The sequence below is a fragment of the Hesperophylax consimilis genome, chromosome 25, assembly GCF_061612785.1.
Source record: "Hesperophylax consimilis isolate HC1 chromosome 25, BYU_Hcon_1.0, whole genome shotgun sequence".
Lineage (NCBI taxonomy): Eukaryota > Metazoa > Arthropoda > Insecta > Trichoptera > Limnephilidae > Hesperophylax > Hesperophylax consimilis.
In genome coordinates this window covers 6,503,433-6,647,611 of record NC_142860.1, presented here as the reverse complement: position 1 = coordinate 6,647,611, position 144,179 = coordinate 6,503,433, and the positions used below count along the sequence as shown (strand labels likewise).

The 144,179-nt window shown below is 32.8% G+C and overlaps 1 protein-coding gene across 1 annotated transcript; it reads left to right on the top strand.

Annotated features, from left to right (window-relative positions):
* The first annotated feature begins 59,835 nt into the window (after window positions 1-59,835).
* On the top strand, window positions 59,836-121,907 carry LOC149411476 (alpha-2 adrenergic receptor-like). The gene is made up of 2 exons (XM_089646664.1): window positions 59,836-60,992; window positions 121,695-121,907. The coding sequence occupies exons 1-2, from the start codon at window positions 60,378-60,380 to the stop codon at window positions 121,905-121,907; spliced, it is 828 nt and encodes a 275-aa protein (XP_089502790.1). The 5' UTR covers window positions 59,836-60,377.
* The last annotated feature ends 22,272 nt before the right edge of the window (window positions 121,908-144,179 follow it).

Genomic DNA, 144,179 nt, shown 5'->3' with positions numbered 1-144,179 from the left:
GTCAAGAGTCAGAATAATAGAAGAATATGTATGAGTGTGAATGAGGTAAGAAGTGTGTGCAAAGACCGAGTTGTTTGACGGTCCGTCCTCTCTGCCTACCCCTGCGGGGAAACGCATGATGGTTAGTTAGTTATTTAGTTAGTAAGTTAGTTACACTTAATTCCCTCAAAACATTACATATTATATTTGTAGCACTATCCAGAGCGGAAGATGTTCTAAGTATCTCTTCGTAAAACGGCCTTAGATTTGTTTGGTAATCAGATCTGACTAACCACGTGCTTACCTCACCTTCCTATTTTTGCATCAACTTCACAACATACCCCTTTTAGGCATGCCATAGTCTCACTGGCTTCAGACGGATGGAAGCAGTTGAATTTACATGAAAAAATCACCACTTTGATTTTGAATGATCTTCTTTTACCAGGGGGAGGCTGAGAGAATCCACCATCCTAGAACTTTTTTTATAAACTCTGTATATGTGTATATCTAGTTAAGGTAAATCTGCTTATTATCAGGACCCGAATGGTTCCGACGTTACCCGAAGGGTAGCCGATTTACAGGCCGGGAGCTCGCTATATTTCATTCGCTTCAGCAGAATAACTTATGGAGTCAGAACAGATCGGACGTGTGTCCAGTAAGACTTTATTGTAGTTATCTATGAATATAATCTTCTTATTATCTTCAACAAGCCAAGTAATTATTGAGGAATCTCGTACTCAATTAATTTAACTGAGAATATTTATACCAGAGATCCCAGACATTACACTATCTCATTGACCTTTCTTATGTAAAGTAGATATGATATGTTCGTGTTCCAAGTTTGTACAAACATTAGAAAATATCCCCCGCTTGAAGGAAAATCAATATTGGGTGGGGTTGCGTGGGATATTTGAGGAAGGTGGTTGTAACAAGTGATACTTTCATCCACGTCTTGATGAGACCCGCTCACAAATCTGTCACACGTGAAACATATGATTACCTACAACGCCTAAAACGATTTTTCCTTAGATTATCAGTTGGTTCATCTCGTGTTTGTCACTTCTTTTGTTGCCAAATGAAGTTTTATTTGACGGCCTCCGTGGCGGAGGGGTAAAACTCTAGACTAGCAATTCGATGGTCGCGGGTTCAAATCCCGGCGTAATTAAGTAAATTTTGTTTCATGAATTTGAATTATTTCACAATTTATATATTAAAAATAACATATAGTGTACCCCGATAGGGGATGCCATAATGTCACTGGCTGCAGATGGTTGGGAACAGTTGGGACTTTTGAGAGGTAATCACATAAAATAAATAAAAAAATAGTAGTTATCATTTTTTAATTTTTGTAAAGTAATTTTAAATACAAATTTGGGTTGTGGGTCGGTCTGTGATTGTAAATCAGGTTGAATGAACTTGGACTTAGTTGTTTGTTTAAAAAAAAAATGAAACCGCAAAAGTATATATTATAATAAATTGTGAGGCTGAAGGTAGTGGGAAGGGGAAAAAGATAGGAAAGAAGAAAGTGGGGAACGCCATTTCAAGTAACTATTCTGAATAGTGGTCTTACACCAGGGCGATACTGAGAGTATCTTCCGCTCTGCAACGTAAATATGTTTTTTTTTTAATTTTAAATGAGTAAATTGTGAAATAACACAAATTAACTAAACTACCGATAGTATTAAATCAATGACCGGTCAGTGGCTGAGTTGGCATCGCGTTTGGGTCCCACGCAGAAGTAGTGTGTTCAATTCATCGGCTAGCTAAGTCCTCCATCACAACACAAGCAACATTCTTCGCTTAATATGGTGGTAGTAGGAGGTTTTCAAATATTGTCAAGTTATTCGTAAGACGGGAATGTTTGTCTTTCTTTTTTAAATAAAATTTAAATAAATACTCTCGCAAGCCAGGATTTAAACCCGCTAGTCGAATGCTTTACCCCTGGACCACAAGACAGGTACAAATTTCATTATTAAAATCGGAACCGTTTTGCAAAAAAATCTGATAAGCGATAAAGGACTACCTACCTAGAATATAAATATTAAAAAAAATGTTATTTAAAAATTTGAACAAAATGCAAGTAGGTACCTAACTAAAATATGTATAGTATTTTTTTAACAAGAAAATTATTTAAGTTTTTCATTTGTAATGTGTATTTCTGTTATATACATTTTGGGGTTGATCTTGACGAGTAGAGTAATATTTAATGAATTTTCAAAGGATTGTGCTTTTCAGCCAACATGTAATTATCAGTCCTACAATTATTATAACTAACTAACAATCACGCCGTTTCTCCGCAGGGGTAGGCAGAGAGGACGGACCGCCAAACAAATCGGTCTTGATACTGCTAACATATGGATAAACCACCTGGAATCGAACCAGGTTAATAATTGGCTAGCTCAGTAAAATGGTAAGGCAGATGACTCGTGTACAATCAGGGGGAGCAGCTTCTTTAATCATCAGCTCGTCCATCGGTTAGGAGGTTGGAAAGGTTAACACACAATAATTACACATGAGTAGAAAGGCACAAGGTATATTAATCCTCTCGAGAAATACAGGGTTGACATAGATCTCCACTCTCTCTCTCTCTCAATTGGCGACCGGATGAAGCGTGGATTTTACATGAAGTTAGCTATTGAACACAAGAAAGGGTATGCCGAGAAAGCTTACGGTTTTCCAAGTTTTGATGATGATGTCGGCCAGACGTATCGAGCTGGTAATGGCCCGCGCCTCCACGGGCGGTGGTACTGTTGAGGTGAGGATGTGCACTCGGAATTTACCCGGAAACGAGACTCCATTGAGTTTAGTTCGAGCCGAGATAATAAACATGATTGGAAATTGGTGGCGAAATGCATCTAGTTAGGAAACTGGAACGAGATCGCGTCCGATATCGCGTAATTATGCAAGCCATGTCCGCGTGTAGTTTGCCTCCGCGAGCGACAATGCTGCTACGATCAAGGTCGGTTCTGGACTGCCCGGAGCGCGGTGGTAGCGAGCAGTGTTTAGCTGAAGACGCGACGTGTGGTCTATCACGTGCTTTGACCATCTGGTCGCGTGTGCCGAACACGCCGGCCAGCTGCGGGTAAGCTGGGGTAACCATTCTTTTAATTTAATAGGGAGACTGTATTACGTAACAATACACAATACTTGCCTCATTCATATTCATACATCGTGTCATACTAATGGCCCGACTCAAGTATCTGATTCACTTGATCATGCCATGTCTTCCACGGGCGTCCTCGACTTCTGCTACCATTCACATTTGCGTCGTATATTCTCCTTATACTCGTTTCTTTGTTCATTTGCTCTACATGCCCAAACCATCCAAGCATCCCTTTCTTAATCTTACCCATTACGCTTATTATTTGTAGATCTCCCCATTTCTCACACGATCATACATGGTTTTACCACACATACGCCTCAGGGATCTCATTTCTAAAGCATTCAGTCTTCTTTCATCCTTCTTCTGCCAGTTCCAAGCCTCACTGCCATACATATCAGGGTAGGTACCAGCACTCCATTGTAGACTGCTAGCTTCGTTTCTTTGGACAATTTAAATTTTTTCACGGGTCTGCACTATTTGAATGAATTCATTCAAAAACTTCATTGAAACAATTTAGTTGAAAATGCAATAATTTTTTATTTTATTTTATTTTCAATGTTCTGTTTTCGTATTTTCCAGAGTGAGAAAAAATCTTGAAATCATTATTTTATCTCGCCAAACAGTATTGAATTGTTTTTTTTCCCTTTCATAATCAACGCTTACATAACCAGAGAGCAAAGAATAAAAAGCGGGCCTCATAAAAATATCGAAAATTTTGGGTTTCTTCCCTACGTACATTAATCATTTCCTAAGCTCACTTCTGAAGGCAAAGCTTAAGAAATAGCGACTACCGTTTTTACCATTTTTAATATCCATCTCAATATTTTCCGTTTTAATTGGCTTATTTACTTAAAAGGGATACAGCCATGTTTATTAAATTTTGAACGTCAAAAAAAGGAAAAAAAAAGATAAATAAATCTCGAGAAGTTGCCAGTATCAACATTATTATGTACACCAATCGGAATAGCAACGTTTGGTTTGACATTTTTTTAACGATTTAAATAAATTATGTGAAACCAAACTGCCACTAACCGAATAGAGCAAGTAAGACTTTGTCATCCCCAATCAGGGTATGTTGTGAAGGTCACAGTCAAAACACGGCCATTTCAAGTATGGTTTTGGTGGTCTTACTCCAGGGTGATACTAAGAGTATCTTCCACTCTGGGAAGTTCCGAAAATTGACTATGTTTTATTTTATATGTGTTGGTCGTGAAATCACACAAAATTGGTCATATAAAATTTATTTGCGCACAACGACATTTGATCCTGTGACTTACGGCTTGCTAGTCGAGAGGTTTACTGCTCTGCAACAGAGTGAGCCAGAGAGAGGATTATTTTAGAGCTCACTATCGCGATGATGAAACTTTTAATTATTGATGGTCGAAATAATAACTCGTATTTTTATGGAAACACGACACAATTCGTATTTTTTAAACAATCTATTGTAAGAGATAATATAGTGGCCAGAAATAAGTTTTTTTTGACGCGTTTATTTGTCTGATTAATTTCTGACGTTACTTTTGTCGTTCTGCCATAAATGAAGCTTTCTGTCATTAATAAAGTAGGTTAAACACCGAAAAAACCTCGAGCAAATATTTTGAGAAGAAAATAAATTTGTATTACATTTTAATGACCAGACTATTTACTTAATTAAATATAAATGTATTTTATATTATATTTACATATTATATAAAGTGGTTTGAAAATAATGATTTTTTATCAATATTATAGTTATGTCTAACCGCATAGTGTAAAAAAATATTACGTATTATTATCTGCATATTTATTTAATTTTATATATATATATATATATATCGTGTAATGATGCTGGTAGAATATTAGATGCCCACGCTTCCTTTAATAGAAAAAAAATGTTACAATTTACAAGTATGTAAAAACCTGATCTCACATGAGAGACCTTCACTGCCAGACCTTCACTGTCAGACCTTCACTGCCAGACCTCAATGGACATTTAAAAGATTTCATGATAATTGTTGAATGTGCTTTAGTCGGGTCACATTATCAAATGTACTTTTGAAAGATAATTGTGTGTCAGATAGTGTGATTTGTTTCGTCCAAACTAGCGATCAATCGTTTATGAGCGAGCCGTACAGTTGAGCGAGCTCTTTTTTGATGAGCCGTATTCGTACGACTCCCGGTAAACCATACCACGGCACAATTGATCGGTTTGAATATAATAATAATATTATCATATTTAAAATATCTCGATATCAGGAGATATTTTATAAAAAAGTGCCATTAAACTGATCGTAGTATTATTTGTTATCACATACTAAGAGACATGAACGGTGTCTGACAGTCCGTCATTTACACCTACACTTACTAGTTAAAATAAGATGCTTGGTAGTTACCTAGAATATTACCTAGAAATTTTTCGTGGTACGAAGCGGCTTACCGGTACCAAAAACCGTACGATCATTCGTACGCTGAGAGTCGCAGCGGGGGAGGAGTACCGGTGATATAATACAATATTGGGCATTATAAAACGAATGAAATCATTTGTGACTGTGATAATAATTCGGACATTTCTATAAGTACTCAACTATTAATTGCATGATACTCGTCAACCCTTGTCCAGCTAATGTGTTGACGAAACAAAAACTGGACGTCGCTATTGAAACTAGAAGTATGTAGTATGACATGTGTAGAAAGAAAGTTGTTTGCTTTCCATTATCTATGACATTGCGTGATGGTTAATTAGTTTGTGTCTCTGTCTCCGCCCTGATCATGGGCTTTGTCAGTGGTCTGAAAAGTTGATTTAAGAAGAAAGGGAGCAACACAGTTTTCAACACAATAGCTAAAAGTGAGTCTTTTGGTCTGGAAAATCTTAAATCATACCCAGCTTTGAAGCCCTCTGCCTAAGATATTACGTATATTTCGTCAGCTTCGGCCCTGTACTTAGAGCGAGCTCGAGTAACTTTCGTTAAAATGTCAGCACCGCCCAGCAAGATGGAATAATAATTGTGGGAAATGTGTTGCTTTGGTTGCTAAGATAATTTATTAAGGAAATAAAAAAAAATAAAAAACGCATTAAATCAAAAGGAGAAGTTAACAATTACCTATTTTACGTACCGTTCGGTAGAAGGAGGATGTTTTTTTTTTAAATTTTAATACCGAATACGAGTCCTAACTGCTTTCAGCTGTTTAAAGTCACTGTGACTGGTCTTTTCAATTAGGGTGTGATGTAAGGCTAAACGGAGAGGGGAGGGGAAGGAAATGGACAAGAGCATGGTTGGAAAGTTTTCGGTTGCTCATATCTAGTCACTAAACATGGATATTTCAATTTCAAGCAACGTTACTACTCTGAATGGTGGTTTTTTCACGAAGTGTCTCCACTTTGAAGTTAAATAATCGGTCATGATTTTTCGAGTGGATCAAAGAATTAATGAAAAGGTCAATGGTACTCCAGCGATATTGATTGTATATAAAACTCTACAGCGTTCCTATATTGTGTGTTGTTACCGTGAGATTAAATGAAAACAAATGAATGTAAGGATGAGTTTATATCTTAAAATTAAAAATATATTTAGTAATACTAAAAAGTATTACAACAAAAAAAGACATAATAGAAAAATTAAATAGCATCCTAATATTAAATTGGTCTGGCAAAGAGCTTACATACGTAAAATGTGTGATACCAGTTCGTTCTTCTCTTCGATTCGTCCTTCGATTCTCCGTCTTTCAGGTTTGGCAACTCTCCAAGTCAAAAATCCAGGGCTGTTAATTTGACCAATAGCAAAATGACAATGTGTAGGTACTTAAAGGTCGCACACACTAAGACCACAGATGCGATGTAAGTAAAGTGATGCTTGCACCTTGTTCCAAATTCTATATGTAACAGTGTTTATAAGAAAATTATAAGACTTCATATCTCGTGTAAGTTGAAATTATACCAATGTTAAAAGGTTCGAGAGACATCTGCAATGTCCTACAATCTGTCAGTATATATTATAAGATGTATAACGAAACAAGATAAATTACTAGAAAGGATGCAGAAGGTCTGCATCCTTTCAGGCAGTAACATCCCAGCACGCTTGGTTAATTCATGAAGAGACCATAAATTATAGTGTTTATTTGCTTGAACGGTAATTCCTAGTAAGGCATTTGACTAATTGGGGTGTGGTATTGACAGTGGCAGCGTGGGGGTGGAGATGGGGGGCGTGAATTAATACCACAGACACAAATGTTCACCTACATCCAGCCAACAGTCAACCGAACGCACATTTGGGGTCGGGCAAAGCCACCACTCGTGTTGATTGTTACCCCGCCCTGCACATTGACATTGACACTGGAAAATAATATTACGTTTATTTACGAAATTAATAGTTAAAAAAATATTAGGTACGTTACACGTGCGGTTGCGCGTGTAAGCCCGTCCTAAAATTTTGTCTCATGCTTTATTCGATTTTGTAATGAAATTATGAACATATTATATTTTGTATAGTTGATAGAATTTTGTCATTGAAATAATAAGTTATCATTTACTTAAATAATTTAAAGTTGCGTGTGAACTCTTGGAAAATATATTTCTTTAATGCCCCATTATATTTATTAAAATAAAATAATAAATGGGACGAAAATACTTGGTTTTAAGTCACTTTATTTCAAAACATTTCAGTGTTATATTATAATATTAACAATTTGTCACATAAAATTGTAAAATGGGGCGTCTTAGAACGGATAATGTACCCAATGGGGCTCAAATTCCCAAATAGTACTAAATAAAACACTTGTAATGTATAAATAAATAAATTAATACAATAGTGGACAAATGTTTCGGTTTAATTTAATTCAATTCTTCTTCTAGCTAAGTTCGCCATCATTGCACAAACAACATTTTCGCTTATGATGATGGTAGTGGAGTAATTCCATTATTGCCAAGTTTTTTTAACCTGGGAATGTTTGTTCTTTTAAGAAGATACAGGTTTTCGTACCTCGTTCCAGAGTTGTAGATACTCGCCGCGGTCATAGAACACTAGTAATGGTTTAGTTTTTTCAGTTGATTAATAATGATTTATTTATTTGTACACGCCCAAAAAGGGCTTTTACATATGATACAATTAAAATGCATTTGATATAATCAGAGAGTAAAAGAGATATAACAATAAAATATGTACCAAATATAAAAATATTAACTTAAAGCAACAAACAGAGTAAACTATAGGATGCACATTCCTATAAATTTGGATGCATTGAAAATTTATAATCATTACAAAGCTATCAAGATAGACAAAAAAATTTAATAACAATGTTTTTATAGGCTGATAGACATTCAGTACCGTTGGTGTTCATGTGATATTTATTCCCTGCACCACGTTTTGTACCTCGTTCCAGAGTTGTAGATACTCGCTGCGAGTGTCGCTATGGTCATATAACACTGGTAATGGTGTAGCCTTTTTTGAATTTTTTTATTGAACATTATTTTGCCCATCTTCTCTCCATTCTCTAATCCTTCAACATCAGTTTATTCTTATTATGATAAGCAATAATTATTAACATGAAACACAACTATAAATTGAAAAAAATGTTGAGAAAAAAAAAATTCTTAAGTAAATTTTTTTCTCGAAAGATAAGAAAATAATTTATATTTGTGTTTCAAGCTAATAATTATTGCTTATAATAATTGTTTACTTGTTTTGTAAACATAAAAATAACCTTTAATCAAAAATAATCATAATATTATCTTTCTTTCGTTTGGCATAACTGGTTACTCCAGGGAAATATAACCTTTCTACATTGGCTCCTCTCGGGAGGGATTCTATGTGGAGGGTCTCTTCGAGGTTATTTATTTATTTATTCGAGACACAAACAGGATATTTATAAAAACATAAATTATGGATTGCAAAATAAAGAAAATACAATTATAAATATCCCTAGACTAATGTGTCTGCAGCAATCACATTTGCACATTCACATAAGCAAACATGTAAAACAATGACAGTATTTATATACAAAACTTAAAACTTAATTACAAAGATTGAAGCACATAATAAGGAGAAAAATTTAAAGAGTACATATTAAAAAAAATTCTAAACCACTAAACAATTTTTTTTATTTATTTATTTTTCTTTTTATTTTTATCTAAGTACAGAAATCGTGGAGATATTTCTTGAAACAAGTTATATTATTTGAAAAAATATCTACGATAGTGTGTGTTTTAGCTAGATCATTGTATGATCGAGACATTCTAGACATAGGATTAAAATATCCAGTGTTATTGGCAAAGATTTCGGTCCAAAATATGTTCATATTTCTGGTATATTTGGGCCTGGCGTAAAAATTGATTTGATTGACTAAGTTACTATTTACACGATTATTCACAATTTTGTAAAGCATTAAGAGGTCATTTATATTTCGTCTTTTAACTAAACTCTCTAGTTTGAAATATGTAAGTCTTTGTTCATTCCCATTTAGAAAATGGTAGACACCTGATCGATAGGATAAAATCCGTGTAAATTTTCTTTGGACAGATTCAAGTCTGGATACCTGTGTAATGTAATGTGGATTCCAGACTGTTGACCCGTACTCAAGAACACTACGGATTAACGAATTGAATAGAATTATTAGGCTATTAGAGTTCTTGAACAGCTTAGTTGATCTTACAATAAAACCTAGTACTTTATTTGATTTATTTACAATGTATTCTATGTGTTGGTTGAACTTTAGTTTGTTGTCGAATATAATTCCTAAATCTTTGATCGATTCAACTGTTTCCAGATTGTGACCATGAGTATAGAGTTTGTTTGTGTTCTTGGTGAAATTTATAACTTTACACTTAGCTATATTCAATTCCATTTCATTGTCAATACACCAGGCAGATAATGTGTTAAGGTCTTGTTGTGAGAGTTCACAATCTTCTATAGATATAATTGCTTTATATATCTTGAGGTCGTCAGCGTAAAGAGAAAAATTACAGTGGAGTTTACATGTAAGGTCGTTAATGAAGATTAAGAAAAGCAAGGGTCCAAGGTGTGATCCTTGTGGAACGCCCGACGTGACTAATATTGGGGAAGAGTTAAAACCGTTAACAGTAACATATGACTTCTATTTGATAAATATGATTCTAACCAACGAAGCAGATTTCCGTGTATGCCGATTTTATCCAGTTTATTCATTAAGATAGGGTGACTAACTTTGTCGAAAGCCTAAATCGATGTATACGGCATCTACTTGTGTTTTTTTATTCATTGATTTACACAGAAAGTCCATATACTCGATTAAATTAGTGTTTGTGGATTGTTTAGCTACAAAGCCACGTTGGAAAGGGCTAAGTATGTGTGTTACATGATTAAATATGTCTTTATATACAATGGACTCAAATATTTTGCCAAAACAAGATAAAAGGCTGATAGGACGATAGTTTTTTACATCGTTTTTACTGCCAGACTTATGGATCGGAATGACGTGGGCAACTTTCCACAGATCTGGAAATACCCCTTCGTTCAGACTTTTGACGAATAATTTGTGTAAAGGTGCTGCAAGTTGATCTGCACAATTTCGAATGAATAGTGGAGGAATACCATCTGGACCGGAACCCTTATTGATATCGAGAGTGTTCAACTTATGAAGGTTGGGCAGGAACCTGAGTAGTCAATGGGTCCAAAAGTGAAGGACGTATTAATGCATCCTTCCTATTGCAATGCACGGCTATAGAGAGTGCTGCAAGAGAGGCCAAATTGTCTCCCTAAACCAGTTCTTCCAGATCGAGTCCGTCACCCAGTAAATGAGCAAATGCATCAGCCGTCAAGTCCTAGAAAAGTCCTCACCCCATAAAACCGTTCATCCCCGCTAAGTCACCAAACGTCGCGGACCACTTGGAGTGATCTATTGAAGAAGTTTTGGTTATCCAATAAATGGATTCCAAATGGCGGTACCCACACCCTCCTCCCTAATTGTCAAACTCTTTTAAAATTTAGATGATTTTTATAGAGCTTTTTTGTGCAAAATCACTGATCCCGAAACTATAATAAATATTATGTTGGAATCTCATTCATTTCCACAAAGCCGGAAATGCATTAATAAACCATTTTCCAGGTTTTCAATTAAAATTTTGTGCGTATCAAATAATCCTGTGAAGCTGCCCTCTGTATTATTCCTGGAAGTGATTTCAGCTGAAAGCTGACTGAAAAGTTTCGATTGGAACATGTCGTTCAATTGTACACTTATCACTACATCCATAATTAAATAAAACTGAAACCTCATATCAGATTGCTTTTAATTTTTAATTTAATTACTAGCTGAAGTTCTCGGCGTTGCTCGTGCTTTACATAGATCTCTTGGAAATCAGGTGCTAGAACATCTGTTCTGCCTTGTGGTACGAGCCAAGCATTGTAAAAGGAATAGGACATCAATAGAACCATGCACTAGCCGTATTTAAATATTATATTATTATTTGCATAACGTCTGGTTTTTAGGCTAAATCGATTCGTCGTCTCAAGTAAAGTCACAGTGCATGAACTTATGATATACTTTTTAAGCCGCACAACAGTCCCAACTGCTCCCAACCGTCTGGAACCAGTGAGACTATGGCATACCCAATTGGAGGATGTTGTAAGGTTGAAAGTAGTGGGAAGAGGAAGAAGATGGGGCAGAGGAAGATGGGGTGAAGTACCTGGCTATTCAGATTTGGTCACCAAACACAGCCATTTTAAGCAACTTTTCAGTTCTGAAAAGTGGTCTTACACCAGGGCGATACTGAGAGTATCTTCTACTCAGCGTATCGCAAATATGTTAAATATTATTTGAATTGATTAATTTGTGAAATTACTGAAATTAATCAAATTAAATTTTCTAATAATAATAAATTTACGAAATAATATTGGGGAATTGACGATTGAGAAATCCCTGGCTATTCAGATCTGCTCACAAGGGCGACACTGAAAATATCTACAACCGTGAAACGTGCCTTAAAAAACACTTAATAAATCGTCAGTTATACATTATTTTTACTCGGGAGATATTTTCAATTTGTATTGATATTTCAGGCGATTAATTATTGCTTATAATCATCTGTTATCCTTTGTGCTATGCATAAAACTTTGTCTTATAAACATTAGTTTATCAAAATAATAATATTTGACAGATCAAAATATTTCACCAACAAATGTAGATATAATATGTCTCGACGCCATCTAGTGGAAAATTTAACACTAACAAAGCCTTTCCTACAAAAATAAAGTTGGTTGTTTACAGGTGAAAAAAAAATAATAAGCAGTAATTGTTGATTGAAGTAATAGTACATATTGAATTATTTGACGGGTAGGAAGTAAGCCGACGTGGCTCAGTGGTCCAGAGCATCTGACTGGATATCAGAAGGTACGGGTTCAAGTCCCTTCAGCGGCATTTTTTTTACATTGAATATATTACTAATTTGGAGATATTTTCAATTTGAATTGATATTTCAGGCGAATAATTATTGCTTATAATAATTTGTTATCCTTTGTGCTATGCATAAAACCTTTTTTTATAAACATTAGTTTATCATTAAAAAAATAAATTGAATAAATATTTTTTATTAGAAATTTTATTTTAATATGATACTAATTTTATTATTCCTACAAAAATCTTACTATTTATTTCACGAAATTAAAAGAAAAGTAATTTATTTCAATGCTAGATTAAAACTTAGTTTTCAATTTTAGCATCAATGAAAGATTGATTATTTTATCCCTTAATTTTCAACGGCTCAAAGTATTAAGTTTCCGATAATTTTTTTCTTTAATTAACGGAATACTGTTTTTAAAATCACTGAAATATTCAAGGCAAAATAATAAATGACGCTGCTGAAAAACTGAAGAAACTTTTGCCGGTGATAAACTTTGACATTCTTTTAAGTGCTTTTTATTCTTAAAGCACTTTATGGAATGGCGCCTCTTGATCGCTAGAGCTGATTACCTAACTGCAGAGGATGAAGTAAAGCATTGATGTAGTGAAACCTAATTATTGAATTAAAATAAAATATTTTTTTTTTGTTAAGTTTTTTTGTAAATGTATAACTATTAGTTAAATATTGTGAACGGAATTGATTTTTAAAAGAGTTGTTGCTGTAACATTGATAAATATTATTTTGGTTTTGGTTGTTACGATGGTGGAATATTAGTTCTGTGAACAATAGACTTTGCTTGGAAAAAACGTGCTTTTTATTAACCCTTTTTTAATAAATCAAGACCTAAATTTCCTCTGAAATCGTAAAATTTTTACACAGGTGCAATACCAACCCACTTAGTTGTAAACAGTGCATATATTTTATGTATGGTTTTAGCGCGCTTTAGGTGATTTTCTAAAAAAAACGGCGTTACACAAATAATCAAATCATCATTGTTATGTAACATTTAAAAAAAAAACTATACAATTTGTCCGATGAAACCTCAATATCTTAACGATAATTCTTTTTTCAACTTTTTTTCATACAGGTAGGTACCATAATGGAAGCAAAAGAGAACCGAAATCCAAATAAAAAGACGATTTAAATGCTTTGTCAATAAGAACATTTGTTATTACTCTTGAACGTGATAGAGCCAAGTGCTTCGACATTGAAAAATTATCTTTAAAATGTTAAGGGTAGGTTAGGTTAGCTAAGGTTAGATTATATGCCATAACGTAATTGTAACTATTATATAACGACTTTTCGAAAAGTTTTCCTATCGCTTTATAGCTCTGAAGTGCTTTTGTAGCTTTGGCAATAAAATCACTTGGTAAATTCTGGCCTCTTGCATTGTTTCGCACTTATCTCAAAATACAAAACAATATCAAAACACGAACGTATCTCAAATTTGTTAAAATAAATCTTCGAAAGAGCAAGAATCTTTGAAAAATACAAATTAGTCATTAATCATTTATAAAAAAATACAAATTAGTCATTAATCATTTATTAAAAAAATATAAATTATTCATTCATAATTTATAATAAAAATAAAAATTAGTCATTAGTCATTAATAAAAAAAATACAAATTAGTCATTAATCATTTATAAAAAAATATAAATTAGTCATTAATGCAAATTTGTAAAAAAATATTTCTCCACAATTCAATGAAACTTAACCTCTTTAGTTCTTGGACAATTGAAATTCTCGCAATTCAATCGGCAGGGATTATTGTAAAATGGAAAATAGGAACCGGCCATTCATTGAAAGTGATACCAAATGAATGTATTAATTCCACAAGTTCGATGAAAGAAATATCAGCAAAAAGCATTGGCCTTTTCGTTCCACTTAAACGCTTCGGAAATAAAAGGTTTTAGTATTATTGAAAACTGGTGATAATGCGTTTGGCTGAAATATTACTTTTGATGTTTTCAAAATATTTGTTTAAAGGTTTTGAAAGTTTAGTGAAGGGCTCTCTTTTTAAAGTTTTTTTATAGACTACACGACATTCGGAGAACACCAATTTTACTACATATTCACAAGCAAATTATGATGGCTGTAATATGCTTTCTTTTAGTAAAAAAAATATTTTATGAATAATAAGCTAATTTTTAATCAAAAAATATCATTTACCCATATGTAAGTATTATTATGTATAAGATACTGGATGTTTTAACTCGTATCTGCGCGGAGAAAAATGAGTATATCAAAATTATTAATAATCTCATAAATTTATTGGTACTCCGGTTAAAAATGAGATTGTAGGCCCTTAACGAATGAATTAAAAGGTTTCTTGTTAAACTTTAAGTAAAATGTGAATAAATTATCATGATGTCAGAACACGTGTTCATACGATCCTAATATATTCACATTTCGTCATTATATATTATTAAAACAAATGCAGATGCATGAACAAATTTACTTTAAGATTATCGGGAAACAGCCTACAATCCCGTTTTTAACCGGATTACTAAGTATTTGAAGATACTTAAGCATATTTTTAGTAAAAAGGGAATTTTTTCATCACAATTTGCTTTTGAGTACAATCCAATGCATCAAGTGATACGCCCTACATCTCGTTTCAAGAGCTCCGTATGAGACATAGTGCGTATTACGTTATCCGCTGCGGCGAGGTCTGTGACAGTGCGATAAACCATTCATATAACTAGTAGGTACCTATACCTATATAAAAATGTATTTATTTATTAAAAAATAAGCAAGAAATAAAATACCTACTAAGAAACTTTTCAAATAATTCCATTAGGTAACTATGCATTATCTATCATTAAATCTTTTTAACACTATATCGTACATATTTTTAACTATATAGATATAAATTCGGATAAGAAGTTAATGATTCAGTTTAAGGCGATGCACTACGTCGTGTAATATTTTAAATTGAGCCGCTATCAATAACAACCCTTACGTAGATGGCGATAAGGTTTAAATTCCCACTTAACACCATCCGCCTGTTTTGATTTATGCAAGAAAAAAACATGGCCGGAAAGTGTATTTTATTTTATTTTGTGGATTTTCAGGCGTAAATATTTTTTTTTTTGATCATTTTATACATAACTTAATTTGCCACATTATACAATAAAATCATAACCGAAAATGGGTTCGTAAGTAGGAGATTTTGAACTTTAAAGCAGTTTTCATAGGCCCTATACATTATTTTTTTCGGGCCTAGTGAAAATATTCGATTATTTCAAAGGCCAAGATGTATTCTACTCGCAGTATTTAATTAAAGCATCTGAAAAATTTCTAGGCGACCAAATTTTCAAACCAAAAACACATGATTTTGCATAACCACGTATGGCATCGCCTTAATTCATAATTTTTTAAAGATTTAATACAAAAACACGTAGTTTGTTAAACTTTAAAAAAAATACTTTACCAAATATAACTTTTTTCAATTTAAAACCTTTCTTATGTCCGTCTTGCCAAGTTGCTCGTTGTAGGGTGAAACCGGTGCGATCGAAAATATACAAGTGGAAAAAAAATATAAAGGTTAATTATATTAACTGATTGAATAATTTTACTGTATCATAAATACCTAGGTATTTATCACTATATAATTTTACTCTATCATAAATATCTAGGTACTTATCAATATATAATTTTAATGTATCATAAATAACTAGGAACTTATCATTAATTTTGGAAATCCAATAAATCTTTACGGAAAAAAGAGTTTGCTTGCATACATTTTTTGGAAATGGGTTTTAAAAAAACGCTCCTTATATAAATATTTATATATATATATATTAAATATCTAATTTTGTAACACGCGTCGTATAAAAAGATGAAGAAAAAATTACAACTTAGCAGCAGATCTCTAAAGAGGCGTAAGACGCAAATAAAAATATATATCTTGTTACAAATACAACTCAATAACGGTTCATTAAATTTGGTGCTCGAGACAGAACAGAATTACTCCTAAATGAAGTCCTCCACAGACCATTAAAACTAATATATAATATACATCCATCTTTCTCGGCATTACAATCTTGTTCGTCCATTTCCTTAGCTCGGTTGAACTTAACAAACAAAAAATACAAAGTAATACGGACGCTAAAAGCATTAGGTCGCTTAAAACTCCTTAAAACAAAATAAAAACCTATTTCTTGGATAGCGGAAAAAATTTGAACGCCATTTTTTACGCGTTCGGAATTTTTAAAATGACGCCATATATTTCGGAGAATTCCCGCCAAAATGGAGTACGGTTTGAAAAGGGTAACTAATTGTCGGGATTTTTTTTCGTCTGGTATTTGCTTGAACTGCTGACTCTTTTGGTTGGACTAATAAATAAATTAATAAATTCGTTCTAAGTACATAGAAAATATGTGTGACTACGGTGTGTGTGTTTGGTTTCACTTTTTGTTGGTGTTGTTGTCCGAATTGACACTTAGACCCTTGTGTGTGGTTGAATCAGATTATCAACTTAATTGTAAATAATATAAATATTTATGTGGAAAATTGTATTTTTAACCCCTCAAGCCTCGGAAGGACATTACTAGCCAGGCATATCATATTCCATTAGAGCAGCTGAAGGACAGATCTGACCGGCGCGTCCATATATTATATTCCATTAGAGTCACTGAAAGACAGATCTGACCAGCGCGTCCATATATTATATTCTATTAGAGTCAATGAAGGACAGATCTGACCGGGCGGGCATTTATTATATTCCATTAGAGCCGCTGAAGGACATAACTAGCCACGCACATCATATTCCATTAGAGCCGCTGTAGGTCAGATCTGACCAGGGCGTCCATATACTATAAAAGTATTTTTTTATCTTTTTCCTATAAAGTTGTAATTTGTTCGACGTTGAAAAGGGAAAAAATTATTCTTCTCAGTTTGTCTCAAACATTTATACTTAATATCATGCATAAAATCGGAAAATTTGTTAAAGGTCATAATTTCAAATTGCCGGGACAAAATTTATTTATATATTTTTATTGTATAAATGACATAAAAAGTGACAGTTTTTTTACTGATTCCTTATACAACAGTAGTGTGTTTTCCAAACATCGTTTTTTTTCAAATTGGTGTAAATATTTCGGCAATTTATTTTGTCAATATTTTCATGTTTGATATTAAAATATTATTATTTAGAATGATCATTTATATTTCTAACATAATCACGGAGAAGATAATTTTATCTTGTTTTTAAAATAGTATTATTTTTACAAATTCAAAAATTTGAAATATATATAGCACATTTGAAATATCTCGCAAGTTCCATGAAATTTCACCGTGTCGTTGGGACGGGTAGCTGAAAATGTTTGATGCCCGAAGGGTTAAAGCCTAGGCTTAATGAATAGATTAAGTCAGTGAACAAAATATAATCAATTCAAAAAGGTTTTTAATTTTTTTTTTAATATCACCATGGAAATTAACATTTTTACCCCACACGCAATTTGGGATAATTTTTTTTTATATGAACTCCGCACAAGAATAGTACCAATTGCCAAAATCCAGTGGGGCTATGTCAACCCAAATTGAAGTATGTTATAAGTCTGAAAGGAGTAGGAACTGAAATGATATGGCGGAGGGAAAGGTAGGTAGGTACTTCTGTATTCATATCTTGTCGCGAAACGCCAATGTGTCTATTCTGAATGAAAGATTTATTTTGACATATACCGAAATTGGACCAGTATATATTAAAAGTGAGCATGTTGCGTAGTATTTTTTTTCTTTATTCATATAAATGTTGTTATATAAAAGTTTTTGAATGTCCCGTTGGCGTCATGTATCTTTTATCAGGAGATTTTTCAATGTCGATGAGTGTTTCAGGCTAATAATTATTGCTTGTAAAATAATTATTATCTACTTACCTACCGAACACGGCACATGCCCGCAAGAGGCTAGTCGGAATTTGAATTGGAATATACAATAAATACACACATTTATAATTGTAGATAATATGGATATTCATGTGGAAAATTGAATTTTAACCCCTTAAGCCTTAGAAGGATATTACTAGCCAAGCACATCATATTCCATTAGAGTCGCTGAAGGACAGTTCTGACCGGGGTGTTGACGTTTTATAAAGGTTTTTTTTTCTATAATGCAGAGATTTGTGGTTTGTTGGTCGTTGGAAAAGGAAATCATTATTTTTCTCAGTTTGTCTCAAATATTTATACTTGATTCCATGGATAAAATCAAAAAAATTGTTAAAAGGCATAATTTCAAATTGCCGTGATAGAAATTATATTTTTTTATTGTATGAACGACATTAAAAGTGAGTAACAGTTTTTACTGATTCCTTAAGGCAATACCATACGTAGTAATGCAAAATCATCTGTTTTTGGTTTGAAAATTTGGTCGCCTAAAAATGTTTCAGATGCTTTAATTAAATACTGCGAGTAGAATATATCTTGGCCTTTGAAAAAATCGAGTATTTTTTAGATAAGTCTTTTTATAAGCCCAGAAAAAAATGATGTATAAGGCCTATGAAAACTGCTTTAAAATTCAAAATCTCCTACTTACAAACCCATTTTCGGTTATTATTTTATTGCATAATGTGGAAAATTAAGTTATTTATAAAATGATCGAAAAAAAAAAATTATGCCTGAACATCCACAAAATAAAATAAAAGGCACTTTTTGGACATGTTTTTTTTCTTGCATAAATCAAAACAGGCGGAAGGTGTTAAGCGGGAATTTAAACCTTATCACCATCTACGTAAGGATTGTTATTGATAGCGGCTCAATTTAAAATATTACACGACGTAGTGCATCGCCTTAAACAAAAGTTTTCTAAAAATATATATAACGCTAAAGTGTTGAAATATAGAAACATTAACTTTTAAGATTTTAATCCAGCAGTAATTGCAATCCCAGATGCCCATATAACATGATTTATATATATATAAATCATGTTATATGGGCATCTGGGATTGCAATTCAATAATTAAAGAAAAAGTAAGAATAATAAAAAAAACGTGCAGGCCAGTACCCCGTGTACCATTCAATCGCACGGCATTTGATTTTTCATATGCCAGTGGTATTCGGTGTAAAGTGTGGAGTGGTGAGAGATGCGCAGCTTACCTGAATGCGCTCTACCAGTAACTAGCAGAGTTAACACGTGCGTGTGTGTTTGGTTTCTTTTTTTCAAGTTGATATTTTTTGTGATCAAAATGAATCGGTGGGACGATGTAAAGAATGAAAGATGTTTACAGCGACCAGTGCTTGTGGATTAGAGGTTCGCTGATTTACAAAAATTAAATTGCAGTGCGTTTCTTATTTCTTCCGAGAAATCCATCGCAGCCAAGCTAAACGCACAAAGTCGAGACGTACTCACGTTAGCTACTCAGCTAGAAAGCCTAATGTTACCCGTGTAACCCGCTAAAACCTGTGCTTTTCACTGGCATGTGTATCCACGCCTTAAAAATTATCAATTTTCGATTTCCTGGTATCAAAAATCTGTATGTTAAAGATTTTTTAAGCAATATAAGATAATTGTGCGGACGACGAAGCCCCGGTGATGTCCGAACTAAACCATGATAATGACTGAAAACAGCACGACCGTCTCGATACAATGAGATCCCTCCCAGATTCCTAACCTCACCATACAAGATGCACCAGTAGCTCACCCTGTAGCTTTCAAACATTAATTTAACAATCAAACAATACAAGATCCAATGTGGTTCTTCCTGTATTTTCAACTATTACATAATATGAATAGCCGGGTGGTAAAACTACCGGACAAATAATTTTTCTTACATGTACAAAAACCTAGATTACACTACGTATATATGAAGAAGAGTGTTTTTGAGTTGGTTTTTTTTTGCATATGAATCCACAGTTTTATTTCGAAGTTGATAAAATTTTACATGTTTGTCCTTCAAAACAAGAGGAAGGTCAATACAAGTACAACTACTGTCTACATTTGTTTTTGAAAAACTCTGCTTAATACGCGGGCAACGCCCGGGACTTCGGCTGATGAAATATAAACTTCAATCGTATTTAAAAGGAATTCGATCGAAAATAAATACAAAGCAATCGTTCAATGAGGAAATCAGTTAATTAAAAAAAAATTACGTTTTGTCCACACACGGAAAGATTGTTTTTATCACCGAGGAGAATAATTGGTCAATGTCATATTTGGGACGCTGGATGGGTGGTTTTTATAAATAAATAAAGCAGAGTAAGTTGTGGGAAGAACAAAGGTATGAGGATCATGGTATCTATTTAGGGGTCGATTTTTTGACTATGTCGATAACTTGTAATCGCCAACGTACAAACAATAGTACAAGTTAAATAAATTAAGAACACTTAGTTGTTGCGAATCATTGTTTGATCGTTGGCGGTCTGCAGTCATGTTGAGGAACGATTACAAGTTACCGAAATTATCCATAAAACACTTGCTGAATATCCTTGAGAGGTGGGTACCCGTGACGGACGCGTTCATTCTTTCAATAGGATGAGAAAATCCTGCTAGAGACGTCAAAAGGTCTTCCTCAACCGGCCTCTCCCGGACCGACCCACCATGCAGAATATTGGCAGACGCATCCACCGCTAAGACCTGAAAACATCTCACCCGATTAACCCAGGCACCCCTGCTAAATCATAAAACGTAGAGAAACATTTGGGGTGACCTATGGGCAGAGTTGTTGTTTATTAAAAAAATCGTTCATAAGGCGGCGGTACCCAAAAAGACAGAAAAAGCCAGAATGAACCGAAAACCGTCGGGACTGTTCAACATGTGAAAAATAAACAAAAAATCCCAGAGATGAATCGTAATCAAAATTACAGTCATTCCAAATCGGACCGGCACACAACGGACCCGAATGAAAACTGTCTAAAAAGGAAGTAGAAAGTAGTTAATGAAAAATACCGAAATTGGAAGTTTAGATAAATGCCTGCGGCGCGCAGCTCGGCGAACTATATACACAAATGTCTTTCCCTCAAAAGGAGTTTCGCGTTTGGCGCGAATGAACTGTCAGATGGCATTATAATCGGCCGTAGGAATACTGAAATTTTGTGTGGATCTCACCGTTTTTCTTTTCAAATATTTTTGCAATCATTTTCTCATTTTTTATATAATCTTTTGAGATTGTCTGTGAGTCGTATTTGCTACGCGATTTGAAAGTATTAAGTGCATAACCAGACCTAACCAACATTATCTATTTTATGATCTGACATCACTTTACTTTATCAAATAAACCAATTTTTATGAAACCATTTGAGTTGTCTGTTTGTTGAAGCACTGTGCATTTGAAAGTATTATGTGCATTGGCGAAATAATATCTAACGTATACCAGAAAAAACCTTACGTAACTTTTACCTAACATCTAAACTAGGATCTGACTAAACTTTACCAAACCAATCTTTACCAATTATACCCATTATTGAGATGGTCCTCGCATTGTATACGTATGACGTTTTGTTTAGAATTTGAATAGTGACTATAAACTACACTGATTTGCTCTAGCAATTTCTGTATTGATTTATATTTATTACACTTCAAAAATTTTATCATTGCTCTATTCTAGATTTTTTTGAAAGTTTTATAAATAATACTAAAGTCTATTCATTGTGCAATAATTATAGTAATTATAATAATCTTTGAAAATTTGGATAAAAAATGTGTTTACTAATTTTAAAACTATATATCCAAATTTTGAAAGACGCCTTATTACCATAGAGCTACAATTCGAGATGTTAATATCTGGTCGAAACTCGTTCCACTATTAAGAACGCGATAAGCGGTGCGCTTGCACCGGATTCGGTAGTTTTAGTTAGAGCATTGGGAGAGTTGGAGGTCAGATGGAGGTAAAAAAGCAGAACCTAGTTTTTCGCTTCATGTCTAATCTAAATATAGTACATCAATGCTTATTAGCCATTTTTTGTAATAAAATCGTAATTTTTACCATTATCAACTAATCTTATTCGAATCGGGCATAGGTACATCTCTTCGATACGGCACCTCCAGGCGTCCATGTCTAGTACTACTTCAAATGGCCTATGTCCATAGCCTAATTTCTATCCTTTCCTAAGCAATTACTTTTCCCAAACTTCTTATAACAAAATTTGCAGACATATTTAACTATGAATCCTTTTATAAATCTTAAGGAGTCTGAAGACGATAATAATTATTAACATACGAATTACCATTTTGAAAATTTTTTTTTACTCCGTGCTTTGAAAGCATAATAAAATCCTTTCTAGTTCAGGGTAAAAAATACATAATTTTTATATTAAAAAAAATCGTCTGTGTGTGAGACTCTTTGTTGAATTTGATTATTTTTTTGATTGCCTGACGATTTTTAATTGGGAAATTTTCATTTAAATTCTAGTTTTAATCAGTTTTATACACGAATTGTGGAATTATATCACAATGATTCCGCAGCTAACTATTGTATTGGTTGAGTCAACTGGAATGGAAGTAACCTTCTTTGGAATCTTTGAAGATAATTTCTGCGAAAAATAATGTTATTGGTTTTTTTTTTGTCTGGAAATATTATCCCCACTGTGTAGAGGAGAGTAAATTCAAATACGCAATTTGACCGGAGGAAAAAGAGTGTACATGTTTTGAATTCATTGACGAATTTTTTTAAATATTTTTATTTATATTTTTTTACACAAACCCCACACCCTTAGGAGGCCCTGAGGAAAATAATTTCCCTCAGGGCCTATGTCATCTATTGGGATGCTGTATGGGGGGTCTTTTTTAAGAAGAAGAAAGAGAGGAAGTTCTGGAAAGGTAAAAGGTATAAGAGTCGAGTAGGATAAGTGTGTCGAGGAGTGATGAAAATATAAATAAATAAATAATTTCTTTATTGCAGGATGTGGGGAGCTTAGTGGGATCCCACACATCCCATAGAGAGTATAAGTACATATAATATTTACGTGTAGGAAAATAGATTAAAAATTAAAATTAAAATTAAAAATGAAATTAAAGCAGAGAAGCACGAGAATCCATCGGATCTAATATTGTGGGAGCAAGTATCTTTTTCCTATGGTCTTTAATGCTCGATCCTGAAGTCAGACGGGATTCTATGATAAGAATATTTCTGAAATGGTTTATCCTCAGTCCTGCAATCCTGGTTCTTAACAGAGCTGTAAATCCTGGAACTCGCCCTTCTGTAAACATTGAGGAGGCACTGCAGTGCCTGGGGAGTCCGAACATCAATCGATACGCGTTGTTGTATTGCACCCGAAGCCTTTCCATTGTTCCTTTTTTTAAATAAGCCGAGAGCTCACATATCAATCATGCAACGACCCCGGGCATTATCCCGGTATTAGCTCTCGCAGAGGTGTTGGTTTTTTACTATATATGATTGATATTATTTATTAATATTAATTTGACGGTCCCGCTGGGCAGTAAGATGATAGACAATCCACCGAAAAGGCTTTATTCCAAAGAATCTGCAATACAATAATGTTGAGACAAGCAGCAGCAGAATTCAGACACCATGCCCTTGAGGTCATATTTGAATAGGAAAATCTTATCAACGAGGAACGGAAGAGAGACAACTAGAAACCACATGAGAAAAAGTTCCGCAAAAGAGACAGCTAGAAAGGACTCTCGAGGGGTCAGGACTGCCCAATTGGAGCAGTCCACTCCTGACACAGACTTGGCCGAGGCGTTAAGGAGTCAAGAAGCAAAGGAGGTGATACTTGCCCTACAATGGTTTATATATTCAAACCATCTCATCTCTTCTTTCTTGATATTATTCAAAACACTTCCATCCTCCTTAGCTTAGCCTTAAACTTAACCAACAGACCACGTAAATCTACGTTGTAGGAACGTAAAATACGCTCGAATAGTTCACAAAAAAAATTATTAATACTAATGAAACTCTTGAGTTTGTCGAATCTCGCTAAATTTATTTTTAATTATACGGAAGGACTTCTCCTGTATACTGATTATTGTGTGACTTTATATATTCAATTGCTGGAAAGACGGGTCTAAATTAATCTCGCCCCAAATTCCTATCCTCTCACTAGAACACCAAAACAGCCTGAATTTCCCCCTCCCGCCAAGTGTCTACGGTAGGTTCTCAGTTTTTCAACCCCTGTTTGTGCCACAGTAATAACACTAGGGGTGTCATGTCTGTTTCGGGGTGTTAGACGAAGATTAATGAATGATTGTAAGAAGGCTGAGAAGAAACGAAAAACAAATATATTTAAAAATTGAAACAATATTTGTTAACAAATTACAGCACGAGCATAAAAAAGAACAAAGTTATTGCGATACACCTAAGATATTTCTTCGGGAATTGGCCAAAGCTAATTTTGCCAAAATAAGCAAATGTGTATTGTGAAGAATTAAAATAAATATTGTATTACGAGTTTTATTTGCATTTCAAAGATTTTTAAGTATCTTTTTTATTATATACAGGGTGTCTGGGAGTATATTCGAGTATAACATCGGGAGACGATTCTACATGATTGTAGAAATTATAAAGGTGAACAACTTTTTTCGAAATTACAATGTTTATTTTCCCATAAAAAAATATTTTTCCATAGTTTATTTATTATCCTACTAAAAAATCAGAACTAACTAACTGACCCTCACGTTGTTTCCGCGCAGGGGTAGGCAGAGAAGACGGACCGCCAAACAACTCGGTCATGGAACACACTCCTTGCCTCGTTCACATTCGTACATCGTGTCATACATAATCTTCTATTATTTTGACTCTTGACATGGCCCTACTCAAGTATCTGATTCACTTGGTCGTGCCATGTCTTCCTCGGGCGTCCTCGACTTCTGCTACTATTCACATTTGCATCATATATTCTCATTACACTCCTTTCTCCGTTCATTGGCTCTATAACTCAAACACGAGAAACGATTTTCTCTATTAAATTGGGTAATTACGTTAAAAAGAAAAAAATTATTGTAATTAGTTTTTAGAAAAATATATTTTTCGTCTGTAAATCTATCACATGTATGTAGTTAAAATATATTTTTTTAAATAATATGCCCAAACCATCTAAGCGTCCCTTTCAAAATCTTAATCATCACTCTTTCGTCAGCCTTGCACTCTCACATTACAAAATTGAATATATTTAAATAAAAAATAGATCATGTGATGTCTGTGCGAATGTTGATGAGTGCAAGCGAGATGAATTGCTGCAAGATCTTATAAAAGGCGATGCACGTTAGTTGTGTGCCTCTTTTGTTACAATCAGCTCCCCAATAAATATCAGTACAAGATCACGTATCATTATTGTGTACTACCTTCACTCGCTATAATGAAACTCAGCCTCTACACCTCATTGGCATACATCTACATTTGGCATACATTACATTTGGTGCAGTTCATTTAGTAAATTCCCAGAGCAGAATATATTGTCAGTATTACCCACATCAGAATTGGACGGTTGCTAGAAACGGGTTTAGACGTATTTAATAACCAGATCTTAACAAAATACTGTTATATGTTTTAATTTTTTATGTAGAATTTTCGATATCTCTTTTCTTAAAATCCATGTATAAGCCCAGCTGGGCGTAAAACCAAATAAAAATGAAATAAAACAAAAGTAAATACACACTAATTATAAAAGCTTGCAAGGACATGCAAATTAGCTGCCTATAAAGTTATTAGCCATTACTTCACTACTCAATGTTCAATGTTAAAAATCACTCTAGCACAAACTAACGCCAAAGCAAAACGTAACATTTAATCTCAAAGTGCTTGAGTTCTTACTCGAGAAGTAACCAAACATAAAATGGCGTCAAATCACCCCTTCCCTTGAAAAACCCACCCCCTTATGTCAGTTGCCACCCCCTCTCCCACAACGGTGACGTCAATTAGCAGTACGGTCCTTCCGACATTACGAGAAATATCGTATCCTGAAATATTTCTAGAAATTCCTGGTGCGGAACCGTCGATGTTGTACGTAAGTATAATTACATATCACCGGCGCGTCTAAAGACATCAGACCAATTCGACGGACGTCGTGTGACGTACGACACACGCCGGAGGGGGGCGCGTTGTTTATCGTATCTGTATCCACTGAAGAGATTAAACCGTGGCAGTATTCTGTGGGCGTGTTCGGGTGCAAAAAAAGAGAAAAAACTTTACTTTTTGTGTAAATGTTAAAGCATTTTCAAATAACGTATTCCTTAAGCTTATTTTATTTTATTCGCTTACAGCACAAAAGTCATAAATGCACACAGTCTATGGAATTTCCAATTGAGTAAGTAAAAGAAGTATGACATGGGTGAAGATTGATTTATTTTGTGGCGGGATTTAATCCCTCAATAGGAACCATGATGATGTAAATGAAGTAATAAAAAGAGATATGAATTACAACATTTTATTTATTTCTACAGCGTACAAAACCAGAGCATAACTAGAGATCTCTAAAATTTACATAATTCGAATTTAATCTCAGGGCGTGTGCGTCGGATCGAAGATCTTGCGCATCGGACTTTTTTTAAAAATAGGTAGCAATGATAAATGGTGTAACTTAAAAGTGATCAAGAATAAGTGACATTAAAAAACGTGTGTTTCAAAGTATTCTAACCTGATATAAAGAGAAGAGGGCGCCAAACATCACTTTACATGATGTTAAATTTAGTTGTGTCTAGCAACGACCAGCAAAACGATTATAACATGCTGCGTCATTCTTCACCAAAAAAACGATGTCACGAAATGTTCGTCCAATGTCGTTTGGAGCGTTCGCTCGAGTCTTCCTGAGTTGGTGTCTGTCCCCAGCGGTAGCCGTTTTGGTACTGCCGTAGACCGGACCCGGTCTATCTTCTTGCCGGAGTTCGGTGTTTACATATTGCAGAATGATCTTGAAATGTAGCGGGCAGTAAGGAACTGCTACAATTTTTATTTTTTTTTTAGTTTATTAGATAAAAAAACAGTTATATGTATTTTCATTTAAATAATTACAAATAACATCGTTGCATGAACCAGTCAAGATTCTGCATAAAATTCATAATTAATAATACAACAAAAAAAATAAAGATAAACATAAACATAAAGTGGAGTTGACAGAAAAAAAGGTTATAAGTATATAGATAGATAATGTAATAAAAATAATACATTATCTATCTAACACGATAGAATATTTTTTTAAGATTTTAAAGAAAAAAACAACATAATTTGTTTGTACAAAACAGTTTGGGTGCCGTTGCCACAGGAACCATTTATTGGATAACCCACACCTCTGTCATAGGTCATCCCAAGTGTTTCACTACGTTTGGTGATTAAGCAGGGGTGACCGGGTTCTTCGGGTGGTGAATATTCAAGATGCGCCTGCGCACCAGTTGCGTGGCGTGCCGGATCGTGAGCTGGTTTGGGAAAACCTTTTGACCTTTCCAACTGGTCTTTTTTGATCCATCGCCTTACTCCGCAACGGTATGACTGATTTCTAGATTGCTAACCACCCCTTATACCCCTTTCCTTCCAAGAACCCTTATTTTCCTTTAAAAGACCCCCACACAGAATCCCCAAAGATGACATAGCCCCGAGGAAAATTATTTTATGGGCCTCCTGTGTGGTGTAAATGTAAAAAAACAACTAAAATATCTTACATGCAACAGGGCTCCTACCCCGAAATTTGATATAAACAATTTATTTAATTCCAAAATATATATAGTGAATTTACCTGAAAACAAATGGAAAATATGAGCACTTAAGAAGATATTGTTGTATTTTGTGCACGTCTTTCTGAAAAACGAAAATAATATTTGCATGTCTCTTGAAACTTTAAAGGCATGTAATGAAGATTTTAAGAGACGTGTTGGTTAGCCGCACTATACTCCGTGTCATGCTGTGCTGGGCCAATAAGTCTGTTCTGCCGTGCGTCTATCAAATTTTTCATACGTTTACACGCTGATACTGCATGAGTCCCACTCTTATAGTGCGTCTCAGAGATAAAATTTTATAATCAACTTTAAAGGCCTAGGAATCGAAAAGTTTTATGTAAATTTCAGAAATCAGTTTTTTTTCAAATCGGTATAGATGTTAGTTCTGGAAGTTATCGGTCCAGTGGTCATATCGCACTTACGTTACGTCAAATGTATCTCATGTTCGTCTATCCTAGTTGACGTATAATTTGTGACGGGTGTTATTCGAATTATATTTAACGCGATATCTTTTTGTAAGTGCGCAATTCTCGTTTTTATGTGGCATTGAATAAGAGTTACAATTGTCTGGAGGTAGTGAAAATAATATCTGGGGAACTTTGGACTAGAATAAATGGAAGAACAAGGCTGAATAGCCAGGTACTTTCCTATTCCCCACCTTCTTCCTATCCTCACTAGCTTCACTCTTACACAGTTAAAACATATCTCATTTGAAGATTCCATATTCTCACGGTTGTGGGTAGTAAATTCTAGGCAAAACATAAGATTTGTTGGTATTTATGATCTCATTGAACCATAAATAAGAAATGTTTTTAAACAAATACAAATGTACCCTTATCTAAAACTGTGCTGAAATTTCTGCTATCTCTGATTTTTTTCTTTGATGTACTGTCCATCTACCTCTTTGATTGAAATCGGACGGGTCTCTGTCAATCGTTAGCTTGTCACTATGGCCCATCCCACAACCTTCCTACAAATTTCAACACAACCTCTTTAGATTGTTGTATCGTATCTATTGTCTAGCGGATGTATCCACCCAGTCAAAGGGAGGAAAGGTCTTTGAAGAAGAAGAAATTGGAGAAATGGACCGACATGAGCGGAATGGAATGCCAGGACAGTATATAATAAGAAGGGATGACGAGCACTAAGAATAAAAGTATTAAGGTTTTAAAAGCCTTGTGGTATATTGTAGTGATTGAAATCAAATGTTTTTAATAAAAAGTCGACTGTCAAAGTGAGTCCAGGTCCCATTTAAGACTCCGGTGGTCAAAACAAAACCAAAGCATCGGTGATGGACCCTGATTTTTGTATGTTTAACATGCAATTTTTATCCATATCCTTAATAAGTTTAAATGTGATATTTTCCAATTCTTCATATTATATCCCATAATAATTGTGTTTATATACGAGTAAATAGATCTTCATTCATGTTTTGGGTAGAAATTCATAAGTTAATAAAAATATATTTCGATTCTATTAGTGCAGGCAAAACATTGTTTAGATTTCTGTTAAAAAATCTTGAATCTTGGCCGATTATATTCCTTTTTATCCCAAATTGTGGGTAAATAATTAATATAAGATTAAACTGAAGAATCTTAATATAATAATATGCAGATTCAACAATCCATAAATTAAGAATAAAGTGGGACCCAAAACGGTACCTTGAGGCACGCCAAAAATATTATATTATATATAGATTGTATATTGAGCAATTGACAGTCGAAGTGCATTCATGAATTATGCATCTTAATTTATAAAAATTCGCACATACAAATACAACTTCATATATTATCATCTTAAGAATTTTATTTTATTTTTATTTTTGAGAAGGACAAATATTCCCGAGTTAACGAATAACTTGACAATATTTTGAAAATTTCTATTACTAATCTCCTATCAAGCGAAACATGTTGCTAAGGTCGTGGTGGAGGTTTAGCCAGCCCCGAAATTGAATTCACGTTGCCTGTGTAGGAACCCGACGCCATGCCAACATAGAGACTTATATTGAAAAATTAAGTTTTAATTTATTATTTTCCAAAAAAGTTACTTACAGTAGCGTTTACAGTTCCCGACTGTACCAAAGAATATATATTACAACAAATCAAAGCATTCAAAAATAAAACAAATAAATAGTTTTTTAATTTTTTGTGAATACCGCACAAGAATCTCAACTGCTCCCAACGGTCTGGAGCCAGTGAGACTATGGCATCTCTAATTTGGGTGTGTTGTGAGGCTGAAGGTGAAAGGGAGAGTAAGGAGAAAAAGAAAGGTTGGGAAGTACCTGGATATTCAGATCTGGTCACCAAATCCGCCAAAAGCATTTCATGCAATATTTAAATTTTAAATGGTGGTTTTACAGGAAGGCGATTTGAGAGTATGGAAGGTGATAAAATATACTGCATATTGTTTTAAATGAGTAAGTTGTGAAATAACACAAATTAATCACATAAAATTGACGTGTGCACGCCGAGATTTAAACCCGCGACCTCCGGCTTGCTAGTCGAGAGTCTTACTCCTCGACCACGGAGACCTTTTCATCAATCAATAGTCAATAGTAAATAATATTTGATTGGAATAATCGATTCTGGACTTACCTCACATTTCCACTTACACACAGCTACAAATATCATACGTTGGTTGGAATTTGTATAGCAGAAAAAAGTTTATCGGAAAGATCGCTAACATAAAATTGTCCCTTTACGTATTTTGGACCGCCTTTTTTTGCATCTATTAAAATTATAAACATATGTAAAAAATGCTACTGGCATCAATGGTATTAAAATCACACAGGGTAAATATAATTGGTCAGGCGGAAGATTTCTATGGAGTTGCATCTAAGTGACATGAACAATGAACATCGTTGTTTTTGAATTCTTCTAAAAATTATACTTTACAGATATGTGTTTATAGAACACGGTTTCTTTGATTTAATTACTATTTGTAGTTATTTTTTGTTTGTTTCTCTTTATCTCCTCTAAAAACATTAAACAGTAACATTTTAACGATTTTTTCTCTTACCTTTTAAATAAAACCTATTCTTGTATGTGGTTCTAGAGATTCTAGTATGAAAAAAACGTCAATTGGACTCCCGTAAGTTATAGATCTGTAATAAATCACGGGAGATTACAATTGTAGGGTTTGTGAAGCTGAAAGTATATAAAACAATATTTTCCTTGAGAAAAGAAGAAATTTACCTTGAAAATATTAGTAAATTTGAAAAATTCTACATGAATCACATAATAAACATAGAAGCAACGTTATATTCATATTAATTGATTATAAACTGTAACACCGCTTGTAAAAAAGATAGGTATTCAAGTAATTTGTGTGTACGAATGAAATATCTATATGAACGGCTCGCTAAAGAACGTCCAACTTAGTTCAGTGAAACCACGCGCGTGTTAATGCATCTTCACTATATTAATTCATCTAAGCATCCGTCAAACATTTAAGCAAAAGATATACACATTTAATTATTGTATAAAATAAACGCCTTGTATCAAATTTATAAAGAATATTTTTTTTATTTTTTTTTATTTTTTATTATTTAACATTATAAATGATAACAATATGCAGACTTATAAATAATTTGTTCATTATTATTCTATTTCTCCATAAGTTGAGCTCCAGGAGCTCGTATGGGAGGAGTCTTTACATTTAGTTCTAATGATTTTTTAAACAATAATCAAAAACTTTTGAAATAAATACAAACATAATATTAACATAGGTACACAAATTAGAAAATTGTTTTTTTAAAGATAATTAAAATAATTCATCTTTTTACAGATTAAGTAAGCGTGAGGAAATTAAGGGTACAATATATCAAGAAAAATTTAGAAAAGTAGTTTTTTTTAAAGACAATCAAATTAATATATATTTTTTACAGATTGAGTAAGTGTAAGAAAATTAGGGGTACAATATATCATTATCCAATTTTAGGGACTTAATTAACTTTTTGAATTGTTCATAATTCACAGTTTCGGTTACACTAATTTTATTTTTGGACAATAATATATTGTACCATCTCACACCTAAATACGAATAGTGGTGCTGAGCCGTGGTCGTTCTAAGCATAGGAATGGCTATTAAGCCATTTGTTTTGAATCTATTGCTTATGCTATCTGAGGGGTGAATTTTATAAATAAAATATTCTTTATAAATTTGATATAAGGCGATTCTCTTATACAATTCTGTTATAGATGGTACATTAAATTCCTGAAATATCTCTAAAGTAGGGGAGTCATATGGTTTTCTAAGGATGATTTTTATAATTATTCTTTGAATTGTAATTATGGGCTGTAAAGAAGCCTTAAAAGCCCCTCCCCACCCAATAATCCCGTACTGCAATAAGGACTGAATTAATGCATAATAGACAATTTTGATAGTTTTCTTATTTAAAATATTTCGTATATTATAGAAAATATAGATAAGTTTTCTTATTCTTTCAACAGTGAGATTAATATGGTCTTTCCATTTAACATTTTTATCTATTAAGATACCAAGATATTTTATATTGGATTTATGATTTAGTTTTGCGCAGTCCGTATTACATGTACCGTCATTTACACAGTTTTTAGAATGAATTGTTATGTTAATTAGGTTATTTGGCACATCTTCTTGTAGAGTGAAAGGAATACAATATGTTTTTTCTGTGTTAAGTGATAATAAATTGCCATCGAACCAATTTTTTATAACCTTCATATCCTGATTCGCTGCATTGGTAATTTCGTTCCATGTCTTTTTTTCGATAATTATTGCAGTGTCGTCAGCAAAGGATATAAGTTTACCATTAAGTGATAATTTAAACATATGGTTAACGTAAATTATAAATAAAATTGGTCCAATAACAGTCCCTTGGGGAATTCCAAATTCTAAAGTTTCATCTACGCTGTCTGTATATGTCATCAATACAATTCACCATTTAGATATCATAAGTAATAGATTCAAAACAAAGGGCCTAATAGCCACCCCAATGTTAAGAATGACCACGGCTCAGCAACAGTACTTGTATTTAGGTGTGATATGGTACAATATATTATTGTCCAAAAACAAAATAAAGTAACCTGAACTTTGAAATATGAAATTCAAAAAGCAAATTAACTCCCTGAAATTGGATACTGATATATTGTACCCATAATAAACGTTTACTTATTCTACACTATCTAGCATTAATTTTTTTTTAACTTTGTCTATTATTAAATATAATACTGATTCTCTAAAATTGTGCATATTGAAATATTTTTTTAGTTTATTTAAATATAGAATAATGTTAATCTGTTTATTGAATTTCGTTTGTAGTTATTTAATAAGACCTTGAATATTGTTTACACATCGCTTTTTAGGCATCATTTTCATTTTGAATATACTTACTCCTCACATAAATACAAGCTTTAGAAGATCAATTTATGGAGTAGTTTACAAATATTCAAACAAATAACTATTTATGAATAAAATAATTTTAGTACCTGCTTTATCGCTTGTACGGCAATATGATTTTTACGTATCTGTTCAAATTTGAAAATTGAAAGTTCATAGAACTTTCATAATTTAAAGCACTACGCAGGAATACAATTTGAAATAATGCAACGATGCGCAGAAGATTATGCAGACGTAGACTTATCCCATTTGCATGCAGTACATCTGATCCCGAAGATTTCTGGAGAGAGCGATCTTTCTCAATTAAGTGTGATGCAATTCTGAAAAACCTACATCGTATCCGGAAGCTGAAATTAATTAATCCTCATTAATTAGAATTCAATTCATAAAATAAAAAATTAGACTTATAAAATGGCCCATTTTAAACATGTTTCCTTTTCTATTCACTTGCTTTTTAACCCCTATTTCTTAGCTACCTCCCCCTCACCCCCCTCAGCCAAAGCTGATGTTCTCTCTTCCATAATGCCATTTTTCTTCTAAGTTACCTGTACACTGTAAAACCCCGATGAAAGTCCAGGTTGAACCGAAACCGGTTTTATACTAGACACAAATATAAAGATTCGAAACAAATTATTTTATTTAAATCAAAATTATGTACCTACACCCACAAAGTGTTGCTGTATGTGAAAAAATATATAATACATTACAGCAAATATTGAAAACGTAATGAAAAGACCTGGAAATCGATATCCGATAATTCTTAGAAGTACACGGCGGGCGTCTAAAGTACTGACGCTGAAAGTGGTTAAGTGAACCTACATGTGGAATTGCAACTACAATGTTATAATATATACAGTTATGATTCCCCTTTAATGGATTTAAAGAAACACTGGTAAGATGTAGTGCAACTGATGGCATTGCGTGAATTATTCAACATTTCAGTCTAGTATTTATTAATTTTATTTAAAGAAAGAGATTGGATAAGTACCTACAAAGATGTGGAACATGGACTTAACCCTTCAGGTCTCGGAAGGAGATTATTAGCCACAAAAATCAAATTCGATTATAGCCTCTGAAAGACAGACCTGACCGGGGCGTCAATACATTATAAAAATATTTTTATCTTTTTTTCTATAATGCGAAGATATTTATTTATTTATTTATTATTGATTAGAGTAAATTGACAGTTTATGTATGTAAGTGTGATATATTCGTCATTGGAAAGGCAAATAATTATTCTTTACAGATTGTGTCAAATATTTTAACACTATTACATGGATAAAATTTAAAAACATAGTTGAGCGGGAGCACACAGAGAGCGGTCAGAGTTCTGCGTTCTAGTGACCGTTGACCGCTCAAGAGTTCCAAAGCACACAAGCGGCGTTCAAATTCTCGCGTTCTAGTTTCGTTTGAGTCTTTGCATATGCAACATGTCACTAGAAAGTTCATCATCCGATGAAGAATTATTGCTCTTGTGGAGCTAAGCAGCTTCTAAAAAGAAGAGGAAGTATTGGGTGCACCCAATCAACACAACGCGAGAAGACAAGGCGAATTTACTAATATTTTTCAGAATTTACTTAAAGATGAACAACGATTCTATATTTTTTTTCGAATGTCGATTAATAGTTTTAATGAATTGTATAACATCATACAACCCGATATCAAAAAACAAAATACTAACTGTAGGAACTGTGTTTCATCAAAAAAAGGCTGGCTGTATTTTTAAGGTATGTATTTATTTATTAAGGATAAGAAAAGACATTAGAATATTTAGAAATAATAACAAAATATACGAATAAATAATTTACATCACTTAAATCGTATAATAAACTCCTTTCCCTAACTAATTCAATTAACTTTTCCGTGTTTGTAACCTCAGACATCGCGGCGTTCTGGCGTTCTCTGCCTCGGCGGGAAAAGAACTCTTAGAACACGACGTTCCGTTTTGACCGCCGCGGTCTGACTGCCCGCTGTGTGCGTTGTTGTTATAGTATCAGTACATTCTAATGAACGCCGAACGCGGAACTCGGAACTCCTGACCGCTCTATGTGTGCTCCCGCTCTTAAATTCATGATTACGAATTTAGGCATTTAGCAGGTAGGTATTTAAGTACTTACTAAAAAAAAGGAATTCATAGGACATTCAGGTTTATATTTGTTATTAGAGAAAATTAGAAACATTATTAATTTGGTTGCGAGGTCTATTGTTCACAGATCTACTAGTATTTGTAGTTATTCGATGGGTCAGATATAATCAGAGATGTGCTTTATTTCAAATAAATGCATTTCAAATGGAAATGCAAAATGCAAAATGGGTATTTTCCATTTTGCATTTTAAATGCTTTTCTAAAAACCATTTTGCATTTTGCATTTTAAATGCTTTTCTCAATGCATTTTCCATTTTAAATGCTTTTTTGCAACATTCTTCCTACTATCTCCACTCATCTTTTTTTCATAAGCCCCAAATATCAGTCAGTCCTCAACCTCGCTATGAGAGATAATTTACATTTGTCAAGTTGCTCCCTGGTAGGAGCCCTGACAATTGAGTGATACCATTACAAAAAATACTGATTCAAAAACTGAACATGGGGCCATGACGCTGTAATATTAACTGCTAAGTTTCTATGTTTTTACGTTGGCAACATTAGTCCCGCGCAAATTTTTTGTGGTTTCATAATCTGTAGTCGTGGTGTTTTTGGATTTACCATCATGTAATATGTTTGTTCTACATTGATATCGATTATTAAATGAGAAAAATGTTTAGAAATTCTATAATTATTTTATTGTTTGACCTGAGAAACCATTTTGCATTTTCAATACATTTTGAAAATAGGTATTTTGCATTTTGCATTTGAAATGCTTTTCTAAAAACCATTTTGCATTTTCCATTTTCAAATGGAAAAATTTTGACCCATTTCCATTTTGCATTTCAAATGGTTTTGGGTACCCATTTTGCACATCTCTGGATATAATATATCTCTAAAAAATAAGTATTTTTCAGTATAAGTAGGTTGCCGATAAACCCCTCCTTCAATCCTTATTTTCCTATCATTCGTCTTCATCCTTTTCCTTACTTATCCACTCCCCCAAAACTCCTCTGAGTTACGACATTCCACGGAGATATCCTTAATTTAATTTTCAAATTATAATTCATATTCATTTCCTCCATGGTCCGAGTTTAAATTTATTGCAGTTTTCCACCCGCTTTTTTTCCTATTTTCTCCGACCGAACGAAAAAACAAATATTCCGTTTCAAAAGAATCGTTTATCTGAACGGGAAAAAAATCTCAAGATTTTTGGCTCGGGTTTAATTTTATCGTTTTGTTCTTCTTACAAATGTTTTATTATTTTTAATTTATGTCGCGTACATTTTCTTCGTTTGGTGTTTCTCAAGTCAAAGGTTGGCGATTACATATATACAAAAATTTTACTAAATAACAAACTAAAACCTATGTACCAGGTTTTAATGTGTGCCTAAATTTTCTTTTGGTGTCTTCTCTTATCGGAGGTTGACCGTCATCAGTCCGATCTTCACCTTGCACACTGAAGCCAAGAACCGCACCGAGATTCTCTATAGATATGGAGGCGCTGGTGGGCGATAAGTTTGAAATTGCAACAAAACAGTCACGAATTATGCAAAAAAAAAACATTAATTAATTTTGTGAAGCTCATGCATGTTTTTCGAATGTTTTTAAAACTTTCATTTTGCCGCATTAAACATACTAATTTCGGTTGTGACGTTTCGATTGAATCAAGCGAATCAAATATTCGAGCCCGGTCATATATAGGGTCAGAAGAACATAATAGTAAATATGAATATTGATGAAACAAGAAGTGTTAAAGGCTTTACACACCTCCCTGCAATCGGTTGCAAAATCGGGACGGTGGTAGGGAGCACCGGTAGATCGCTTTGTTGATCACGGCGTGAGTAGAAAAATCGGTCCTAACTCTGAAACGGGACAGGCGACCCTAAAAAATCAGGTATAATATAATTTATCAGTATACGTTCTTCAGGTTTGCTGGTGCTAGTAGTGTCATTGCTTTCATTAGGTTAAAATTACAGCGATTCTATTTATTTATTTATTGGACAATTTGTATAGCGCCGCTTTTGTGAGATATCACCTCAGGGGCGCTTTACAGTTGATGCAGGTATTACAAAAAATAGAAATATTACAAAAATAAAGTGAAAATAAGTTAAATAAAATGATGTACAGGAACAGGTGACACGGAGATAGACGATGGAGACCCTGCAGCAAAATCCTAGGTGGTGAAGAAACGGGACCAGCTGCTGCAGCGAGAGAGTCCACCGCATCCACCAATACTACCGTCTGATGCTAAAAAAGCGCTGACATAATATCTTCACATAGATATCAAACCTTGACAGTACCGCTGTGACGTTCGGCAAGTCCATCATTCATCTCCAATGAAATCTTGTTGCTGGTGATTGTGTTAGTTCTGATTGTGAATACTAAATTATTCTAAGCTAAGCAAAACACTTGTTAGGGCCTTTAGAGTTTCCGAGAATTCCCTTGAAAACATCTGTTGAACCTACAGTTACCGATCCTCGTCCCAAGTTCAACTTCAGTGAATTTCGAATATTTTTTAGCATTCATTTATTTTTAACGCACTGCACTCTAATCACATTACTACAAAGTTCTGATAACTGGTTGTTAAGTTTATTTAAAATGTTGATTGACTGATTTAAAAAATAATTTAAACAAAAAATAAAATGCTAAAAAAAACACAAAGCGGTTGCAGGACGCGAGGACGCGTCCGGCTGCCACGAAGGTCGCTTCAATACTCTACAACAAGTTCTTCACCCAAATCTTCCTTTTCCTTTTTTTACATAGTCAATTGCACGCAAGAAAACGCTAGAGTCATTCCTATTTTCTGATGTATGGAAAGTGTTGGCGCCATCTTGATCGACAACCGCTTTACTATACGATCATTTAAACACTGCGGCAGCGGCGGACATGTACAGAAGACGCCAATTTTACCCCCACCAACATTCTCCCTAAATCGCCTCCGATTGCAGGGAGCTGTGTAAGGCCTTTAGTGATTTTCTCGTGAGTCTGTATAAAAAATACTTTTCTTTTAGATATTATTTAAATTACGAAAATGATATATTCTCTCTAGCTTGAAAATGCCAAACAATGATAATGAAGTACCCAATTAATAAAATTGGCGATAAAGTTGTGAGTTGGCGCAACATCTATCACTTTTACTGGCTCCAAAATATTAAGGCACATTCCTGAAATGCTTTCAAGAACAATTTCGAGAGAAATAATATCGTAGACCATTTTGTTTTTGTCGAATTTCTGACAATAATTGCGAGGAAGTGAGAATGTAAAGCGGAGTTACTTTAAAACATTAAATAATCATAGAAAACTGACTGTTTGGTGATTATTTACGTATGTAACAAAATATAATCAAAAAAATATTTCGATGAACACATCATAGAATCATCACAATATGAATGCAGTTTCGATTTTACAGTTTTTTGTGAAAATTTGTAGTGAATCAGTTACAAGTGTTTTAAGGAAGCTAAACTAGCAGTCCATGAAAGACTTTTGATACCAAGCCTGACATCATAATATAATTAGACAATTTTGCATAGAACTGGCAGAGGAATGATGAAGTGAATTGTATTCGTTAGAAATGACATCTTTGACGCTTAAACTTGGCAAAACCATTTGCGGCCGTATAACTTTTTATGAAATTCGCTTTAGTAGGCAGAGAGGTTTGAAATACTAATCTACCTTTATACAAATTATGTATTATTCACTTGCACACATCATCCTACATCAAATCTTCTGTTTTTCCAACTCTTGTAATGACCCAACTTGACATTTGTTTTGCGGTCTCTGCTATTCCACCATTCAATTACACGCCGTTTATTATCATGTAACTCTTGCCCTCGATCACCCTCTCTACTTTAATTACACATTTTTCCTGATGATAGATACTGTAACGCTGTAACTAATGTTGGCTAAAAAACGAGGTACCATGACAGGGTAACATACCTCAAAAATGAATCACGTTAACACTCTCTACATCTCTACATATCCAAATCAACTCATTAGGCTTACCTTCATATTTTTTAATCTTCTCGAACATACGTAGAATGGTCATAAATGGTTTAAATAAAACAATAACTTAGTAAACACCAGTTTTATCTTTTATAATAAATGCCGATAGGATTTCGCTACCGTCGTAGCTTCTTCAGGGCAATACAATACTCTATTAAAAGCTAAAATCTGCAAGTAACATGTGTTACTAGTACATTAAGCTTCCACATAGAGTTGCGAAAAATTGGAATTGCAGTGGAGGAGGTAGTACTAGTAGGCGGAGGATTGGTTAATAAGAAACAACCTAACTATCAAACTTATTTGAAAGTTGATTTTGTTATTAATGTCCTTGGTATTAATGTTTTTGATTTTCCAAATTTCTAATGAGATTAGAGTTAATGCTTCATAATAATAAACGAAATCATGCAAACACACGTAAGCTAAATGGAAGGAAAATGGATGTTAGTGTTAGACATTTTATCGCAGACGACCTGAAAGACACTGAGGATTTGGAGAGACAAAGAAGAGTGATACCTGTTATAGCACTTTTACAGTGCAAAGTGCTTTTACACTTTTACACTTGTTCAATTTTGCAGTGCAAACTTCAAAAGGATACTGTTCAACGCATTCTGCACTTCGCTGTTCACGTCAGAACCGTGGGTAGATTATACTGAATCCCAATGGCATAAGCTAAAAGTTGCCTACAATAATATTATAATATATATATAACATATAATATTCCACCTACCGAGATACTGCAGCGCTACGGAAGTGTTCCTGGGGGGACCAGTGCACTCTTTCAGAGCGCTTCTCCGCCACCACAATATGGAAAGCTTATGGCGCAGACTACGCCAATCAAATAACAAAATCAACACTGCCATGGTTGCCTGGATGGAGTCCCCCCTGATGGTGTTCAAATATCCTCCATAAACGGCTGCCTTCACACATTTTTCACTTATATCGCTCATTGTCTTTCTGTGTATTTTATATTTCCGACATTATGTCCGGGTTAAATCTTTTCCACATGAAAAACTAAACCCTTCCAAACACGTTTCCACAAACAATTCACACTATGCAAGTGCATTATATAAGCATAATAACTCCTAACTGAACCTATAAATCCTACTGATCTCTCAGTATAAATATTTTAAAAAAATCTTTCGTAATCCTACATGTATTTAAAATGACACATTTTGGCATTTTTATATATAATATTTTTGACAGATCTAATACGCTTAAATTTTAAATGAAAGAGCCAGGTATAATGCCAGTAGCCTAAATAATAAATGGTAATATTTTTATAGTCTGAAAATGCCAAATTCTTTTAATGTCATTTGCTAAACCGATTTTTGAATATTACAGGAATTTGGAATAGCGACATCAATGTTATAAGTTATTTTTTTAAATTTTGTTATATAAAACTATATCAGGTCTATTATGACTAATCGTTCAGTCTATTAGTATAGTTTTATAATTTATAGTATTTTATAAAATTAATTTTCTAAAAGAGAATTTTGTTTCGTATTCATAATAGGGTACTATATTACGGCAGTCAATCAAGTTATGTTTAATTACCAAACTTGATTATGCCTAAATGTATACTCGGACGGCGATAATATAGAACATCCCGATATAATATTATGTTCTATAGTTTCCAGAAAAGCCAAACATCTTCTACATAAACCATCAATTTGATTTGTCTCTTTGATTATATGCTTCCTATAATTTTTACTATCAATGACTCTATCCTGAATGGCAAGCACAAATCCATCTTTTTCTATTTCTTATTATTATTTTTTGTCTGTTATTTTAAAATATGGAATGTATTGGATTGCACTACCCCTGCATACATTCTGGAATGAACTTTTAACACACATTATCCTCACAGTATGTTTTCATCTGTTAATAGAAGTTTGTTTTAGACATAAAGAGTAGTCCAATCGAGCTCGTAAATCTGATAAAAAAGAATTCTTTCAAAATCTTCTACTGCAAAGTTATTGGCAGGCTTTATTTTCCCCTCTCTACATTTACCATCGGCGCGTTTGCGGGGCAAAAGATTTCTCTGAAATATGACGCTGCCTATACAAAATCTCGTATCTTACTTCTGTCTCTTTATTTATGGTTCCTGGAGCCTTGAACTCGCGGCAGGCAGTTTGAGTATTCAGTTTTTACAGAGTTTTACATACGGGGGTCTGATGTTATGGGAATGGTCGCATTAAGGAAATGATATGATATTTGGGAATTCCGAGAAATTTCTTTTCATTTTTAGAGTGAATTTTGCCAATTGATGTCCTGAATTGGGGATTTAGTGTATAATTTATATGGAACCAATATTCTTTAACATTAGTTATAATATGTTATAATTATTTAACAACATTTTTCAATATTTCATTTTGATGAAAACATTTATTGACGGCCTCCGTGGTCGAGTGATGAGACTCTCGACTAGCAATCCGAAGGTCGCGAGTTCAAATCTCGGCGTGGATGAGTAAATTTTATATGATGAATTTATGTTAATTCATAATTATTTCATTACAATAATGTATGGTATACTTGCGGCATGTTCCAGAGTAGAATATACTCTCAGTAGGGCCCTGGTGTAAGACCACTATTCAGAATTGAAACGTTACTTGAAATGGCTTTAGCCGTATTTGGTGACCAGATACTCCAGTAGAATAGCCAGTTACTCCCCCAACTTTCTCTTCCTCGTCTCCTTGCTCTCCCCACTAACTGCAGCCTCACAACTCACCCCATCTGGGGATGCCATAGTCTCACTGGCTCCTTGTATATACAATATTTTATGTATATAATATTTAAATAAATAAAATATTGACCGTCAAATTGAACAGTTGTATAGTCATCATTTTTTCAATTGGAAATAGAGTAACTGGGTAATACAATCTAAATTATTAAAGCAAATGAAAATTATGGAAATCTATTCTAGATTGCTTTTTTGTACCGGCCGAATATATAAACCAACAAAAAATTAACGACATCGAGTTAAATTACACAAACATTTTGAAATGCCAAAAATCTTTCTTTAAACAATGGAATTCCTAATCTTCGTATATATTAAATTTTAGTTTAGAGCTCAAAAAATACCTGTCGTTAATGAATGTTTTAAATATTCCAACTTTAGAAGACCAATCTTTTTATAAAAATAATAATAACAATAAAAAACCTTTATTGACAATATATGGTTATATATTTATTAATCTAATTTTTTATTACATTGATTCTATTGTCAAAAATGTATACGTTCCGGATTTCTCCTAACATAATCAAAACACAGGATGGAATCATTTAAATTGTATATTCTATCAATTATTATCAAAGATTTTCTTCTCCTGTTAGTTATTTTCTTTTTCATTGCTCATACTTAGCAGCAGTCACTTTATAAAACCTTTTTAAATAAATAATATTTTTTGGACATTTTATACTTTAAGTTATTTAAACATTTTATACTTGTTTCTTTATAATTTTCTCTGAGTTGTTGTACTATTACATTTTATACTTTTCTTTGAGTTATTGTACATTTACATTTTATACTTGTTACTTTATACTTTTCTTTAGTTGTTGTACTTTTACATTTTATACTTGTTACTTTATACTCTTCTTTGAGTTGTTGTACTCTTACCTTTTATACTTTTACTTTTATTTGAGTTGTTGTAATTTTCCATTTTATACTTGTTACTTTATACCTTTCTTTGAGTTGTTGAACTTTTACATTTAATGCTTGTTACTTGTTACTTTTGTTTGAGTTTTTGTACTTTCACTATTCTTACTTTTGCTGACGGCAACGTTATGCCATCAAATATAAGATCACCCCCTTAATTAGCATATTTAGTCGGTTATCATATCTGTTACCAAATAAAAATAAAAAGGTTTTATATTTTAACCACTTGTATTCACATTAAAAATATTTGATTAAAATCTGGGGAAACGCATATGAAACATATTATACATAAACTACAGGTAACACAAAACAAAGTAATCAAAAAGCTATTTCATTTAAAACATAGAAGATCTACAAAAATATATATAGAAACAAAACTGGTAACATTAAAAAAATTATATGAATATAATACACGTCACCTTATTTACAAAATACACGATAAACTTATACATACAAATACAGAACTCATTAAAAAGTCCCAAGTACACACACACCTTACACGATAAAATACATTTAAACATCATACATACTTACTATGGTAAGCAATTCATTCGTTGCGAGGGGGGGGGGAGGGGAACATATATAATTGCCTTCCAGAACACATTTAAAAAAAATCTTCATTTTCAAGTTCAATCAAAAAACACTGAAAGTGAATAATATTGTGATGTAATGTATTTTTGTGTAATGTTTTAGTTATTTCTAGTTAAATAAGTGAAAATATAATTTTTTTATCTAGAATAAAAACCATTCGCTGCAGACCATCTTAAAGCACTGACTGCAACAATTTCAATATTCGAAAGGACAGCGGTATATCATTCCAAGCTTTTAATGATGCGCAGCTGTAAATATACCCAAATACAGCAGTTTGATGTTTGAGAGAACGAGTAAATGGTCTCTTTGGTGTTTAATGTGTATATGAGAGTCACGGGACTACTGCAGTCTGTCAAAAAGAAAGACAGAAACCTTAGAATTCGTCAAACTGATGCATTAGACACATTTGATGTAAATTCCTTCTGTTCGGCATATTATAATATCCGATTAAGATTGTCAAACTCGGAATTGTTAAATTCTTTAAAACTCTAGATTTGATTGCCGTGAACTCCTGAATTTATGCAATCTAAATGTACCCAAATTAACGACTAGATATGTAATATTTAATTTGCATTCACAGTCTTAGTAACAAACTTATTTAAACGTTATAGATGTATTTGAAAAAAAAAATAATTAGTCAAATTAAAGCTATATTGGCGAATTAATTCAAGCTAGTTTGTGAATATTTGTTTTTTTATATTTAAAACAATTTTTTACATTTTTATTATGGTTAATTTGGAGGCTGTTAGCAGACCATATATTTTTTGATATATCTGCTTAAATTTCACTTAAGTTTTCGGTAATGAGTGAATGCAAATGTTGGAAGCGGAAATTAACCCACTTTCCACATTACAGTAGTTAATATAAGAAATAAATGTAATACCCGATCGTCATTTGTCGAGGATGGTAGAGTTATCGACTACAGTTCCTGTGCAGGAAGATTTAATCCTCAAAAAAAAAATATATTACAAAAGTTCTAAAATAGATTTTTATAGTACAAAAATTGTATTTTACCTGGTGATTTTTTCTCACTTGATCTTCAGTTATTCTCAGGTAGGTAGTATAGTTCACTTATCTTTCAACTACATTGTTGCTATACTAACTGCCGTCGTAGGTGCAATTTCTACCTTGAGACTCTCGACGATATTTTTACTTAAGACGGCAAAACAACATTTTATTTAAAACATGCGAAAACACAATATTACAATAAATTCTTCTAAGCGAACATCCCAGCGCAAATTCTCCTGGTAAGGTGTTCACGAAAAATTGCTACTTAACCATTACATACAGTTACTGATTGTTTTACACTGTTCTACCAAGTTTCACTTTATGAAAAGTTTTTAAACTATAAATCTCTGTAAACTATTTGTACGAGAATATAAATAAATAAAAAAATCAATAACTAAAAGTCACAAACACTCTGCGTTAAATTTCGATTATTATGTGCACCTACCTATTAAAAAAAATTAAATGAATCTCACATTTTCAACGTCAAGTCTTCTTTTCAACCAAGATTCATTGTGAAAAGGAGTTTTGTTGTCTTTTAAATGTGAAATTTCACAATTTCAAAGTGTCCGCCGGAAGATAAATGGTTTAAAGTGTGATATTGTTCTCTGCGCTAAAAACATGCGATAAGAAAATTTTCTCTTCCTCATTTAAGACGAAATGATTTACGAAACTGCCATTCAACTTGCAGGCAGTTGAGATAAATAAGTATTAGGGACAAAATGATATTAAGGTGACACAAATAACGAGGGTCCGCTCGAAGCTCACATTTTAATTAAATCCAACAAATTTTAAACTATAATTTTTTTTCAGAGCCATACCTAGGGATGTACGTTATTTATTTATTTATTAATTAACGCCATTTTTCTTGGCTTTTACATATGAATATTAAGAAATATACATTATATATTGTACTAAACTGAATTGCTTCACTAGCAACATTTTATATTTGTTTAAACATAAATTGAAGATATCCACCGACTTGGTATAATTGTTTTCGTCCATTAGTATTCTGGGCAAAGAGGAATAAATATGGTAGTAAGTCCCAGAATTTCTGCACTAAAATAAATCTTGACTCCTAGTAATACGTTGCGGAATCCAAAAGCTTATCAATTCTAGCAATACCGGACTATCAACTAAATCATTCAGAATTTTATATAGAAATACTAAGTCAGCGAAAATTCTTCTGTCTAAAAATTTGAGCATATTCATAAAATTTCACAGAGTGTTGTAGTTCAACCAAATTGCTGGAATACCCATTTAAAATATATAAAACGTAAGAATTTGTTTCGTATTCTTTCAACAGCTTGTACATGTATATTATAATGTGGGATCCAGTCAGGAGAATTGTACTCAAGTTGTCTTTTTACATAGGTAAAATAAAAAAAAATTAATACACTTCAAATTTCTGGTTAGCCTAGATATAAATCCCAAAATTTTTAAGCCCCGATTAGAGATTTCTGTTATATGGTTAAAAAATGAAAGATTTGATTGAAAAATCATGCCTAAGTCTTTGATTTGTGTTAATGTCTCAAGAGCATTGTTATTAATGTTTATAATTAAGATTAATAAAAACAGTACCCGACCATAACATTATTTTTTAACCGGTTTTATTTTAATTTTATAAAATTGGCGGTAAGCAGATTTTATTTTTCTAGACGATGACTTTGTAAAATCTTTAGAGATCCCTGTAAAAACGTCTGAAATGTTCATAATAAGTTTATCAGAAAAAAATGAAACAAACCCCATGAAGAGATCAATTTTACAAGCTTGCTAGAGTAAATTCGACCGTAGGTCTATAAATTATGCCAGGCCGCGCGCTGAACATTGTTTTTACACGACTTCATCGCTTAGGACTGGTTGATTCGGAGAATTTGAACAATTCATCATATTTCAACGTTCGTTTTCAAGTTCTGTGAAAGGTTTTTTCAATTTCTGTATGTATTTAAGTTTTTTCAAGTAACTAGCCTATAATGAGATAATAACAGAACTTAATAGGACTTTCACAGAACTCGAAAACGAACGTTGAAATTTGATGAATTGTTCGAATTTTCCGAAACAACTCGTCCTTAATTTCCAGTGGCAAATTAATAGATTTGTCTTTATTTTTTCCACTTTCTTAAAGCATTTTTTTAAACCTAAATTTGACAAAAAAATAAAAAAATTATTGGTAATCATGGTTAAAAACGGAATTGTAGGCCTTGCATTTGCCGTGATAATAAATTTACACGTGTTAAAACATTATAATAATTATATTCGTAATTTACTAATAGTTTAGCAGGAAACCATTAATTCATTCATAAGGCCTGCAATCCCGTTTTTTACCGGATTTACTCTGTTGGATGGAGTTTTTTAATATATCATTGAAGAAGAAGATAATACTAATAAATCTAAACGATACATGAAGCGATGCGGAAGAATTGAACCCAGGTTCCCAGGACAGCGTCTTAACCACTTGACCATTGGGATCTAGGCTTCACAACCTACCCTAATTGGGGATGTCACAGTCCCACTGGCTCCGTAGTAAGCGTTCAAAAAGAAGAAGAATGTCTATTGAAATGAAGATATATAAATACGGATGTTAAGGGGGGCGCGCTGATATTAATTATATATAATAAACCAGTTGAAGTATACCCGGCATTGTTGAGGGTTACCCCTGGGAAATTGACATACTCTATCGGACTTTTCTGTAGGCTATTTTTAAGATATACAATTCCGTAGTATATTATTTTGATGTATCTCATAAGGTTTAGCCAGGGTTAGCAATGAAAGCGCTCGTAAATATTTATTTTACCACTTGATTTTCTCTACTTTCTATAAATATAATGTGCATGCATATATATATGCATGCATATATATATGCATGCACATACATAAATATATACAATATATATACATATTATATATATATATATATATATATATATATATATATATATATATATATCTTCCGGAAGAAATTCTCTAAATCATATAGAAAACTTATGATTGTTTTAAGTGTTTATATGTATATATTGTAGTGATCTACCCTTTCATCAAACTTTTCCTTCTCTTCTTTATTACACACTCCTTCAAGTGTGTACATCCTAGTTTGTCTACGTGACGTACGACCTTGAACGTACTCATTTCACGTGACGGTTCAGTATAAAAAGGCTTCACCGAACGTTGTGTTGGTTTTTTGTTTCTCGGTTTAGAAACCTAGTTATCTATGTATGTGTGGTATCCCTTGGTTCTTTTGAGATAGAGTGAGTTGAATCCATTACCGCTGTGTTTTAAAACCATTTTATAAACCTTATCTTCTAAGTCGCCTGCTCCCCCCCCCCACTAGCTACTCGATTCTACCTATCGTAGGGTAATGTGAATATAATAAAGTGTTAGATTTTATATATGTGATATACATACGATAAATTTATGGTGTTAGTTGTCGGCGCCATCCATGTATATATTTTGGGAGGGGAAGGAGAGGAAAGGAAATGAATTTTTTTCAAACTAAGATTGACTCCTCCTCTTACCAAACAAAACTGATGGATGATAATTTGAGCAAGGCGATCGATATCTGCGTGTCTGGATATCACAACCGGCCGGGTCTCCCCTTGTTCCAAATCGGCAACCGTCACGCCAGAATAAAGAAAACCAGGTCTCATCACCAATTTCAGAATTGCCCCAATCTCATACACCTCTAGGATAACCTACTTTACTGAGTGTAGAAGGTGAAAGCCATGACATCCCTTGTCACGAATCTAGTCGCGAAAATGTGACACGCAAGGTCCTAAGTTACGTGCCACCTCTAGAAAACGTTGTAACTCCCACGCCGTCGGGGATTTACATCCCTTTCTAGGTCAATACATAGATAACACACGACGATCTTGTCGACATTTAGCCTGCTTTTTAACGATAGGTTGTGTGCCTACCCATTCAGCCAATTATCATGTGAGATATATGTAAGGTCTACTCGAAATGCCAAATTTAGGATGAGGACTGTCTGTATTTTAATATTTGGTTCTAGTAATTATTTTATGAGGTTACTAGCATCCTCGTGTATTAGGTATGGGTAACTTCTACTGAATACCTATCCTCTCAGGTAGGTATAAACGGATAATTGGTTTGATTTTTGCATTTAATTTAAAGAGGCTGCCTACCTCTCGAAAGGTACCTGTTGAGAAAAGTTGTTCGGTTGGTAGTTTTATTTCGGAGATTACCATCTCCCTCTTTTGCCTCTAGATATGTTTTTGTGCATCCCAATTCGTAACTTAGAAAGTCAAACAATAGATGAAAAGAATTAAATTAGAAAGTCAAATAACAGAAGAAAAGTTTTCATTTTGTTCCGTCTGGTTGCATCCGATCGCTTTCAATTCGGGACGGCATACGCTAGCAAAACTTCCCCCTTTGACTGACTGTACACCGCGCCTCTCGGCCTATATATGAAAAGGTCATTGGCCTGTCTCTCACTCACAGCTGATTGACAATCCGTCTAGGGTATTCCTTTTAATGATAACATTGTTTGGGCGGCAGGTGTCGTAAACTTAGTTGTATCCGTCTTTTAAAAGGGGTCCTCTGGAATTTAATAAATAATATAAAAAAACTCACCCAGTTAGTCACCTCTCATTCTCAGCGTGAAGCTTACCTGGTTACACTATATAGCTAAATCACTTTAATTTTCGACCTCCTCCCTACGCTTATAAAAGGGTAATTAAATATTCCTGTAAATAAAATTGTACCTCCCTAATCTGTCAGGATTCGAACCCACAGTTAATGATATATTTGTTTCTCTGGTTTTCGGTCTCCGTGGATAAATGCCATCTCGCCAAATCAATAACCTAGCCCGATTAAACACTTCCCGCCTTTAAGTACATTCACTCTGTTTTAAAAACGCAATCATTATTTTCATGTTTTTAAGACAAGCAATCTAGTTCGAACTGTATACGAAATCACGTTTAAATCAACACAACTTTATAACACAATCGCGATTGCACAACACCTGGCGCCCCTGAGGTGGGTTTTTACAAAACGGCGCTCTACAAATTATCCAATTATTATTATTGTCATTATTATTAATTGTTTTCCCACTGAGTCGAACCACTTTCACTTCACACAAACACCGGATCAATAATCTTTCACTTTAATTCAATATTCCGCAATATTCTCTAATACCATTTGAATTCAATAATTAACTGTAATTTCAAACAACACTTCTGATTTGTATCCATTTCTCGGGGCTGTCAATGCACCCAAGTTCAAGACTCGACTGTCCCTCCGGTCTCTCCTTTCCCGTGGGAATTTGTTTACTCCAGGCCTGTCTGTCAATAAATCTTCCGTCGTTGTCTAAACAAAAAATTTTTTTGAGCACGTTCGTTTATTATTTATCGTTTATTTTTGTGGATATTCAAAACATCACATGCTTAAAAACTTAACGTAACTTAAAAAGCCAGGTCCTCATTTTTAACCTAACCTCACCTAACGTCTAACACAACTGAGAAAATTGGTATCATATCGTCGAAACGAATTTACGAGGCACGGGAGAACATAAAACGTTATTGGCATACGAGAAGCTTCTAGGAATATGGTTAACGTTCCAGTTGTTGTCTTTGGTTTTATTTCCTAAGGTAGAGGAAGGGGCATAATAGCCCAGAAGAACAAATAGAATCTTGATTCTGAAGTTGCCAGGAAAGCATAAAGGGCTAATAATGGCTCTTTGAAGTAAGCGTATATCTACACACATTACTGTGTATTTTTTGTTAAAGTAAGAAAAATATTCTCGTGTTCTTTGAAAAATATTTTCCAATGTTGCAGTTGTCTTGAAGCTATTTAAGAAAATGTATTATTAGTTCTGCCAATTTTTATTAACAAAATCAACAATTTTAATATCGACTATTTATGGAAAGTTATATTTACTTATAAACATAAGAATATTGCTATAATAATAAATCAATATTTGGGATTCATTACTGTTTGTTAATAAAAATAACTGTCGTTTAATGATTTTAATTATATTATTTTAAAAAACTAATTTCAATTACAAAATTTTTATCATGAAAATTTTTAACATTGAAAAAGAATATCGAAAATGAAGATTTGTAAGAATATTCAAATAAGTATACACAAGTTAGTACTAACCTACCGAAGAAAATATTTCAATATATGGAGATTAATTAGTTTTTATTCTAAAGAACCACCTCTGGGCTGGAGCTCCTCAATATTTGATAAACCTACTTGATTCTGTGCAAAGGTGGGCGGTCCGTCTGATTGACAATCCGTTGTAAACAGACCGATTGCCATCCCAATGTGGGCAAGCTGAGTCTGTTCTACAGGTATTTAAATGAAAATGAAAATAATGAATAACTCTCTACCCGCCCCACAATGCTGCCCAACCAGGTTGCAACATAGTTCCTCTGCCTTTACACTCTCCAGAAATTAATGAAATTTTTATTAAATACTCATTATTTTTATATTTAAAAAAAATTATGAATTGAATAATATAATAATTTTAAATGATGGTGTGAACAAAGCTGGTTATTTTCATTTCATTTAAACTAACGCAACAAAATAAGTAACCAAATTTTAAGTTATTGAAAATATAGTATGGATGAAAGTTTTTAATATAATTCTCGTATTAAACACAGAGATGGAAAATGAAATGGTAAGAAAGTTACTTCCCATTCAGATCTGGTCACCAAACAACAATAACAACAACACTCTGTAATGTGGTGAAAAAAACAACATTAAAAAAAAAAATTTAGACCCCGTAGTGAGCGTTCAAATATGATTTGAAAGGGAGATATATAAATATGAATGTTAAAGGGAGCACGTTGATATTAAAAAAAGATAATAATAAAGCGAAAATAGTTTTTGAAATAAAGCAAAATCTATTGAAAAATGCTTTAGTTGCATTTAAAATTACACTGTGATTTTTTTCATACCTATAACATAATAAATAACAGAACAAAACGTGTTTTTAATAATAAATTTTCGGAGCTTACTTGCGATTTTTTTTATCGAGTGAATTTAATTAGCGTTTCGGCATACCAAATATATGGATATTTTCTTCAAAAATAACATATATTTTTTTTGGAACTTAACTTAAAGACTTAAAGAGAGACTTAAATACTATAAATCGGTAGAAATAGAGTATGCGGGGGCTTAAAACGTCATATAACACATAGTATTTATCTGGTTTCCTTGTATCTCGTAATGTGATTCAGTGTCTCGACAAAATTTGTTTGATATATTCTGCGAACCCCACGACGTCAAACAGTAATAACATGATAATTATATGTATAATGCTTGAAGAAAAAAATATGTCTCACATTATACAACTTGAGTTCTTGTAAATTTAAAATTACGTACCATTTCGCAGTATTTGAAATTGGTTCCCGGTATACTACCCTTACTCCATTATTAATATTTCTTTGTAAGACGAACTCTTTGAATTTTTTATGCATTTGTTACAATCAAAACGTTAGGAATGTTTGAAAAATAAGAAATTATTTCATTATATGCAGAAAATAATAGGAATGAAGCCTGTGACAGACCACGCTATAAGCGCTATATTTTCGTGGCTTGGCCTATTTTATATGCTGAACTAGACCAAGTCATTATGCGAATAGCGTAAAGTGTCGCCTACCTATGGCACTACTGTTCATTTCATGGAATATTACAGATAATATTGTTTTATAAAAATTGAACTTCTGTTTGCGAGTCGAAAATTGCATTTATTTAGATAAATATATAATTTTTAATGTGACACCTGACAAAAAACGCCACTGCTTGTACAGTTTAAAGGGCAAAGTTGAGAGGCGGGATAAGATAGGGGCCATGTTCATTCAATATATATATATATTAAAGGGGGCGTTGAGTATTGCAAAAGCCCCGAAAAAGGGCGTTAGTAAATAAATAAATAAATTATGAAAACCTATAAAATAACATAAATACGTTATATTTTGTATCTCAAAAATTTCGTACTTTAAAAATGAAAACCTTCAGAGTTTTTTGAAACAACCGGCCGAGAGTGATATAATCACAGAACTTGAATAAAACCTAAACAGAACTTGAAAATTTCGAAATTCAATGAATTATTTAAATTCACTGAATCAAACAAAGGGTGTCTGAATTTTGAGAAAATGTATCACACGAAAAGCCATTGGTTTCTTATGTTTATGGTAATTCCTTTTTCTACACAACGTAGAGAGACATATTAATGTATCTAAAGGTTCCATAACACAGTGTTTTTTTTCTCACAACAATCAAAATGAAATACAAGAAAAATTTACTAAACATGTAAAAGTTTACAGAAAGTACAAAGGGTATAGCTTATATGTACATCTTACAACTAACCCAATTCACAAGTAGGAGATTACATATTATAATATTAGTGTTTCAATATACTATATAACATATTAATTTAAGTATTTACTTTATAACACATTAATCTAAGGTGTACGTTTTTAGTTATGATTTTAATAAGACTATATGGTTTATTTGTTTAATGTTAAGTGAACGATTGATATGTACTTTAAAAAACGTGTAGTAAACTTTTAAACCTTATCGAAATATTGTTTTGCTTGTTTGTGGTTTAATAAAATTTCTCTATATCTTGTCGCGTGTTTATGTTGTAATATTTTTCAACCCACTTACTTCGAAAGTTTGCACAAAGCTCACAAAACTCAGTATGACCATAAAATATTTCTTTTAGGAATATATATTTATTTTACTATTTTATATTTCATAGAGCTTTACATTAGGTACATAAATAGATAACAATTTTTATTTATTTACTGTTAATGATAAACAATGGTTTCATAGAATAATGACTTACATCACAATAGCTTACAATTTAAAAATAAAAGAGAATTTAAAATTATCGAAATTATTAGAATCTAAAAATTATATTTTATTTTGTGCGTCTGTCTGAATCTGTTTACCTTAAATTATTTAATTATTTCGATTAATCATGACAAACATAGTGGGATTTCATGTTTTTTCAACTATCAGCGCTTTTCCATTTTCAAGAAAACATTATTAACAAACTAACAACATTTTATTCACTCTCTAAGACTCTTAGCAATAATAAGAATAAACTCGATCCAGTAATTTTGAGTCTATAGGGGACACACAAAAATGTTTATATATATTTATAGATATACGAGAATACTTTTTGTTATGTCGCTGTGTTGCTCGTTGCAACAGAAAAGTCATTTCTGTTCCTACTTCTAGTCTGATATTTGTGTTCAACGGTTTTCATGTTGGTTTTATTTTCACGAACATGCATTATTATCTTTTTTTATAAAAAACCTTCCTAAACCAATTTTATCCGCAAATGCGTTAGCAATAAGGAGGGGGCGTTTCTATTCATTCCGTAAGCCTGACACGACGTTCATTAGGGATCCAGTTTCCCCCACACGGATTTTCCCTTACTTAGGACGAGTACTCAAGCCTACAATAATGGCTCGTAGTTCTAAGAGTTAGGATGAATATTCCGCTAATGATTAAAATAATAATTGTAAGACACGATCATAATGCTTAAGCCCCTCTTGTAAGCAACTTAAAATTGGGCGTTCATTTTTTATTTCTTTCTTTGTTATTTGTGTAAAAACCTCACGACAGAAGTTTTTAAACGGGTAAATTTTATGCATTGAAATGAAAATAACTATCTTCAGTTGTATGTCCTGCATACATTGTTTCGATGTGTAAGTTCAATGAACTCTGGAACTCGGATTTGCTTTGGTTAAGTCGTTTTTTTATTTGTCATCATAGCACCCGTTAAACTGTCAAAGTAGTTTGTGAGAAGGTCAATTAACTTAATTATAACACTAGAGCACACGTATAAAGAGAAACAACAATACAGAAAATAGATACAAATTTTTTTTTTAAGTGCAATCAAGTTACAATATAAAGGCAAAAAATTCATAGACAAATAGATATAACTCAAGGCACACAACAAACATAAACACTATCATAGGCATAATTATTAAATTGCATTTATACAATCAATGGATACGAACGTAGGTATTAAGAAACAATATCATTATATAAAAATCTTGATCTACTTACCATATTTTCAGCATCTCATTAAATGCAGTAGGTACAAGATAAGTGAATGTTCGTCGTCTGTATTTATTAGTAATTTTTGGAATGGACGTAAACCAAAATTATGGACGTAGACCAAAATTGTGGTGATGATCTGGCTTGTAATCACACAGACCATCAGGGAATAATTAATTCCCTATGAAAAAATGGATTGATTATTAAATTCACTCTGCAGGAAAAATAACAACTTATAATCCAGCCACCAAATACATAAAAACAGAAGACTCACCAGAAATATCACTCGCATTGAGTTTAGATCCTTAATCTTCAAATTCGGCAGCGGACTGGTGATCAGCACAATAATATTTGCATTCGCACTATGAAATTATAATCTGTCACCGCCAGCTCTCAAAAGAGTAGAATTATCTATTAAATAATGTCGTTCGTGGACCAGCGGTTATGATCCTCGGCTACGGATCCAAGGTTCGCGGGCTCGAAACCCAGCAGGAGCAGACAAGTTAACATATTTATTCGTTTTAGTGCTCAAATAATTACTGTTAATTGTAGTTTTGTGTAGATTGTAAGCATCCTGCAGACTATGCAAGGACATTGGGGGTCTAGATTATGTTTATAATAAATATAAATTCGTTTAACCAAAAAAATAAAAATAGAGTCCTCGTAAGAGCCCTGAAGGAGTAACCATCTGTTACTTATACCGGGGCGGGTAAGCGGTGGATAACGTTCATTGCTCAAATAATTAATATAAAGTTATAAATGATTGATAAATAATATTCATAAAACCATTGCATAAACTTAATTTTACCATGTTTAGTGTCTAGATCGAAATAGCCAGGTAGATCCTTCACAACCTCCTTTTCCCACTTCAATAATCGCCTTTTTACTATTGTTACTATCATATGAGATTAGTGGACGCATTAAAACCTGCATAAATATCTCTCTGACAGTTAAACGCCAAGCGAAGGTTTTGCCTTGCAAATAGTGATTCGACTGTGAGTGTGACTGCTGTATGAACCAGAAATAGAAATTGTGATCGCTCTGTTTGATTGGTGAAAGCGTTCGCTATAAACTAAAATCTTTCCTTGTTATTTTTTTACTTTCGGGTAAAACTTTGGAAATTATATGTTAAACTACTATTATATAGTTGTTGATGTATTGTGTTTATTAAAATGAGTACAAGTTTATGTATAAGTCTTAACTAGCTAGGAGCTGCGATGTGAGATAGAGATCTATCTACTACATTCGTATTTATAACTATGTCATCTATAATCTATATGTCTCGTTCTGTACTGACAGAGTCAACCACACAACTAATTTATCCCACAATATGCAAATATTTACAAAATTTGTCTAACATAACACCATCGCCCTAAGTGATTGAAATTTTGTAGATTGCTCATTCCTATTAAACGTAGGTAAAGTGTTGTCGATAGGATCTCAAAAAAAATCTTATTACGAAAAGAACAAAAAGGAAACATCTTCATGAGCAATTTGTTTCAAAGCTTCGTGGAGATAAAAAGCTCTAAACCTATAGAACAACCTATATACCCTATCCAGTTGATGGATATTGTAAGATGTATTGACGTTTTAGGGGATTTCCTACAACAGAACGAGTGGGTAATGAATCCACGAAGAAAAACTAGTGAACTCAAAAAACAAAACTAATTTATTTTCTTTCTTTTTGTTTCAGATACCGCAAGTGGATGAGATACGGGAAATAACGATGGACCCCGAACAACGGCCAACATGTTCAGAAAACCAGACTTTTATTTCCAAGTAATTCGGGCAAGAATTTCGGGGAGGTAAAGAAAAACTACGCCGCGAACGTAATTTAAAAACTGGGTCCATTTAAAATTTAAAACCGCCGTTTTTACATTGTTCCATATTCCCGCCGTTTCACAAGATATAAAGCTTTCCGGCGCATTGTTACATTTCCACAAAAGGATTTTTCTAATGCACAAATGCAAAGCATTCTTGGTGTTACTACCATAGTGCTAACAGCGAAAGTGTTTCGTTCGATACCGCAATAATAATATGAAAACAAAAGTGTGTTAAGAACTCGGCAAAAAGATCGCAATTTACAGCTCAATTTTAAATTGATCAAAGTGTCGATTGTATTTCTATTGAAGTGTGTTTGATAATGTTTGATTAAGTGAGTCGCAATTGAAATACAATTGAGTGTGGGAGAGCAAATAAAAACAGGGGTACGCACTAATAAATATAGGAGTGAATCCACGTCTGTGAAACCAGGGGATAAGCGAAAGATATTAAACTTCTTGACAAGGGTTTAGGAAGCGAAGAGGCTAAATAAAGAAAACGCATCAGGGGAAAAGGAAGTAAGGGAGAAAATAAGGCTTCGCAGGTGGGAAGCATTGGAGCGGAGGAGCGGAGGCTGTAAAAGGACACATACTTGTTTATATGTCGGACGCCAAACTCGTTACTCTGCATCATGATTGATGGCTGTGTGGTCCACTCGGAAGAAGGAACCACGCGGAATTAGAAAGCAGGTGTTATGGGCCACACTTGTGGCTGGACGTCGCATATCTTTGGATTGCGATATGTAACGCTATTTCGGGAAGACTTCCAGAGGACTTGATTAAAACCACGAATAAGTGCGTGCTTATAAATATCAACGCAATTCCTACGCACAATTATAGTGATATTTCGGAATTGAAATTAAAACATTGATTAATAATCCAAAACAACTGAATACTCAATAGCAACGGAGAAATTTGTTTTATAAATAATTCAACTAAATATTTTTTACACTTTTTTCAAAAACAGGAATTGATTTTGATATACTTTCTTTTATGAAACTTTGATATTAATCTTTTCGAATGTAGGTTTTTTTCTACACTCAGTTTATTAGAATTGCTAGGAAATTGTTTTTAGAACACAGTTCTACATGTAAATAAATTGGTGTATTTATCGTTAGCGTATTTTTTGTACATACAAAAGAAAGCAAAGTTATGTAAGTGTATAAATCGCTGGTCATTCCAATTATCGAGCAATAATTTATATTTGTGTATGCTTAGATTAATTTCGTTAATTTGCAAGTGTTATTTCAACCCTCTTAAAGAAACCATTTCGAAAATCACATATTTTTTATACAAGCGAGAACCTTAAAAATATTCTTAATTTTTTTAGCGGATTTTTTAAATCTCAGTAATAGGATAGTGGTAAATAAAATATTTTTTGAATTATTGATTAGGTAGAGAGTTTTTAATTGTTGAGGGATTGTAGTTAATATAATTAATATTATCTCAAAATTTACTTTCAAATTTTCAATTAATCCGGTATTTAATTTCCTCCGCGTCTCGTCCAGATGCTCTAGCCTTGTAAATCCAAAAGCTCTACGACTTAATTAAAAGCGAAGCTTTCTCTTCTTCTCAAATTCATTATGGAAGACCCAACAGATTAGATTTCCCCATACAGCCCGAGATGGAGTCCTACACGTAGAAGCTCTCTTTTGCTCGTTCTTTGCGCTCCTTCATATAATACCACTTGATCCGCAAAATAAGGCGAGAATTCTACCAGATCGCAAAGTAGAAAATCTAAATTTATTTTTAAAAAGAGAAAAGCGTAGATTTTTGCGTTTTAAATACGCAGAAAATTTTCAAAACAAAAAAGTGTATTCCTAACATTTTAACTTCGTTATCCACTTCAACAGAGCTTTGACTGAAAGTTCTAGAAAACAGTGAGTATTTAGTACATTTGGTTAAGCAGAAATAATCGATTTGCAGTTTAAAGCATAACGCCATAAATTGTGTTTGTGCGTACAAGATCAAAATCTCGACTACACCTCGTAAAACACCAGCTTTTGGACGTCATAAACACCGAAGATTGAATCCCTATTGCTGTTTTTCGTAGAGAAAACGACGGTCGAGTGTTTGAGTCTGCCTATTGGCTTTTAGGGAAAACGATAAATCAAACATCAATCACTCTTGTTTGCGTCAAATAACTTTTTCGTTTCACTTTTCGCTGGTCTGAGAGCAAAACAGATACCCGAGGAGAGTGAATATTCATATTATTAAGACTTTTCTTGACGTATTGATGAATGGTTCATTCTTTATTCCAAACATAAATTAACTTATTTCTTCCACTTTGTTTAAAAAACATATATTGGCATTTTAAAACAAGATATTTTTTTGTATCGTGTCTTCTTTCGTTTTGGTTTGAGTGAGGATTATTTTGAAACATTAGTTTTTATTTTTTAGATTGCTTCTTATTATTATTGCTCTATTGATAGTAGGTGGTGAAGGAAAGCACACTTTTTGTATACAAATCGAAGGCTGCATAAATATATAAATTATTTAAGGATTTGAAGGAACCAAAAAATACGCTTACATTGTCAAGATATTCTCTATCGATTTGTAAATTAAAATTATTATCAATTGTATTGTAATTTACTTTATCGAGTATGTAAAGTAAATTAAAATCATTATCAATTGTATTGTAATTTACTTTATCGAGTACATAAAGTAAATTAAAATTATTATCAATTGTATTGTAATTTACTCTATCGAGTATATAAATTAAATTAAAATTATTATAAATTGTATTGTAATTTACTTTATCGAAAATATAATTTATCGCATTCTTATGCGTCAAAATAAATATATAATTGTTAATATCTGTATGTGGAGTTTGCTGCTATTTAATATATAAAAAACGTATAGCAATTTCAAAAATAACGAATTAGAGTTTAATTAAATATTCTTACTACTGCAATAAGTTTATAAAACTGTAAAAAATATTTAATAAATAGTTTTAACAATTAGTAATAAATAAGTTTTATTTATTATATTTAATTTTGAAAGTTTGTCGCATTCTGCAAAGAAGCGCAACGTTCGGAAAAACGGGTTAAACATAAGTAGAAAATAAATTAATGAATATATAATTATTGTACTTATTCGATTATTCTATTGTATTTGAATTTTTCTTGTAAAATTACAAAAAAAACATTTGCATTTGTAAACTAGCATTATTCAGTAGTTAGCCAAATTTCTTTTGTGCTGTCAAAACATTTGTGTGTTTTAGAAAGAGGGTTTATAAATCATATTAATTATTTCTCATATTAACATAATTCATAGAATATAGTTAATTAATTTGAAAGTAAGCAATTTAAGGGTAATAATCTGTCTCACAACATAGTTCTAAATTTGAAATATAAATAAATTGATAAAGGTGCATTGTTCATAGTTAACGTAAAAAAATATAAATCCTGAATTACCGTTGTCATTTAGAAATATACAGGCGATTGAAGTATAATTTAAAGTGATTTGGTAGTTTTTAACCTCCTTGAATGGGACCAAACTTCGTTTTGCCGAGTCATCTACCGAAGAATTAAACATTTCAACGCTTAAATAAACTTAATAATTAACTAAAACCTCACAAATAATAAATATTCTAATCGATTTCTTCCAATTTATCGTAAATAAAGAGCGCTTGAACATTTTTAAAATAAAATAAGAACCGATTGAAGTAATAACGTCTGTGCCTATACTCTTCGATTTAAATAATAATTTTGATATCATAATAAAATTAATTAATTAATGTGCAATTTGGATAAAAAATCGACTTCAATTTCGAATGATTTACCTGTACGACGCCAGGAATAAAACGAGAGAAAAGAAGGCACTGGCTGAAAGACTCCAAGTGTCAAAAATGCCTAACGGAAGTTACTCCATTTTGAATTACAATAATTACAACAGCTCATTTCCGCCTCCGTTCTTGACCCAAGACGAATACATGGCCTTACAAGGATCTGGGAATGGTTCGAACCTTGATTACAATCTCACCCTGTCAGGATCGTACAACGATAGCTATCCCCTTAATCACACGCTTCTGGTATTCAATACTTGGTATCCAAGTGGTTACTCCTTGCTCCACATCATCATAGCTTCATTCATCGTCACCATCCTGATGATCATGGTCGTGGTAGGCAATATGCTGGTCATCATTGCGATAGCCACGGAGAAGGCGTTGAAGAACATCCAGAACTGGTTTATCGCCTCGCTGGCTGTGTCGGACTTCTTCTTAGGCCTGGTGATAATGCCCTTCTCGCTGGCCAACGAGCTAATGGGGTACTGGATATTTGGGTACTGGTGGTGTGAGATCTACTCCGCTATGGACGTGCTCCTCTCCACGGCCAGCATCATGAATCTGTGCCTCATATCGCTGGACAGGTACTGGAGCATCACCCAGGTGAGAAAAGTCCTCATTCATTATTAAATTATCATTTTTTAGACATTGTCTACCGCGCCAACAAACTGCTTGGATTTGCTCTCCGCAATGCAAGATCATATATTAATGGAATCTATATGGAGAACATATGAAGTAATTGTTCGCAATAACCTGGAATAAATCTCCATTCTGTGTGCCCTTTCTGAATAAAACCAGGTCGTAGAAATATAAACAGTACAAAAGAGGTTTACGCTTTACCCAAACATGAAGGAATTTAAATACTATGCATTAACAAGAATGCTTGATTTCAACACCTTAGAGGCCCGTCAAAAAATTTTTTTAGTAAAACATTTTTTTAAAGTTAATGTTGGACACTATACAAAATCCACCTATTTTCAAAGAGGTTAGCTTAGATGTGCCTAACAACTATACTTGAAGGAGATCCATATGCGCCAAAAGCGAGGACAACCAACCGACAAGCGGATCAGCACAGCATCAACTGCGATGTACTAAGTCGTGTACTATTTTAAGCTAAGTCCTAAGGCTAAGTCCTCCATCACAACACAAGCAACATTTTCGGCTTTCTGTGGTGGTAGTAGGAGATTTTCAAACATTGTTGGGTTATCCGTGACCCGGGAATGTTTGTCTTTCATTTAAAAAAAAAAAAAAAAATTTAAATTGAGCCGCTATCAATAACAACCCTTACGTAGATGGCGATAAGGTTTAAATTCCCGCTTAACACCATCCGCGTGTTTTGATTTATGCAAGAAAAAAACATGGCCAAAAAGTGCCTTTTATTTTATTTTGTGGATGTTCAGGCATAAATATTTAATTTTTTTCGATCATTTTACAAATAACTTAATTTTCCACATTATACAATAAAATCATAACTGAAAATGGATTCGTAAGTAAGATATTGAACTTTAAAACAGTTATCATAGGCCTTTACACTATTTTTTTCTGGGCTTATAAAAAGACTTATCTAAAAAATACTCGATTATTTCAAAGGCAAAGATGTATTCTACTCGCAGTATTTATTTAAGGCATCTGAAACATTTCTAGGCGACCAAATTTTCAAACCAAAAACACATGATTTTGCATTACTACGTATGGCATCGCCTTAACGATTTAGCATTGACCGTTGACATTTTTAACGTCACTTATAAACAGTTCAGTAACTATATTTTGACGTACGTCGTAAAGGTGCTCCCCATTACCTTTTAATTATTACATGCAGCTAAAATTTGTAATATTTTCCGTAATATACAGGGTGTCCGGGGGTAAAGTGCACTAACTTCGTGACGTGATTCTACATGATGGTAGGAGTAAAAAATATACACATAAATATTTGATTCATTTCATCATGCTATGTCTTCCTCTGGCGTCTCCGATGTTTTCCACTATTCACTTAACGTAGTATCAAGAAATTCACATTATTTCTGTTAAAAACTACATTATGTCGACATTAATTCGACTGCGTATCACATTTCAGTTCAGAGATAATGATTTAAGTCATTCTCGAGCATCTCCGAAATCTACTATCATTCTCTCTAAACACTCCTGGCACTTTTTAGAAGTGAAATCTGATGTTTGGTGTTGGAACGTGTACGATACAAACAAATAAATACATATTTTATGTACATATTACATAGATAACTTTTAATGTTCCTACTTAAACCATTTGAATTCGATACCTATTTTTCCTAATGTATCTCATGAAATTTTAAATAAGTACTGACTTGTAGTAGAACTCCAGTTCTATGTAATCGTTTCTGGGAATAGGTTTCATGGAAAGGTTATTTTGGTTCACTGAATGACGGGTTGTTTTAGAGAATTTGAACAATTCTTCAAATTTCAATGCTCTTGAGACATTAACACAAATCAAAGACTTAGGCATCACTTTTCAATCAAATCGAAATACATAACAGAAATCTCTAATCAGGGCTTTAAATTTTGGGATTTAGAACTAGGCTAGCCAGAAATTTTAACAATATAAAGTGTATTAAATAAGCCTATGTAAAAGGTCAACATGAGTACAATTCACCTGCCTGGAACCCACATTATAATATACATGAACAAGTTGTTGAAAGAAAAAAAAACAAATTTTTACGTTTTATAAATTTTAAAATGTGTATTCCAGCAATTATGTAGAACTACAACACTCTGTTAAATTATATGAATATGCTCAAATTGTCAGACAGAAGAACTTTCACTGACTTGGTATTTCTATATAAAATTCTAAATGATTTAATTGATAGTCCGGTATTGCTAGAATTGATAAGCTTCCGGATTCCACAATGTAACACTAGAAGTCAGGATTTATTTCAGTGCAGAAATTCTGGGACCAACTACCATATGTATTCCTCTTTGCTCAGAATACAAATGGAGGGACACAATTAAAACAAATCAGTGGACATCTTCAATTAATCTTTAAACAAATATAAAATGTTTTTAATGTAAAAATTCAGTTATGTACAATAAATAATGTATATTTCTTAATATTTATATGTAAAAGCCCCGAAGATAGGCGTTAATTAATAAATAAATAAATAATTTTCAAGTTCTGTGAAAGTGCTTCTCAAGTTCTGTTGTTATTTCAGTTCTGTCAAATAACTGATCTATAATGATATAATGGCAGAACTTCAATAGGACATTCACAAAATTTGCAAATGAACGTTGTAAATTGATGAATCGTTAAAATTTTCCGAAACAACCCGTCCTAAGTATTTTAGTTGCCTTCCAGAATTGGTTCACTACGAACAAACATTTTGCTACGAGCAGTGCAGTATCTAACCACGGACGCAAATAGAAAAAACTCTCAATAGTAAAAAAAACATGGTTTTAACCATGGAAATGCACGGAGTTTATTTATTGTATACAACTATTTTATAATTCGGCGATTCGTTAAAACGTCTGTGGCTAAAGAATTTAATGTAGTAGGTTAAAATCTGTGGATTTAAAAAAAAATATTATCAAATTTTGTAGGTGCTGCGCACTCAGGAAGCTAGTAGATTTGTAGAGTTTCTACCACCTTGGCGCTACTAATACGTTTTGTATGAACGTAAGAATAATATGACAGAAAGTCATAGGTGCTGATGTTCATAACGCACCTATTGGATTTTAGATTTATTTCGTAGGCTTTTGGAGAGTACGTGGATGGGTTCTATTTTTAGCATTATATTTGAATAGCTCAATTTTTTGTAAAATTATATTACAAGTTTGTCTTCTTTCTTCATATTTTTATAAGAGTTCACTGCACTAACGCACTTTAGAGAAAACTACCTCAGAAAATACCACATCATTTCATGTTATCTAAAATAAATACCCAATTCTTTTCTGCACCGGGCGTAAAATTTTATTGGTTCGACCCTCTGATCTAGCTAAAAGATATATCTTTTTTTTAGTTTTAGTTTTTGGCAATTTACTTTACAGGCTTGTTATCTGAGCGTCTTTCTATTGAATGAAGTTAGCAATAAACTCAAACGGTGAGACGAACAATTTGGTGAAAGGTGTTTATTATTAAATGTACTCATTTTTCTGAAACAATGGATAAAGAATGGCGCGTGTTTAAAAATGATGCCAAAAGAAATTGGTGGTAAACAGACTGTTACAGGATACACTTGACAGTTTATATATGAAAAGATATCGTTGCCATTTTGGTCTTTGACTTAAGTGATATTTTTTTAGTTTTTTCAAATGTCATCACTGGCTAGAACATTACATAAGTGTATTAAACAAGTATCCCAAAACCATCCTTTACTATCCAATACTGCGGAAAAGGGACGGTGCCTAGTAGCACGTGGCACGAATGGGCAGGCTATTTTTAATCGACTTTTAGATTAATTCTCTTATATCAAGGTGATACTGAGTGTTTCTACCACTCTTGAAAAATTTGCAAGTATAGTATCTCTTTACTGTATTATTTTAATTGTATAAGACATGACACGTAAATAAATCATTTTATATTTACTCACGCCGGGTTTCGAACTGTGACTTCTGCGTTCAAACCCAAGGACTTTATCGCTCGACAAAGGATGTCGTCAATGATTCCTCCCTAGATTTTAAATTGTATTGTATTCTTCAATATTAACCAGATTCTAAACCTATACAAATCTCAAATATGCCCAATATTTGAATTTGGGAGCCACCTCTGGGCTGGAGACCTACAATGATCTATAACCTAACTTGCTTCTGTGCAACGGATGGCTGTTAATAATCCATTGTTAAATGACCGATTTCCATCTCTAATGAGTCTAGAGTCTGTTCTACAGGTATTTTAATGGATCCTGCTCTGAAGAGCTAACAGCATTGATACTCGATGTACACACTCGACAACAGTTGATGTTGGATTCATGAGGCCGGGCCGCTTCTTCGACTTGTCATTGTGTAAGACGGCTCGTATGTGGGACGAGCTACCGGCATATGTTTTAACTCCTTCGTACAATCCAGGCCTCTTCAGTACTGGCATTAATAGATACATTCCTACGGCCCCTACCATAACCCGCCTCACAACCTTGCTCAACCGGATAGCGACATAACTCATCTGCTTTACACTGTAAAAACAGGGGGGCTCTTGTGAAGTGTCACATAAACCAAAAAAAATGTATGCTTTCCAATGATACATACTAGACAGTCTGTTTCAGTTCTAAAATTTAGATTGTAGGATTTATTCCGAGCGGAACCAATACGATGATAATAATATTAATCGAAAGTTTTTATTAATATATTTATTCCTTTCTTAATTTCAAGATGGTATTTCGTAATTCAACACATATTAATTATTTTCTTTATTTTATTGAAGCTGTTTGCGCATCGTTTGGCAGTTTTCCAAGAATCTCTCGGTTAAAATTAACCGTTGAACTGACTACGTGTTTATTTTATAAATCATCTTTTGTAGCAATTAAATTTCATGAGATTAAACACTCTGAGTTAAAATAAAATAATAAATAACTCTCTTTGAGATTTTCATTGAATTAAAATTGCCAAACATCTTTGTATGGTAACTGTCATGGATGAGAAAAGTGTAAATAAAAAAAACAACATATTTAAAATGTAAATATACGAGACCATTTTTATGAATTCTATTTTTGTGAGATCTAAAGTCTAGGACACTTTATGAAGTTTTAAATTATTGATAATTAACTGCTAGTTATCTACAGTCATAGTAAAATATAAAACGAAGAAAATACAAAAAAATATAAGTTTATATAAGTAAACAAGACAAAGAATATACATAAGCACAAAGTTATTTAAACGAATAAGAAGAAACAAACACAAAACAAAAAATCCTTTATTTGGGGAACTCCAAATAAGACTTAAAATATGCACTGCTAAACGATTTTTCTGCTTTATTCTGCTTTGAGGCATGAAATGTTTCACGAAGTCACGAGTGATTAAAGGCATAAAAGTAAGAATTCTAGATATTAAATTCATAAGACTGAAGTAGGTGATATCAGTCATTAAAAAAAATTATACAAGATATTATTTTCGTTGACCTCAGTACTAATTAGTATTATTTATTAGTAATTATGTACCTACGCACGGTAATATCATGCAATTATTACTTAAATTGTATAGTGTACTTAAAAATAATTATTACTACGTTGATTACATAATCTTAACTACCTACAAGAAACATATATGAAAGGTACACGATCCATTGGATTGAGAAACAATTGAAAACGATGATAATTTATTGGTATTCAAAAATTTACCTAAATTAAATTCATATTTTAGTAAATATCTACCTACATAAAAAATAACTTGTTTATTTTTTTATTGTATTTAACTCATCAGGTTTCGGCCGAACTTGGAAAGAAGGTTGAAGTATTTCCGCTTATAATAAAATCCAAATAAATTAAATCGTGAACGTATCCGAAATATAAAAACTGTTTTTCAAAGGTGATAAAATAAGCTTTCAAATAAAAGTTAAAATATATTTTTATTTAAACATAAAAAAAATTACTGGCTTTAAAATAAATAAAAAAACACATGCATTTTATTAAAGACATGCTCATATATTACAAATGTTTCTGCCACTTAATTGTTTTATCGTTTCATATATAAAAAAAAATAATGAATTTTCATAATTTTTTTTCGAATTGCGTTTGGAATCTTCGGTTCCATAGAGGAGTACTTTTTTGATTCTTCTATGGTAACTTCTTGATTTGAATATATAGCGTGGTGTTTCTTCTTTCTAATAAATTTCTCACAAAGACGATATGAGAGATACAACGATTTCTGTGATACCATGTGAGTTGTTCCGAAAAGCAAAAGAAATTAACTTGAAGGATTAAACAGTGCAAAGTTATTTTTAAGATAAAATTATTATTATTAATTGATATGGCAGCATTCTGCTGATGCTCTCATATCTGATTTCACAATAAGTTTAAGTGTAACTGAGCCGTTGGTCGATTTTTCTTTTATATATTCTATCAATTTAAACAACATAAAAACAAAAGCATGACATATTTAATTACGATTTGATATAGGGCTCTTGCCAATGTAAAATGACTATTGAAACCTTCAGAGCCAAAGTTTTAAATGTCAATAGACCTAAAGATACCATTTAGCAGCACATGTGATACAGTGCTGAAACAGAACATCTTTTCTGCCATGGGGAATACATAGCAGATCGGAGTGTGGTAGTTGTTTGGTACAAACAATTTATAGCATTCCAACTGTAAATAAATTCGTTCATAAATTATTTTTAATGCTGTAACTGAAAAGGTTCCATTTCTCCTAGATTGGAGGCATTCGTAGAGCGTTTCAGAGAGCAAATCCATGTGATACATAAATCTCGGGAACCTACTCGGAGAAAAATGAGTATTGCTAATTTATTAAGTTATTCAATTTATTTATCTGTTCTTTTTTATAATCCTGTTGAAAACGGAATTACAGGCCTTTAAAGAATGAAAACCATAGACATATGAATATTAGTAGACCTGCCCTAAGTGATTAAAAGCGTATTATTCCCCACTCCCCATACCGGTTCCATTGGAGCCGGCTGGGCTCGCGTATGGCTTCCCGTAAATCGTGAGAATGTGACGTCATCATTCTTGTTCGAACTAGCGTCGAGCTATGGTCGAGGCATTTTACGAAATAACACGGCAAAATGGTAGCTTGTGCTATGAAAACTTGTAAAAATAGATCTTAAAAAGAGAATAAACCCAATTGTCGTATTACATTCCATATGTAAGCATAATTTAAAGCTTATTCACATCGTATAATATGGATCAGTTGTAGAAACATATACTATCACATCGAGATACATCTGGACGCAAAATACAGAGCCGTTTTCATAAGAATCAGGGATGTGCCTTCGCCTTTTTCACTTTAGGTACCACGTGTTAGGTACGCGCTTGTTTCGTATGTACGGTACTGCTGGAACGAGAAGGAGTGCATATCACGTAATGCGCTAGGTTATACCGAGTGGTGATGTGTGATAGAAAATCATGTTTTTTGTTTTTAATTGAAAAAGTGTCATCGGAAGGCAAAATGATGTCCAAATTTTTACTCTAAATAGGAATATTAGGAATCGCTGGTAAAAACTGTGTGTATATAATTTCATTTGTTTTACTTTTCTTTCTTAAAGATTTATATATTTTATTATTAATAGGAACATGGCGGTTGTGACAACCCTCCAACATTGGTCGAATGTAGCGATTCCCAAGTTTGCGCATCGTTGTTACTGGGAAGTAAATTATGAACACTTATAAAAGTGTCTTAACTAAATACGTAAACAAAATATTCGACTCTGAAAATAGAAGAATTTGGACTTCGCAAATTTGTTCATAACGTGGCGAGTAATTTGCGCTCCTATGTAAAAATGTCTATTCATTCAAAAGCAGATTTTACTTTTAAGAACTAACTGGTGATATTAAAATGCGAGATGCCGATATACTGTCAGATTGATTTATTGACGAATCACAGTCAGCTTTACCCCCTTCGTTCTTCAACAGTTGATTTTACCCCTCACCTTTAATTTATAGTCTATATATTCATATGTCTGTGATGAAAACAGATTCCTGAAAAACTTGTAGTTAATTTCCAATAATTTAATTTATTTTAAGAGATTCTAAATATATTAGAAAACTCCTTTTTTTCCGTATATCCACCATGCATTTTAATATAAAGATATCATAGAAACTTTCTAAAAAATTCTTCCAGTATTTCTATGTATTTTTTGCTGGTTTAGGCGTATAGATTTATAGTCTATCGTACAATGTAGTTGAATGTCGATGTCGTCGAAACGAAGTTGGAAAATTGTTGAATAAAATATAAAAACAGAAAAAAATAAAATTGAGTTTCTAGATCAAGGGACAGAATCAGCCAGTTTGGCTTTGAATGTTTTTAAGTTACAGTTTAAAATATCTACTTGTTTAAAATGTCTACGAATGTTTGAATAAAATGAGGCCACGAGGAAAATATTTTCCGTCAGGGCCATATTTTTGAATGCAATGTGGGGTGTCTTATTTAAGGAAACGAAGGAAGGAAGTTCTAAGAAGGTAAAAGGTTTGAGGGTAGGGTAGGAATCTAGTTATCAGTGTGTCAAATGATACGTCCAATCAATAAATTTTGCGCATAGGTGCTTTAAATGTGGTACACTGAATAAATCGATGTGGCGTTGGTTTATCATTTTTCCTGAGCGAGATCAATATGGTTTACACTAATTAACCAACTAACCACTAACCGTTTAATACAAACTCTTCTGTTATTCTGCCTCTTGACATGTATCTGATTCACTTGATCGTGCCATGTCTTCCTCCCGACCTCTTCTACCATTCACACGCCCATCATATATTCTCCTTATACTCATTTCTTTATTCATTCGGTCTACATGCCCAAAACCAACTAAGCGTCACCTTTTTAATCTTACTCATTACGCTTACATCAGCCTTGCCTTATTTGTGAATCTCCACATTTCTCACACGATCACACATGATTTTGCCACAGATACGCCTCAGGAATCTTATTTCTACAGCATTCATTTCAACAAAATTCATTATTAAAGCCAAAATTTATACAGCTATACAAACTACAATCGTAATAAGTATTCGTATTAACGTTTCTTATTTTTAATCAATTTGAATTAAGAATGTAATTTACACATTATAAACTTATAATCTTTTAAAAATGGCGGAAAAGAAATTTCCAAAACGGCCTACAATACTTTTATAAAGTCATCACTGAAATCATCCTAATTAAGATACGAGTCTCTTGTTTTCTTTTCATTTCTGGACCCGTTATTTGCTGGCCAGGAAGTTGTGAATAATAATTAAATTAGCGCCGAGCCTGTAATCTATAGTGCTTGCGCCCGCTGCGACGGGAGGCAGTCTTACCACCTCGACTAAATAACGTCATGTAAAGAAGCCTAACTAAAAGGAGCATATATGGACAAAGTAGCCCCTGTAGAAAATAAAATTTTAACAAAATGAATCTAAAAAGCACATTTAAACAAAATAGCATTTACATACCATGGACAAAATAGCCTTCGTACAGTTGAAAGTTTTGACAAACATCGAACAAAAGGGCGTGAGGCGGTGTTACCATCTCATTCAAACAACATCACATAAAATAGCCTTTTTTAAAAGAGCACATAATATGAATGAAGTATACAATATGACGTTACAATGCATCCAGCAAAGCATATTTGAACAAAATAGCATTTACATACAATGGACCAAAAGTTTTCGTATGGTTGAGAGTTTTGACAAAAAATCCTATGTAAAAAAGTAGCGAGGCGGTGTTACCACCGCAATGAAACTACACCACATAAAATAGCTTTATTTTTCAATATGAATAAAAGATACAAGATTTTAATGTTTTTACCAACAAAGCATATTTCAACAAAATAGCATTTACGTACCATGGACAAAAAGTAATAACATAATAAAGGTTTTCAAAAAAACTAGTCAATAACATGGATAAAAATAGCATTTACGAATGATATTCCTTGGACAAATCATTTTAAAGACAACATAAAAAAGCTGATACAACTATTATTTAGAGAACAACCTTGTCGTAAGCTCTGGGTGTATTTGAAATTATGAACATAAAGTAGAACAACTATGTTGAATTAACGCACTGGGAATAGAATCTGCCAATTCTCCAACTTCTAGTTGAATGTCCAAAACAATTCATCATGTCACAGACAATGTCGCCAGTTAACACAAGACTCCAATTTTATTAAATTTGATTAGTTTTATCCAAAGTAAGAATAAAATGGCTTTTCTTTTAGTTTATATCATTAGAGGCATCAGTGAGCATTTTACACTTTTTAAGAGGATTTTCTTCATAATATTTGATTTTATTTTGAGCTTTATTCCTCAATCTCTTTTGTCTCAGGCTGTTTTGCGAGCGTCCCGCCTGGCCCAGCTACTTGATGGGCATAATGGTAAAAAAAAAATTCAAAATAAACCTTTCGTTCATCAGTGGATAGACGAAACTTTTAATTATTTACCTCCTTACATGGGAAGGAAAGTTCACATTGTGAGAGGCAAGGGACAGAAGAGCGACAGAAATAACCAATTCTATGTTGGGGACGGGAGGCAGTTGAATGCTTTACAAACTAAGCCGAATTTTCAGTTCGTACTTTTTAAAAAAAAATTGTTTTGGAGCATCACAATTCACGAGTTCTTGTGGTTTTAAGTTTTGCTTAGTTCTTAATCTACAATGCTTTAGTGATGATTTTAGTAAACGGTAAATTTAAAATGAAAGATCTAGAGTTCGAAACACTATATGATTTTCGTTTTTTTTTTGTTTTTTTGCTCGATTTTCGCGCTTACTATATATTTACAGTTTACAGGTAAATAGATGTAAATTGCAAGTAATACAGACAATGTTCCAAATGTAAAACGTGGTAACAAAGTGTTTAACAATCAATAACTGTATGTAAATGGTTAAGTTATAACGATTTGTGAGGTGACCGGCTAACTTATCAAAATTACTCTTCAACACACCTTTAAAAGTGATAAAAAGTCATGAAAAGTGATGAAACAAAAACTGGGTTAAATAGATTGCTTTAGGTTGACAAGTGAGTTTAAATGACTTTATATCACATTTTAAAAGGTGTGTTAATATGTCATTGTGTTGAGTTATCATGGAACCATTTTGTGAACACCTCACTGGGAGAACCTGTTCTGAGGTATTCGCATGTCTTATATAGTGTTATTTTTTATTAGGTTAGAAGCAGTTATAGTCCATCATAATGGTACATTTAGACATAATAACAATGAATTGAAAAGTAAGGGCTGCTGTATGAAGTGAACTTAATGAATCATTAACAAAAGAAGAAAATAAACTTGATATACTTTATGATGTTAATTAATTAAGATTTATTTTTATTTTTCTAATGTTCTTGCCAAATGGAGGTTGGCGAATGTCTTCACCCGACAGACCGCTTCCAGGAATATTTCAGTAGAACTATTCTTGCTTCAGCGCCCTTGAGGTGATTTTTTACGAAAACGGCGCTATATAAATCAATCGAATATTATTTATTTTTAACTGCGCTCGTACTAGACGTATGGTCAGGTATTATTTCTTTAAATTTAAAAAAAAAACTGGCAAATCCAGAACGTTAAAAATACACGCGTATTCGAATGTAACGTTGTGTCAAAATTTCCAAGCAATCAGTTAAGATCTTTCAGAGATTTAAGGTTTTACGAACGAACACTCTCGATATATCGATAAAGATATATAATAGAGAAGATTATTATTAATATGATTACTGTAAAATAATTTTTCTACAGAAATTTATATTCATTGGTAATAGTTTTCGTAATATCTACAAGCATTTTTCATAATTATCCTGTTTGTGTCTCAATTCAATTCAATTTGTTTATTCCTTTAAAAACATTACAAAATTACATTTTATTTCGTTTTTAAGTACATTTGTAAAATGGTATTACATAATAAGTAAACGGTGTATAAATTATACCAGCATCAATAGAGCTTGCCTTTTAAAGGCAGCTTCACCGATGCTAAATATGTCGATATCCGAATTAATTCTGTTCAACAGCAAGACTGCTCTCCCCACCGGCATGACCATTGGCAAGTTAGTCCTGCAGGCCGGGAGATAAAACAGTCTATGCTGTCGGTGACGGAGATAACCATCAGGAACATAGAGACTAATACTCTCCATGATAGTCGGATTTTCAAACCATCCACGAATCAGTTTGAAGAAGTGTGATACAATATGCACATCTCTTCTGACCCGTAGATGGTTCATACCGAGCATGCCCAAGAGAAAGTCAGTAGGATAGAGCCACGGGTAGTAGCCATACTCCCTCAGGTAGAGGAATCTCAGAAATTTCTTCTGCACTCTCTCCAACATAAGGAAATACTTCACCTGATGTGGGCTCCAAACCACCGACCCACTCTCAAGCCTACTCCTAACCAACGCAATGTATAGCACTTGGAGAACCCGGGTGTCTCTAAAATTCATCGCAGTGCGTAGGACGAAGCCCAGCATTTTCAGTGAAGCACTACACGTCATTTCGATATGAGTATGAAATGTCAGCCTACTATCAAACATGATGCCAAGATCTTTCATAGTGGAGACACGTTTTAAACTTCGGGCATTCATGGTATACCGGTAAAACCAAGTATGACGTGCCCGTGTGAAAGAAAGAATGAAACATTTAGAAACATTGAATTCGATCCGATTCCGTTTACTCCAGTCAACAATTCTATTAATGTCCGATTGGAGTCGAATGCAGTCTTCTAAAGTTTTAATTTCCAAGAATAGTTTTAGGTCATCAGCAAAAAGAAGTGACCTAGAATGCAGAATATTTTCTGTAATATCGTTAATAAAAATCAGAAAGAGGATACAAATACATTATATATCAAGTTCTTTCCGACTTAAGTTTCTATCAACTCATTTATAAAAGGCGTAGAAAATGTCGTATAAGTCTTTTGTGTAAAAGTTATGAATAATTTACTGGCCCAAGTCTTGAATACAAATTTCGACCAGAATCCAATCTCCATCAAAATTTTCAAGTGGCAATTTCTTTGATTGGTGAAAGTAATATAAAATTAATCTTTTACGAATTCCATTAGTATGGTTCCAGTTTAAAGAACTTTTTAGAGGTCTTGTGTGTTCAATGCATAGTTTAGTGACGAGTACGACATATATTAGTAATGTGGTAAGATCTATGACTTTTACCAACTTATCTTGAAAACCGAGTGAATTAAATTAAATTAAAAATAACAAAAAATTAGATTTTATGCCTGCACTAAAATAATTTTTAAGAACTTACTTTCACTGTAGAAAAATGTGTCGGTATGGAGAATTTGACCACGCAGGCAAAAAATAGGCAGTTTTAGACTGAAACAGATTAAGCAGCAAAATTTGACATCAAAACATTTAGGATCTTTCTAATAAACGTGTCGTAAATTTTATGCAACTGGTAAGCGACCATTTACTCTAGATTAAATTTAAAACACATTTGTTAGTAAAGAGGTTACTAACTAAAACTGGAATATATAACAGACATTGACCTCTCATGTAAGATCTTTTTTTCTTTCTTCTTGAAATATTTTGTGCATGTAGTGATTACTTTATGTTGCTTCAATAAAAGGTGTAAATTGTTAACCTCGATACGAGCGATCAGTCCTAATGAGGTTGATACTTACGTAAGTTATTTTATTTATTGGACAATTTGTATAGTGTCGCTTTTGTGAGATATCACCTCAGGAGCGCTTTAGAGTTGATGCAGGTATTACAGAAAATATAAATATTAAAATAATAAAGTGAAGTTAAGTTAAGTAAAATGAAATACAGGAACAGGTCACGAATATAGAAGATGAAGACTCTGAAGCAAGAATCCTATGTGATGAAGAAACTGGACCAGCTGCTGAAGCGAGAGAGTCCACCGCGTCCACCAACAGTGCCAGCACGAGGTTCGTCACCCATCCAGGTATGTGTGTGCTGTTAATAAAGCGCTGACACCTCACATAGATAAGAGACCCTGGCAGCACTGCTGTGACTTTCGGCAAGTCAATAATTCATTTCCGTGTAATCCTGTTCCTGGTGATTGTTGAAGTGGTACATTCTGCCCGCAATAAAAAGCGACGCTCGGGATAATAAATTACCCTGGGCATAGCAAAACACTTGCTAGGGCCTTGAGGGTTTCCGAGAATTCCGTTGAAAACATCTGGGGTGCATTTACCGATCGACGTTCGTTTCGAACGTGGAATATTTTTGAGCAAAATTTCCAAATATTCACTTTAAACACCCTGCACTAAAATCGCATATTATAAATTTCTAATAAAAGGTTGTTACGTTTATTTTTATTTAAGTTAAAATGTTGGTTGAATGATTTTAACAATAATTTCAAAGGGAAGTTGCCTCATTTCCCTCGAAAATACGAAAAACGCGCTAAAAAGGGCGCTAAGTTATGCTTAATTTTCTGTGAAAAGCAATACATAAAGTGACATTGTTTGACAAATATATTCCAATGATTAATTACCAACTTAAAATTTATGATTGTGGCAGATAAATATTATTTTCCTATTTCTTTTCAAAATAAGACATATTTTCAATCACACAAATTTCTTTCGGAATTATAATATAAAGTTAGACGGCCTGGTACATAGATTAAGAGAGATTTCTTTCGGAATTATATTACATAGTTTTTTTTCTCTGCTGGAAATCTAATTTGTTTTTCTCGTCCCGTATCTGTGTATCTCTGATTTATAATTAATCTTTCTTTTGAGTTCATTAGACATCATTCCTAGGATCATATTTAAGGATACAAATATGTATACATCAAATAAATTATAGTGTGCTTCACCTTTATAAAATATAGTTCATTAAAAATGCCCCTTTATCGCGCTTGAATTATTATTCGCATTTATTTATATTGCAGTATTTTAATTTCTCTTCATTGCAGAATTATTCTTTCCTCTCTTTGAGAAGAATACTTGAACGTTTATTAAAAGTTAAAATAAAAGTATTTAAATATTGAAGACAATATTAGTGATTTTTAAACGAAAATCTGAAACAGAAAAATCAGAAAAGGAAACGGTCACATCTGGGACAAGAACCCAGGAAAAGTAAATTTAAAAATCACTAATATTGTCTTCAATATTTAAATATTACAATTTTGAGGTTTTACTCAATAAAAGTTATTCCGAAAAATAATAAAATAAAAGTATTGTGATATAATATTATATTATATTTTCTACATCTTGTACGTTCATTTCTTTCTGATTCTGCCAAGAGAGAGGTTTTTTTAAAATTCTGCTATCAGGATTTTGTGAGAGTTTCAGCATTGAGTTTATACTGACTACATTCTTATGATTTCTTCATTGATTCACATTATCTTTTAATCCTCGTGTGTTTTAATTATGGTCTATATTCATGTACTTATTTTAATTTATTTAATACATAGTAAACAAATCAATATTTATTTTGTTGATTACTTTCTCATAAATATTTATATTTAGTAATGTAAATCAGTGCATCGTCTGCAAATAGTTGTATTCTGCAATGTTTTAGTATTTTATATGACGTCATTTTTGTAGAGTACAATGCATAGTGGGTACCGTTACGTATTTTTGTTATTTTCCGGAGTGCTAAATACTCTCAGCTTAACCTTTGTAAAATACCGCAGTTCAGAATCAAATGTAATTTGAAATGGCTTTAGCCGTGTTTAGTGAAAAAAATTAAAAGTTAGGTGCTTAAAACCTTCCTTATTCCCATCGCTTTTACCGAATTTGAGGATGCTATATACCCACTGGCTCGAAGAAGTTGGAAATTGAATTCGTATAGTGCAGATATAATTTGAGATTTTCACGGCCAAAAGTATTAAAGTTATTTATTTTTAGGGTATTATGCCGTGTTGCGTTACCTCCTTCTTTAGCTAACGTTTCGAACAGAATTATATGCTGTGCGAAATTTAATGAGGTTAGGTAGCGCAACACGGCATAATACCCCAAAAATAAATCACTATAATCGTATAGTACATATTGTATAATTTTCTCCCTCCTTCCCCCCTCAATTCCATTATTCACAACCCATAGTTCGAAATGCTCGTGGCTATTGAAATTTTTATATTCTTATAATAAAAAAAATACTACAAAATGAATGATCCTAATACTTTGCTTTTCTTCCCTTCTTTCTTCTATGAAACGTCCCATCTTTTCTGCTTTATAATACCTAAATATATAAGTAACAGCAGAGTTCTTTGCAGATTACAGAGAAAGCGCATTTTTTACCCGACAAGAAGTCAAATAGCTTAATATCCAACAACAAACATCAGTGAACAAAAAAGAAAACGAAAGCCTTTTTAAGGCATTACACTTAAATATCTGAGCAAAGGATCTAGAAGCTGGCTGCTTCGCCTGCAGGCGTCCTTATATTCCCATAGAAATTGCTAACATCGGGGATTGAAGAAATGCTGGATGCAGTTTGACTTTTATACGAAAAGTAAAATTATACTTCGAAAGATTTATTACTGTCAATATTTTATAAACATATTTTTGAAATTTTATTTTTTTTACATAAAAAAATACAGGAAAAAATCCCTCAAGGTCCATGTCATCTTTGTTGATGCTGTGTGGATGATCTTTCTAGGGAAAGGAAGGAGAGGAAGTTCTGTTGCGGTATGAAATTCGGCTCTTCATAATTTTCGATTCACATAAAAAAAAAAAAAAATCTCATTTTACGACAATGATGCCCAATTTAGAATAAATAAAAGAAATAGTAAAAATAAGATTACAGTGAACAAAACATACAGACAAACCAATACATTCATGAAATAAAAATAAAGAAACAAAAAATCACAAACATACAGTGATCAGATAGGTTAACAAAGAGACAACCAAAAGTTCAAGAAATAGATTGGAATAGTTTTTATTTGATTCACAGAATTCACCAAGTCTATATTAAACATATCAATATCGGTTCCATGATAACTCAACACAGTGACAATTCAACACACTTAAAGTGATATAAAGTAATTAGAAACGATGAAAAGAATTTTTTTTTAACCTAACCTAACTTAACCTAACCTAACCTAACCTACATAACCCAGTTAATAAAGTTTTTGTTTCATCACTTTCCATGACTTTATATAACTTTTTAAAGATGTGATGAATTATCATTGTGATGATTTATCCGGTTTCCATCAATATCACCCATTTTAATATTTTCCATAATGTGACACCTCTGTATCGGAGAATAAGCAATGCAATGAATAGAGTATTGTGTCGTGTTGTTCTTGTGGGTATGGTACAGTTCGGAACAGTCTTATTTAGTGTTAGGTATTTTAAATTAGAAAGAAAGAATTTTTAAAAACCTATGAACTTTTAAAGTATTTAATAGGTAAGGATAATTTTTTTGCATGAACTCCATATAAAATATTTTTTTCTCAAGGCCTATTTCGTCTTTGGGGATGCTGTGTGGAAGGTTTTTTATGTGGTTTTACATACAAATAATAACAAATTGTTTTTTGTTTAGTTGGCGGTATGACAGATGGGATCATTTTAGATTGGATCAATTGATACTGATATGTCAAATATTGAATGAAATTATCGATCTGATTGAGTGTGTATAAGTAATACAGATATGGCAATGACCCAGACATTTAAGAACGAAGATAATACAATATATAATTATTTGACAGCGTATTATTATTACATACTTAAAATTCTGCATGGTTTGACAGATATGTGTTTGCACATCAAGTAGTGTAATAAGAAAAATGATTCTACTGAATGAGATAATATATAAAGATAATACAGTTATATTAACACAAATATATGTATGCGTTTTTTAAATAGGCTAGATTTTTTTTAAATTTAATTTCACCCATCATACTAGGGATGTCCCTGTGTTGTGTCAGGTGAAAAAAATATTTTAACTCGTTTTTCCTACTTAACCTTAGGCATTGTATTGATAATATCTGTTGAATTTAAATAAAATGTATTTTACTGTTTTTTTTTGTATATTTACTTATTTTATGTATACGCCCACATGTGTTTTTATAAATATGTGATATACAATATAATTGGAACAGTAATAATTTTTATTTATTTATTAATTAACGCCCTATTGGGTTTGTACAAAAAGAATATAGATAAAAAAAACAGTAACGTAAAAATAAAATGTAAATTTCTAATAAAATTTAGTCATTTTAAATACATTTAGGACAACGAAAGATTTTTTTAAATATTTATGTTGAGGGATCAGTAGAATTTATAGGCCCTGTTAGGAGTTCTACCGAGCCGAACCCTCTGATATGAAAATATCTGGAGTCGGTGAATTATTTTACCATTTGATCTCTGGTGAGTTGACGTGTTGTTCTTGTATTGTATTGTATTTATTTTGCTTATACAATGCATCTGCATAATTTTGATTGACTAGATGATCATTTGTGGAAAATGTGTGGAAGGTTATAGTTTTTCCTATGGGGAAGATTTAACCCGGATATAAAGTCGGAAATTACAAATTATGATAGAGATATTTTATTATAGCATTCTTTTAACTATATTCCATACAGTTGAACATATCTACTATTTCTGGGAAAGTATTGCAAACTGCATGCAATCTAGATACAAGAGAATATTTAAATGACTCAGTCCTGATGTTGTTATTGCAATTAAAATGAATTTTCGATCGAGTAGTTTTAGGTGAAGGCTGGGTAAATTTATAAATACACAGCATAACATTATCATTAAAAAAATATTACATTGAACCTGGTTCATCGTTTTGGCTAAACAAACAAAAGATCTGCATTAAAATGCTATGCCACTCTCTACTGGAATATGGTATAATAGGATGGGGCTCAGCATCATCAAACCATATTAAACAACTAAAGAAAACTCATAATTGGATCATAAAGACCATATTAAAGATCCCCGTAAGGACGCCAACTACTGATATTTTTAATCTGCTTGATGTTCCAAGTTTACAAAAAATCTATGCTAAAAATATTCTAGTTCATCACTTAAAAAATAAACCAGAGGCAAACCCCTCTCACGATCATAAAACCAGAGCCAAGCAAACAGACATGCTAAATATTCGTAAATGTAATTCTACCTTTGGACAAAAAAACTCTGAATTTTTAGCAATAAAATTATATAATAAACTCCCTCTCAACATCAAACAAAGGAAAACGAAAAATGACTACATTAAGGACATCAAATCTTGGCTTAAGGAAATATCGGTAGAAGAACTAGCTAATATATTAAAAACATCATCTTAGTCGCTGAAAACGTATACTAACATAATATATAGTCCCCCTCAGCAAAGGATCTCCTAGTGAGGAGGACTTCAATGATCTGTTTTAATTTTATGTATATATATATTTTTTCATGTGCCATACAAAAATGTACCTAATTATTTAAAATAGTAACTTAATAAAAAAAATTAAGATTTAAAATGTTCGACAATCATAACGATGTATGTATAAAGATGTATGTATTACGATGTATATATAAGGATAAATATGTAATGATATATGTATAACATGTGCTGCATTATAAAAGTTATTTGGAAACTTACAGGTTTTCCCACTTCTCCTTGTATTATACCCTTATTGTTTATTTTCACACATTGCTTTGTTGTAACGGTATTTATTATTATTTATTAACCTATGAAAATCAATGGAATTCTTCATTTGAAATTACACTGTCGGGTTAATTCTTTAAGGGGAAAGTTTATATTGTTTTTCTTTTACAGTTATCATTATATTGCAGGGCAATTAACTCCTACGAATAAAGTACCACCTGTCTTTTTATTGGGGTGTTTAAATTTATTTAATTAAATTTACCGAACATGGTAACATAACATTAAACAAACATTTTTTCTAATTTTAAAAGAGTCAATTCGTCGTGGAATGCCAGTGAAAATTGAACAAGTGGAAGAAGTGTTTTATTTATTTTTCAACCCCTCAGACTAATTTGTTTGCTTTTGAGAACAGCTCAGAAGAAATCATTGTGCCTCCCTTACTGTCTTGGTGAGGAAATTTATGATCTAAAACTGTGATCTTAACGGTGTTAGAAGGAGAAAACACCACACTTTATATTCAAATCTAGAACCACAGGAGAATTATAATGCATACCTCCATGAAACCAAAGATTTAAACCGCAATTTGAAAAAATATTAGGATTTTTTTTACTTTTATTAGTATTACATTTATCTAACAATGTTTGTGTTTAATTTTTTTTGGTTAACAGTAATTTTAGTCAAAAAAACGCAAGGTGAGCATTTTATATGTTTGATTAATAATTGGGTATTTATGTTAATACAATTTGAAAGTGCATTTCAAATAGAGTTTTAAGTTTTCGGATTCGTTCAGAAATATTCCATTTATATGGATTTCATTTCAAAGCAGAAATAATCTAACAAAAAATGTCAGAGGCCCGAAGGCTTAAATAAATTCCTTTATACTTCTTGTTTAATGTTTAATATGATTGAAGTCCTGTTAACCTCTTCATAAGCATTTGTTACGCCAATAATGGCTAATTGTTGATACATAGAGAATTGTATTACTGGCAATGAATTTTGTTCCCGAACCCCGTTTTCCTTTCCTTCATACCTCTTCTCTGTGTCCGGGATTCAGTATAAAACCAACAACCGCGACGCGAAGTGAACATTATTACCTATAACGCATCGTATAACAATAAAAATCATCACAAACGCATCGCAATAAATAAAGTTTAGCTGTAAAACTATAGGGAAATTAGCATCCCAACAAGTGAATGATCTTTCACCTCTGTAAGTACCTTCTACACCTATAAAACTCATTGCCAAAGTAATATACCAACAAAGAATAATTAATTAGTTTAATAAAAGATCCACAGCTTAAACATCAGTTAGTAAAAAGATTCAATAAAATATATTTATTTTCTTTCTATTTGTTCATTAAATAAATATCATAAGATAATCAATAAATACGGTGGAAGAACCCTTAACTTTATTGTACCCAGAATGTTTAATAAACTACCAATGACAATTAAAAATATAAACGTTTTTACAGCCAAAGTCAAATTTAATCTAAGGAAATGGCTATTAGATACTGAGGATTTATATTGATGCACTACTGAAGACCTTTTTTTCCTAATTGGAATTCACATTTTAGGGAAATGGAAAATCGTTATAAATTTGTATTACCTTATGTATATTAAAACCATAGAAGTACTTGTTGATTATATTCATTTGTTCATATTAAATTCATTTATGCTTGTGTTGTTATATGTGGCTTATACTGCTTCTTACATATTTATATTTATAAAATTCTGTAATTTAACCAACTTATTATTTATTGTCAATTTATCATCAACATTATACATACCTAGATACTGTTTACCATTGTACCATGTTATTGCAAAAATGTTGTCATTATGTACCTGCTGACAAACTACATAAGTAGTTTAGCAGGTTTAAATGTTAATAAATAAATAAAAAAATAAATAAGTACCGGTTTATAAAAGTTTTAAAGAGTTCCAGTAAAAAGTCATACTTCCAGAAAATTAAAAGTATCCAATACTTGGAATGCAAGGCTAATGATAGGAACGCTTAAATGTGTTGAGTGGATGAACAAGGAAAAGAGTGCAATGAGGATACATATATGACGAAAGTTGATGTAGAAAAAGTCGGGACACACGAGAAAGAGATGACATGAACAAGAGAATCAAATATTTATTCAATAGTTTAATAGCATCTGTGGTCGAGGAGTAAGGCTCTCGAATAGCGAGGTGGAGGTCGCGGGTGCGCAAGTAAATTTTATTTGATTAATTTGTTTTATTTCACAAATACATGGAAAAAGCTCTCACTACCACCCTGGTGTAAGACTACGTGGTGTAAGCTACTAAATGGCTTTTCCGTGTTTGGTGACCAAATCTGATTAGCTAAGTACTTCCCTACCATCCTGTTTCTCATCTCCTTCCCTTTCCCCCTACCTTCGGCCTCGTAACATACCCCCAATTAAAGATGCCATAGTCTCAATGGCTCTAGACGGTTGGGAGCAGTTGCGACTCTTTTGCGATTTCACATTATTAAAATATAACGTGGTCATGTCAAGACTCAGAATACCAGAAGAATATGTGTGAAACCATGTATGAATGTGAATGAAGAAAGAACTGGGTTCTAAAATTAGCGTTTCGCATTATGGTTGTTTCTAGAAGTTTATTCCATGGATCATTGTTAAGGCGAAGCTTAATGCTAAATCACTATTTTGATTAATCTTCATAACAAATTGGTGTTCATTATAAATACCAAAAAATATGTTTAGATAAATTGAAGGTTTTCCTATCGTTTAGCTTGAGTAGAATACAAATAAAAAAATCAATTACTCGATAAAAAATATAAATGTAAGCCACAAAAAATATATATTTTTTGTTGAAATGTATGAACGCGTAAAGGAAACTTAAAAAAAAATACAGTATTATAGCTTAAATTAACTGTGATAGTTTCGCTTGATTAACTTTTTTTCTTTCTTATAAAATTATTTACAAAATAAATAAAAAACAGTTTTGTGCTTGAAATCGAACGTTTCTAGACTCCGTTTGTCAAGCGATTTTATTGCCTATTACCTACAGTATAAGACTATAAGGCATACCAAGAATATACACATTTTTGGCATGTAGCTTCCTCTTAATGTGGTGTTTATTAGAAGTACTCCGAGAAAAGGTGTGTTAAAAGCTTTATGAGTATACTCAAACATTTTTGGTATATCACGGGAAGTTTATTTTAAGTACGCATATTCTTTATTAATATGAATGATATTAAATTAACAGTATTGTTAATATATGTGTTTATACATACCCATCGTTTGATGGATACGCCGCTTTAAAAAAAGTTATTAAATCAAACAACCATTCTTTCTTAAAAAATGCAGTATTTATAAGAATTACTCGATAATACGGTGTGTGCTTGTAAAAAGCTTTATAGGCAGCTTTTTAAAAAGAAAAAAGTTTATTAAAACATGCAAAAATATTCCTTTCGAAAAAAATATTATATCGGAATCGTATTTATGAATACACTCGCGTCCTGCGTTTGCTTTTTCCTTTCGAATGAAGCTATGGAATTCATAAATATTCTTCCCATTTATCCAAATCGTACAATCGCACAGCTCAACATGTTTGCGGAATGTTCCATTTTAATATGAGCGGAATGTTTGAATACATAAAGGACGCACACAACATTTGTACCGCGAATAATATATTTATCGTGGCGCCATTTTGCTTGAAAAAAGTCGCCATTTTGTATGAATAAGACGAGGGAAAGCAGCCCGACCGCGCGTTTGCGGTGTTAATTTATGGGAGTCCCAGTTTGCCTTGTGCTAACATGCTGACATCAATCGGCGAGCCGTGAAAGCTGTAGTAAGTGCATTCCACATTAAAAAAAATGCCTTACGGAGATAAAGGATTAACGCGTGGTGATATGGGATGTATTATGATGTATGTGTGGAGATATGGGATGTATTATAATGTACGCATGGAGATAAGGGATGTATTATAATGTACGCGTGGAGATATGGGATGTATTATGATGTACGCGTGGAGATATGGTATGTATTATGATGTATGCGTGGAGTTATGGGATGTATTATGATGTACATGTATAGTGTATTATACTGTTTTTAACATTTCCACACCTGAATCAAATTGTTTGACGTGTTTGAAACCTAGCTCTGATTTCTAGAATCGTGATCATTTTTAAATTTAAATATAGGTTCATACCGTTAACTTGTATAGATAGAACTTACATTAAAATTCTATCTCTTGTTCGGTTTCCGCTTTTTTTTAAACATCTATTTGAATTTCACTTTTGTTTTCGTGACAGATGCAAGTCTTGGAAGTGGAGATAAACCCACTTCAAAATATCAAATCGAGCTAAATCTCGGCGAATAGATTTGTTGTTGGTGATAATGTATACTATCAACATTTAATTTAAATTAAGCACACATACACGGAAATTTACACATTTCTCTAAAATTCGATGCCGTTATATCAGTAAATATAAGCCATAAATGTCAGTCATATCCAATCGGGATTTGGCTTGGTAAGTGGAGTTGTCGACTCCAGTTTCCGAGAAGGAAGGTACAATACTCAAACAAAACAATATTTTTTAAAGTCCAGATTTCTGTCATCTGAAGCAGTAAAAGTTCTCTAACGGTGAGCTTTGGCAAAACACAGCATTTTCTATCTGAAATTTCTAGATCAAATTAACTTTTTTCAGCTTGCAACATCGATTACATCATGAGCTTATATCATCATCGATTACATATGGAACCTGGAAATAGTAAAAATACGCAGTCAAATGTAATATCGTTATATTGCGGACGGGGAAACATACACACTTGATAGAGGACGACCTCCGTAGTCGAGGGGTGAAGCTTTTGACTAGCAAGCCAAAAGTAGATTATATTTAATTAGTATGTGTTATTTCACAATATATTTATTTAAAAATAATAAAAAGTATACTTGTGACACGTTCCAGAGTGGAAGATACTCTTGGTATTAACCTGGTGTAAGCCCACCATTCAGAATTGAAACGTTGCTTGAAATGTCTTTAGCCGTGTTTGGTGACCAGATCTGAATAGCAAGGTACTCTCCCACCATCCTCTTTCCGTATCCTTCCCCTCTCCACAACCTTCAGCCTCATAACATTCCCCAATCGGGGATGCTACATTATCACTGGATCTAGACGGCTGGGAGCAGTTGGGACTCTTGTGCGGTATTTATTAAAAAAATTCTAAAATACTCATCGACCGTAGCTTATTGTTTTTAACTGAAAATTGTTCATCCATCTCTGAGACGTCCCCTGCTAAGGAATAATATATTCGGAAAAATTAATTGATGGAGTATTTAAAATTATTTTCTTTTTTTGGTTTAATTAATGTATTTCTGTCAAATACACATTATCTGTGACGTTATTGTGTTTTTTTTTCATTCAAAATATTAATGTAAATATTTATGCTTATTAATAAGAGCAGAATTTCATTTAAATGTTTTGTACCGTGGTAAATAATGGAGTTTTCTTTGTCCAAAGTTAGAGCCAAGGGGTGGGGGTTATTAAGTACTTACTTAATAATATATATAACAGGGTGAATGGAATGAAAACTTTTGAATTATTGTTCTTTTGGTGCCATGTGTTGTGACTCTTGTTAAAAAATCCAAGCCTTTCCTGTTTTTTTATTAAATATATATTCATCATAGACTTATTAATTCAGATTTGATCGTTATTAATTGTTACGTAATTTAAAAATCCCTATCCGAATTATTCGTATCGTTGATTTGCATAATACCAATGGCATTACTAGTTATTTTGATTTTCGTGGTTTTAGTACTAAACTATAACGCGTCGAGTAAGGTAGTATACGACCTTACTATAACTACCTTATATTTTTATATCTTACGATCTTACCATACTATCTGGAAATTTATAATTGTAATCGCAAATCTCGTCTGCGAGTCAATTTTTGATTTTATCATGGACTGTAAATTATATTCTACACAACTATTGGGGTAGCCGTGGTTAACAGTTAGAATTGGAATGGGATTGTGATTTACCTTTAGTTTTTGGTATACGTCTAGATGCAAATCGATATGGTGGTCTTGAGGGGCACTGCGGTGATCACTAATATACTTGAATTAAACGCACCGAAGGAACACTTAACGTGTACACTGCAGAAGTTTTCTTGACATACTGAGCAAGTAAATTAATTTTTTACACTGTCACTAATGTAGGTACTTCACACTGTCAGATGGGGACAGGTAGTTAGGTGTAAAAATGCAGGAACCTGTGTTAAAGAGTGATGAATATAGTTTCGTCATCAATAGCTTTTACGCAATCTACCCCTTTTTTACACAATTTGAGAATTTAAGGAATGCATTAGAACCTGCGAACCTACCCATTCAAGTAGCCTTAAAAATGTTACACAAAAATTAAAAGCAAAATTCTTAATTTGTAATAAATTTAATAACTTTCGTTAGAGCCGTTGTACCCTTTGAAGGTTTCACCTAACTGTTAACTACGTTATTATTAAATTAATTAGAAAGTTAAATACACGAAGTTGCCAACCTTTAAAAGCCCTTTGGATTATATCAGCGGTCAAAGGCTCCCCTTGCAAAACATTAATACATTATTTGATGAACCCTTTATATGAAAATAAATTTGTTCTAAACCTTAAAACCATTGGCGTGCAGTCCGTACTAACGGGTTATTACATTATAATTATTGTTAAAACATAAATGTAATACATTATTTTCTTTAATAATAATGTTAGTTTAAAAGCTTGCACCATGTTGTGTGTGGCAACCCATTTGGGTTTCTTTTTTCTTTCTTTTTTCTTTATGCTCTGTACACTGCTGTCATCTTTCATGTAATACGTAGGTACATCGTCAATAAAACCAGTTATTAAAAGTGTTACATTTTAATTTAATAAACACAGAAGATTACAACAGTTATATAATCCTCTTATTGTCATACAAAAACATAAGTATATCTAAAACATCCTACTTTTGGTAAGAATTATTATTATTATTTTTTTTATTTGGTACAATATTTTTTTACATTTCAAAGTTTTCCAGTAATGTTGGCCTCACTGGGTGGCTTGCCCGTGCTGAGGCATTTATTTTATAATATGAAAATATAATCTAAATACAATCTACAATATAAGATAAAATAATACATTAAATATATAATCTTGTGTGTTTGTGAGTGATGTGTGTTTATTTTGGTTTTGTGTGTTACGTGTAGGTTTTATTTTTATTTTATGCTATGACATTTTGGTAATATTGTCTTTTTTGTTCTTTAATCCATTTTGTAATTTTGTTTGTGAATTTATTTTTATTTTCCTCAATTTTAATAATTTAATATTATTTTTAATATTTATTTTAATTATTATTTTATGTTTATCCTGAACCATTAATTTAAGCTGAGACGCGTGCTACTCTAAATAGTTTTAGATTTTTCGCATTCTTTACCATAAAAACATACTAAATTTCGATGAACCTCTTGCGTACTGCGATTTTCAATATTGGCGTTGCATATTAACCGTTTGATGAAGATCGCACATAACTAATTCTTTAGTTCAATATGCTTCTTTGTAGTTCCTGCCAAGTTGTTTCATAAAGACTCCGTTATTTCTGTGCTTCAAATGCAGGAATTCTTAGAACTAACCGAACTTCTCAAAGAAATCCGTAAATATATTAATATCGTTGAACAAATCGTCAAAGACACTATTAAGATATATACATTTTGAGAATACACGGAAAATTCTTACTGATATAAAATATTGCTAATTCATTAAAAATCTGGTTAAATTACTCTTATTCCTGTTAAGAACGGGACTGCAGGCCTTAAACGAACGATTTGACAGATTTACTAATAAGCTGTCGGTAAAACACTAACATGTTATTAGGATATTGGAATGCGTGTTCATAAAAATTGTAATATTGTAACATTTCATCATTATATTTATCAGAAAAAGGACTCTTGCACGAACACGTGTTCCCATATATAATTAATGGACTAATATTTTATTATTAAATGCAATGCAAACAATTTTCAACTTGATTTCAATAAATCAGCTATACTCATTATTCTGTGTAACGTAATAACTTTTAACAGTCAGTCATGATATCTGAATCTGGTTTTAGAGAAATTTATTGTAGAGACTGCGTGGATAATAAATAAGGTGGGAACCTCAAGTGGGACTCTTGTGCAGTATTCAAATTAAATTTTGGGAAGTACCTGACACTTCCCAACTTCTTCTGTCACATCTTCACTTACACTTCCATCAGTTTCAGAACATACGCCAATTGGGGATGCCATCGCTTACTAGCACCCAACAGTCGGGACTCTTGTTCTGTTTTCACATAAAAAAAAGTGTGCATTTACAACGTTCATGCGATTTGCAAAGAAATACTGTAAAACTTGCACCGTAAATCTACAACCTTATTTTGACAAAAAATCCCTTTGTCCGGTAATTTATTATGGAAAGCCATGTCAGGGGTGAGAAATTTTCACCCTCGTGCAAAATTGCAGTGTTTTCCTTTTGATATATGTTGGGTTTTTTCCCACCCGCCAGGGGTGTGAAACACCCTGTCGTGGTGGTGCTAAACCACCCACCCTTATTTATCAGCAGTAATGCACTGGACGGACCGATAACATGGAGATTTCTGGGGAACATATGTCAGAAGGGGTCGGAATGTTCAAAGATATTAAAATGTTTTTGTTCACAAAAGTTAAAATATCGGTATCTGATCGCAGGGGCTGTAATGTGCCTATTGGCAATAAAGCTCTAATAAGAGGCAACAAAACCATAAAGCTCTAATTTTATTCTACTGCATTCTAAACTTTTTCCACTATTACAACGAGATAAGTGGTGCGCGTAGACCGGACACAGTAATTTTGGTTGGAGATCAGTTGGAGGTAAAAAAACAGAACCTATTTTTCGCTTCAGGTCTCATATAAATACAACATCAATGCTATTGACAGGCTTTTTAAGAACGTTCTTAGATTAAGGACGGTTTTTTCGGAGAATTCGAATAATTCTTCGAATTTCAAAGTTAATTTTCAAGTTTTGTGAAAGATTAGCCTGTAATGATATAGTAACAGAACTTGAATAGGACTTTCACAGAACCCGAAAATGAACGCTGAAATTTTATGAATTGCTCAAATTATGCGAAACAACCCATCCTAAGTACATTTCATCAACACAAAATTATAAAAATCTACAATCTTACATACATTTTTGAATACAACACAATCTGTCCTGAGCCAGTGAGACTATAGCATCCCCAATAGCAATATTTTGTAAAGTGTAACTGGACAACCCAACACAGTGACATTTGAAAAGCAATATAAAAGTCCTGAAACAAAAAGTATTATAAATAGTTTTTTTTCATAGCTTTAAATAACTTTATATAACTTTTTAAATGTGTGTTAAATTGTCACTGCACTGAGTTTTTATGTGAACCTTGGTTTTCATCGCTTTTAATGACTTTAAATCAATTTAAACTGTGTTAAATTATCATTATATTGAGTTATCATGGAATCGTTGTTAAGCAATTAGATGGAGTACCTACCATTCTGAAACTCACCGCAAATACTAGTATATAGGCTAAAATAGTCGTCACCACTTGTTCAAGACACGATATTCTATCTCAGTACTACATGATTAGATGAATTTTGCCATCAAATGAAATTTCTAAAATGGTAGATATATTTATATAATCTTCAAGTAACCTTAAAAATTGTCCATCTATTTTCATAGAATTAGGAATGTTAAAATAAGAAATCTTGTTCTGTAAGCTGGATGTTTAATCTATCGTACAATCTGTCTATTTATATAAAGAAAAGTGTCTTTAGCGGACGGGTGGCGTGGATTTTATTTTTATACAAATCCACAGTTTTACTGAGAGTGATGATATTTTGCGCACCTTCACAATAAGAAGAAGATCACCGTCTACATAAAATTTCGAAAAATCACTTCTCTGCCCTTTTACCACCCGTTGAAGCAGAGAAATTTGGCACACTTGGCTTTCGAAATAACAGAAACTACAACTGATTTAGAAATTCCCCGTATACAGCCGGGCAACGCCGGGGACTTAAGCTAGTAATTTGAACAAATACACATATTTTCATTTAATGAGTTACCAATGTAAAATTAAACATAATTTTTAAAAATCGCATCTGCTCGACCACGGGAGTGGCACAAAATGAAACAAATAAGTAGTTATAATAAATATTTAATCATGACTTTTTATCAAATAATTACAATAAAGTTTGTAAGAACTATTCATAAATGTAGACACATTTATGAATTCACACTCTAGCTGTACCCCGTCACGCGCTGCTGTGGCTCCTATCAGAACTTTCCGTAACCTTCTAGACTCACCGATAAACTCCGCAACTCAGTTTGGAACCTTATAGAACCTTCTAGAACCTTCCATGAACTTTCTGAATCCTTCCAGACTTACCGTCAGAATTGGTGGGTGAAATAATTTGAAGCATACGCGGCCTTCCCATGACAAAGCACATTTTCATCACCCACTCGCACCCACACTCAACTACCCCCACTAAACTTTCTTACTTTCGATGTGACACCAAGGGCTGTCCACCACAATAACCACCACTGGTTTATTGTAAAGAAAATTAGGCGGGTAGGGAAACACGTGTTTCTTTTTATAATATATAAACATGTTAGATTAGCTGACGTTAACCCGACTTTGCTCGGCGTCATGAATAGTTTGGAGTAATATTTGAAGTAATGAAGTTTGAGTTTTAAGGTGGAAATAATATTATTGTAAATAATTTATTGAAAGATTCATTTTTGCAAGTATTTGTTTCATATGATCACGCCGTGTTTTCCGCGGGTGTCCACGACTTCTTCTGCCATTAACTTCCACGCAGTACATTCTCCTTACATCCCTTTCTTTATTTATCACATACGAACCATTTTACAACTATATGATTATAACTTTTCAAGTATATGATCCATTGGGCGTCTCGGACTTAAAGCATTAACAACTATATAGTATTATTGTTGTTGTTAAAAAACTACATTATATCAAGTTTTAATTCGGCTGCGTACCTTATTCCAGTGCAGAGAAAATGCATTAAGTGTTCCTCGGGCATCCTGACTATTCCATTCAACTATTAACTGTTGTATACCACATTGTTACTTTAAATAACTACATTTATCGACTTTAATTCGATTCATCTCATCTTAAAACAATACGTAGATAAAGCGTTAAGTCTTCCCCAACTTAATACTATACCGTTCAAAACACCCTCTAAACAAAAACAAACTTGGAAATTTTTTGCAAAATTGTCCACTAGTTTTGAGTTTACAGAGTAAACACTTATAAAAACACTTATAAACACAAAGTAAACACTAATAGACAAAGCCTTTTATTTATGTGGATAATTTCAAAACATAATTGTGTGGATTAAACCAAATTGTGTTCAAAATTGTAACACAATTTTGTCTAATGTCTGCTCCGACTCTGAGTAATAACGTAGCAGATTTTCTTTCAATTGTTCATATTCCCTCAATTTTTCAATTGTGTTGCTTTCGTCGATAGCAAAATAAGTAAAATAAACGACGGGTTCGACCACCAGTACTCTTTTGTCATAGACTTGTCGTAGGTGTCGAGTTATAATAACGTTGTCATATATGGATACACGTACACAGTTATGAGTTGTATTATATACTTGTGGTATTTTTGTGAGAGAGGTTGATGGTCGGACCATTGTGGGATAAAACTCTATGATGTTCAATATTTTGATATCGTTGAAATTTGATATTGATAACATGCTATTTAGAATTTCAAGTACCTAGGATCACTGAATGGAAAATTTCAAGTAGGATGTTTATACTGATTTCAAATATTTCCTAGCTCCAAACAGACCAATGAAATTAGTAATCTGCTAGAAGACAAGTGAAGTAATTTCAATATTTAACATGTTTTAACTATATCATAGAAGTAAGGGAAAATTATCCTTAATTCGGGCACATTGTTACGCTCTCAATACATTTCTATTAGTTTTCACTTCAGTGATTACGATGGTATATGACTAACGTCGGTGTAGACGAAAAATTCATTGAAAATAATAAAAAAACAGACTCAAAAACTTTTTTTTTTAGCATAAATAGATATATTTACATAGTTTTTTGACTGACTGAGGATTGAACCTACGTCGCCAAAGACTGGACTTAATTATTTACTTATCCGTCCATGCTTGTCTATTTTTAAATTCGTTGGTTTTCATAATCCTGAAAAAGAAGCCATTGTCTTTGAAACATGTAGATTATAATGAGTTAAAATAAGTGTTTACAAAGTGTTGCGTTTTTTCTGCGATGATTTCGTAACTTTTAAATGGCTTTCGATGCAAGTATCTTTACTTCCACTTTGGGTTCTGGAATGCGAATGTCACTTAACTACGGTAGAAAAAATGGTTAAAGAACAAATGAAAAGAAGAGACAAGTAGATATGTGCGTATATTTACAGTTAACGTAAATAATTTTGTTGTAAAATAAGACAATCTAACTCAGCTAATAAGACTGCTAACTAATTATACAAACCCTCTGGAAAATAAAAACTTCTTTACCAAAGTAAATACTATAAAACACATTATAAGAAAACTATTTACACAATTCTCAGCTTTCAGAATAAACACGTTTTTTAATTTTCATCAATTTTAAAAACTTTCTGTTTGTTTACATTCCATTCGGCGCTAAAACGAGAGCAGTGATTAATTACTTGCCAGAATGACGCAAGACTGTGACAATAAACACTGTTGGTGATTAACTAGTTTAAACGCACGTATACTTGTAGCTTGTAGAGATCAACTGACAAGATGACAGTATCGCAAAAACAAAAATTACAAAAACGTCAATTCCATGTGGCCACGAAGTTCAAGAAATAGATTTAAAGTTAAATAGACTAGACAAGAATAACCTAGGAATTAATTTTAAATCTCTACCATGAATAACCATGTCCTGCTTGAAATTTTACTAGCAAACTTGTCAGTTTTCATTTTCACGCGGTCTTGAAATATATTTGCATACTTACTTACCTTTCTAGTGAAAATGCTGGCAGCGGTGTAAATGTTCGTCGTTAAATAATTATTGCTAGTATTCTGATGGCCAGATGTCACGGTTACTGATAGAGAAATGCACAGATACTGCATTTTTCGAGTTTTCACTAAATTGGTAACTTTTTCTATTTTATTTCTAGGTGTTAAAAGACGTACCTGATATATAACTTACTCGGAAAATCTTCTCTTTCATCAAAAACACAAAAAAAAATTCAGTTAATGCACAGTTAGAGTCGAAATTGAGTGTTGGGTATGAAAGATTTTTTTGTTTGTTTGTTTTTGAATAAAAACTATAACAAACAAATAACATTAAAACTTACTAAAATCCAAAATTTTAAATACCACCTCCATTTTTAATACAAATAATATTACTGGTTAAAGTAAGTCAAGTACGTCTCTTAACCAGTTAACTATAATGACGTCCGTGACCTTGAGAAAAAATAACACGTCGAAAAATCGTAGATATTTAAATTAAAAAAAAGTATTTTCAAATCAATATTTAGCTCAAGCGATTCTGCCCTTATTATTTTTACAGTTTCTTTGTAGATAATGGAAAATCGGTTAGGAAAATTTCATCGATTTTTGTATGGAGGACACCGATGTCCCATCTACAGCTGATGGGTTAATACCAATCTTTATATGTGGATATTTTTTTCTTGTGCAATGAAAGGAAATTTTTGCTAGCACAAGATTGAACCCTTCCGAGTTGAAACTCAAAGCTTCGGACTACTTTACAACTGCTGTTATCTTGGGTAAATCATTTGATATCTATCATTTAATATTTAGACCGGTCGGTGGCCGAGTTGACATCGCGCTTGGGTCCCACCCAGGCATAGTGTGTTCAATTCCTCGACTGGCTCCGTCGAAAGTCGAAAGTCCTCCATCACAACACAGGCAACATTTTCCGCTTACTGTGGTGGTAGTAGGAGATTTTCAAATATTGTCAGCTTACTCGTAACTCGGGAATGTTTGTCTTTATTTTATTGAATATTAAAAATATTAAAATATTAAAAATCATATCTGTGTCTGTGTAGGTAATATCAATCCTAAGATGTGGTTTTCTTTATTTGTTTCGATGTATTGAATTGACTGCGTATCACTTGGGATTCAAACCCTAAGGTTTTTTACACCATTTATTGTTATGAATATATTCTTCCACGGAGGCAATATGAGAATAGATACAGCTTTTTATGCCAAAAATGAGTTCATCCTTTAACCTCAATATTACATACCCAAATCACCCACATACAATACATTATGTCTAGACCCATTCATGCAAAGTGACAAGACCAAAAATCCGACAACATAAAAAAACCTTATGAAAAACTATTTAAAAATGAACATGGTACGTGTCAATCTGCTTCAATTGGGTTATGGAAAAAGTGTTGTATGAAAGCTTTTAATATTTAACTTGTTTTCGGTGTAAGTTTTTTTGTGGCCCACTGTGAGAGGGTGTTTCAACGTATTTTTAACGAGGTTTTCATTACCCTTTGCGAGTTACGCCAAAATTCTACAATCTAATCATCCATTATAATTATTTATTTAAAAAAAATAGTAAAATTATTTCAGTACATAAAACAGGAATGATGCCGAAATTAGCCAAAATTAAAAAGGAATTACAATTAAGAAAGGGTAAAAGGTAGAATACAAACATGTACACAAACAATTTATTATTGTCTCCTGTACTGACGAGACACTGATTTGGTAAGTACCATATCACCTGTCATTTAATAAAGGGCTTCTTGACAATAACAAGTAGATATAATTGTATTTGTTATTATTTCTTAATGTTTGCGGTACAGGGGAGAAATATCCTGTATTTTGATCTTTGGCTTTAATTTAAATTTTTTTAAAATTTTTTTTTTTTTAATTTTATTTTATATTATAGAAACAAACAGTACATGATTTACAGAGATGAAACAATATACAGGAATAAGATACTTCATGTTGTGTACCTATGACATGTTTCCTTGTAATGTCTGCTAAGTGGTATGTTTATTTCTTAATTACCAGGTGACTTGTGTAAATTATATGTGTGTGTGTGTGTGACGTGTGTAATGTATGTGTGAGTGTTTGTGTGTGTGTGTGTGTGTGTCTGTATATATGCGCATTGAAGATGTCTTTCATCCTCCTTGTTGATTTTTTTGATGATGTTAAGATGTTAATTTGGGATAAAATGTTTGGTGTATCAACTGATGCAGGTATAATTTTATGCAAAAGCAATAAATCAGAAAGTTTACTTCTGGCTGTCATACGTTCCAAATTGATAAAATAAACCTTTACGACAAGCCATTCCACGGATTAATTTTCTTTGTTTAGATTCGATCATATAATTATGAATCTCATAATTGGGAGACCAAATAGGGGATACGTATTCGAGATAATTTATGCAATGTTAAAGTTAATTCTGCACTTTTGAAATCGTTTGTGATTCTTAGAGTTAACCCTTATATAAATTTATGATGCATTTTTTGAAATTGAATCTACATAATATATACTCACTGAAGCTAAGTGACGAGCTTGTGTATTTTTGAAGTCAAAATTTTGACGGTGGTACCAAAAAAAATTCATTTAACCATCAGAATTAGATATTTTTATTTCATTTCATATTGTTGATTAAAATAAATTGAAATATATGCGTTTTCTTACTTAAATCTTCTGTGGTAGTTTTAACTTACATCAGTTTTGTTATTCATTGTATAAATAGCACAATATGTTTATATATCTATCTTTATAAATAAAAAAGTCAATGTTCTATTATTCAAAATCTTAAATATCCAAAAGATTGACAAACCGAAAGATAAACAAAATTGAGAAAGAGACAGTAACCAAAATAGATAAAAATGTAATTGTTTGTTAATTCGAAATCTTAAATCTCCAAAAGATTGACAAACCGAAAGATAAAAAAGATTGAGAAAGAGACATTAAACAAAATAGATAAAAATGTAATTGTTTGTTTGTTCGAAATGTTCGAAAAGTTCTTCATCGATTGCTTTGTAATTTTGAGACCACTTTGCATTCGAATACGCATGTGTTTTTATTTGCATTTATTTTATAAATGTCACCTGTAACAGGTAAAAACATGTTATTATTATATAAACAGAGCCATCTGATGGACGTACAAGCAACACGCGCTATTTTTTCTCTATCTGCACAGAAAGACTGAGATACAGCAACGCGTAGCGTGGTACAGCTAGTAATTTTATAAGAAAATCTTCCATTTATATAAACATTTGCAATTAATGTTATTTTTGGTTTTCATTCATTTTACAACTTAGATTTAGATAATTTATCTTCAAAGTAAATTAAAACAGCTTAATTTTTTGTTTTATTCTTACCAAGGTGAAAAAAAAATTACTATAATACCCGCGCACATGCTTTCTTTTTGTTTTTGTTTGCCATATACTAACACTGTTATTTTATTTATATAACTGTTCATTGTGTACTGTATCAAAATTAGAATAAAAAAAATGTAAAAAATTTTCGACTTGAAAATAAAATCAATTCATAAAAAAAATATTTAATTTTTGAGGAAAATTATAAACTTTAGGCCTCTTGCCAATGTTTTTTCCATTGTGCCATTTTTCTGGTATAAAGAGGATCCATAATGACACATTTTTCTATAACATTATTAACTTGAATGATAATCAATTTTAATTTTCAAAGAAAAGTTTTATCAGTTCGTTGCAAACATCTCGCTATCTCCAATAACATGTTATGGAATATAGCGCCGTTTTATCAAAACCATGTCCTGTTATTAAAGGTTTCAAATTCTTTCAGTTGCGATTAGAAACATTGTCGTAACATTAGTACACTGCACCGGTCAGAATTTACGATTACAAGTTGACAGCGCAAACTCAACAAATAACAAATCAGTTTTTCATGAATTCACAATGAAAATATCCACATAATTTAAATTTGCTATGAAAAAGCCGTCGAATAATTTTGATCAGTTTAGAATATATATATTTTTTGAATCTTTGCTACACAATATCTATCAATTGCAGTCATGGAGGATGTCAATTGCGTGACAAATGATGCGGGCATTGTTTGCGTTTCCGGTTGAAAGTCGAATCATTCATTTTATTCAATTATAGTCATTAGTATCACGGACAAGAGTTGAACACATTTTCAATTTAATATCTTACATGGTTTTGAAATATACATTTAACTGTCATCGTTCAATTTATGTATAACACACATTTGAACCATGTAAAGGTGAATAAATATTTTTACCTTAAATAGAGCTACCAATGGACTTATATCAATTTAAGGTAATTGGTTTTGGGTAAGTAACCATTAATTAGTTGATGGAGACCTTTTGACCTCTCCAGCAGGATTTTCTCGGACCGCAGTGAGAGGGATGGATTTATACGTCCGTTACTTCTGGACACTTTGATCCCCGGATTCCTACCAACACCTCATACCCTTTTCCTTCCCAAAATTTCCTCTACTTCCTTTCCCTAAAAATCCCATTTACACAGCATCCCCAAATATATCATGGGCATGTGGGGAGCTAATATAAAATAAACCATCAGAATAATCTTCACCCCGCAGACTATGTCTTAGAGCTGCACTGGATCCCACCCAGGCGTAGTATGTTCAATTCTTCGGCTGGCTAAGTTCTCCATCACAACATAAACAACATTTTCTGCTTACTGTGGTAGTAGTAGAAGATTTTCAAATATTGTCAGGTTGTTCGTAACCCGGGAATGCTTTTCTTTCTTTAAAAAAAAATAAAAACTGCTTACATTACATTAAGGCAATCGTCTAAAGTCATTTCTTTCGAACTACGATTAGTTCGACCAAAGATATTAAAAGAATTAATATCTTTGGTCGAACCACTCGTTGTTCGAGTGGAATGACTTCGTCGAGAATCGAGGCCTTGGTCTCATTCACAGTACCTACTTAGTTTTATTTACTATAAACATAATGGAAGGTTGTATACTTTTTACGCCTTACATGTACTATTTCAAGAAAAATGGGTCGGGTCCAAGAATAGTTAAACAGTTTTGGTAAGGATTCAAAGCGCATAATAATTTATAGCATATGAACAATACTTTTTCCAGTTTTTCTTATCCAAAAAGACAACGCGAAATTTTTACTGTATTTTTGGCAGCCTAAAAATATTCAATCCGCGTCATGAGTTAATTTATTTGGCTTGTGATGTGGAAAAAATATTTATTTTCGTAGAATGTTTTAGTTAAAACGTTTTTTAAGAAATGTTTTACCTTTCAAGCCTTGGAAGGCTATTTCTAGCTACAAACATCATATTTAATTAAAGGCTCTGAAGGACAGATTTGACAAAGGCGTAAGGGCGCATACATTTTAAGTATTTTTTTATCTCTCTTTCTATAATCGTTGGAAAGATAGATAAATTTTTTTTTTATTAGTCTCAAATATTTAAACATGGATAAAATCCCAAAAATGTACAAAGTGTTACAAATAAGCGGGATTTTTTCATTGAAAGTTGTAAGTTAAAATTTTATTGTATACACGGTATAAAAATTGAAGTAATAGTTGTCTTACTAATTTTTTACACAAAGGATTGTGTTTTATTAGTAATGAATTCTTTCAAAATTATGAAAGCTTCATGTTTGATATAAATGTTTTATTTTTTAGAAATAATAATGTTTTTTTCAAACACCAACACACCTCACTACCACCTAGCTACCTCAGAGTTCAAAGTCACATTGTTAAGACCGGTTCACCTCTATTGATAAACTCATTAAAATACCTCTCTGATATATCAAATATCCCGCCTTAGAAATGTCAATCCCTGGATGAAGAGTTAATTGCTAAATAGGTATTCATTCATTAGGCATTCACCACGGGACTGTGTGGTCAGAGGGTCATACATATCTCGGATGTATAGACCAGAGGAGTGTCTACTTTACTATCGATTGGGCACAATATGCAAAAGATATGTATATATATTCTTTTTTTTTAACAGTGTTTTCGTCTTACAAAAAATCTTACAATATTTAAAAATAAAACTGCTTCTTCAATAATTATAAATGGAACAGTTTCTTGTGTAATATGCGATGAAGATAATACAGGTGACCTGGAATATACTCCAATTATAAGGTCCCCTTCTGAACAAAACCATATTCCAGAAATAGAAAAAGTCCCAAAGTGTTTATACGTTACCTTATACATGGGAGAATATCCATCCTTGTTCTTAAAATGAATGTTCAATTTCAACGACTATTTTTAGTCAACATTTGTTTAAATTCATCTCTGGAACTACACTTATTAATTTGAATGTGCCAAACATAAATGTATTGCCTTCATCAATGTATCAATACATAAAACGGCATTATACACCGAATAAAATAAAATAAACACAATTTCTGTATTTTCAAAACTGCACTGTCTGTTTTGCCGCATTCTGTATATGCCTTAAGAACTATATTTACTCATTCCAAAAAGACTTTTTTCGTTTTATTCAAAGATATTAGAAGAACGAGATGTGCTATGAGCAGTTCATACTGTGTGGAATTGTTTTGCCCAGTGTCGCCGGTTTTATTCAACAATACTACTGTACACCTTCGCTTACGCTAAGGTATCCGCACTAATACATAGAACAGATTTCTGTGTGTACACGTCCCGATAGTATTCAAAGTACCCTAATTAGGTAGTACTCCGCCTACGGTCCGGCGGCCAACATAGCATATCTCGTTCTTCTAATATCTTTGGTTATATTTATAAATATCTAAAATACATTTACACATGTTTAGTAATGTTTATGTGGATACAAGCACCATGACTCTAGACCTGATAATAAACATTGTATATCTATTTCCACGATTATAAAAATGCTAGCCATGATGTTTATTTTTACTGTGATTTTAGCAGCATATTTTGGCATAATATTTCAATAACGTTTTAAATGAAATTTATTTTTGAAAATACAAACATTCTTTATGTTGTTGGAATCAAGCTATTAAATATCAACTAAAGTACCTATTTACTGTTTTTTTTTAAGTACCTATTTACTTTTTTTTTTTGGTCGTTTGCGTATGGCGTTGTTTTCGGTGTGACAGCTATTTCGGAGATAATTATTATTTGTTGTAAAAAGCAATCAATCAATCAAACAACATGCATCATGTGTCTGTTGAGTGTACTGGTTGAATGAACTCGGAAATGCTTTGAATTTTAACATAATTTTCAAAATTGGAACTGATTGTTTGAAAAGTTCAGACAAAAAAAGTTCCTAACTGTAATATTATGTTATTAAAAGTAAAAAAAGTTTTATCATAATTTTTAAAAATGAAATTAATTCGAAAAAAATTCAGATTGTCAGAATTCAATAAAGCTCTGGAAATAATCATCACTTTCAACCTTTCAATAAAACGTGTTTTTTTCGTAATGATTCCGTTTCTTATTAATGATTATTGAATTGATATACCTTATATATAACATATATATGTATGTTCAGTATCATCAGGCCTATGAAAATTGCTTGATATTTCAAAATTATTTATACAATGAACGTAAAATATTGAAATTTTTGTGCATGATCTTTGCAAAACAAAATAAAAAACTCTTTTTGGCGATGATTTTTACTAGTAGGCGACTTGTGTTAAGCGGGATTTTAATCATTATCGGCATATACACAAGTAGTGTTATCCTTAGAGGCCCGATTCTAAATGTTACATGACGTAGTGCATCGCCTTAAAGCTAATCTACGGATTATTTTCCAAAAGTTGCAAGCGCATATTTTTGGCCTCAATACTAAAGATGCTGTGTTCATCTTACGTCAAGAGATATTGCATCAAAAGTGTTGCGCAAGGGACAGTTCTTTTTCTAGCTACGCCTGTGCATGGTCATTAGTTTCTTTAGACATTTATAAATATGCACATAACTAATGAGTTGCCTACATTTCATTGCTTAATTTATTTATTATTTCAATAAAGCTCTGGGAATAATTATCCCTTTCAAGGTTTCCACAAAACAAGTTTCTTTCGTAATTATTAAGTTTGTTATTGATGATTGTTGAATTTGTTTATTATTTTGTCTGAATTTTTTTTTTAAAAAAGAAAGACAAACATACCCGGGTTACAAATAACCTGACAATATTTGAAAATCTTCAATACCACCGCAGTAAGCTGAAAATGTTGCTTATGTTGTGATGGAGGAGGAGGAGTCAGCCGAGGAATTAAATACGTTACGCCTGGGTGGGACTCAAACGCGATGTCAACTCGGCCACCGACCGGTCAATTCGCAAAATTGGACAAGGTAACTTTTTGAATGAAACCTCAAATTGTAACATTTAATTATTGAATACAATATTAATCACTCTCAAAACGACAAATGTGAAACGAAAATAGAGGCGGGTTATTTGGGAGGCGGGTTTGAGTACCGCCGCCCCGGAAACCATGTAAATAAATAAATAAGTCTTGGATTACCAACACCTCTGCCATATGTCACCCCAAGTGGTTCACTACGTTTGGTGATTTAGCAGGGGTGCCCGGGTTCATCGAGTGAGGTGTGTTCAGAATGCACCTGCCCACTAGGTGCGTGGCGTGAAAAATCGGGAGAGGCTGGTTTTGTTGAGACCCTTTGACCTCTTCAACTGGTCTCTCTGGACCCATTGCCTTGCGTTGCAACGGAAGGGATAGATAATTTTGTCACTCCTGAAAACACTGATTCCTAGATTCCTTCCCACCCCTTATACCGTTTTCCTTCCAAGAATTTCCTCTCCTTTTCAATACTCCAGGGGTTCAATTTCAAGATGCAACTGTATAATTTTCTGTTTGAAATTTTTCGTAGGGGAATGGATAAAATCGTCTTCAATGATTAGAAATTAAATCTACATAGATATTAATCTTGTATGTATTAAATTTTAGATTGAAAAAATTGCACCAGTTGAAATTGATATCGGCGAAATACTAAGGACAATAATAGCACTCGAATGGAACTGTCACAGAACTTAAAAGATAACTTTGAAATTTGATGAATTCTTCAAATTCTGTGAAACAACTCGTCCTGTTAGTAAAATTTTCAGAAAACCTACATTTTAGGAATGGCAGGTTCCTTAGCGTGGGCTTTAAATATTTTGTTGAAAATATATTGTATAATGGGATGGAATCATTGGGTGGGGAGGTGCATATGAAAAAAATTTAAGCTCTGTAAAAGTGGTACAAAAACTAATTATTAAAGTAATTTTGAAAAAACAACCAACATTCTCTTCAGCATCATTGTTCAAAATTTTCGAAGTACCAAAAATTGAAGACCTCTATAAAAAAGATGCGATATTACAAATATATAAAGAAACTGTAATAAAAAAAACTTAAATTTAACTCATCCTTGAGGCATAATTTTAACATCCAAATTCCTCTATTTTCAACTCAACAAATGCACAATAATAACATTTACAAAGGCATAAGATATTTTAATAGTCTCCCCGAAGAAGTGAAAAAAAATACCAGATTTTATTTTATTCAAAAAAAGGTCAAATTTATATTTAAAAAAAATTAATATCACCTTTCAAATGTTATATATATTTTTTTTTTTTTATAGTCGGAGGCGGTTTGCTTACGTTCCCCGCGAGCACTTAGTCCATAGGCCCATTGTACTATCTCCCATTTTACCTCATTCCCTTGCCAGTAACCCGGTCCCTTTTATGAAGTTCACCAGGGCTGTCATTGGATATGTGGCGATGTCTTCTGGTTCCACACTGTGTCTTCCCAGGTATCTGAGCCTTATTCCCAGCAGAGCGGGACATTGGCACCATAGGTGAATTGGAGTCTCTTCCTCCTCTTCACATTTCCTACAGATGTTGGTGTTTTCCACTCCCAACAGTTGCATGTGTCTCCTGAGATGGCAGTGTCCCGTTAATAGTCCTACCAGTTCCCTCAGTGAGTTTCTGTCCATATCGAGTAGTTGCCTGGTTCGGTTAGGGTCCGGTCCGTTTATGACTACTTTAGATTGCCTCATTCCGGGTGCCTTCTTCCATTCCTTCCAGTGTTGGGATTTGACCCACCTCTTGATATGTAGTTTGGTGTGGCAAGCTGCTACTCCTACAGCCGGCTCAGATCCCACAAGTGGTGCTTTCGCCCCTTTCCTTGCTAGTTCGTCAGCCCGCTCGTTGCCCTCAATACCTTTATGTCCTGGTACCCAGAGCAGGGTTACTTTATTGATGGTCGCCAGTTCTATTAGGATAGTCCTGCATTCCATCACCAGTCTGGAGTCGCATCGGTTACTTTCCAGTGCCATTAAGGCCGCCTGGCTATCCGAACATATGTTTATGTTCTTATTTCTGTACCCGATACTCATATTCTCCTGTGCGCAGGCTAAGATGGCTTTCATCTCAGCTTGAAACACAGTGCAGTGCATTCCTAGAGGTATACTGAGTTCCCTCTTAGATCCCTGTAGACAGACCCCGGCCCCTGTTCCTTCCTCCATCTTGGACCCGTCTGTGAACCAGATTAGTTCCTGTTTGGAGTTTGGACCTGGGACCGTGTCCCATTCCTCCTTTGTGGGGTACGTCACTTTAAACAGCTGTCCGAAGAAGTATTCGGCTTGTTTGCCGTCCTGCTTTATCCCAGCCGTCGGACTAATTGCCCTCAGTCTTATTCCTATCTCCGTGTGACTGTTTCTGGGCAACTCTCCTCTCCATTGGCCATTGCAATGTAACCTGTAGGCTGCCGCCATCGCCGCCCCCTCTATTTCTATGTTTAGTGGGGGTAGGTTCAGCAGCACTCCCATGGCTAGTATTGGAGTGGTTCTCATGGCTCCTGTGATGCTTCTGCATGCAAGTCCCTGTATGTGATTGAGTGTGACCATCACTGTTTTCAGTGTTGTTCTCCTCCACCAGACCAGGGCTGCGTGCATGATCCTTGGTTTTACAACGGCTGTGTAAAGCCATTGCATCATTTTAGGTTTGAGACCCCACGTTCTGCCGCAGATTCGCCTAGTTGCCCACATCAGAGCACAGGCCTTTCTGCCTACAGTTTCCACCTGGTTTTTCCAGCTCAGTTTGGCATCTATGATGACTCCGAGGTACTTAACCGTGTCAGAGGGTTCTAATTCCTTCAAATGTTATAACTTCAATTCATGTTACAACCAAAATTAACGTCACAATCCTCTTTTAAGTTTATATTTATTGTACTGTATTTATGTTAATTACCGATATAAACATGAAATAATTGTAAAATAACTCCTACGCCAAGCTCAAGAGCTAGCACTCTTCATTGGAGTAGAAATTCAAAAAAATATGTTCTCACTATTACCTATTATTACCTAATTTTATGTAAAATGTTATAAGTTAAACAGTAAAAAAAAAAAAAAAATTTTACCACGTTCTAGAATGTCGCCTTGCATGGAATCATTGCTTGAAATGGCTTTAGCCGTGTTTGGTGACAAGATCTGAATAGGCAAGTACTTTCAAACCTTCCTTTGCCCAATTTCAGACCTTTCCTCATCCATTTAGCATCATAACATACCCCAGTCGAGAAGGTCATACTGCCCACGCGGAGAAAACTTACATATTAAATACAGTAATTTTTTTTTAAACTTTGGTCAAATTTTTCATTTTCCTGTTAAAAATAGGACTGCAGACCTATAACCAACTAATTGAAAGAGTTCCTAACAAAGTATCAGTCTAAAATGAATGTTTTATGAGGACGGCGGAACACGTCTTCATACAAATACTGACTTCGATATTGCCACACTGATATTTGAAGAAAATAACACGTGTTCTCGATATATTCTGAATGACTTATATTTTATCAGGAAGTTTGCATGCTGTCATTTTTTTAATAGGATTATTTTTTATGTTGCCCTGGCTCCTCACAGATGCAACTCTAGTGGTTTCTTAATAAAAACAAAAAAGACTTGTGAATCTGTTACTATTAAAACAAAAAATCAACATACAAAGTCTTCTTCTGTTCTTATCGATATCAAATACCGTAATGTTCCTTCTTCAGCGTCAAAGCATAAAATGCCAGCTTAATAAAACTAGAATTGTTTATTGGTGTTATTTGGAGATTTGAGGCCCTCGGTCTAAAGAGACGGAGGTCTAATACCCCATATAAACGCAAACAGGGACTGTAAATCTTATAAAAAACGTTGATTGTAGAAAATACGAACAGAACTATATAAGATAAATTTAGAATTTATTATTATTATTTTTTATTTATTTAAAAAAAAAAACAGAAAATTTCCAATAAACTACTTTTCAGTAGTTTGCCGATGGCAACTCTTCACATAAAAAAATATTAAAAAAAGATAAAAACTTATTTTACTTAATGACAACAGTGATAACAATAAAAAAATAACAATTTGTTTTAAAAATATAAAAACATATACACAACGATATCTAATGTTTAAGAGACAAGTTTTTTATGCGTGGCACAAGGAATAACATTATTTTTAAGCAATAATATATATTGAAAAAATCTTTCGAAAAAAAAAATATCATTTTCATTTTGAGGATGGCAGGAAAAATATTTTGTTTAAATTACATGGCATAAATAAATGGTCATCACATTCTAGAATGATACCCTTGCTGGAAGACCACAATTTGCAGTCAAAACATTGCTTGAAATGGCTTTGGCCGTGTTTGGTGACAAGATCTGAATAGATAACTGTAACATGTAAATGTAATCCTGATCACGGGAGATCCCAGTATCGTTATCATTTTATCTATTTGTTACAAAAAAGAAGATAGTAAAACACTTACTATTAGTTTTTTGCGGGTTTTGAATACAAAAAGGACATTCACAGATACAATATAAGGACTTGCAATGATATCAAGCTTCCTAAAAGGGATGAAATATTAATGCGCTGTCGGGAATTTTAAAGTTTGCACCGATTGATACATTTAAGATGTTTCGTGGGAGTCAAAAGCAAATTAAATATACTATATAAATACTAATTTTGCACACTTTGATGTACAAATTACTAAACGTAAATTAAATTTACCACACAACCAGATTTCAGTCACACGTTATTTGAGAGAGTCAACAAAATAATTACTGCTGAAATAAGATATTTACACTAATTAACTAACTAACCATCACGCTGTTTCTCCGCAGGGTAAGGCAGAGAGGACGGACTGCCAAACAACTCGGTCTTGGCACACACACCTTGCCTCATTCACATTCATACATCGTCTCATACATACCCTTCTATTATTCTGACTCTTGACATACCGTTCACATTTGTATCATATATTCTCCGTACACTCCTTTCTTTTTTCATTCGCTTTACATGTCTAAATCATCTAAGCGTCCCTTTTTTAATTTTATTCACTACGATTACATCAATCTTGCATTCTTGATCAATTGATAATTTGTTTTTATTATTTGCGCATATTTTTGGAAATGTACACTACTAAATTCTTACTTGAATCGTATTTTAAAAATTAACGATTAAACCACTGACGATAGAATTTAAAGTCTTGTAAAAAAGAGGAAACAAAGAACGATATTTTATCCAGAATTGTTTTATACCCACTATTTCTACCCCAGCAGCATAGAATACCAATCTACAAGTTTGCGAAACGTTAACATACCAGGGCAGTAACACAAATGCACTACCCTACATAATGTGTGTCCAGCTTTATTTGTCCTCAGAGATGCAATTAAGTGGTGTACTTTGCCATTAACTGGATGCAGTAAACACTTCCGCTATGTTAGCTCTGCTTTTTCACAGTTCTCAGCTGTAACTAGAGAATACAATATATATATATATATACAATTTGTAGTGATGCTATTACTTTGTCAAACACAGTTCGCACTCAATCGTCTGCTGGAATTTCCGTAAATGAAGGGCTTTTGCTGCCCTCTTAAAGCGTTCTTTTATGTTTTCTGTTTTTATTTTTCACATTAACTTCACAAAGAAAGCAGAGAGGAAAATGATTTCCAATCTTTGGAAATAATGTGTGGATGGTTTTTTTGGTGAAAGTAAGGAGTGAACGTACGAGGGAGGAAACATAGGGACACTGAATGACGAGTCGTAGAAACCATCCGTTCTCATGTGACAAAAATGTCAAATTTATACAAATATTGAACATGGATATAAGACTAGCTTAAAACTAACACAGCGAAATACAACTTTTCAAAGATATTCTAAAAAAATTCAGCTAAATTAGTAATTTATGATTTGTAAAGGAGAAAGTTCGTAATAAAACACCAAATGCTGTAGGTAACGTATATTTTTCAAATCAATGGACTGAGCGCTAGTGATGCAAAGTCATATTTTGCATTTAATCTGTCAGTTAATTTGTTTCTACTTTCCATTTCCGTTTCTAAATAGTTGTGTTTAAATTTGTTCACTTAAGTTTATTCTTTCAAATGTAAAATCTTCGTGTTTTTTAGGACTTCATCGTTCACTCTTTGCAATGTGATGCTACCTAACTCCCTAAAAAAAATAAAAAAAAGAATTATCATTGATAAAGAGACATTTATTTATACAAATTATATTCTCAAGTGAAAAAAATTGGATAAAATATAAGATTTATCGTTGAGAAGGAAGGTATTTAATTATCTATTTACAAATCTTTCAGATTTCAGCGAATGTTTTGGTTTTGATTTATTAAATAGGAGAAAATCATTTGCATACTTTTTTGAAGGTGAGGTCTACTAACTGTTCACAGAACTACTATTGAAATAATGTGCTATACGATTATACATGTAAATTGAATCAAACTCTATCAAATGAAAGCTTTGAAAAAAAATCTAGGTTAATAATATTCAATTTTCTGGAAAATCTCTAACGTTTGTAACAAGTCGCGTCGCGCCCTTGAAAGGCAGTCTAGAACCTTGGAAAGTTTCTTAAATACTGAGTATGAGTGATTTTGTTTACCGAGTAATCACGGTACATCTGTAGGAGTGCTGATAATTTTTATAAACGCCCTGTAATCATGAAACACCAGTTTTTCATTTAATGCTTGGAGAAAAAATCACGAAGGATCCCTGATTTATTATTTTGTAGGGTGAGAAAAAAATCCGAGTAAATTGTTTGCAATCCGCAGATTGAAGAACTGTAGAGGCTTCAAAAAAGAAAGAGGATTTGTTGATATTGTGAATACCGCACAAAATACTCAACTGCCCGAAGACAGAACGATTATGAATCTCCATTTGAAGTATGTTGTTAGGCTTATAAGACTAAAGATGGGAAGAAGTGAGCACGAGGAAGGTTAGAAAGTATCTACCTGGCAATGGAAGAAAAGAGACTTATTTGTTCAATTAATAAGTCAAACAATATTATATAATAGCGCAGATTCATGAATAATCACGCTAAAATTTGAGAAATAAATAAACGAATTTTAAAAAATGCAAATAGATTCCTCCGATTTTATCGTGATTTAACAACTACTAACATTGGACGATGAATTTTAATAATAGAAATATCTAAACATATGTGCTCATGGTGTATTGTTCTTGTCGCCATGTCTACATTCTGATATATATTATTATTGCGTATATTATGTTCAATTAAAATGTTTTCAGCAATCTATTTCGGGAATAGCAATTTTTAATATTTTTAATTATAAGCTGAAAATTACTATGAAATTTTTGAGAATAAAGTAATATACGCTTTACCTCAAACTAATTTGGTTGTGTGGTATAATATTTTATTCATTTGAAAAAAATACATGTATTCATGCGCATTTTATTTTAATTTAAATTTTCTGTAAATTTATTTTCTATAATTGTTTTATTTATTTTTGATTTTGCTATAATTAGCGTAATTATCTGTTATTCTGTACACTTAAATTCATAATTTGGATGTATAAAACCCAAGATGACGCTCCCTCCCTAAACACGAGTTATTCTCAATTAGGGAGGTATTCATTAAAAGCATGAAACATATGTTATATATTTACCCTTGTGCAGATCGTTTGAAATAACATACTGTTGTACACCGTTATTGGACTGTTGGTATAATACTTACTTTAATAATGTTTTATTTGTTTTCACTCTGTTAACAAATAATAAAAACAAATTAGAAATAAATTATTTTTTATTTCCAAAGTTTAAAATTGTTAGACTAAATATAAAATGAGAGTAAGAACCCACATATAGACAATAAAAATTCTAAAACAACATATTGACATATTACAATTTTTTATTATCATCACGTTCTATGAAAGAGACTATGAAACGTTTAAAAAAAGAACCTAGATATATTGACGATAAAGTTTTTTCTTATACCTATCAATTCATTCGTTTATGGCCTAAAATCCAATTTTTAACAGGAATACGAATATTTTGATATCATTTTTAATAAATTATAAATATATATATATATATATATATATATATATATATATAGTTTCCTCCTTGTAGCATAGATTTAAACCATGTTTCCATCTATGTTCTGGACCATTTTTCTAACAAAATAATTAAACATCTACAAGGCATTACTGATGATGAAATAGGCAATTTAAAATAAAAATTATATTTTTCATAAATCGAGACGTATTCCTTATGATTATTATTTCATTTTTTTCGTTTAAAATCATAAGGCTCTGTTTCTCGGGTGATATAACTCCAAGTGTTTGCCAAGGGTGGCCCCTCACCGATGGTTCGTTAAGGCTATTGACATTTATTAAGGGTGCTCCCGCCCCTTTGTTTTTGATTAACTTCAGGAGGCTTCTCGGGAAATTCAACCCCTAAATATCTCTCTCTTTTTACCCTTTTCTTACAAGTGTTGTGTACGCATACGGTATGAAATATTAGCACTCACGTATTCGACGGTCTAATAGAAGAACTTATTTCATTATTCAAGCGTTGTTTGCTCTTGCTTTGGGATTCCAGGTCGCGTAATTGGATTACAACTGAATTTTTCTTAGTGTGGTTAAAATTCTTCTATCTCTTTGTAGATTTTTTTTTCAAATAATTCCAGAAGATTCTCAGCATCTTGAAGCCAGTGAGATTTTGGCAATACCACTATAAGCCATGTTGTGAGATAGTAAAAGAGAAAATTTGGATATCTTTTACTATTTTGCTATGGTTATTAAAAAATATAACGAAAAAGGCATTTAAAATATTTCATCAACTTGACTTTTGAAAATAAATTGTGTATGGGTACAAGTTTTAAGTAAGCAATGATTTATTTTTGTTAATTTTTTTTTATTCTTTTATGTATATTAGAATATCAATTTCCTTGTAGTATCGAAACTTACATATCTTACCTGTGCAGGCCCAAGTATGGGACAAAATGTTGAATTAGCATATATACGACTGTGAATATAAGAGGAAAGTGGAATATAAACACAACACAAAGTTCACAAAGAATCAAGGCATGCTTGTTTCAAAATACAACACTAAATACAGACAGCGAACCCTAGAGTATAACGTGCTCAAATTGTTCAACATGTTACCAAGAAATATGAAAAATTGCTAATTCCGATATAGATAAATGCTGAAATCTTGGTTCTTTAGTAGAAATACTTTATAGTATTCATCACTATAAATCAATAGCTGTTATTCATTAGGATGTGCTGTGCATTTCAATGATATAATCTGTGTATTTATAATTAGTAATATATTTAAACAGTAATTGAAAACGTACGTACATCATGTTGACAAACTGATTAGTTGTAGTTCAATGGGATAATACAGGGTTTTCCAATAAGAGGTGTTATTTTGAATAGCCCGCTATTTTGGTAGGTGTTACTTTTAAAGCTGTTATTTTTTAACATTTGACAAGTAAAAACTACGCCATTAATAAAAATGGAACGATACACGCTTCAACAATGCATTGAAATTATTAAAATTCACTTGAGTGAATCAAATGCATATCATCTTGAGTGATGGGGCCCATTTCCACCTCGGTGGCTTCGTCAACAAGCAAAATTGTCGCATCTGGGGCTCGAAAAACCCAAGAGTTATTGTTGAAAAGCCTCTTTATCCTCAACGTGTGACTGTTTGGTGCGGTTTATGGTCCGGCGGAGTCATTGGATGTTACTTTTTCAAAAATGAGGTTGGAGCAACAATTAAGGTGAATGGATTGAGCTATCGAGAGATGATTAATGATTTTTTATTGCCGGAATTAGATGGTATTGATCTGGACAACGTTTACTTTCAACGAGACGGCGCTACGTGCCACACAAGCAACAAAACCATTGATCTTTTACGATTGAATATCAAAATAACACCTCTTATTGGAAAACCCTGTACTTAAGCAATATCTATGATTTTCACATGTAATTTCTCGAACTTTGGGTTTCATTTTCCGATAAAAATAATTTTTCGTTTATTAACATTAATTAAATGTGTATTTTAACGATCTAACCAAATGTTAACATATTTTATCTTTGTCCGTAAATATAAAATTTTACCTACTTATAAATAATAAAGACTAAAAACATAACTTATTCGGTAGAAAAGTGAATTTTCATTATCGCTGGTAGTTAGCAAGGGATTGAATTAAAAACTGACAGCGGGACCAAACATAGAAGCTGGACCTGATATAAACCTTATGGCTTACACTTAAATAGAAAAAAGTTTAAAATTCAAGTATATTGCATCATTAATATTTTTTTTTTGATAGGAACCGCTCACATCCAAATGACTTAAAAATAAATAAAATGAAGATCACAAAGCCCATTAATCTCCTGGCAATGTCATCTATCTTAATTCACTCCAATTAGTTCCGTCAACTCGGGCCTTACTTTTTCTTCTTTGTACATGCTATTTAAATATTTTATTTACGGCAGAGAACTTTATGAAGAATATTCCTGGTTTCACATAGTTAATTTCAACAATTAATTTCACTTTCCTGTTACCCCTTTGAGGCCTCTTCGTATTTGTTTCTGCCTAGTTACAAAATATTATAACTATGCGAGGTGTCGTTAATCTGTCTTTGACATAATTGTGCTGCTTTATTTGAGCATACTTCATTAAAATACCGCTCAAACATCCTTATACGGCTAAACACCCATATCATTATAACTTTATAAAAAATAAAAATATATTTTTTTATTTTTAATGGTGTGTATAACAGACTACTACCATTTCCTATACAAATCAACAATAGACCGGAGTTTTTTAATTTCAAAATACCTCTCAGTTTAATGAATGACCTTAAACCATAGGTTCTCAACCTTATTTTGCCTACCGCCCACTTAAGAACATTTTTTTTTTTGAGCCCCCCAATTTTTTTTACTTTCCATCTGTCGCAAATCTGACACAGCTATTGCCAAGATTATATTTAAACGTGTAATTTGACATAAATAACATCCAATTTAATGAAGATCTGAATGTAATGGAATCTTTCAGTTCAATTTTCACCCACACACGTCGTCAAAATGATTGCAATAAATACAATAATTAATAATTATTTAAAAATTAACCAATATTAAAGTATATTTCGCTTTATTAATACGTGATTAGCTTGTTTCATCTCAAGGCCCCTTATTTTCACTGGATATTTTACTGCTCCTGAAAGTCTCAAACGCCCACAAGGGGGCGCTATCGCCCACGTTGAGAATCTATGCCTTAACTTAAACTATATGAGAACAATCACAACATTCAACGGTCATCTTAGTTTCCGAAACTAATGTTAATTTTAACACAAGAATACATCTTTAGATTTAACATTAAATTTTTCAGTACCTAGGTCAATAAAAAATAATTTAAGAGACAATCATTTACTGGCATGGACAGATTACATAAAAAAAAGTTTCAAAGCAACGTATTATCAGATAGTTTCCGTAGTGAAGATTTTTGGTCAAATTTTTAGAAAAGTAGAGTAATTAGAGAAAATATATTTTTTCTTTCGTGTGGTAACTTTGTTATTCTTACAAATCTACAATTTTTGCACACATGACCTTCAAAATAAGAGAACGGTGACTGTTTATATCGAAAAACCACCGCCATCTCCAATTTTCATCCCTGATTTTTATTGCTTCATGGTAAAAATTACAATCTTAATTTTTATTTTTTTGGTAAACTTATGTTTGAAAACAAGATTTTTTTATGCAAAGCACAAAGTGTAACAACCTACTTGTTACCCTTTGTGCTATGCATAAAAAATCTTGTCGTAAATAATAATTAATATTTGACAAGTTCTAGTATTTTCACCAAAAAATGTAGACAATTTGTCTCGACGTCATTTAGTGAGAGAGTTAGCACTTACAATGCCTTTCTTATGTAAAATAAAGTTGGTTGTTTTCAGGTGAAAAAAATGTAACAAGCAGTAATTATTGAATGAAACACTAGTATATATTGAATTATTTCGCGGATAAGAGATAAGCCGCCATAGCTCAGTGATCAGAGCTGTCGACCGGAAATCGAAAGGACACGGGTTCAAGTCCCGTTGGCGTCATGTATCTTTTATAGGGAGATTTTTCAATGTGGATGAGTGTTTCAGGCTAATAATTATTGCATAAAATAATTACAATCTTAATGTATACATTAATCTGATTTTTAAAAACTCTGCATAAAGCCCGGCCAACTCCGGGGACTTAAGTATACTTAAAAAATTACCACATTTTTTATAATTCTAAGAAACTCTTGAGTTTACTTATTTATTGAATTAAGAAATAATGAAAACTGTTCAATGTAATAACGCTCTCAGGCCGAATGGTGGATGGTGGATGGTGAACACTTCCATCTGACAAGGCAATAAAGTGGTTTTCCCGCTCTGTTTTCGCGCGCAATCATCTGTCAAACGGAACGCGCGCCATTTGTCATTCAAACGTAGACTGGCATCAAGATGTGAAACTAAATTTCTTTACTTTTTATTGTTGAAAAAAATGTAAATGGCAATAATTTATAATAGTCATAACTGTCTGAAACGAGTGTCATTAAGTCATCCTTATTTGGGTACTGTTTTGAGGCTATAAGACATAGGAAAAGAAAAATGGTAGAAAATGAACAGTGTTCATTATTTTCAAAAAGATAATCGATAATGATACACAATATCGAATATTCATTTTTTTTAAACGAGTTTAATCTCAAATTGTAATATTTAATTATTGAAGACAGTATTATATTCTCATTTTCCATTATTTTTTTATTGAATACAGTAATAAGTCAAATAATATAACGGTGAATAAAGACCGGTGTAGATGCATTTCGGCCCAGTCAAATATAATTTCCAACCATGCAGTGCCATCTTTACGAAACTGATGTATTTGCAATAGGGTTTTTTTTTCAGTTTTTTCACACTTAAACAAAACTACCAGACTGAAGGAATATTTTTAAGGATTTAAAATGTTCCATTTTCGATTTGCTGCCAAAATGATATGTTCATTTTTATTCGTAAATTCGGCGGCGTTGACATCACGCCGGACGACATTGATGACAGCCGTCTTACCAGGCAGTGGCGGTTTCTATTTCATAATGATGTTGTAGCCAATTGGAACCATATTGGATAATGCTGTTTTTTTTTAAATATATAATCATTTTTAACGGTATTCATAGTTTTTCAAAATACCCATCGTTATAACTTTTGATAATACCTATATCCAGTACGTAATATCAAATAATATTTTTCAATATATTAATTTAATGGTACCTACAGGTAACGCTAACGTAGAATAGAAACAAAACTACTAAAGTACGTTTAATAAATTTTTAGATGATGTTTTTCAGACCATTTTCTGAATCTGTCCTGCCTAAATTATTATCCATTTAGCTATTTTGATCGAAGTATGACGATTCATAAAGAATTTCAGATATAAAAGGATTGTTTTAAGATACCTTATTGTTTTTTTTTTAAATTTTATTTCATAGCCCGTCAAAAATCAAAAAGAATTATTACTATAATTTAAAAAAAAAAAAAGTGGGTGTGTCAAGCCTACGCAAGACAGAAGTGAAACTTCTAGTTTCAGCTGATGCTTGGCGTGGCGCAGTTCGCTGGTGTCTGAGAGAGAGGAAAGAAGAGAAGAGAGAGAACGTTCGTGAGCGGCTCCCCCACCTCAACAAGGTTTCACTTCAAAAATGCCACAGCCGAGAATCGAACCTCGCTTAACTGATTGAAAGCCAACCACGCTGAGCACCAACTGTAAGCAAAGCCGCATAAATTGATTATATTATGTAGGTTCTGAAAATATGAGAGCTTGTTATGTTTTATAATGTTACCTACATCACACCCAAAATATAATATATTTTTAAAAATAATGTACAATGTACAGAAATAGAATCCCACACAAGATCGCGTAGTGCGCTCTAGCGAACGGATATTTTATCAGAGGGAGATAGTTTTAATTTTTTTTTCTGTAAATTATTACATATTATCAAAATAAATAAATTAATTAAATAAATGTAATACAATTATCATAATATACGGATTAGATAATAATTTTAATCCAACACAATAACGCAAAGCGCGCTCTAGCGGAGTAATGTTTTATCACAGTGAGATAAGTGTTTTTATTATTTTGCAATATTATTTTCTTTTAAAAAATGTTCTGACCTACTAAAAAATAAGATATTGAATGAAAAAGGCGTTAAAAACAAAAAAAATAATGTGCGATGGCCGAGAATCGAACTCGGATCAACTGCTTGGAAGGCAACTATGCTGACCATTACACCACCAACGCCAGTTGTCGGGATGAGCTAAGAAGCATTTATATGTTACTTCAAAACTTTGACTAGATCAAATGAACTTTAATCGGTGGTGGGGGTACCCGCATTTTCGTTTCGGTCATGAGTCGGTTTTACTCCGGTCCTCGAAATTGCATGACGCGCGTAAAGAAGTTTCACTTCAAAAAAGACGAATAAAAAAAATCTGTTAAAATATTAAAAATATATGGAGGTACCTACTTTTTTGCTTGTCTGAACTTTTCTTAACACGAGAAGTTCCAATTTTGAAATTTCAGTTCACGGAATAGGAATAATTTCACGCAGAAATATATCACAATTCACGCACATACAACTCAAAATTAGAACTTTTGATTATCTATGTCTTATATAATATATTTAGAAACGAGTTTTAAATACATGATATTTTAATTAATACATAGCTGACGTGTTCCCGGCGTTGCACGGGGTTAGGAACGTTTTGGAGTAAATTTTGGGTGTTGTGAATTCTAGTGTACCTGAAAACTGGGTGCATTTTTAAAGTATTATTCCACTTCTGCATTTAGCGTCCTCGACTTCTTCTAGTTTTCACTTTCACGTCATTCATTCTCCTTACTATTAAATATTGATTAATTTGATCGTGCCATGTCTTCCTCGGGTAACCCCGACTTTATATACCGTTCTCTAATGTGGACCACATTGTCACTTTTAAAAACTACATCATATCGAATTTTATTCGACTCCGTATCTCATTCTAGTGCAAAGATAATGCAATAAGTCTTCCTCGGGCGTCCCCGACTTCTTTCACCATTGAAAACGCTCTTTAAACACCCCTTACACTAATAAAAACAAATTTTGAAGTTTTCAGTCAATTCGGTCCAGTAGTTTTTGAGTAAATAGTGGACAAACAAAGAAACATTCATTTTTACATATATATAAAATAATTTTTATTGGTTGTGGAAACAAAATCTCTGGTCTGCGAGCCAAAGAGCTAACCGCTATGCCACGGAGGTCGTCTTAATGGAAGAAATTTATTTTTGACGAACTAATAAAGCGGCTTCATTTTTTTACCCGATATTCCTTTATTAGTAGCTGTGTTAACTAAACGGAATATAGTTACAAGAAAGCTATAAAAACATGCTCCAATAGTTATTATAATAAATGTTAGCTTATTTCTATTTATCAGCATTGGTTCTATGATAACTCATCACAGTGACAATTCAACACACTTTTAAAAAGTGATATAAAGTAATTAGAAACGATGAAAATTTTTTTTTTTAACCTAACCTAACCTAACCTAACCTAACCTAACCTAACCTAACCTAACCTAACCTAACCTACATAACCCAGTTAATAAAGTTTTTGTTTCATCACTTTCCATGACTTTATATAACTTTTTAAAGATGTGATAAATTATCATTGTGATGATTGATCCGGTCACCAATTTAAATAGCAAAATTTTACTTCATGATTACTGTTACACTAAATTATTATCACACGTTTGTGAAAGCCATAATGGGCGTGTAATATAAATAAATAAATGTAATTATACTTATTTTTAGTGTATATTATGTAGATATTTATTGAATAAATATAATATTATTTAATAAAACATCGACAGGTGCGGCAAAACAGTGCAAAAACAGGCCGTTCAGTTTTAAAGGGATATAAAAAAACGGCGTAACTTACAGAAATGTGGTTTATTCTGTTGTATTTGGTACATCATGTTGTTTTATGCATCAATTTCTTAAGATGACATCAGAAAGATGATGCCCCCAGCATCGATGAAGGCGATTTCTTTAGTTTTCGGCCCCATTTTGCCACATCTCGAGTTTAGCGGCGTGTTCTTACCGAATTGGTTTATTGATTTTTTCAGATGTTTGAGGCCGATTATTAAAAAGATTTTCACAGGAAGAAGTCACAAATTACAGCTGGATGGCCCGCTGAGTGGCGGCAAAAGAACGGCCTCGCTGTTGTCCGGGCAAAAACAAACAGTAACGACTGAAAAGGGCACGACCCTCCCGACTCAATGAGATCCCTCTTAGATTTCTATCCCACAACATGGGAAGTACCGACCCTTCAACTTATTTGGCTGCACCCTGTACACACCTCTCACATTTCTGTAACTTACTTCTAAAAGGTCCAGAGTTATTTTTTCCACACATATTTTTTTGCGATTTTGTCTCAAAATTAGATGTTTCATTGACCAACTTTCATAATACATTATTGAATTCCATAGGTGAACATAAAATAAAAATAATAAAAGATGGATACTAAAATACAGAAGTTATTTATTGACTCCTTTGGACCGTATGTATCTATATTTTAAACTACGTAAAATTTCATCAATATTTACTTCAAAATTCTATAATAAAACGTTATTCCATGATAAAACATTCATGTCGGTTAAAATTACCACATAAATGTAACTATGTACATTTAAACTTTATTTTAATACATAACATACACCACTGAACTAATAATGCCAAGAAGTGTGACGCAAACCGATTTGAAGGAAAACTGTGGTCGCAAGTTTAAATAAGACTTTCCGTCTCCAAAGCCCCGGCTGTCCATTGAAGTTTATGACCGTTATCTGAAAATTTAATAAAAAAAAATTGAGCTTATTTTAGGTACACGAAAACGCCCACAACATACTTCTATCGCATTATCTATTCAGTGATACGCGTATCAGAAAAACCCAGCCGCTTCGGATAATAAATAAATGAAATAAAATTTACGATGAAATTAACAAGATAAATAGCTTGGCCCCGATCCAGAAATTGGAAACTACCGACTTGTTTTATAGTGGACTATACATACTATACAATGTTAAACTAAATAATAATTTGATTGTGATGTTGTAATACTATTGTTAATAAAACTTTAGGACGTAGAATAGATGAATCAATCAGCCGTTATCAAGTTCATTTTACTTCGTCGTAAATCAGAAGGGGTTAAGGTGACTGTGGATTAAGTATTAGGCAACACCTTCTTACAATAATACCAAGAGAGTGACAGCTCAGATGGCTGTTGACTTGTTTAATGATAATTTCAACTAGACTCAAAGGTTTTAAACAAGATTGAGAAAGAGATAATTGTTTTTAAATACAGCTATTCGAATTTATGTTGTCGGTTATAAATTAATGCAAATTTGAAAGCGGAAATTAATCTACTCCCCGATATCTGATCGAGTTGAAATTCGGCAAATAAACTTTTTGTGGATGACAATGAATTCTATCAAATTTTGATGGCAATCACATACACACACGTGGACATATACGCATTTCTCACGCAGTTAAAACACGAAATAAATGTCGGTCCCAATCGGCATTTTATCATGTAGAGTTGTCGTTCTCTAGTTTCTTGGTAGCAAGGTTCAATCTTCAGTCAAACTATATACATAAATTGAATTTCACTTTTGTTTTCGCAATTAACCCACTTCCAACATCCGATTGAGCTGATACTCGGCAGATAGATTCTTTTTGGGTGATAATACATTGTATCAAATTTTGGTGGTATTCACATACGCGTACACAAACGCATTTTTCTATATTGGATGAAATAATAATAATAATAAAAGTGTTTATTCCGGTATGTGGGGAGCTTAGTGCAGTCCCACACATTCCATATAGAGATACAAAAAAATATACATATGATCAAAAACAAAAAAAAAGAACAAAAAAAAAAGCATAATAAATTGAAAATAAAATGATAAAATTAATAGAATAATAGAAAGTTGAAGCCTTTATGGAGCCGTGACTATATTAGCGCTAATATTTTTCTCCAGTGTGCGTCAATGCTGGAGGATGAAGTGAGACGGGCTTCCATAGTGATGATATTTCCAGAGCTTCTTATCCTTTCCCTCATTCCTGCCACCCTGGATCTAATAAGGGCTGCATATCCGGGAACTCGCCTCTCCGTGAACATACGGGAAGCGCTGCAGTATCGGGGGAGGCAAAAAATTGTGCGGAAGGCGTTGTTGTACTGGACCCGTAGTCTTTCTATACTACTCTTTTTGTAGTTTTCCCATAGTTCGCACGTGTACAACGTTGCGCAGAAGGAAAGGAAATGATGTCATAAGTGGTTCGATAAGTTAGGTTACTTAGCAGTAGTGCCAGGTTTATCGGATGGGGTGGGTTTAGGTCTTGGCGGCGGATGCGCTGAATCGAGAGAGGCCGGATGAGGGAGACCTTTGACTTCTCCAGCTGATCTTTTTCGATCCATCGCCTAGCACCGCAGCGCGAGGGATGGATTCAAATGTCCGTTTCTCCTGGATAACCCCTAGATTCCTACCCGCATGCCCTTTTCCTTCTCACAATTTTCTCTCCTTCCTTTCATTAAAAAGACCCTCCACACAAAATCCTCAAAAATAAAACAGGCCTCGAGGGAAATTATTTTTATCAGGGTGTCCTGAGCAGGGAAGGAGTTGTGAGAGGGAGGAAACATAGTGGCAGAGCTGTTGAAAGCAATGAGTATAAGTAACGAGTCGTTATCATGTGACAAATGTCAATCGTTTACAAATGTTAAGCGTGCGTTTTTGCGTGTATCCCGACTATGTACCGATTCGGAAGAGATAAATGATTCTAGTAGTAGCAGCAGTTCTATCTGAGCACCTTCCACTAAAATACGGGTAGAATAAGAACAGAATTGCTGCCTGAAGCCTCTAAAGATTGCAATCCGTTTTTAAGATAGGGGAATCTATGCTCGTTTCTGGACAAACTCATAGGTTTTTGTCAAGTGTATTAAGTGTTTTGGGGATCCAGACCAGATTTGGCGGCCGAATTCAATAGTGAGGCGCACTTTCGATTTGTTCAAGATCAGCAGTTATGTACTATCAAAGTATCTGCAGTACGCTTTTTTTTATTTTCTATATTTTTATTTGCCATGAAATGGTGAATCATTTTAATTAAGTGAATTTAAATTTACCGTTCTTCATACAAATAGAATGGCGTAATTGCGCCTCACAATTTTTACCTCACAGTATTTAAAATTTTACCTGGCTATTATAGAGTTGTATTTCCTCGGTAGCGAAAATAATTATTACTTATTAGTAGAGACACCTATTCACATCATTAACGATATTTTCGCGAATTAAAGCGAGAAATGGTGTTTTTAGTGATAGTAAAAAAGTTTTTTAGTCGCTTTAATCTTGTATTGACAGATTGTAGAACGAACATGACACACTCTACTGTAGAAACATGTGCCATGTTGAGTTTCAATCAATAATACAATAAACACGTTTCAAGAGACTTTGCTAATTTAATTGTTTTTTACCCTCTTGCTGACTCCCATTCCTTGACGTTATCCTATTTAGCTATAAACGCTATGAAAACGGAAAATTAAAGCTATAAAAGCTATTTTTTTAATAATTAATGCTACATTTCTTAAAAGTTAAAGCTATGAATGGGTGTCTCTACTTATTACTATCTTGACTCTGGCTTAGCTGGAGCTTGTACCTGAGCTGGTCACTTAGAGTTACATGAAACATATCAATGGAAAGGAAGATTGTTTCCTTTGAAATAGTTCATCATTCTTTCGCCATCTCATTTATATGCTTCATACGTCTTAAAGATTTGGCACCAGTCGCAAAAAGAAGTCTGAGGGTTTGTGATTTTACAACGACTTGAAAAATTTGGATTTGCGTAGCACTAATCCTTTTTCCTTTATTTCTAGGCGGTGGAGTACCTAAAGAAGAGAACGCCTGCAAGAGCTGTGGTCATGATCACTGCTGTGTGGCTCATGTCCGCGCTCATCTGCATCCCGCCGCTGCTGGGCTGGCGGGCCAAGCGCATTGTCGAAGAGTTCCCAAAATGCAAGGTAAGAAATTGCATATATTATATATTAAACTGGCACACACCGATCTTTCGGAAACACCCGAAGACTTGAGGGAAGAAGAGATTCTTTAGGTTTCAGTTTACTCCAACTTCAGAAGGCAGGTGGAAAATTGAGCACAGTCAGTGCTCATCTCGTGCTTGGCATTACTGATAGACAGTCCGAGTTCTTTAACAGTCTTCTACAAGTCTGGTCCTGCATCATTGAGTTAAGATGCTCCCACTGCCGTTGTACTCACATAGAAGGAGACCACTGAAAAAGTATTCAATTATTGCCCACTTTATTCGTTCCCAACGTCAATTGATAAACAGGGCGACATCTTGGAGTAAAGTAGAGTTAAATCGATATTTTTACAATATCGAATCGACAGGCGCAACTTCTGATGATTTTGTATCAATTTTCCGAGCATAGTCACGCTGTTGATATACCGATATTGTTGATAATGCAAAAAAAAATTGGAAAAATGGTCAAGTATTGTTTATGAATTGACATTCCGAAACGTCAAACGTCACAAATCTTCGTAAAATATTAACAATTTGACAATTTTGAATTAAAACACCAAAGTTAATATGCATTGGCAGTCCGCATTTACTTTTTTGACACCAAAAGTGAAAAATATTATTTAATAAGGTCTTTATTGACAACTTTTCACTTGAAAAAATTTCGTTTATCAAAGCCCGAACCCATGTAACGTCTTTGGCTCGAATAGATTCAACTCGCCACGCATACGATTTCTTTCAATCTAAGAGCTTTGTTAGTTAAAAAACAGTAATTTTGCATAACGAATGACACTGTTAAAAAAAAGTGTTTATTGACATTTAACCTTAGGGAGTAAGGTAGCTTATCTGACAGAGAACGCGCTAATTTTTTTCTATGGGCCGTCGTGAACATTTTTGTCGTTAACAATATACGAGTAATTTAGTGAAAATCGTATTGACAAAGGGCTTTAGCAATTATCCGTGATAGTCCTCTTAGGACCTCCTGGCTCAGAGACCTGTTGATCTGTTAACATATATTTTCCTCTGGCCTCCATTATATGAAAGAAGACTGTCTAGCGAGATTTCAGAAAAGGAAGTCTGTTATTATATTTAAGATAAATGCATGCAAGTATGCTTAGATTATTAATCATTTGTCTACATTATTTTTCGTGTTAAGATACGAGGAATGTCCGGATATGGCGTTTTTGGCATTGCTGTATAATTATGGCAATACAACATATTATGGGACTGTAAATTGTATACCTTTATTGTGTAATGTTCGATCGTTCAGTTTTCTGCAGTCTGCACTCGATGTTGATGCAAAAAACGTGCGTACAGCGACCTATAAACTTGAGAATGTTTTTTTAGTCTTTCGCGCATTGCACATTAGGTTGCAAATATCGGTACATGGCTTATCTTGAAAAAGGATCAATATTGACGAAAATAATATATTTTAAACGTGGAATTACTTCAGCATAGATCACAACATAAAAAGACAGATGAGTTGGGAAACAAAATTCCAAATAAACTTTTGTACATGGTATTTATTTCTTCACAAGTTTATTTCATTAAGAAATGGATATACCCTCCGTAAACTTGATACAAAACAAAACTTAAGCAAAAGCACAAGGAAAACTTCTGCTTAAGTGAAAAACCAATAAAAAAGATATCGAAAGAATGTATTTAATTTTCATTTGCTTTTAAATTTATTTTCTTTCCAAAAAAGAAATAGGTTTGAATGACAAAAATTTTCATCGTTAATTTGAGTTTAATAAGGGAGTATTTTCAGGCGGAATTCGTTTGGAAATTTTCTTTTGTAGTCTTCAACTTTCAAACCTTTTTCTATGGAAAAAGTTCGTTCGGAGTTCCTCGTCCGATATGCAAATTTTTATCCGCGTGGATTTCGATCATACGGTGATTAAAAACGTTTTGAACTTTAACAAAGGTTTTTTCAAAGCATTTTCTATCCTACGTTTTTGAAGATTTTTCGAAAAGTGATACATTTGTTCTGATATTAAAGTATAAACAGCGTTTGGAATAAATTTATAAAAGAATGGATTTTTTCTAAATACAGTCAGCTGGCTCACACAACAATATCTAGTCATTATTTGGTCTTTATCTCCATGATTATAATTTACACTATTTTTTTATGTATAATCTTTTAATAAATAGTTTACGAAAAATGTAAAATAAAGCATCTGAAAAGCAGCTCTGATTTAAGCAAATGTCGCTATTAGTTAAATTATATGAAAAATGTAAAAATACTTCCCAAAAATAGTTCAAAAGATTTGAACGTCGAGATTACCGAAGAAAACAAAAAAAAAATCGTTAGCTTCCATGTTTTTCAAACCTTATTTACTCTCCAATAAATAAATTTAAAACTTAATAAATTATGTCTTTTGAACAGAGAAATGTTAAATTTTTTGCTTCAAAAAAAAATAATGCTCTACCTAATCAAAAAAAAATAACGGAAATGAATATATTTAAAACAAAAGTAAAAAATGGCTGAGAGACAAAGTCATAATCAATGTGCGATGACGCTGTAATTGCGTCATCGTGATTCGGGGAAGAGAAGGCGTTACATCCTTTCTCTGTTCCAGGAGACTCACCCAATCAACATAAAAATAATCACCAGATTTCTGTACTTACCAGGTTTGGTGATTCTTTGGTTCGATGTCCAGCGGGGCCCGCATTTGGGAAGAACGTTCGAGTCACCCCTTTTCACATGAACTAATGCAAACTATCGTCGAGCATATGCTACGAATAATAATATTTTACGGCGGTTTTCTCTATGGTCTTTAGTCGATGACGATTGAATTGATACTTGCCGCACTTTATCCTAAGCAGGGTACTCACCAAGAGTATAGCATGTAACGTATCTGATACTGTACCAATCTGCAAGTGGGTACGGCTCGTCCACGGTAACCGCGTATCCAGCTACGACCTCCCGGATCCGCCTTTAGTGCTCGCTATGGTGCTCGCAGTGAAACAGGGTCACTGCGAGCACACTGCGCTCCACCCGGGAGCGGCTCGCAGTAAGCTCGTGCCTACGTACTCACTTGATACAGTATCAGATACGTTACATGTTACACGGTTAGGTGAGTACCCTGCTCTAGGTGCGTGCCGTTTCATGTACAAAAGCAAGCGTGGAGTTTGAAACTGCTCCATGGTTGGTGGGAGCAGAACAAAGCTGATAATGCCAGAAAAATGACAAACTTCATAACGAAACAATCAACTAACCAAAATTATGAAGACAATGTAAAGACAACTTCAAAATGGATACAATTTTTTAAAAACTAAAGGCCGCCTCAGAACATCCTATTGAGGGGAGATATTATAATTTATACCTACATCGCGTACAAAATTTTCCATTTAAACTGTTTAAAAAAAATAACTAATAAAGTTAGCTTTCTTTCCGACCGCCCAGTACTTGAATAGGACGTCGAGAAAAATAATTAAAAATTTTCCATCGATTGAAAATTCCTTGGCTTCTTTCGATTGCGTAGGACCCGCTTCTCCATACTCCTCCACTTTTTTTTCTTTTCCTACTTTCTTCTTTCGTCCTTTCCTATTTTTTTCCTCCCGGCACTCTATTCGCTCTCAATCTAAGTTTTTTAATCGGTGTAAACTTGCGGCAAAGTGAGTCATAAACTATTCAGGGGAAAATATTATGAAAAAATTAATATTAATTACAATATAAACACATAAATTTGTTTTTGGCCACTTTATTTAAATAACACTCAATCGGTTTCATAGCAGCATTTCAGCATTATGAAAACTGAAAATTTTTCAAAATATTCGTAAATAAGAACTCTCGTTTATTAAATAATCAAATGAATTTATCTTTTAGTCGTAATCTAGACATATTTTTTTCAATAAATCGTTTTGTTCTTCTCAGAAAATCCCTTTCTTACCCCTTCCTCTCTACTCACCTCCCACTCCAATACCTAGAAATATAAACATATCAGTATTGTATAATCTTATTAGTTAGTTTCATTTTTATTCTAATGAAGGAAAGACACTTCTGAAACCGGTTGAGTGCAATTAAAATAAAGTTGTCAAAAACAAATTTATATGTTTATATTGTAAATTATGACTACCCACAAAGTTAATGCTTTTTACAAATACGTAATATTAATAAATTATTTTCTTTAAATATTTTGAAAGCCTTAAAGCAAATCTTCTTCTCCTATAAAAGAATTCTACTTGCCGGAGTGTGGGAGCATGAATTATTTAAACTTATTTTGGGATACAAATTAAAAGAATTATGAAAGCGATTGTCATATGTTTTGCATAGCAAAGGGTCCAGAAGTATCTGACTGTTCAGATAAAGTTAATTATGTTTCAATTCTGATTCTTAACGTATCTATGAAATAAAGTGAATAAAAGTTGCTCGCATTAGCGTGACGTATTTTCGTGTTATTTATTTATTTATTTATTTATTTACGGACAAATAGTCCATTAACAACATATTAATTACACGAATAAGTTTTATAAACAGAGATGACAGTGAAAGGAGAGCATATATAAATGAGGAGCGAAGACAATAACAATGACAATAATAATATAAAAGTAAGAATATGTATCTTTAGATAACGCCTACTTTAAACTGAAAAGCCTGTTCTATTTATCACTAAAAATCAGAAACAGTGACCTTGGTGCATTCAAATTTACAATATTAATTTATCTTTATATATTTATAATGTACAATGTTAAGAATTTGTACACCATCGACCAATAAAATAACCACTTTCATATACACACACAAAAATAAAGAAAAATATAAAGTGCAACTACTTTTATTTACAAAAAGGGTTTTTTGAAATATTTCCAAGGTTTGCATTTAAACATGGTAGGTATGGGTATCAATAATAACAATGAAAGAAAATTATGTTATTCAATTCAAACTGCTGTTATTCAAATATGCTTTTATTATGTTATTCAAATCAAACTGAAAGCAAAACAAGAAAAAATAAAGAAAAGTGATAAAAAATACCAATAAAATAACAAGTTTTCGAGATCAGTCAACGAATCTCAAAATATTAATCCTTAAACGTAATCTATAAATGATTTTACTATAGATACCGTAATTTTGACATTTGCCAACGTTTACGGTTCGCTATTTCTTTTTTCTAAAATAATATATTAATATAAGTCTAAAGTAATGGTGTTTGAAAGAGAGAGATAGTACGAAAGCAGTGTGCAGTATAGTTGTGAATGATGAATATTTGGAGCAGGTGAATGATTTCGTGAATTTGAGAAGTACATATGTTTACAAGAGATGGGAAGGCTGAGAGAGATATTGAAAGAAGGGTATATACAGGTAACTTCATTGATGGAGGACTAAACGCGGTTGGCGCTAAAAAAAAAGTCAAAGCAGTCTACAATAGAGTGCTGGTACCTACCCTGTTGTATGGCAGTGAGGCATGGAACTGGCAGAGAAACGATGACAGTAGACTGAATGTTATAAAAATGAAACCCTTGAGGCGTGTGTGTGGTAAAATAATTTATGAGCTTGTGCTAAATGTGGAGATCCAAAAATAATGCAAGGCTGATCTAAGGGACGCTCAGATGGCTTGGGAATGCAGAGCGAATGAACGAAGAAAGGGGTGTAAGGAGAATATATGTCTCAAATGGGAATGGTAGAATAAGTCAGGGACGCCCAATGGTTTACATGGAACGATGTGAATCAGATACTCGAGACGGGTTATATCAGCAGTCAGAATAATAGAAGAGTATATATGAGACAATACATGAATGTGAATGAGGCAAGGAATGTGTGCCAAGACCCAGTTGTTTGGCGGTCAATCCTCTTTGCCTACCCCTGCGGGAAAACGGCGTGATGGTTAGTTAGTTATTATTTTTTTTTTATATTTACCGGAAACCCGGGCGTTTATTGCAATTACATGTTTAATATAACAAATTTGAAAGTAACCCGCCTCACTAGAAGGTTTCTGTTCTGAGGCGGGTACATTTATTTGTTTACACATACACATACATTTTTTATATAAATATAGACATATATCAATATATACATGGAGCACTCCATTAAATAGTTACATTCATATACAGTTAAAAAAAAGAAAACAGGAATTTCGTAGGAAGTCTAAATTTAAAAAATCCAAATCTTAATCTCATAATAATAACATGTCAAAGAATAGTTTTAAACAACAGTATTAGGTTTTAGGCATGCGTGAAACATAAACAGTTTTAATAAGAAAGAGTAAATCACTATAAATGTACATAACACATTTTTGTAAATAAGGAATGAGAATTAGACTAAGAAGGGATTGCTAGTAATTTGCTGATGCATGCTCTTTTTTATGTAGTAACCATGTGTTGAAATGTTTAAGTAAACTGTTTGGGTGTTTATGAGTTTTGCAGTAAGTGGTTTCTTTTAGGAAGGTGTTGAAGATGTAAGGTGCTAGGAAGGATTCGTGCTTTTTGGCAAAGGTTGAATTAATTTTTGGCACTTGAAGTTGATTCTGTGATTTTGCCCTTGTGTTATGTGGGTGAGTTACGTGGAATGGTGAGGCATTAATATAATATATCTTCTTTTAATTTCCTGAAATCTTTCGCCATCATTTACGAAACACTCTCTCTTAAAATGAACTCTCTCTGAAAATATTTCGCAAATATTATTTAGGGAGTTTAAAGTTCAATAGATGTTTATCATTTTTTCCATCTTACTGATGAAAAATCAAATGATTTATTAATAAAAGGTATATTTTCAGTAGTCCTGTTAACGAGTTCAGTCTGGTATAAATTGAATTGTATGCGCATTATTGGAAAATCAATCAAATGCACTCACACAAAGCGTATGCATCATTTTACTGTCGCTCTACTGACTACTCGGATAAAAATCCAAATTTCAGTTCAATTCGGGATTTTACTTTTTGATTTATGAATATTTTTTACAGCGAACGCTAATGGTCAAAGAATTAGAAGATGTGTTGCTGGGCTGGGAAGTGAATACCGCTCTTTACTCCAGCCAAACGCCTGTAGCTAGTGAAACTATGACATTCCCAATATTGGGGAATGTTGTTAGGCTGACAATTGTATTGAAGTAAATGAGATGGGATAGGGGGGTAAGAACCTACCTATCCTGATCTGGTCACCAAAAATGTCTGAAGCTTATAATTCTACAACATAATACAGAAGTATGTCAGTTATTTTCACAACTACGAGTAATTGTTTTTGCTTTGATATAGGACGAAGAGGTTTTAAATTCATTGAAAAGATCTGCAGGTGCTTGTATTGGCAGTTCTGTGAAATCATGCTAGTTGAAAGCGATAACATGGACTTAACATTTGAGGGCATTCGATAAAGTTAGTCATTAATTTAAAAATGATGAGAAAATCATTTAGTTTATTTTCCGGGTAGAAAGTGGCGGTAGTTACTATAGTATACATTAATATCTTGTAGCAGATATCAATTAAATATTTTTTTATATGAAACAGATACTTTGTAATGTGACGTAATTAGTTAAAATAAAACAATTACCTATAACAATACTATAAAAGTAAGCACCTCTTTTAAAGTAAACACCACTAAAAGTAAACACCACTATAAGTTAAACACCACTATAAGTAAACACCACGATAAAAGTAAAACCCACTTTAAAGGAAAACCCCACTATAAAAGTGAACATCAATTTTATAGTGAACACCACTATAAAAGTGAACACCACTATAAAAGTAAACACCGCGATAAAAGTAAAACCCACTATAAAGGAAAACCCCACTATAAAAATAAACATCACTTTTAAAGTGAACATCACTTTTAAAGTGAACATCACTATAAAAGTGAACACCACTTTAAAAGTAAACACCGCGATAAAAGAAAAACCCACTATAAAGGAAAACCCCACTATAAAAGTAAACATCACTTTTAAAGTGAACACCATTATAAAAGTGAAAACCACTATAAAAGTAAACACCGCGATAAAAGTAAAACCCACTATAAAAGAAAACCCCACTATAAAAGTAAACATCACTTTTAAAGTGAACACCACTATAAAAGTGAAAACCACTATAAAAGTAAACACCGCGATAAAAGTAAAACCCACTATAAAAGAAAACCCCACTATAAAAGTAAACATCACTTTTAAAGTGAACACCACTATAAAAGTGAAAACCACTATAAAAGTAAACACCGCGATAAAAGTAAAACCCACTATAAAAGAAAACCCCACTATAAAAGTAAACATCACTTTTAAAGTGAACACCACTATAAAAGTAAACACCACGATAAAAGTAAACACCACCATAAAAGTAAACACCGCGATAAAATTAAACACCACTATAAAAGTAAAAATTACTATAAATGTAAAACACCACTATAAACGCAAACACCAATATAAAAGTAAAAACCATTTTGAAAGTAAACACCACTATAGAATTAAACACCACTTTAAAGGTGGTGTTCACTAAGTAAATGTTTTATTTTAAATTAATTTAAATTTACTTGCGCACTATTGCTAGTCAAGAGCCTTACCTCTCGACCACAGAGGTAATCAAACTTTTACTAGTATTTCTAGAGAAAATTTCATTGTGGGACCAACATTTCACGTGATTGACCTTTTCCACCAAAAACTGCTCATTTTTATATTCAACGGGTAGGGAATAATTCTCACAAAAATGGTAAAAAACAGGTTCAATCATTTCTTCTTGATCCCCAATATAAGAAACGTCCAGAGGAAAAACTCAAAACCTTTTGTGTGGAGTTCACGAAAGTGATTTTAACATGACATTTTTTTATGTAACTACCGTACATGCGTCTCGACTGTCCGGAGCCAATTGCACTATGGCATACTTAATCGAGGTATTATTGTTTTTATTTCTTTATGACAGATTAATCATCCATGTAGGTATAGTAAAAGATTTCTAATTTTAAAATTTGGTTTTTTTATATTTAATTCAATAGCACCTTTTATCTTGTCATACGATGCTGTGCTAGAACATCTGTTCTGGCGTGTGGTATCTCGGTTTTCATGTTGTTAGGCTGAAGAGAGCTAGGAAGGGAAGGAGAATAGAGAGGGGGAAAGGAAATTTGGGGAAAACCTGGCTATTCGGATTGGGTCAAGCAACATTTCACATCAAAATGGTGGTCTTTCACCAGTAATGAAATAGCACAATGCATAATTGGGTTGACAGATTACGCTATATGCATATAAGAATATAGCGTGGTCTGTCACATGTTTCATATATACGGTAAAATTGATTTGACGATCTGGCTACAAAAATGTTACATTTTAGTGAGATGGATTGGCCAGATTTGCTAAAAAAAACACTTTTATAAATCACAAAGGTCACCTTAAAAAATGATTTTCTTAAATCATTCAAAAACTCGTAAATATAACCTTTTTTGTTTACTTTTGGATTCCTTACTTCAAATCGTATCACCTCGCTGCATCCTGCGGACTAATTTATAACCCGATGTACGCGCTGATAATAAACGTTGATTTATGATCGCAGCCAATTTATATTTATTACATTTTCCACTCACGGATTGAAAAACGCCACCGTAAAAAAAATTCATGTGTTTACGTGTTAATCGGACAAACATTCATACTTAAATTCTTCATTTAGGATCCAAATAAAATGATAAATGCATTTAGATTAAATTGGTTTTAATTTATGATGCAAATATAAATTGACTATTGATTCTAATATAATATACCAATAATTAAAAACACAAATCTCATTCCAATTCAATTTACTCAAGAAGATTGTTTTGTTTTGAATTTAAGTGTGATTTAAAATTTGTAAATGATTATAGTAACAATTCAGACAAGCAATAAAGTTGGAATCAAAATTATTTAATTATTAATTCTTTTTTTTAAATGGGTATTTCTTTTGTTTAAAATTTTACATTTTGTAGCAATTTTTCAAATTTAATAACGGTGTTCATTGGAAAAGTTAAATTATATTTGTCTCTAAAATTAACATTGATGGTTTTTGAAAGGCTGCAATTATAATATGCCGTGATTTTCACGGTTCTGCGCTAGTAATTTAATATTTTCTAAGGAAACGTAATTGTTGAAATTAATAGACGGAAAAAAAAATTGAAATGAAATTTTTCCCCGAAATTGTAAATTATCTTGATACATTAGTGTTGGTAGATTTTCACGTTCCATAGTATGTATTATTGTCAAAATTATAACACGGTTTCAGGCAACGATTCTGTAATAATTAGATTAAACACCAATTTCAAATCATATTCTATGTGAGCTGATGTTTTAATGTGAATCAATTGATGAGATAAATATTTAACCAATTTTCTAAATAAAATTCCACAACTTTTCGTGGCGACAAATAATACAGTCTTAATAGGAAAACAGAACTCCGTTTATCTAATAGACTTGCCCCTCTTACAAAATATTCAGATGCCCCGACAACGGTTATGCGCGTGGTACAAATTTACATTTCGCATTAGTAATGGGAACACTTCCGTTCGAAAAATTCATTTATATGCAAAACATACCCCAATGGCTGAGACGATTATATAAATATTCACAATGATCTAAATTGAAAAACGTTTTATCTAATAAACGCTACTGAGAAAAATGCAGACTTTGGAACAAAAATTAAATTAAACTGCCAAAGAATACTTAAGATAAATTATTGGAAAAAGTGGTTTTTTAAGCCGCTTCATTAAAGAATATATCAACTAAATTTATTTAGGAAACATGCAGTTATGAAATGAGATAATAATCATTTAATGTTGAACATAAAATCTAATTTAATCTATTTAAGTTACATTAAAATTATCTTTTATGGTTACAGATTAAGAAGCAAGTACGTATTAAAAGTTATAATATTACATTATATAAGTTAATGAATAATGAAAATAATACATAAACAATAATGGAATAAGAGTTTTAATTCATGTAAATATAGTTTCAATTCGTATGGGATCTATTCAACCCTGTATAATTGGATTGCGGACTTTCTCGAAGAAAACAATTCATACCGTATTTGGCTGCTCTTCTTCCTCTCCGCACCAAATAAATGCGGGGGTGCCACAAGGATCTGTGCTGTTGCCGAATCTGTTTTTGCTGCACATCAACGATCTCGTTGAATGTGCACCAGTTCATTGCTATGCTGAGAAAGCACCGTTCACGAGTGTTATATTTTTTACAAACCTATTTCCACTCTTGATGTCCTTACAGCTCGGAAAGTTTTGGAACAATAAGTTGTCTACTACCTCAAGAAGGTTCGTGTTTGGGGTAAGGCCAAGCTGGTCAGTTTCAACGTCTCAAAAACCCAAGCGTGTCTGATTTCAGCAAAAAGGAAGATCAATGACTGTCTGGTTCAATTTGATGGAAGCACCCTCCCCATTAAAGACTTCATTGAAATGCTTGGAGTAAGTATATCAGTATCGGGGTCCTTTAGAAGCCCGAGTAAATCTGGCTTCCAAGAAACTGGGCGTCTTATATAGGGCTAGCACATTCTCCAATATTAATCAGCTGCTATGCCTATACAAATCTCAAGCACTCCCAACAATTGAATTTGGAAGCTACTACGGGGCTGGAGCCCCACAATACTTGATTCTGTCCAAAGGAGGGCGGTCCGTCTGATTGACAATCCATTGATAACAGACCGATTGCCATCTCTAATGAACAGACGCAATGTGGGCATGCTGAGTCTGTTCAGTAAGTATTTTAATAGAGCAGCATTGATCCCCGGTGCAAAAAAGCACGTGTGCGAAACTAGACGTATACGATTGGACCATTAGAGGGGATCCACCCTTTCCCAACGGCTGTGTGAGGAAACTGATTGTTTAACCTCCTTAGCGGTACACGTCAGGACTCATTTTTGTGTACATGAAGATACATTTATTTCATAACGATTCTAGACTCTCCAACGTCCCTGTATGCATGATTGTTAGTACGAAATAATGTATACATACTGACATTAATAGTAACACAAAATAAGGACACATCAGAGATGTGTTTGCCTGATGGTTTGGCATCTAAAGTCAAATAACAAAAGAAAGAAAACGATATTTACAGGTGTGAGTATGATAAAAAACATGAAAATATACAAGCCGCGTATCGAGGGCAGTTTACTCCATTATCACGGGGCAGTTCCGGCAAGAATCAGCGTGGCAAGAGGTCTGGCCAAAAGAACAAGAAGAAAAAAAACCTTAGCCGGTTTCCCGAGAGTACCCTCGAAGAAATGTAAATGGGGGGAGTACGAGTAAGAAATTATATAATAATAAAAAAAAAATCCGTTTGTAATTTGGATTTCACTGATGATTTTCAAAGCGATACGACAGATTCAAAAAGTTGTTTTTTTTATTTTTAATTCGGTTAGTATAAGTTTAATGTTAAGGATTCTTAATGACATTCGAGGTGAGAACTTAATATTTCCATAGTAACATAACTAGTTTTTAAATGGCAGTTCTCCTACCTACCCTTTCGCTAACCGGTCCCGGTCGGTCTACATTCATTATTCGAATGGCAGTACTGCAGGTGTCAATATTTCACTTTACTAATGATTTATTTTAATAAAATGCCAGCGTGTTAATCAGCAAATAACAAATCATAGAAAGGATGTAAGTTGAGTTAATTGATCGGACTTTTATGAGGTGCAAAATAATCTTTGTATTTATTCCCATTTTCCCATAAAGATCGCCATTATTGGGGTGCCAGAGTAACTGACTTATCGAGAAGTGTGGTTATCGAGAAGCGTGATAAGCCCATAAAACAAGTTAGTTTATATCTCATAAAACCTTTACGCCCCAATTCACTTAACAAATAATAGTTTATTTTTTGCGGCGACACCTGCTCCAACAACTATCAACTTAATCCAAGCTAGTCACAACAGAGGGTGCACAAATTATTATTGCCACTGTCCAAAATGGAGTTTGTGTTGAAATTAATTCACTTTACTGTTACTTATAAGTACGTTTATTTATGCATAACATATTTAAGTGATATTTAAATTGAATAAAAAAATAACTTTATTTACAAGTACAAAAATTTATGCAAAGTTGCAACAAAAACATTATTGAAAGCCATTGTAATAAATAAAATCTTTACCAAGCAAAAGTAATAAATAATTATCAAATATGAGATGACAAACCCGCGATTGCGGCATCATTGTAACAGATTAGGTTTACTATCAGAAAGGATTGCATTGATAAAGAATAAAAGAAATATGAAGTTAACAATATTTATTAAATAAGAATTAGAAATATGAGACTCTCAAATTAGCATGGATTACACTATCTCAAGGTGTTTGCAGCGAAACAAATATCAGTAGCACAGTTTGTAATTAATGGTAGCAATTTATAAGTTCAATAAGTGACAAACTATTACAAAGAATATTGTCTGACCTGTTTCTCAAAAGGGCGCCATACAGCTCTTAGAATAGAAATGCAAAATTTATAAAGTTTACATGATGACCAGCGATTACAACAGCTAGCTAATCAGCCACCAAAATCTCCCGTAATGTCTGTGGTCTGGAGCAGTCGCTCAATCCTTCCCGTTGTCCTGTCTTTGCTCCACCGCCGCGCGCCGCCCGCTTGGTACTGGTTTGACCGGAGAACGTCAGTCGCGCTCTGCTGTGATCAACCATAGCCCGAGAGTCCCATAGACAGGAAAGCGGTCTGCAGATAGAGTTGTGGATAGAATTCCATAAATGTAGCGGGGCGAAAGTGAACTGCTACAAAGTACGTATGCCTTATACTTGGTAGCATATTTATTTATTTATTGGACAATTTGTATAGCGTCGCTTTTGTGAGATATCACCCTTCGCGGCTTTGACAGTCTTTATTCGTCTTCACATGGTTTTTGTGTATTTTTCGCAGTTTTTTTTACCAACCGAAGTCCCCGGCGTTGCCCGGGCTTTAAATAGAATTTTCCACTATCAGAGGTAGATAGTGACCTTGTTTTGAAGGTTAAGAGTGCAAAATGTCATGCAAGTTTGTATGGAAATTAAATCCACACTGCAAGCCTGATGTCCGCCAAGCGTTCGTAAGCCCGCCCCAGACACTTTTAATTATATAAATAGATTTTTTGCTTGTATGCCTAATCTTCATAAGGCACTCGATCGTTTTTTCAGAAATTTCTTATTTCTTCTACCTTCTATAGGTTTATATTGAGATGAGATCTGGAAAATTGCGCGGCCAGTCAAAAAATTAACTTGTTGGTACTGGACAAATTTGTTACAGTTTTGGCTTTGCGGGTCGTGCGAGTTGTGCATAAATGAATCTTATCCATTCGACCACTCCCAGATCTGGGGAACATTTTTTTCCTAAGTTCACCAGACACTCTAAATATATAAATTTTGCATAGTGGCTCTAATAATTTGGACTCCCGCTATCACACTACCTACTACCTGCCACCCTAAATCAATAATAATTTTTACACCTCGCCTTACAGGGGTAGGATGCTTCTAGATTCTAGATTAGAAGCCTCCAAACTCTAAAAAATAAAGGCTTATGCAATATTAAAATCTTAAAAAATTATGCGGGCCAGGACATTTAACAGTATGCAAGTTAAAAAAATAAATGTTGACCTTCAAACCTTTCTAATAATATTAATAATAATTTGTTTATTGTTTTTGTGTTTAATTCGTAGAACTCCATTTAATTTTTTTATAAATTTAATTTAGATTAAATTTGAGTTTGAAAATGGCCTTGTAAGCCGAAACAGCTGTGACAATAATAAAAAACTAAAACACTTGCAGAACTTAATAATAATATTATCAAATTTAATCTAAATTAAATTTATAAAAAAATTAATAATAATGTTTGGATCGTTTATATAGCGTCATTTTCATGAAAAAAACACTGCAAGGATGCAATTTCTGAGAATCCTTGTAAATCAAAATAAATTGAAAAAATATTCTTCAAATTATTGATATTAGTTTAAAACGGTACTGCACACCGCTTCCTGATAAACAAAAAAAATAAATTCGTAATAATATCGAAACATGTGTTTAACATGCACATGCATTTGTCTTATTAATATACAGAGTATCCGGGGCAAAGTGGAGGTTATTCTAGATGAATAAAAAATATTGTTAATAGTAGTAAATTGAAAATATCTACCGTTGGCGGCATTTATTTTTACTCGGGAGATATTTTCAATTTGTATTGATTTTTCAGGCGACCAATTATATTGCTTATAATTATTTGTTATTGGTATTTTACTGTAAATTTATCAGGATACCTATCAATTCATTCGTTTATGGCCTGCAAACTCATTTTTAACCGAATTACGAATAATATGAAGAGATATTTTCTATCAGATAGTTTTCTCCGTGGAATTTGGAAGTCATTAATTAATAAATATGAAAAAAAAATATTAGAGGGTTAAAATAGAACTCTTGTGCGGTGATCACATTAAAAAAATGGACAAGTGAAATAATTTGGCCTGCTTTTTGAGCCCAAATTAAGTTTGCGAACCTAAATTTTGAGGCCCTGTCCTAGAGGGGAAGTACACCGATTAAGGTTCCACACTCCCTGAGAGCCTTCTGTTCGATTCCCCTACCATTAAACACTCAGCCAAGTAAACTTCCAGGGGAATAGAGGTATAGAGGTATAGGTAGAGAGAGGTATAAAAGGTATCTACATTTGGGAAGTGTATTGTTTCTGCTCGAGAAATCACTCAGTGACAATTTTAAGATTTATGTTAGGTACAGAAGTTTTGACTGAGCGTTACTCGTATTAACGTTATTGTGAAGGAAAATTGACTAACCAGGAGCGTATCATGAGTGTATTAATAATTGGTTTGAAAAAAATTTTCTCAATTAATTTTACACAATATCTAATGAAAACCAACCGTTCCTTTTAGATTTTTGAACCCCTCAGGATAATTTGTTCGGTTTTGCAAACAAACAATATTAGATGTCAACAATCTCGAAACCAAGGATATTTATAGTAATCGTTGTCTCCCTTTTACTATCATGGTTGGAAATGTGATCTAAACGGTGTTAGAAATAAAAACCACCACGCTCTATAATCAACTCTAGAAATAAGCCATAGAATAATTCAAATGAATTATTCTATGAAACTACAATTCGAGAAAAAAAATTTAAAACTTTGTTTTTAAACACAAAAATAGGGTCATTTCCCAATTTGTATGTTTTTAAAATTATGTTTAATTCCAATGATAAAATTTGAAAACTTATTTCATCACCTTTCAAACCTTTTTTTAACCTAACCTAACCTACTTAACCTAGTTAGTAAAGTTTTTGGTTCATCACTTTCCATGAATATATATAACTTTTTAAAGATGTGATGAATTATCATCGCGATGATTTATCCGGTCACCGGAAATAACATATGTGCGTTGAAAAGGGTTTGGGGATTTTTGCTGTACTTTTATGGAATAAATAGGGTTAGCGTTTAAGAAAGCGAATTTATGTAAAAACTAGAAATTTTCCTATATCATAGTAAAAACCATCCAATTTCGAAATAAAATATTAAAATATTGAAGTTTTATTTGTTAAATTAATTACGCATGTTAAGTTCACCTGATTTGTTTTAACCTCCAAACGGTGCAATAAAATATTGTGAAAAGGAAGTAGAAAAAAAATAAATACCTTCATGTTAATCGTTTCCCGGAAACATTTCCGGGAAATAAAACCTTGATTTTAAATAGAAAATATTTAAAGAAAAATAATTTAGCTGATTGAGAATGACATAAATAAAATTTCAATCTAATCTATACGGAGTGTCGAAAGCACAGTATACTTACATAATTATTCACTGCTTAGATTAATATTCCTGCTGCCGTATCGCTTTATAACTCATAATACTTAATATCTATTCTGCTCCTTGCACCGGGATCGGAGCGTAGAGTGCAAAGGTTAAAATACTTCCGTGGAGAAATGAATGCATTGCGATGCAGGGGTGGATTCTAGGAGCACCTCTCGAATGCAACCGATATTGCTACTCCATCATCACGTCTGCAGGGTGGTGCAATAGAGAATGAACCACTGCAATATTGTAGTCATTAGAGTCAATAGCCACCGTGTGTGTCATCAAGGCTTATACCAAAGATAGACATTTGGCAGATACCAAATTCGATATTGTGTGCATTTTTTAGTTAGTCCTGCGTGAAATCTGGTTCAAAAATTGTTTTGAATTTAATTGTCAATTTTTTTTGGAATGTGTGAAGAATTCAGACAAGCGCACCTACCTATATAATAAGTTGTTGTTTTTAAAAAAAAGATCTGATTTGTCAAGAATCAATAATTCATATTATTTCGTGATTTTTCACAGGTCTGCGCAGATATTGTGTATACTTAGTCTAGTACCATTATTATTCTTTAGTTTTGTCAACCGTAAAAACCACAGAATGACTTTCCTTGTGGTATTGGCTTGCAATGGTGAAAATTGAGAAATTTTGTTTCCACAAAGTAGAAATAATTGCCTGGTAATAATGATAAAAATCATAATAAAAATTGATAATACACACATTTATACACGATTGACATTTGTCAAATGAGAACGGGTCGCTGCTACGACTCGTTCTTGGGTTCAGCAGCTCGGCTGTGGAACGATTTGCCGGCCTCTATGTTTCCTACTTCCTTCAACATGGATCTCTTCCAGATATTTTCACTACTTCATCTCCTCAGATCCTCCACACAGCAGTCCCAGAGATGATATGAGCCGCGAGGGAATTCATTTTCCTCACGGCCTCTTGTGTAGAGATATGTAAAAAAATCAGGTAAGTTTTTAGATTTTCACGGCCAAAAGCATTTTAGTTGTTTGTTTTTGGGGTGTTATGCCGTGTTGCGCTAACTCCTTCTTTAGCCGACGTTTCGGACAACGTTGCAGTAAAAGAAAGAGTTAGCGCAACATGGCATAACACCCCATAAACAAACAACAAAAATGTAAAAAAATCTGTCAATCTAGAGTAAAACAAAAAAAGATGACAGTTAAATTTTAAAGCAAAACTTGTTAGTCTACCTGTACCTCCATCACTTCCTCGCCTTCTAATTTTCCTGTTTCAACACTTGCTGGCGGCTTGAATGAATACCTCAGAACTGAGGCCAGCATTGTGTTAGATAAAACATTTCACATTATTATGGAACATATATTTATCTTCTAACACCTCGTACAAAGTATACAGGTTTCCACAAGTAAAGGTATACTTACCTCCACTTGATATATATATTAATTAATACGAAGAGGCGGTGAGACGATTATGTAACAAAAATAGTGAACAGGTCTAAGAATAGTTAGACAAGAACAAGTGAATAAATTAACCCCTAAAACCTTGGAGATTTTGCAATGTACTTCACTTAGGAGAACTGTCAGATTACAGATTTCACGGAAAATATGTTCGCATTACATTTGATTGTAGATAAATTTGCTGGTTGTCAACGTATTATGTTTATCGCTTAATTATAATACAAATTCAACATCTGATTCGCCAATTAACTGAGCTCTTCATACTCTAAATAATATTTGTCTAAGCTCAAAAATTGACATTTTTTCGAATTCACTTCACAAATTCAAACGTGACATCACGTCAATAATATAAACTGTTCAATGTTGATACATGTATACACATACATACACACTCACACATACATTTAACACACATACACACCTATATACTGAACACATCACCTGGAATGAATATACAACTTACCAGACATCACAAAGAAACATATCATAGGTACCCAACTTGAAATATCTAATTATTGTAAATTGTTTCATTACTGTAACTCATGTACTGTTTTTTTCTATGGTAAAAAAAAATAAAAAAAATCAAATACTCACTATAAAAAAAGAAATAAACTTTTAAAGTACTCTCCTTGAAAGCAGATTAAATACTCTTGCAGCTTGTAGTATTACAAATCTACATAAACCATCAAAAATATTAAAACTTTGGGAAACAAAGTTAAAGTTTTTAAAGTTGCTTACCGATGGTTTTTATCGTGTATACTATAATTCCCACAATATACGAAATAAAAAAATCTTTTTAATTATAACAATAATTTATATATTTTTTTTAAATCACGTAGCCTGTTTTTGATAATCAAGTTTACCCCTAAGACATTTAAACAAAATAAATACAGAATTAAAAAAAATTGTGCCAAAAAATAAAATTTTATTCCGTTTAGGTACTTTATCGCTTGTCTGAAATCTTATTAAATTAATTTTTGATAGTACCATATTTTGTGCAATTTTCGGTTTGTTTGAATTATTCAAACGATTACTTCCAGATGAAAATTACCCTTGTATTCAAAACAAATCTGAGTTGATTGAACCATAGTAGCAATCACCCACAACCGAAATTAATAGTATGTTTTGATGTTATCTTCAAAATAGAAAGGAGATGGGGAAAGGAATGGTTAGTATGTTTAAAGGAAGATGGAGATGCACCATTTTGGTGGTGGTAGGTAATAGAAATAACCTTAGCAGTGCGGAAGAAAAACAACTTGTTCAAACAATTTTTACCAATAGAATATATTTTGTTTTTGTTTGACTGGAGATTTAAACTCCTTCCCCAGGTACTGAGTAGAGGGAGTCAACAACGCTATCATCTAAGCCAAATTTTATTTGGACATTACCGACTTTTATTTCGTACATTAAAAGTGCTGTAAATATTTATTTATTAATAATAATGTCATCGAATTTCAGAAATAATGCGTGTGTATGAGTGCATTGATACAATGCATTGCCATCGACAGCGAGTCTATCTAAGCTAGATTGGATGTCGAGAAGTGGGTAGATTTCCATTTCATTAATTCATAAATTGATTTATTAATTAATAAATTAATTCATTCATTCATTAGCTAATTTATTCATAAATTCATTCATTCATTAATTAATTTGTTTATTAATTAATTGATGCATTCATTCAATAATCCATTATTAATTAATTAATTAATTCATTGATTCATTAATTCATTCAATTATTTAGAAATTAATTAATTAATTCATTAATTAATAAATTAATTAATTCATTAATTAATTATTAATTAATTAATTAATTTATTTATTAATTATTTAATTCATCAATTCGTTCACTAACTCATAAATTAATTCATTAGTTCAATAATTCATTAATTCATTCATTAATTCAATAATTAATGCATTAATTGATTAATTCACTTATTAATTAATTAATTCATTAAAAATTCATTCATAAATTAAATCCATATCTAATGGATGTATTTAAAAAAGTAATGACTTGATTCGATAACTCCGTGTGGATCAACTGTTTACTTGCTTTTATTTATTTTACACAACTTTATAAAACGACGGAACTCGTTCCGAACCGAAGCCCAAACGTCAATCTTGCTCTCAAGTTCCGTAACAACATTAAAGTTGATAAAACGAGGCACAGACGTTGGGAGATATTCTACATAAATAATTATAAAGTCCAAAGTTAACATTGCGATAAAGTTTCTGTGAATTGTAACAATCTTTTGATCGTTTATTTCGGATCGAAGATGATTTAACTTCAGGGGATTTGTCATAACGATAAAAAATGGCAACTGAAAAATGTGTCCATTTCGTTAAAACATATTTTAATTACTATTTTATTTTCGATAGTTTTTGAAAAAAAATTACCATAAGCAAAACAGTTTTCGGTAATGAAATATAAGATTTTAAGAAGGCCGGTCGATGGAGAAATTCCACGATCTGTGTCTTTCACGGTCTCGTAAAATGTCACCATCGTTTACAGAATAATGCGTCTAGCGTTTAAAATAATTATATTTAATATGTACCTACTTTCTACAATATAAATATGATTTATGGCTTTTCAATGTTTATATTTCATCTAACAAAATAAAGAACATTAAAACACCTTATCCTCATAATCTAGTTCTATAAATAGTAGACCTTGTGTCCAAAAAAGTACGTTTCTAATTTTCACCTATTTAATTAATCAAAACTAAAATTTCCTACTGAAATCATACGATTTGCAAGTAGGTACTTAAATAGCTACTTACTTTATTACCAACCGTATAATATTTGTTGTATTTTTTTTAATATCTTCAATCCACCATAATACTGAAAACCTCAGTCAAAGTTTGCCATCTGGTGAAAGTAATTCTTGCTTGAATAATAAAGTCAATGGAGTAGATTTTCAAAACCAGAAACGACACCTTCATACAAATTTACGGACAGATGTTATGTCAAACTGTCGAGTTAAAACATGACTTCGCTTCACCCAGTCAATTAGGGTATACTGTTGAAGCGAAAATAAATATCCTTTATATATAATTTTTAATCACTGCTCAAACGAGTCCTAATTAAAGTATCAAGAGAAAATTAAATCGAGAGGAAATATCACGCTCGGTGTATTTCCAAACAAAGTCCTTCGTTAGTTCATTAAGGCGCTATGAAAGCCTCTCAAAGAAAACAATTAAAAGGTAGTTCGACGTTCCCATGCTCAAACAATAGAGGAAAGGGAACAGAATCATTTATTAGGAAGTGTCTGTATCACTTATCACTTGGGAGATGTGAATCTATGGTTGCCGATACCCACTGAATGTTTAAAAAAATCAACCCGTCATAAACGAAGTTTTTTATAATACTGCGTATGTTTTCATTAATATTGTATTTGTATGTATTTAAAAAACATAATTGGTTTTTCTTATTTGACTGAGGATTGAAACATTATCTCCAGGGGTTGCAGTCTGAACTGCTGTGAACTTTTAAAATGTGTTTTGCAAAGTGAAATATAAATTGACTGAGGATTGAACCTTCATCCCCAGAGATTGACCAAAATGAGTGAACCGTACTATCACTTAAGCAAAATCCTAATTGGATGGTAGCGAGATTTATTTCGTAACTATATTAACTGCTGTAAAATTTTAATGTCATACGGAGAAATACGTGCGTGTTCGTATGTATGCCTGAGTGCAATCAAAATTTGACAGAAGTGAATGTTCACATCCAAGATATCATTTCATTTATTAATTTATTAATTCATTATTTCTTGAAAATAAAATCGATATTCGAATAGATGTATTTAAGAAATCGATATTCGAATATATGTATTTAAGAAATCGACATTCGAATAGATGTATTTAAGAAATCGATATTCGAATAGATGTATTTAAGAAATCGATATTCGAATAGATGTATATAAGAATTTTTGTCACATATTTATTAATTAATTTACGGTCAATGGAACCAGTTTTTAAAAAGTAATAAATGAGAGTGTTGCAGTAGTGTACTATAAGAAGAGTGAAAAATCAAATTACATGATTTTATCTAACCTAACCTAACGATAAAACTTACGTACGACTAAACTTACAAAACTTCGACTAAAATATTCGTTTTTATTCGAAATATCCTCACTTATGGTGTATTTATTGACTGTTCATAACTTGATTTCTCTTTACGTTTACGTTGCTTG

Excerpts from the sequence above, each read along its gene's own strand:
- LOC149411476 (XM_089646664.1), top strand. The coding sequence starts at position 60,378 with ATGATTTACCTGTACGACGCCAGGAATAAAACGAGAGAAAAGAAGGCA. Across the intron at positions 60,993-121,694 it reads GGTACTGGAGCATCACCCAG|GCGGTGGAGTACCTAAAGAA; the intron begins GTGAGAAAAGTC and ends CTTTATTTCTAG.